This window comes from Nerophis lumbriciformis, linkage group LG29 (assembly GCF_033978685.3).
Source record: "Nerophis lumbriciformis linkage group LG29, RoL_Nlum_v2.1, whole genome shotgun sequence".
Classification (NCBI taxonomy): domain Eukaryota; kingdom Metazoa; phylum Chordata; class Actinopteri; order Syngnathiformes; family Syngnathidae; genus Nerophis; species Nerophis lumbriciformis.
The window spans coordinates 18,086,634-18,230,812 of record NC_084576.2 but is presented as its reverse complement, the minus strand read 5'-3'; the positions used below and the strand labels follow the sequence as shown (position 1 = coordinate 18,230,812).

Sequence of the window (144,179 nt, the reverse complement as noted above, 5' to 3'; positions counted from 1 at the left end):
TTACATAGTGAAACCCAATATCTAAGTTACATTTTTTTAAACCAGTGTGGGTGGCACTGGGAGCAGGTGGGTAAAGTGTCTTGCCCAAGGACACAACGGCAGTGACTAGGATGAAGCGGGTATCAAACCTGCAACCCTCAAGTTGCTGGCACGGCCACTCTACCAACCGAGCTATGCCGCTGTTGTGTTTATGTTGTGTTACGGTGCGGATGTTCTCCCGAAATGTGTCTGTCATTCTTGTTTGGTGTGGGTTCACAGTGTGGCGCATATTTGTAACAGTGTTAAAGTTGTTTATACGGCCACCCTCAATGTGACCTGTATGGCTGTTGACCAAGTATGCATGCATTCACTTGTGTGTGTGAAAAGCCGCAGGTATTATGTGATTGGACCGGCACGCAAAGGCAGTGCCTTTAAGGTTTATTGGCGCTCTGTACTTCTCCCTACGTCCAGCGGCGTTTTAAAAAGTCATAAATTTTACTTTTTGAAACCGATACCGATAATTTCCGATATTACATATTAAAGCATTTATCGGCCGATAATATCGGCAGCACGACATTATCGGAAATCTCTATTAATAAGTAATTTTTGCGTAACAGCGCGTTTCTTTTTTTGTCCTTAGCATCGTCTGAAAGAGTTGTACAAGAAACAGCAGCAGATCCACGTGCAGTTGCTCCAGCATCAGACGGGCAAGAGAAGCAAAGAGGTATTTGCATTGCATCATAAACTGTTGCATTGGTGTTCACAAGTTTGCGCTTCCTGTCCGTCAGCTCCTCGCACATCATTTAGCCTTGCAGCAGCTACTCCACGTCCAGCCGCAGCAACAGGCACTTTGCTGCCCTGCAGGTATCAAACCTTATTGAAGTGCTTATGTCAGTTATCTGATAGTGTCAAGCTACATGCCATTGCTGCTATTGCTAACTGAAGCTAAAGTGTCGTTGTCAGCTGCTTTCAGCTCCGTGCACTGCAAGCATGCTTGGAAGGATATGGACAGCGGAGGAGCAGAGGACGAAGACGGAGATAGGAAGACTGAGACGGTCTGCCAGGGAGAGACAAGTGACGTCCCGTTGACCTACCCTTGCAGGTGTTTTACCTTTTGTGCAAATGTAAAGACAACAAAGCCAATTGCGTTTGCACTGATGTGGCTCCACTTCTTCAACCAGCACTCCTGCTGACTTAACCGCCACAGGCGTCCTCTACGGTCACGGCGTGTGCAACTGGCCGGGATGCGAGTCCGTCTGCCATAACCTCCGACAGTTTGTAAAGTAGGTGCATGATGCCGCCTTCATGACCCACCCCTAGCCAGATAAGCCTATTGCTTTTTTTTTAATTTAAAAAAGAAAAGAAAAAAAAAGGCTTCGCTACACTTCTTAAAATAAATCCTGAATCACTGCCAATTACCCGTTGGTCGGTTACAGTCATGGTAGCTATGCTAGTGTTGCTAACGTTTGTGTCCACCTGTCTCACTCCTTAATGTTACCTTGATGCATGTGATACTTAATTGGTTCTGAAACAGGGTTCACTAGTCGGAAAGTGTGTATAGTGAAGCAAATTTCTCCTTAAGAAACGATGTAAATATTAGGAGTGTCAAAAGAAATCGATGTTCGTATAAAGTTGGATTCTTATTTGTAACGATTCTTAGTCGATTAAACAAAACCAGTTTTCTTTTAAGTAATATTCAAATGTATTAAAGCTGTTCATCTATTTTATGGAGGAATGTAGTTCATCATAGAAGTGGCACCCAAAAAGTATTGATTTTTAAATCGAGAATCGTTTCTGAATCGAATCATTACCCCCAAGAATCGAATCGTGTGGTGCCCAAAGATTCACAGCCCTACTAAATACGAATAATGCTTTCCAGCCCCGACAAAAGTACCTATTTTAATAAAGGCTTGTACACTTCGAACGACAAGCTGAACTTTGCTGTATGCACACACACAGAAGTCCCTCTGGTGCCCTCACATACGATCAGAAATCACAAAAATCCGTCACTTTAACGACCATATTGCTACAATAACAAACATTTTAAAAAGTAAAATCCACTTAGAGGAGAGAAAGGAGCAGAGAGAGGGGGAGAATGGAAGGGGACGTGTGTGTTTGTGTGCGTGTGGACAAAATGAATGAATGAAGCGTTCGTACACAGAGGCATATATGGTGCGGTCAAAAAGTTAGTAAACTGAAAATTTCGCAAATAGAGGTGTTTGTAAATCAAGGTTCCACTGTTAATGTCGTGTATATGTCAAATAAAAGTACACAATGGTGCTTATTGGAGACACACAAGCGTAGACTAACAGCTCATTAGCATTAACCCCTAAAGGCTTAGTGGCCACATGTGTGGACAGCACCTTTTAGCTCTTATTTTCAAAATTGTGTACACTACTGAATTGGGGTCTTATGCCGACATATGGACACTTATACTGCTATCTGGTGGTGTCAGAAGAGTATAACATACAATGGAATTTGGAAAAAAAAGTGTAAAAATAACAATTTGCATGTCACTACACATGAAGTCCACGTTTGTGCACTTATGGACTAAGTACATCATATTAAAAAAAGGTTCTTAGTTTTTATTCTAATTAGGGTCCAATGAGGCCAAATAGCAAAGAGAAATAAATAAAGCATGTAAACAAACAGCTTGGGCCTTAAGAGGTTAAAGCTACAGGCCCGGACACAAAACAGCATGTTCACAGTAAGCACTTTCCACATCTCCAGCATGAAGCCATAAAGAAGACTTGCAGAGTGGCCCCTTTGATACATGCTTTGTGTTTTCCTTAACGTGCGCGTTTGCAGGCACATGCGCTGCGAGCACACACTAGACGACAGAAGCACGGCTCAGTGCAGAGTCCAGATGCAAGTGGTTCATCAGCTAGAGATTCAGGTGGGCGTGGCCAACTTGCAACCGCTATTACCGGCCACTTCATTAGGCACACCTGCCTCACCTGTCCTCCCGTCCCTCCAGCTCCGCAAAGAACGAGAGCGCCTGCGAGCGATGACGGCTCACCTGCTACTTCCTGCTGCGGATCCCCACTCGGCTCCGGCAGGACCGCCTCCGACACCATGTGATCTGTCAGCTGACCCGCTCTGTCGGCAGGTACGCGCGCCTGCGTGTAAAACAACAACAACACATGCTTTCATTCGGTGCTTAAGTATATTTGACACAAAAAGACTGCAATAGTTTAGCTATGGTTCCTGTAGTTCCGTTCACCAGGCCCAATTTGCAACCACTTCTCACAATTTTAGGGTCCTCAAAGCAAAAAATGCAAATTGATTGAAATTTGCAACGATAATTTGTTATTTTTTTACTTTTTTTTTTTTTAAGAGTGTTTGTAACATCTGTTGTTGTATTATTGCAAAAAGTTAAATGGTACATTTGCATAATTTGACCGGAGGAGGCGGAGCCAAGACATACATACAACAAGCTGATTCATTCTCAAACTGTGGCACAAAGACCACTGGTACGCAGGCTCATTATAGTAATTAGAAAAAATATTATAACTCAAATGACCTAAGATATAGTATATGTATGTCAGGGGTGACTTTGGGGCCACATTGGGGGCCGACTGCATGTAAAGTAACTATAAACTGTACATATATATATACACATGTATACAATATATGTATACATACATTTATATATATAGATATATACATACATATATATATATATATATATATATATATATATATATATATATATATATATATATATATACATATATATATATATATATATGTATAAATATACACACATATGTATGTGGGTGTACATATATTAATATATTGGATATATAATAATAATTAATATATTTGGATAGTAAGTTTGTGAAAGTTCGACTTCTACCTTTACTTCCGTGACGACCTCCTTAAAGTTTTGTAATCAATAAGAAATATCAAAAGCAGCTAAAATGCGCAAAACGTGGATAAGTGTGGAGAGAATGTTTTGCATTTTTCCCATCATGCTTTGTAATGGATTTAAATTGGTGTAATATTGAATTTTCTATGGTGCACGAACATTTTTTTATAGTGTCCAGAAAGTTCAGTGAGCAGGCTGTGTCTCATTTTTTTTTGCACCATGACTAGGGAAGGTTTGCATTGGGTCATATTAGTTAATGCTGTGCACATTTCCATTCGTTGCTTAATTAAAGGTCAATGACCTAATCTACACATGATGGCAACACAATAGGAGCATCAAAATAGTCAGACTATTAAAATGAATGCAATTTCCCTGTGGGTGAGTTCTTATACCTGTATCATGCTAGTGTTTATTAACATCAAAGGCAAAACGTGTGTTGTTTGTAATGTAGAATTATGTCAATGTAGTCATGTTAGCGTTTACCGTAGCTAGCGTTTAGCGCACTAGCTGCTTCTCCAGGAAATGCACAGTATCACCGTGAGTCTAAGTGATGTCATTAATGACGGTTTTACAATCATTCAAATTTGAAACGGTAATACTTATGGTCAGAAGTTTACTATCATAACGGTAATGGTTGCATCCCTGTGCTATATGTCGCCATATCTACATGCCACTCCTAGTAATCAGACCCCACTTTTTCAAAAAAGCAACACACTTTGCGTCATATAGGCAAACCGCACCGCTTCCACAAATGCATTGCAGTCCTTTGGAAACACTGAACTGACGTATTGATTTTAAGGGCTTCTGGGGCCCAACGTGTTTTAGTTCCTACACGTTTTGTCGTTTGATGTGTCCCGTCTCCTCTGTTGAGACCGTGAAAACTAATCAGCTCTTCATCTTCACTCAGCGAACAATTTCACTGTTTAACTCAGACTAATTGGCGTTACAAGCGCCCCCCTCCATGGCGAATCCGATCGCTCCGTCACGCGTCCTCACACGTTCTTTTGTCCGCATAGCCCTCACCGAGTCCGTCACATGGCGCCCGGGTGTCCCCCCTGCCTCTTGCCAACATCAACTCCTCGTCGCAGAAGGAGTCCTGCCCCATGTCGCGTGTTGAGGCCGTGAGACGCCGCCATCACCCGTCCTTCTACTCTGCAGGTCCCCACATAGCAAAAACAAAAAATTAAAATTCAGCACCAAGTGGCAAATTCCACCTTTTTCTTTCCCGTCCTCGTTTCAGAAAATGAACACGCGCTCTACAAGGACGCTGATATCAGACCGCCGTTTACGTACGCAACCTTGATAAGACAGGTAGGTGCAAGGCCGTCATTTTTTTGTGTTTGCAGGCTTTTATGAGCGATCAGACCATTCCGTGCATAACACTTCTTTCTTCCAGGCCATCATGGCGTCACCAGACAAGCAGCTCACACTCAACGAAATCTACAACTGGTTCACTCGGACATTCGCCTATTTCAGACGCAACGCCGCAACCTGGAAGGTGACCCAAGATGTTACTGCATGTTTGAAGACAGACGTATTGCACCTGATTCGTGCCATGAAAACGTGTTTCTCCTAATTTTATATCAAACTAAATACCAAAATTGGGACTAATCCTCCTGAGAACAAGTGTCCACTTCATTGGACATTTTTGTATTTATTTTTTTGCTTTATATATCGCGTCAGCGTTACACATTTTGGCCTGTTACACAAAAGGACTCATTTCCACTGCAGAGGACGCTGGTTCTCAGGAGAATACAGTATGTTGGCTTGAAATTCCAGTATAATTTGGAATATTTATTTTCCTAAGCGGAAAAAAGTTTTGAAAAAATTGAATTTTCCTGCCTTTTTCGGGTTTCGTCAGGACTCCCGATAAGGTTTTGCGACGTCTCCCACAACTACAGGACTAGTATTGTGCCGTTTATGAAAAACAGTTTTTAAAATGTATTGGGTAAGGGTCCCCCTTATGACATTTTAGCGAAAACAAAGCTATAGAAATATTAATTTTCTGCCATTTTCGGGTTTTGTTGGGACTCCAAAAGAGGTTTTGAGACGTCTCCCACAACTCCAAGACCAGCATTCTTCCGTTGAAGCGAGACAGTTGAAATTTTGGGGGGGGGGGGGTAAGGGTCCCCCCTTTACGACATTGTAGCGAAGACAGTTTTGGAAAAATAATAGATTTTTTACCATTTTCGTGTTTTGTTGGGACTCCAAATGAGGTTTTGAGAAGTCTCCCACAACCACAGAACCAGTATTGAGCTGTTGAAGACAGTTTTTTTAAATCCATCCATCCATCCATCTTCTTCCGCTTATCCGAGGTCGGGTCGCGGGGGCAGCAGCCTAAGCAGGGGAGCCCAGACTTCCCTCTCCCCAGCCACTTCGTCCAGCTCCTCCCGGGGGATCCCGAGGCGTTCCCAGGCCAGCCGGGAGACATAGTCTTCCCAACGTGTCCTGGGTCTTCCCCGTGGCCTCCTACCGGTCGGACGTGCCCTAAACACCTCCCGAGGGAGGCGATCGGGTGGCATCCTGACCAGATGCCCGAACCACCTCATCTGGCTCCTCTCGATGTGGAGGAGCAGCGGCTTTACTTTGAGCTCCCCCCGGATGACAGAGCTTCTCACCCTATCTCTAAGGGAGAGCCCCGCCACCCGGCGGAGGAAACTCATTTCGGCCGCTTGTACCCGTGATCTTGTCCTTTCGGTCATAACCCAAAGCTCATGACCATAGGTGAGGGATGGGAATGTAGATCGACCGGTAAATTGAGAGCTTTGCCTTCCGGCTCAGCTCCTTCTTCACCACAACGGATCGATACAGTGTCCGCATTACTGAAGATGCCGCACCGATCCGCCAGTCGATCTCACGATCCACTCTTCCCTCAATTGTGAACAAGACTCCGAGGTACTTGAACTCCTCCACTTGGGGCAGGGTCTCCTCCCCAACCCGGAGATGGCACTCCACCCTTTTCCGGGCGAGAACCATGGACTCGGACTTGAAGGTGCTGATTCTCATCCCAGTCGCTTCACACTCGGCTGCGAACCGATCCAGCGAGAGCTGAAGATCCTGGACAGTTTTTTTAAATGTTTGCAAAAAAAAGTTTCTGCCATTTTTGGGTTTTGTTGAGACTCCTGATGAGATTTTGAGATGTCTCCTACAACTAATAGACCAGTATTGCGCTGTGGAAGCAAGACCATTTTTTAAATTTTTGGGTAAGGGTCCCCCTTACGACATTTTAGTGGAAAAAAGTTTAAAAACAAACAAACATTTTCTGCCATTTTCGGGTTTTGTCGGGACTCCTGATGCGGTTTTGAGACATCTTCTACAACAAAAGGACCAGTATTGTTCTGTTGAAGCAAGACAGTTTTTTTTTTTTTTACATTTTACGACATTTCAGGGAAAAGGTTTTGGAAAAATAGAAATTTTCTGCCATTTTCGGGTTTTGTCGAGACTCCTGATGAGGTTTTGAGACATCTCCTACAACTACAGGACCAGTATTGCGCAGTTGAAGCAGGACAATTTTTTTTAATTTTTGGGAAAGGTTCCCCCCTTACGACATTTTAGCGACAAAAAGTTTTGGAAAAATTAAAAAATTTCCGCCATTTTCGGGTTTTGTCGGGACTCCCGATGAGGTTTTGAGACGTCTCCTACAACTACAGGACTAGTATTGTGCTGTTGAAGCAAGACATTTAATTTTTAATTTTTAGGTAAAGGTCCCCCCTTACGACATTTTTGTGAAAAAAAGTTTTAAAAAAACATACATTTTCTGCCATTTTTGGGTTTTGTCGGGACTCCTGGTGAGGTTTTGCGACGTCTCCCTTATGACATTTTAGCGAAAACAAAGCTATGGAAAATATACATTTTCTGCTATTTTCGGGTTTTGTCGGGACTCCCGATGAGGTTTTGAGACGTCTCCTACAACTACAGGACTAGTATTGTGCTGTTGAAGCAAGACATTTTATTTTTAGGTAAAAGGTGCCCCCTTACGACATTTTTGCGAAAAAAAAGTTTTAAAAAACATAAATTTTCTGCCATTTTTGGGTTTTGTCGGGACTCCTGGTGAGGTTTTGAGATGTCTCCTACAACTACAGGACCAGTATTGTGCTGTTGAAGCAAGATCATTTTTAACATTTTTGTTCGATCCTGGGCTCGGGACCTTTCTGTGTGGAGTTTGCATGTTCTCCCCGTGACTGCGTGGGTTCCCTCCAGGTACTCCGGCTTCCTCCCACCTCCAAAGACATGCACCTGGGGATAGGTTGATTGGTAACACTAAATTGGCCCTAGTGCAGCGTTTCTCAAAGTGTGGGGCGCGCCCCACTGGTGGGGAATAGAGACATGACAGGTGGGGCGCGAGGAACGGGAGGGAATTTCACTTTAATTTTTTTTTTAGATTGTTTTTTTTTTACTATGCTTTCATTTTCTATACACACTGTAAATCACTTTGTGATTCTGTCTGTGAAATCCGCTTTATAAATAAATGTAAATTACATATTTTTCCTGTAGGCTTTACATTTCTAGGTAGGAGCAAAAGTTTGACAGACATAGCAACAGTAACTAATGGGGGCGGGGCTAAGCGGAACAAACTTGACGAGACAAGCGCAGCAAAATGAAAAGCTGTCCCACTGTCAAACGACACAGTTGCGAGACGTATATGCGACATTGCAAGTGATCTTGAGGAACAACTCGGAGACAAATGAAAATAAAGTCGTTTTGCTTTACAAGTGGACGAAGCTACTGACAGCAATAAAGACTGCCTGTTCATCGCATACGTCCGCTTTGTGAATGGCGAGTCACTGTGCGAGGATTTGCTGTTTTGCAAATACATCAAAAATAGAGCCTCTGCTGATGAGCTGTTCAAGATAATGGACAGTTTCCTCAAAGAACACGACCTTAAATGGGAAAACTGTGTGGGCTTTTGCTCTGATGGCGCAATGACCATGGCAGGGTCAAGAAACAAGCTGCAGGCTCTAATAAAGAGGGTTGCGCCAAATGCGCATTGGACACACTGTGTCATTCACTGGGAAGCACTCGCGTCAAGGCAGCTCAGCCCCGAACTCAATGAGGTTTTAACAGATGTGAGCGCGGTAAATTTGATCAAAACACGACCACTGAAAGCGCGACTATTCTCTGCACTGTGTGAGGAAATGGGAGCTGATCATACAGCCGTGCTGTTTCACCATACTTGCCAACCTTGAGACCTCCGATTTCGGGAGGTGGGGGTGGGGGGCGCGGTTGGGGGTGGGGGCGTGGTTAAGAGGGGAGGAGTATATTTACAGCTAGAATTCACCAAGTCAAGTATTTCACACACACACATATATATATATATATATATATATATATATCCATCCATCCATCCATTTTCTACCGCTTATTCCATTTGGGGTCGCGGGAGCCTATCTCAGCTACAATCGGGCGGAAGGCGGGGTACACCCTGGACAAGTCGCCACCTCATCGCAGGGCCAACACAGATAGACAGACAACATTCACACTCACATCCACACACTAGGGCCAATTTAGTGTTGCCAATCAACTTATCCCCAGGTGCATGTCTTTGGAGGTGGGAGGAAGCCGGAGTACCCGGAGGGAACCCACGCAGTCACGGGGAGAACATGCAAACTCCACACAGAAAGATCCCGAGCCCGGGATTGAACCCAAGACTACTCAGGACCTTCGTATTGTGAGGCAGATGCACTAACCCCTCTGCCACCGTGAAGCCCTATATATATATATATATATATATATATATATATAAAAGAAATACTTGACTTTCAGTGAATTCTAGCTATATATATATATATATATATATATATATATATATATATATATATATATATATATATATAAATAAGAGAAATACTTGAATTTCAGTGTTCATTTATTTACACATATACACACACATAACACTCATCTACTCATTGTTGAGTTAAGGGTTGAATTGTCCATCCTTGTTCTATTCTCTGTCATTATTTTTCTAACCATGCTGAACACCCTCTCTGATGATGAATTCTGCTTCGTCTCCTTGTTGTGTGCGCAGTTGTGCACTGCACTCTCTAAAAGCCCTAGATGTTAATGTCACATATGCATGTACACTAGATGGCAGTATTGCCCTGTTTAAGAGTGTCACAACATTGCTGTTTACGGCAGACGAACTGCTTTACGGTAGACGAAAACGTGACTGCTGTTGTTGTGTGTTGTTGCCATGCTGGGAGGACCTTAATGAAACTGCCTAACAATAAACCCACATAAGAAACCAAGAACTCGCCCTCGATCATTCTACAATTATAACGTGATTGGGCAGGCACGCTGTTTGTATTGTGGGAAAGCGGACGTGAAAACATGCTGTCGACACGTCACTCAGGTACGCCTGAATTTCGGGAGATTTTCGGGAGAAAATATGTCCTGGGAGGTTTTCGGGAGAAGCGCTGAATTTCGGGAGTCTACCGGAAAATCCGGGAGGGTTGGCAAGTATGTGTTTCACAGTGAAGCAAGGTGGCTCTCCCGGGGCAAAGTGCTGTCACTTGCCCTGTCTTCCCAAATGCATAGCTCCTCCTTTTTTTTTGCAAAGATTGCAAAGTGGCACTTTTATTTTATTTATTTTGAACTTGATGCAAGTTATATGATTTACTATTGAACTTGATGCAAGTTATAACACTTTTATTTGATTTATTATTGAACTTGATGCAAGTTATAACACTTTTTTTGATTTATTATTGAACTTGATGCAAGTTATAACACTTTTGTTTTATTTATTATTGAACTTGATGCAAGTTATTTTATTTATTATTGAACTTGATGCAAGTTATACCAGGCAGCACGGTGGAAGAGGGGTCTGCCTCACAATACGAAGGTCCTGAGTAGTCTTGGGTTCAATCCCGGGCTCGGGATCTTTCTGCGTGGAGTTTGTATGTTCTCCCCGTGACTGCGTGGGTTCCCTCCGGGTACTCCGGCTTCCTCCCACCTCCAAAGACATGCACCTGGGGATAGGTTGATTGGCAACACTAAATTGGCCCTAGTGTGTGGATGTGAGTGTGAATGATGTCTGTCTATCTGTGTTGGCCCTGCGATGAGGTGGCGACTTGTCCAGGGTGTACCCCGCCTTCCGCCCGATTGTAGCTGAGATAGGCTCCAGCGCCCCCCGCGACCACAAAGGGAATAAGCGGTAGAAAATGGATGGATGGGCAAGTTATACCACAGCTGCACAGTTATTTTATTTATTATTGAACTTGATGTTATTTTATGTTATTGAGTTTGAATGTATACAACTTGATGTTACTTGATGTTCAATAAATTTGAAAATGTTAAGCTTGGCGTGAGCGTTCTGTTGGGGCGATGGGGGCAGGTGGGGCTTGAAAACTCGCCCTTGTCCAAAGTGGGGGATGACAAAAAAAGTTTGAGAACCACTGCCCTAGTGTGTGAATGTGAGTGTGAATGTCGTCTGTCTATCTGTGTTGGCCCTGCGATGAGGTGGCGACTTGTCCAGGGTGTACCCCGCCTTCCGCCCGAAGCAGCTGAGATAGGCTCCAGCACCCCCCGCGACCCCGAACGGGACAAGCGGTAGAAAATGGATGGATGGATGGATGGGTAAGGGTCCCCCTTACGACATTTTAGCGGAAAGTGTTTTTAAAAATAAAAATGTTCTGCCATTTTCGGAATTTGTTAGGACTCTCGATGAGGTTTTGGAACGTCTCCTACAACTACAGGACCAGTATTGTGCTGTTTAAGAGAAACCGTTTTTACAATTTTTTGGGTAAGGGTCCCCATTACGACACTTAAGCGAAAAAAAGTTTAAAAAAATATATACATTATCCGTCATTTCGGGGCTTTTGTCGGGGCTCCCGATGAGGTTTTGGGACATCTCCTACAACCACACGACCAGTATTGTTCCGTTTAAGAGAGACCGTTTTTAAAATGTTTTGGGTAAGGGTCCCCCCTTACCACATTTAAGCGGAAACAAGATTTAAAAAATATATACATTTTCTGCCATTTTCGGGTTTTGTCGGGACTCCAAATTATGTTTTGGGACGTCTCCCACAACTACAGGACCAGTATTGTACTGTTCAAGAGAGACTGTTTTATTAATTTTTTGGGTAACATTTGAGCAAAAATTTTTTTGGGGAAAAATATTAATTTTCTGCCATTTTCGGCTTTTGTCAGGACTCCTGATGAGGTTTTGAAACTGTTTCAAGAGCCACTTCCAAGACATTAGATGGCAGTACTGTATATGCTATCTACGGTATGTTGTCTAATTAATAAGTAGGTTTTTCCAAGATGTGTTATGTTGCGCCCTACAACATGTTTATACTTTAGGTATTGTGCTTATTGCACACCAGCTATTTGATTGTAACATTCATCTCAGTTGTAGTTTTCATTACCAAATTTGGAGGTGTTGAATTCGCCATGTAGAATCGCTAATGCTATTACCAGCCTGTCTATGGCAAATCCTATGTAAATTAGCATGAAGCTAGCGCCTTTTGGAAGAGTGGAGCCTTACTTTACGTTTGAGCCTTTTGTACCAAGCATACTTGCTTGATTGGTGTTAAAAATTGCCAAATTTAGAGGGAGTTTGGCTGAGTCCGCCGCGAGCGCTGATCGAGTGATTGTTTACGTGAACCGGTGTTAAGTCTGCAACCGGACGTGACATCACGTGCAACGAAGGTATGGAAATATGGCACCGTTTGATTTTACGTGTACTGATGAAATCCGGTGGGGTGCCTATGGAAGTACCCAAATCGGTAAAAATCCCTAATTCTTTCAATGCATTATAGTATTAACCTTATTATGTGTTTTTTATCTTCTACACATTTTATGAAATTAATTTTTTAATATTTTATAATATTCTTTTACATGTATTATCCTAAACACATTTATATTTACATTTTATTTGTATTATTTTGTATAATTGTAGGTATTTTTTACATTTATTATTGCAGAAACATCCCGTGAAATGGTCTCACATTTATCCTTAGCGCCACCTGTTTGTCTGGCATGCACTTTATTTTTATTATTTAGTTTTTCTCTGGTCACTGTGCTTCAGAACGCGGTGCGCCACAACTTGAGCTTGCACCGCTGCTTCGTGAGACTGGAGACCGCCAAGGGCGCGGTGTGGACGGTGGACGAGGTGGAGTACCAGCGCAGGAGGTCCCAGAAGATGACGGGGTCAGTAAGGAGGAAACGTGATATTTGGATTTACAGTTGTGTACGACAACAAATTGACCGAGGAAGCAGAGAACAAAAGTGCTTATTATGCTAATTTGTTGTCATCCAGGAGTCCGCCTTTGATGAAGAGCGGCCATTTTGGGTCCGTTTTTTAAACACCAGCTGACAGGTGAGAGGAAAGATGACTATGGAATGTTTCAAATTTGACCGTTTTTGTGTCTTGCAGACGCCGTTTACTGACGTGACATTGTCTAGTTTCTGGAAACGACAAACGCGCACGAGTCCAGCAGTGAGTATTTCAGCATCAGAATTTAAAATCTCTAATAGATAAATAAAATTACATTTGTCTTCCCCGTCTGGCAGGTACGCTTTGGAAATGCAACCGAACGGTAAATAATGGCGGTCTACAGCTGGGCGTGATTCAAAATGCCGACCAGAAGGACTCATTAAGACTCAAATATTGTCATTAAATATTCATATTGTGGCATAAAATATGCTACAAGTAGAGATATTGGTTGGACAAGGAGAGCCGTAGTTTACGTACAATTGTATTTAGAAAACTGGGCATTTTGTTGACATATTTTATTCACATTTGTCAATTTTCATCTCACTTTTTTGTGGTTTTAGGGACCAAACCAAATGTATATAAAAATAAAAGTTAAAAATTCTAAATAAAATCAGGTGATGCTACTTATATTGAAGTGTGTACATAACTACTGTACAATCTCATGTGCTATCATGATTTTTTTTAAATCTATTTGAGTATTTGTGTACATTTTAATTGTAGTACAAACTGTGATGAACATTGAAATTTGATTCCCAAGTAAAAATCACTGCTTTTTAATGTGGGCCTCTAATAAAGTGACTTCTTTCAGAAACTGTTGTGACTTTCTTTGTGTTGTTAAAATATATATATATATATATATATATATATATGTAAAAAAATTAAGATTTTCAGACTAACCGTAAAAAATTTTTATCGATTCAAAAAAATCTACATTAACCTAAATTAATTTGAAAATAAATAAATAATAAACACAATAAAAAAATGAATTAAAAAAAAAAATATATATATATATTTTTAAATCTCAGCTGCACACGGGCGGAAGGCGGGGTACACCCTGGACAAGTCGCCACCTCATCGCAGGGCCAACACAGATAGACAACATTCACCCACTAGGGCCAATTTAGTGATATACACACACACACACACACACACACATACACATACACATACACACACACACACACACACACACACACACACACACACACACACACACACACACACACACACACACACACACACACACACACACACACACACACACACACACACACACACACATATATATACACAACATATTGCCAAAAGTATTTGGCCACCTGCCTTGACTCACATATCACCTTTTGCAGCTATTACAGCTTCAACTCTTCTGGGAAGGCTGTCCACAAGGTTGCGGAGCGGGTTTATAGGAATTTTCAACCATTCTTCCAACAGCGCATTGTTGAGGTCACACACAGATGTTGGTCGAGAAGGCCTGGCTCTCAGTATCTGTTCTAATTCATCCCAAAGGTGTTCTATCGGGTTCAGGTCAGGACTCTCTGCAGGCCTGTCAAGTTCATCCACAACAGACTCTGTAATCCATGTCTTTATGGACCTTGCTTTGTGCACTGGTGCACAGTCACGTTGGAAGAGGAAGGGGCCCGCTCCAAACTGTTCCCACAAGGTTGGGAGCATGGAATTGTCCAAAATGTTTTGGTATCCTCGAGCATTCAAACTTACTGTCACTGGAACTAAGGGGCCAAGACCCACTCCTGAAAAACAATCCCACACCATAATTCCTCCTACACCAAATTTCATACTCAGCAAAATGCAGTCCGAAATGTACTGTGCTCCTGGCAACCTCCAAACCCAGACTCGTCCATCAGATTGCCAGATGGAAAATCGTGATTCATCACTCCAGAGAAGGCATCTCCACTGCTCTAGAATCCAGTGCCGACATGCTTTACACCACTGCATCCCACACTTTGCATTAGACTTGGTGATGTATGGCTTAGATGCAGCTGCTCGGCCATGGAAACCCATTCCATGAAGCTCTCTGCGTACTGTACGTGGGCTAATTGGAAGGTCACATGAAGTTTGGAGCGCTGTAGCAACTGACTGTGCAGAATGTCGGCGACCTCTTTGCACTATGCGCATCAGCATCCGCTGACCCCTCTCTGTCAGTTTAGGTGGCCTACCACTTCGTGGCTGAGTTGCTGTTGTTCCCAAAGCCGACAGTTGACTTTGGAATATTTAGGAGCGAGGAAATTTCACGAATGTATTTGTTGCACAGGTGTCATCCTATGACAGTTACACGTTGGAAATCACTGAGCTCCTGAGAGCGGCCCATTCTTTTAAAAATGTTTGTAGAAACAGTCTCCATTCCTAAGTTCTTGATTATATACACCTGTGGCCGGGCCAACTGATTAAGATACCTGATTCTGATCATTTGGATAGGTGGCCAAATACTTTTGGCAATATAGTGTGTGTGTATATATATATATATATACATACATATATATATATATATATATGTATATGGGTCGCCACCTGTGATGAGGTGGCGACTTGTCCAGGGTGTACCCCGCCTTCCGCCCGAATGCAGCTGAGATAGGCTCCAGCGATCCCCCGCGACCCCAAAAAGAGACAAGCAGTAGAAAATGGATATATATATATATATATATATATATATATATATATATATATATATATATATATATATATATATATATATATATATATCCATCCATCCATCTTCCTCCGCTTATCCGAGGTCGGGTCGCGGGGGCAGCAGCCTAAGCAGGGAAGCCCAGACTTCCCTCTCCCCAGCCACTTCGTCCAGCTCCTCCCGGGGGATCCCGAAGCGTTCCCAGGCCAGCCGGGAGAGATAGTCTTCCCAACGTGTCCTGGGTCTTCCCCGTGGCCTCCTACCGGTCGGACGTGCCCGAAACACCTCCCGAGGGAGGCGTTCGGGTGGCATCCTGACCAGCTGCCCGAACCACCTCATCTGGCTCCTCTCGATGTGTGTATATATATATATATATATATATATATATATATAATATATATAATATATATATACACATACATATACATGTATACATAACCTAATCATTATGTATTGTTTTCATTTTTTATGTTTTTCATTGTAAAGTATTTGTTTCAATATCTGCACTCATTACTTCTTTTGTTGAGTTTTGTTTAACGTTCAAAATTAATTGCTACTTCTATTAAACGTTTTTGTTGTATTTTTTTTAAATTTAATAGACTGATAAATATGATTTATTATCATATTATTATTATTTATTGTCTCATGGAGCTTTGTATTTCCTTTTGATTCTGGTTTGTTAAGTCACCCTGCATTTTTAGAAAGGCGCTTAATATTTGCCTGATTATTAGTTAATATCAAATCAAACTTTATTTATAAAACACTTTTCATACATAAGAGTGAAATATGACCAAATTTTTGTTTTAAATTGAGAAAACCTTAACACTGCACCTAAACATGATAATAATATACAAAAAAGTAATGTAAATAATTACATCCACATGCTTTATGGAGTTATTGACAGTAAGAAAATATATTCTATGACAAGTTTATGCCCCAAATAAATATTTTTATGGAATATGATGCCTATTGAAGCTTGTTTCGCCACTCACTTCATCGTCATGCCAACAATGCTAAAGCAACATCAACGTCAGCGCGCCGTGGCCCCATCCTGCGATGACACGTTGAAATAAGGAAAAAACAGCAAAGTTAACAATCAAATGGTAAAAAAAAGAAAGAAAGAATAAAAGCTTCAGTGTTTTGACTAATGTCAGTAATTGACTGTTAGCTTTAGCGTCGGCCGCCTTTGATTGGCTGTCAGCACATTGTACCGTGACACCCTGCCGCCATTTGTGTGTTTACTGTACGATGCTGAGAAGACAACACTTTTGTCGTTAGTGTGTGTGGCACATCAAAGCTGCACACACACACACACACACACATACACACACACACACACACACACACTCTCTCGACAGCCCTCGTCATCAGATGCAAAAGTTTCATCTTCTCACAGAAATGTACTAATAATGATGAAGATGTCACACGTGCCTCCAATCAAGTCATCGCATGTTTAAAAAAATGTATATTAACCACTTTTTATTGTTAAAAAGCTTCTGATTTCCTTTAAAGCCACAGTTTACACATTTACCCTAAAGTGCACCAGAGAAGGGCAAAGTGGCCTGCAAAAATTGTTCTAAGTACACCTCTGCATACAATTGTATCCTTGTTATTATTAAAGAAAATAACAAAAATACAATGTAGTTAAACTTACAGCTAATTAGCTAAAAAATAACTTTAACACTGTTTTTTAGTCTGTGACAGAAAATATTTAAAGTGCATCAATCTGCCTGAAATAAAAAAAAGAATAAATCCTTATTTAAACTATAAACATTTTTTTGACCAACTTGAACCATTTTGTACTGAAAAATAAATAACTTCCATAAATATTAATACATTCAAATTGATCAGCAACATTAACTCAGAAGCACGATATATAAAACACTTTAACCTACAAAACAAAAAATTAATTAAAAAAAAAAATCTAAATTACAATTTAATCAATTACTATAATGAAATTTGTATTGAAATGATGGCAAAAACATGGAACAAAAACATTAAGGATAGCTTGAACTTTTTGTATATTTGGTAAATTTTCTCCACTAATCTGAAGAGTTATGTTACAGGCTCTCTCTCTCTCTACAGTATACATATATATATATATATACATATATATATATATATATATATATATATATATATATATATATATATATATATATATATATATATATATATATACATACAAACATATATATATATATATATATATATATATATATACATACATATGTGTGTGTGTGTGTGTATATATTTTATTAATATAATGGCTATATAATTAATAGTCAATATAATTGGATATTAAGAGAATGTGCAAGTTGGACTCCTACCTTGTTTACTTCCGTGACAACCTCCTTAAAGTTTGGTAATCAATCAGAAATATCAAACAGCTAAAATGCGCCAAATATGCATGAGTGTGGAGAAAGTGTTTTGCATTTTGCCATCATGCTTTGTAATGGATTTAAATGGGTGTAATTCTAAATTGTTATAGTGAATGGACATTTCTTATAATATCCACAAATTGTGTCATATTGTGTTGTGTGTGTCCATGTCTGTTGGCATTTTGTGTTCGTTTTTTTTTTTTTTTTGCAACATGACTAGGGAAGTTTGTTTGCATTGGGTCATATAAGTAAATGCTGTGCTGTATTTCATTAAAAGTCCCAAAATGGTGACAACGCAGCATATTAATAGATTTTTTTAAATGAATTGAATTCTCCCTGCTGTAAGATTCCTTATTAACTCAAGACATCTCGCGAGCCAAATTGAAGACAAACCGGCAAACCGTAGTTTGGCTGCATAGAAGGGACTCATAAATAACTGATGAAAAATTATGTTGTACTAAAATAAAGAAAATTATATGAATATGTTTAGCTAAAGTGTCAATTTTTTTTAAGTGCAATTAAAAATACAGCTTAACCACTTTAGTCATAATTTTTGCGCTTAAGAACATTCTCCATGACTTTAGCTCCAGACTTCATAAACATGAATGTAAGCCCAAAAGGTCAACCTATAAGAGCATATGACGTGCACAGGGAAACAGCTAGCACACATGTGGGGCATCTATCTCCATTGTGTGAGGTGACGGAAGGAAGGCCTCCGCCCGCCATCTTTGACACGCTTTGTTTATGGGAAGGCGCTGAGAGCTGAAAGTAGAAAGTGGAACGCCAGCTCACAACTTCTTCCTGAGTCTCCTGAGAGGTGACTCAGGCCCGCCGCATGTTGCGTGGGGGTGGGGGTTTCTTTTTAATAAAGACGATGTGGAGGGACCAAACTCCACTTGTAGACCGCGTGAAGGAAGCCGACGATACTTTTGAAGGTAAGTTCTCATTTCTGTTTCTAGCTAAACAAAGTAGGGATGGGCGATATAGCAGAAGTATACTGAAATATATGTGTTTTATTTCAGCCTATATCGATAATCATTGATATTTCTATGACCTAGCAAAAATACAGACCAAGAGAAAAACATATTAAATGTAAAAAAATTTATATAAAATGTATCCTTCCTCTGATTATTAAGGCAGAAAGGAAAATAAATGTCAACACAAGCATGGAACACACTCATACAATGTAAACAAAATTGTAAAATCACATTGAACACTTAATAATAAGCTCTTAAGATGAAGGTGCAAAACTAAGGAATATGCAATAAATGATAATAAAGGGTAACAAAATAGTGCAAAGTGTGAAAATGTAAAACCTGAGAAGAACTAGGTTATGCAGGTTTAGTGCCAGGCCGTGGTCATTTACAGTCCACATTGGTCTGACTAAAGTCCATTTGAAAAAATCCAAAAAGTGCCATACTGTCCATGTGACTTTTCCTAATTTATCCACAATTTCTTCATTTGTACTTTCTCTTCTCACTCCATGCAAAGAATCAACTGCGAAACAACAAGATTGCGCAACAAAACGTGATAATTGATACTGTGACCTGATTGGCTGTTTGCTTTGCCCGGTTACAAGAGTGCCTTTTTCAACCCCCCCCCCCCCAAAAAAATTAAATGTTTTATCAAACGCAACTTTTTTTTACTGATATCAATTACGTGTCTATCGCGGTATATAATGATATCATTTTGTTGCCCAGCCCTATTACAAACTTTCAGAAGACACTGTATGGACAAAAGTACGGGGTCACGGGGTCAAGGGGTGGGCGGCTCCATTAGAATATCAACAGCATTGATACCAAGGGTGGTATCAACTTGATACTCGCATGATGATATTGATATTTTTCAGTTCTCTTTATGTTAATTTTTTTCCAGAAATATCTGTTTGTTGTTTATATTATTAGATTGCTGTTATATTGTTTACAAAGGAACACCAAATATATTGTTATTGGTGTTATTATGGGTGAATGACATGCATGTTGGCAGCAAATGTAATTTAATTTATTATTCTTTAAAGGAAATACAGCATTCGAACCTACACAGGAACTCCTTCCGGTCACCATGCCAACAGCAGAACTTATCGTCAGTAAGTGCAAACTTTGTAGTTACTTTGTATCTCAGTAATGCTAAAATAATGCTATTCGGTAACAGTAGAAGAGAAAGTCAGACACAAATACAAATAGACAAAGTACACATTGAAAGAGTAACAAAAATCTAATGTTTGGGTGTAATAATTGATGATAAAATGAACTGGAAATCTCATAAAAAATACTTCTATAATGAACAAAACAAAATATGTTAACTACACTTCATTTACTAACAATGTTACAAAAAGGTCAAATACAATAATACATAATGTTGGATAAAGACAACATACAAACCCTTTATTTAATCAAAAATATTGAAATTCAACAATATAGTGAGTTTGCAAACAGTTAAAATTATGTACAAAGCAAACCATAATCTGCTTTGCAAAAACACACAACAATCTTTCTCAACAAAAGAGGAGAAATATAACCTCGGAGAAAAATGTAATTTAAAACATTTGTATGCACGTACAACACTTACGAGCTTTAGCATATCCGGATGTGGAATTAAATGATGGAATGGATTAAGCACAGAAGTCAAACAATGTACTAACTTGACACACTTTAAGAGGTTGTTCAAACACAAAGTGTTTACAATGTCTAAGGAAGAAGAACAATGATATTACGGTAATTGAAACTAAATATGATTCATTCCTTTATGTGAATCGTAACTGACTTAACTATTTATGAAGAGAACTGTGCTATTTAGAAAAACATTTTTATAACAGTGCTACAAATTGAAAACAGGACGTGAACATATACGATACAGGCCAAAAGTTTGGACAACCCTCATTCAAAGCGTTTTCTTTATTTTCATTGTAGATTGTCTCTGAAGGCATCAAAACTATGAATGTGGAGTTATATACTTAACAAAAAAGGTGAAATAACTGAAAACATGTTTTATATTCTATCCATCCATCCATCCATCTTCTTCCGCTTATCCGAGGTCGGGTCGCGGGGGCAGCAGCCTAAGCAGGGAAGACCAGGCTTTCCTGTCCCCAGCCACTTCGTCCAGCTCCTCCCGGGGGATCCCGAGGCGTTCCCAGGCCAGCCGGGAGACATAGTCTTCCCAACGTGTCCTGGGTCTTCCCCGTGGCCTCCTACCGGTCGGACGTGCCCTAAACACCTCCCTAGGGAGGCATTCAGGTAGCATCCTGACCAGATGCCCGAACCACCTCATCTGGCTCCTCTCGATGTGGAGGAGCAGTGGCTTTACTTTGAGCTCCCCCCGGATGGCAGAGCTTCTCACCCTATCTCTAAGGGAGAGCCCCGCCACCCGGCGGAGGAAACTCATTTCGGCCGCCTGTACCCATGATCTTGTCCTTTCGGTCATAACCCAAAGCTCATGACCATAGGTGAGGATGGGAACGTAGATCGACCGGTAAATTGAGAGCTTTGCCTTCCGGCTCAGCTCCTTCTTCACCACATAGGATCGATACAGCGTCCGCATTACTGAAGATGCTGCACCGATCCGCCTGTCGATCTCACGATCCACTTTTCCCCCACTCGTGAACAAGACTCCTAGGTACTTGAACTCCACCCTTTTCCGGGCGAGAACCATGGACTCGGACTTGGAGGTGCTGATTCTCATCCCAGTCGCTTCACACTCGGCTGCGAACCGATCCAGTGAGAGCTGAAGATCCCGGCCAGATGAAGCCATCAGGACCACATTTATATTCTAGTTTCTTCAAAATAGCCACCCTTTGCGCTGATTACCGCTTTGCACACTCTTGGCATTCTCTCGATGAGCTTCAAGAGGTAGTCACCTGAAATGGTTTTCACTTCACAGGTGTGCTTGAAGCTCATTGAGAGAATGCCAAAAGTGTGCAAAGCAGTAATCAGAGCAAAGGGTGGCTATTTTGAAGAAACTAGAATATAAAACATGTTTTCAGTTATTTCACCTTTTGTTGTTAAGTACATAACTCCACATGTGTTCATTCATAGTTTTGATGCCTTCAGTGACAATCTACAATGTAAATAGTCATGAAAATAAAGAAAACACATTGTGTCCAAACTTTTGGCCTGTACTGTATGTGTAAAAAACTGCTATGAAGTGGAAAAGCTTTGCTTCTTCCAACTCCTTTTCAAGCATGTTGTAAAGAAAAATGGAAAATAAGTGATGCATCATGTTGAAACTGCATTCCTGTTCGACATAAACTTAAAATCTAATCAAATCAACGACACTCAGACGATGCATTGAAAAGATGCTATATTGCAAAAAGTGAGAATGAAGACGCTCACCGTGAGTGTGTCTGTGTTGTCCAGCACAGCCTCAGTGTAGCGCCGCTCTGCCTGCAGAGGTCTCCACTGCGACCCCTCAACATGTACCCCGCGCGCCAAACATGTGTCCCCGATGTGGCCTGGCGCTCCCAAACGACCTTCCCGGAGGCTCCTGTCTGCCTGCGCAGAGTAGCAAACAACATGCTGCTACAAACTCTGGTAAACACTTTCACATTGCATCACTGGATTGTGTTGCCATGATTCAAGCAGGTTTTTTGCAGCATTTGAAGCCAAAGCGAGAACATTCAGAGCTTAAGTATTACTGAGTAAACTCTTGCAATCTAGGAAAAAAATTGTTGAGAAGGTTTCAAATAAAAATGTGAACAAGATAGTTAGGTGTGTCGCGATCCGATATCAGCAAAACACAAGTGTTGGATTATCTAAAATTCCTCCAATGAGCACACAGTTGGTCTTTTTCCTTCTATTTTAGTCAAGTCATTTACAAAAGGTAAACATGGTAGGTTATAGGCTACTAGGCGCGAGAAGCTACACAACAGCTAAGAACAGAAGCTAGACAAACTGTACGTAATAAGTGTCCCTCATTCAGTTCTTCTCAAATAGTGGGGCGGGTACTAAAGATGCGTGGTTTGCGGACACAACCGCGGAGTCCGCGGATAAACCGCGGGTCGGGCGGGTAAAAATAGATTTTAAATAGATGCGGGCGGGTTGCGGTTGAACCAATTCGGAAATATATATACATAGTTAAATGTTGTTACCCACATACGAAAAACGAGCAGCACTCTTTGAAACAGTCAATTATTCATCAGGCACTGCAGCACAACACAACACAACAGAAGAAGAAGAAAAAAAGAAAAAGATGGCACCGCGTCCCAGCAACAAGTGGTGCAAGTGAGCGCTCCTTCAGCGCAGCAGGGCGCATTTTAGAGGCCAGGCGCTCTCGCATGAATCCTGGCACTGTAGATGCCATTTTATTCCTGCATAGTGCTAACAAAAAAAAAGTAAGTAGACATACGGTTGGATATGTTAAACGAATTAGTCTACGTTACCTATAGGCTATACCAAATAAGCCCATGTCTAACCTATATTGAGTTCGGTCAGCTAAATAATTTTGATGGTTACGTGTTGTTTGGGCGCACTACAATGCAAAGGAATTAAGGCAATTGCGTTGTTTATTGTGTTTTTTTTCTATTCGAGATATACTACTATGTGTGAATAATTATTTGGCCTCGCTTTCAAGTGAAGTGCATCTCCGATTGGCGACAATGTAAGGCTATTTAGTCTGCTTTGTTTGTCGCGACCGTCTATTTTCATTATAATTCAAGTTTGATGATAAAGTGCAGTCTGATGGGTTAGATTTCCCCCCTTCAGCTATTTGCCTTGGCCAATAAGTTGCAGGTAATTTATTATTATTTATTTAATTTATTTTTGTTTAAATAGAGATGACATACATATGTTATTGTATAATTTAAGTTTGTGCGCGTGATTGACAGCCTAAGGCTTATGAGGCACATTTTTTTTATTTAAACTTAAAAACGTATGAGCCTATGCCTACAACATAGGCTATGTGTTTATCTTTATTTTCCTGCCTGTCGTTGACAATGGAGATTGTCTGATATTTTGTCATGGCTGCAGATCAATCAATAAAGGTTGATCTTTGTCGCGAAATTGTTCACTGTTTCACTGTGCACCCCGCCCTCGTCCCTATTTGAGCATTATAACGTTAACAAGTTAATATTCATTGAAATAAATTCAGAATTTTTTTTTACGAAAATATAGGCCTCGTCTTTCTAAAACATTTTTTTAACTTCTTAAAAGCCTCGTTCTGCTTTCTGCAACTGCGCACACAAAGTGTGAGGAACGCACTCCTGATCTGAGGGCATTGGCAACAATAGTCAACACTTTCTTAATGGAAATGACAATAATATTATAATAATGATAAATAATATTATCACGCATTAATATCTCTTAGCCACTAATGCGTGGCCAAGAGATATTAATGCGTGGCACGCATTGAATGTCTCTGCTACATTGGATCAGTCTCCTCTCTGAGCTGCCACCTTAACGTGGTAGAGGAGTTTGCGTGTCCCAATGATCCTAGGAGCTATGTTGTCCGGGGGCTTCCATGCCCCCTGGTAGGGTCTCCCAAGACAAACAGGTCCTAGGTGAGGGATCAGACAAAGAGCAGCTCGAAGACTTCTATGGAAATGCAAGAACCGAGACTCAGATTTCCCTCGCCCGGACGCGGGTCACCGGGGCCCCCCTCCGGAGCCAGGCCCGGAGTTGGGGCACGATGGCGAGCGCCTGGTGGCCGGGCCTGTCCCCATGGGGCCCGGCCGGGCACAGCCCGAAGAGGCAACGTGGGTCCCCCCTCCAATGGGCTCACCACCCATAGCAGGGGCCATAGAGGTCGGGTGCAATGTGAGCTGGGCGGTAGCCGAAGGCAGGGCACTTGGCGGTCCGATCCTCGGCTACAGAAGCTAGCTCTTGGGACGTGGAACGTCACCTCGCTGGGGGGGAAGGAGCCTGAGCTAGTGTGCGAGGTAGAGAAGTTCCGGTTGGATATAGTCGGACTCACCTCGACGCACAGCAAGGGCTCTGGAACCAGTTCTCTCGACAGGGGCTGGACTCTCTTCCACTCTGGCGTTGCCAGCAGTGAGAGGCGACGGGCTGGGGTGGCAATTCTTGTTGCCCCCCGGCTCAGAGCCTGCATGTTGGAGTTCAACCCGGTGGACGAGAGGGTAGCTTCCCTCCGCCTTCGGGTGGGGGGACGGGTCCTGACTGTTGTTTGCGCTTACGCGCCAAACAGCAGCTCAGAGTACCCACCCTTTTTGGATTCACTCGAGGGAGTACTTGAGAGTGCTCCCCCGGGTGATTCCCTCGTTCTACTGGGGGACTTCAACGCTCATATTGGCAACGACAGTGAAACCTGGAGAGGCGTGATTGGGAAGAATGGCCGCCCGGATCTGAACCCAAGTGGTGTTTTGTTATTGGACTTTTGTGCCCGTCACGGATTGTCCATAACGAACACCATGTTCAAGCATAAGGGTGTCCATATGTGCACTTGGCACCAGGACACCCTAGGCCGCAGTTCTATGATCGACTTTGTAGTTGTGTCATCGGATTTGCGGCCTCATGTTTTGGACACTCGGGTGAAGAGAGAGGCGGAGCTTTCTACCGATCACCACCTGGTGGTGAGTTGGCTGCGATGGTGGGGGAGGATGCCGGACAGACCTGGCAGGCCCAAACGCATTGTGAGGGTTTGCTGGGAACGTCTGGCAGAGTCTCCTGTCAGAGAGAGTTTCAATTCCCACCTCCGGAAGAACTTTGAACATGTCACGAGGGAGGTGCTGGACATTGAGTCCGAGTGGACCATGTTCCGCACCTCTATTGTCGAGGCGGCTGATTGGAGCTGTGGCCGCAAGGTAGTTGGTGCCTGTCGTGGCGGTAATCCTAGAACCCGTTGGTGGACACCGGCGGTGAGGGATGCCGTCAAGCTGAAGAAGGAGTCCTATCGGGTTCTTTTGGCTCATGGGACTCCTGAGGCAGCGGACAGGTACCGACAGGCCAAGCGGTGTGCGGCTTCAGCGGTCGCGGAGGCAAAAACTCGGACATGGGAGGAGTTCGGGGAAGCCATGGAAAACGACTTCCGGACGGCTTTGAAGCGATTCTGGACCACCATCCGCCGCCTCAGGAAGGGGAAGCAGTGCACTACCAACACCGTGTATGGTGCGGATGGTGTTCTGCTGACCTCGACTGCGGAAGTTGTGGATCGGTGGAGGGAATACTTCGAAGACCTCCTCAATCCCACCAACACGTCTTCCTATGAGGGAGCAGTGCCTGGGGAATCTGTGGTGGGCTCTCCTATTTCTGGGGCTGAGGTTGCTGAGGTAGTTAAAAAGCTCCTCGGTGGCAAGGCCCCGGGGGTGGATGAGATCCGCCCGGAGTTCCTTAAGGCTCTGGATGCTGTAGGGCTGTCTTGGTTGACAAGACTCTGCAGCATCGCGTGGACATCGGGGGCAGTACCTCTGGATTGGCAGACCGGGGTGGTGGTTCCTCTCTTTAAAAAGGGGAACCGGAGGGTGGGTTCTAACTATCGTGGGATCACACTCCTCAGCCTTCCCGGTAAGGTCTATTCAGGTGTACTGGAGAGGAGGCTACGCCGGATAGTCGAACCTAGGATTCAGGAGGAACAGTGTGGTTTTCGTCCTGGTCGTGGAACTGTGGACCAGCTCTATACTCTCGGCAGGGTCCTTGAGGGTGCATGGGAGTTTGCCCAACCAGTCTACATGTGCTTTGTGGACTTGGAGAAGGCATTCGACCGTGTCCCTCGGGAAGTCCTGTGGGGAGTGCTCAGAGAGTATGGGGTTTCGGACTGTCTGATTGTGGCGGTCCGCTCCCTGTATGATCAGTGTCAGAGCTTGGTTCGCATGGCCGGCAGTAAGTCGGACACGTTTCCGGTGAGGGTTGGACTCCGCCAAGGCTGCCCTTTGTCACCGATTCTGTTCATAACTTTTATGGACAGAATTTCTAGGCGCAGTCAAGGCGTTGAGGGGATCCGGTTTGGTGGCTGCAGGATTAGGTCTCTGCTTTTTGCAGATGATTTGGTCCTGATGGCTTCATCTGGCCAGGATCTTCAGCTCTCACTGGATCGGTTCGCAGCTGAGTGTGAAGCGACTGGGATGAGAATCAGCACCTCCAAGTCCGAGTCCATGGTTCTCGCCCGGAAAAGGGTGGAGTGCCATCTCCGGGTTGGGGAGGAGATCTTGCCCCAAGTGGAGGAGTTCAAGTACCTCGGAGTCTTGTTCACGAGTGAGGGAAGAGTGGATCGTGAGATCGACAGGCGGATCGGTGCGGCGTCTTCAGTAATGCGGACGCTGTATCGATCCGTTGTGGTGAAGAAGGAGCTGAGCCGGAAGGCAAAGCTCTCAATTTACCGGTCGATCTACGTTCCCATCCTCACCTATGGTCATGAGCTTTGGGTTATGACCGAAAGGACAAGATCACGGGTACAAGCGGCCGAAATGAGTTTCCTCCGCCGGGTGGCGGGGCTCTCCCTTAGAGATAGGGTGAGAAGCTCTGTCATCCGGGGGGAGCTTAAAGTAAAGCCGCTGCTCCTCCACATCGAGAGGAGCCAGATGAGGTGGTTCGGGCATCTGGTCAGGATGCCACCCGAGCGCCTCCCTAAGGAGGTGTTTAGGGCATGTCCGACCGGTAGGAGGCCACGAGGAAGACCCAGGACACGTTGGGAAGACTATGTCTCCCGGCTGGCCTGGGAACGCCTCGGGATCCCCCGGGAGGAGCTGGACGAAGTGGCTGGGGAGAGGGAAGTCTGGACTTCCCTGCTTAGGCTGCTGCCCCCGCGACCCGACCTCGGATAAGCGGAAGAAGATGGATGGATGGATGGACATTGGATCAGTCTCCTTTCTTTAACAGGCAAAAGCTTTATAACCTCACTAATATGCTTGCATCGTCTATATTAGATATATAACAACGGGCGGGTGGCGGGCGGGTGTGGTTTTGATAAAATGTTGGTTCGGGTGGATGGCGGATGGATGACGACTTTTGTGATGCGGTTGCGGATTAAATAATTGCCTATCCGCGCATCTCTAGCGGGTACCCTTAGGGAACATACTTTATCAGACAACTCTTTGGCATGAGAGCTCCTGTTCATTGAGGGTTACTTCAAACACGGCATTATTATCTCATAATTATGACTTTTTATCTTATAATTGTGACTTTTTATCCCATAATTTAGACTATTGGGCTGTTGTGTCCTTGGGCAAGACACTTTACCCAACTGCTCCCAGTGCCACCCACACTGGTTTAAATATAGCTTAAATCAGGGGTTTTCAACCTTTACTGAGCCAAGGCACATTTTTTTCATTGAAAAAATTCTCAGGCACACCACCAGCAGAAATCATTGAAAAATGAAACTCAGCAGCCGATATTGACAGTAAAAAGTCGTTCTCGCAATTGTTGGATATTAATTCAAACCATAACCAACCATGCATCATTTTGGTTCTTGTCTCAAAGTAGGTGTACAGTCACGACCTGTCACATCACGCCGTGACTTATTTTCAGTTTTTTGGTGTTTTCCTGTGTGTAGTGTTTTAGTTCTTGTCTTGCGCTCCTATTTTGGTGTTTGTCATGTCATGTACGGACGTACTTTGTGGACGTCGTCTCTGCTCCACACGCTGTAAGTCTTTGCTGTCGTCCAGCATTCTGTTTTTGTTTACTTTGCAGCCAGTTCAGTTTTAGTTTCGTTTTGCATAGCGATCCCTAAGCTTCAATGCCTTTTGTTTATTTTTGGTTTATGCATTAGATACATTTTTACCTGCATGCTGCCTCCCACTGTCGTCTGCATATTGTGATCACGACAAACCATGTTCCCAACTTCTACAAAGCAATTAGCTACCTGCTGCCACCTACTGATATGGAAGAGTATTACACGGTTACTCTGCCGAGCTCGAGCCAGCACAGACGCTCAACAACGGCACATTTGCGGATTATAATCACTGGTTTGCATAACATTTTTTTTAACCCCATTAGGTGAAATTACATAATCTCCCACGGCACACCAGACAATATCTCACGGTACACTAGTGTGCCGCGGCACAGTGGTTGAAAAACACTGGCTTAAATGATGTCGATAAAGGGTTTCACTATGTAAAGCGCTTTGAGTCTTTAGAGAAAATATAATTGACTATTATTTCTTATGACTTTTTATCTCATAATTTTGACTTTTGTTATCTCATAATTATGACTTCTCATAATTTCGACTTTGTTATCTCATAATTATGACTTTTTATCTCATAAATTTGAATTTATTATCTCAAAATTTTAACTTTATCTCATAATTATGACTTTTTCTCTAAAAATGTAGACTTTATTATCTCATAATTATGACTTTTTGTCTCAATTTCGACTTTGTTATCTCATAATTATGACTTTTTTTCTCAAAATTTAGACTTTATCATTTCATAATTATTAATTTTCATCTCATCATTTCGATTTTTTAAATCTTTTTATCTCGTAATTTTGACTTGTTTATCTCATAATTATGACTATCTAAAAATGTAGACCTATTATCTCAAAATTATGACTTTTTATCTCATAATTTCTAGTTCATCTCATAATTTCTAATCTCATAATTTCGATTTTTTTTAAATCTTTTATCTCGTAATTTCCCTGCCTTCGGCTGCCGCCCAGCTCACACTGAACCCGACCTCTATGGCCCCTGCTATAGGTGGTGAGCCCATTGGAGGGGGGACCCACGTTGCCTCTTCGGGCTGTACCCGGCCGGGCCCCATGGGGACAGGCCCGGCCACCAGGCGCTCGCCATCGTGCCCCACCTCCGGGCCTGGCTCCAGAGGGGGGCTCGAGAGGGGGGCCCCGGTGACCCGCATCCGGGCGAGGGAAATCTGTGTCAATCTTCGTCCAGCTCCTCCTCCCGGGAGGAGCTGGACGAAGTGGCTGGGGAGAGGGAAGTCTGAGCTTCCCTGCTTAAGCTGCTGCCCCCGCGACCCGACCTCGGATAAGCGGAAGAAGATGGATGGATAGATGGATGGATCTTGTAATTTTTACTTATCTCATAATTATGACTTTTCTCTCTCAAAATGTAGACTTTATTATCTCATAATTATGACTTTTGTCTCAATTTCGACTTTGTTATCTCATAATTATGACCTTTTTTTCCTCAAAATTTAGACTTTATTATCTCATAATTATGACCTTTTTATTTCATAATTTATACTTTTGTATTTCATAATTATTACTTTTTATCTCATCATTTCGATTTTTTTATCTCGTAATTTTGACTTGTTTATCTCATAATTATAACTATCTAAAAATGTAGACTTATTATCTCAAATTTATGACTTTTTATCTCATAATTTCTAGTTTATCTCATAATTTTTAATCTCATAATTTCGATTTTTGGAAAATCTTTTATCTCGTAATTTTTACTTATTTCATAATTATGACTTTTTATCTCATAATTTCTACTTTTTTATCTCATAATTATGACTTTTTATCTCGTAATTTCTACTTTATTATTTAATGATTTCTACTTTTTTATTTCCTAATGATGACTTTTTATCTCATAATTTAAATTTATGTTATCACATAATTTTGACTTTCTTATCGCTCTTTATCTAAAAATTTAGACCTAATATCTCATAATTTTGACTTTTTATCTCATAATTTCGAGTTTTTTATCTCATAATTTCGATTTTTTTTTTTTTATCTCATAATTTTTTACTTTATGTCATAATTATAACTATCTAAAACTTTAGACCTATTATCTCATAATTATGACTTTTTGTCTCGTAATTTTTACTTTTTTATCCCATAATTATGACTTTTTATCCCATAATTTCAGCTTTCTTCTTTCAAAATTATGACTTTTTGTCTCATAATTTATTTTCTTTTTTTATCTCATAATTATGACTTATCTCGTAATTTTTACTTTTATGGACAGAAATTCTAAGCGCAGTCAGGACGTTGATGGCTTTTTCTGGCCAGGATCTTCAGCTCTTACTGGATCGGTTCGCAGTCGAGTGTGAAGCGACTGGGATGCTGATCAGCACCTCCAAGTCCGAGTTTGTGGTTCTCGTCCGGAAAAGGGTGGGCTGCCATCTTTGGGTTGGGAAAGAGATCTTTCCCCTAAGTGGAGGAGTTCAAGTACCTCAGAGTCTTGTTCACGAGTGAGGGAAGAGTGGATCGCGATATCGACTGGCGGTCTTCAGTAATGCGGACATCGTGGTGAAGAAGGAGCTGAGCCGGAAGGCAAAGCTCTCAATTTACTGGTCGACCTACATTCCTATCCTCACCTATGGTCATGAGCTTTGGGTTATGACCGAAAGGACAAGATCACGGGTACATGCGACCAAAATTAGTTTCCTCTGCAGGGTGGGATAGGGAGATAGGGTGAGAAGCTCTGCCATTCTACAGGAGCTCAGAGTAAAGCCGCTGCTCCTCCACATCCAGAGGAGCCAGATGAGGTGGTTCGGGCATCTGGTCAGAATGCCCACCGGACGCCTCCATAGGGAGGTGTTTAGGGCCATCAGACCGGTAGGATACCACGGGGAAGACTCAGGACACGTTGGTAAGACTATGTCTCCCGGCTGGCCTGGGAACACCTCGGGATCCCCTGAGAGGAGCTGGACTAAGTAGCTGGGGAGAGGGAAGTCTGGGCATCTCTGCTTAGGCTGCTGCCCCCGCGACCCAACCCCGCTTAAGCAGAAGAAGATGGATGGATGCATGAATTTTTACTTTTTAATCTCATAATTAATTTTTATCTCATAATTTCTACTTTTCTATCTGATAATTTCCACTTTCTTATTTCATAATTGTGACTTTTAATCTCACAATTTCAACTTTCTTATCTCGTAATAATGCGTTTTTATCCCATGATTATGACTTTTAATTGCATAATTTAGACTCGATGTCTTAAGAGATTTTATCTCATAATTTCTACTTTTTAATCTTATAAGTATGCCTTTTAACTCATTATTTGGACTTTATTATCTCATAATTATGACTATTTATCTCATAAATTTTAACTAATTTAGACTTTATCTCATAATGATAAGTTTTTATCTCAAATTCTACTTTTTATCTCATAATTTCGATTAACTCATGATTTCCACTTTCTTATCTCATAATTTCGATTTTTTTTATGTCATAATTTCGACTTTATCTGTAATCTTTACTTTTTATCTCATAATTATAACTTACCAATGGGGTATTCTATTTTATTTTTTAGTGGCGGAAACGATCTTGCACAATAACAAGATGCGGGAGCCAACATTTTATCTATTGACTTGTGCAATTTACTCCATATTTATGTTTATGATCTAGTATTCAGGGATTCTTTGCAGGGGGAGGAAAAACAAACATTATCTTAAGCAATAATTTGGATCGTAAGATAAATAAAAAAATGTCTCAGTCGCAGTCTGTTGAATACGAATTAAGCTGAACATTTTAAGACGGCATGTGTTGTTTCGTTTGTTCATGTCGTAGCACCACATTTAACAAACACAAAGCTGGATGCTTGTTTTGCCATCTTCACACAGCAATGACTTCTTGGGCTGAAGCAGAAAAAAAAGGCTGATCTTGAACTCCTTGGCGAATTCTGCCATCATTTACTCTCTCAAGCAAACAGGATGAAACCACACAATTTGCATGCGTCCGCCTGAACCTTGAACACAAGATACATGATGGTGCAAGACACAAATGCACCGCATGTCGGCCATTTCACATGCACCGGGGTGGAGCAATTACCCGGCGACAGATTCCTCAGCATCAAAACTCATCACGGGGAAGACCTTGTGGCCTTTCTTCTCTCTTTATTAGCTCCCTGGGGGGCTGAAGGAGGCTCTGAGTGATTAAGTAAACACAATCACACAGGATCATTGCGCCTTTCAAGCTTCCTCGGCACCACAAACAAACACGGTGGATTAATTTCGGGTTAATAGAATCATCACGTCGCACTTTTCATGCTGTGTGACAGGCTCTTTAGAGCGCGCTACGACCTTTAACCCCTCACTCAAATCAGCTGAGTTGAGATAAAACGTCTTCTTCTGAACAGAGTAGTTTGTTTTGATAGCGTTCCAATCCAAATAGGAAGTGGGAAAGGAATGAAAGGAAGTACTGTACAGCTAAATAAAAAGGGTCTGTTCCAGTGTCAAACGGGGAAACACTTTTTAAACCATGCAGTCAAGGTTTGAGGTCACATTTTAACCTTCTCAGGTGTCACATAAGTTAGGGATGGGTATCGTTCACATTCAGTGCCAATTCCTGGTACCTGGGAACCGATAACGGGACTCAACAGTACCAATCTGCAGTACTTTTTGCGTGTGTTAATAAATATTTATAGTTTTTTTGTTTTGTTTTTTTTTACAATAAAATCAAATTTTTTATTGCAACATTTAAAAACTACTGTCATTCAAGTATGACTTTGAATTGCAAATACAGTTGAAAGTCCAAAATTGTAAATGGCAGTAATGTATAGTTTATGGTGTTTTTTGGTTTGTGTTGCGCCCCAGAAAGTGTTAATACTGTAAGTATTGTACTTATTACACATCAGCTGTTTGTAACGTGCATCTTAGTTGTAGTTTTCATTAAAACATTCGGAGGTGTTGAAATCGCCATGTAATATCGCTAATGTTAATCAGTAATAGCAAAGCCAATGTATATTAGCATCAAGCTAGCACATTATTGGAAAAGAGGCGCCTTACTTAACGTACGTTGGAGCTTTTTATGAGGGAGTTTGTTGGCATTGAAAATTGCAACATTATCTAGAGGTAGCTTGGCTGAGTCCGCTCTCAGTGCTGCTGGAGTGATCGCCAAGTGGCGAAGTGCACTTTTGGACGATATTCAAATATTTTGAGCTCCACTTGTATTGTACTCCGTTTAATTTTACGGGAATAGGTGCACGAATTTGGGACCGGCGGGATTTGGTCGGTGCCAAAAAGGTACTGGATTCATATAGAATCACGTAAAATCCAACAGTGCCATGTTTCAGTATTGATACAGGAGCAGAATGCAGGTGAAACTAATATGGTGAAGAACATGGTGCAAAAGACCATTCATGTCAGCAATTCAACTTCAAACGTGAAATTAGGATGGGATATGAAGCACATATAAAGTTGATTCAACGTTTATTTGTTATCATTTTGATGATCATGGCTTGCATTTTTTTTCAATTGAAAATTTTCATAAAGTTTAAGCCATACTCATTGAAATTACGGTATATCAAAGGAAGGCTGGAAATATTTTGAGTTGGATGTTATGAGCCAATGTCATGTATTACTTTCAACTCGTAAATCTAATTACTGATCCATTACTGTAAGACATGCTTAATAAAGTGTAACAAAACAGTGCAAAGTGTGTAAATGTAAACAAAGAACTATTTTCTGCAGGTTTAGTGCCAGGAAGTTACAGCTATGCTCTAAAGGGTGAGCAATGCTAGGGTGGTGTGGTATTAGCGATCTTGGTGTGGACGAGCGCCTTGCATCATTTACAGACCACATTGGTCACATTTGGATTTTTTAAAGGGACAGTAGTCCCTTTGAAAAAAATCCCAAAAAACTCCCATACTGTCCAGGTGACTTTTCCTATTTTGCAAAGTATTCTATGTTTTTGAGAGCATAAAACACTTTAACCTACAACAACAAAACAAACAAAAATGAGGTAGTCAGGATTAATGACTACCGTACAATGAGCATGCTTTTTAAAGCGGGGTATGATACTGCACGATACTGATAAAGCATCCCCGCATGGGGGCCCACCCCACTATTTGAGAAGAACTGTTTTATGCACATTTAGCTTTTAGTCACATGACAACAACTGCAACAAAGCAGCATTTTTTTTGGTGCAGACCATAGCACTGAACCTCAAGTGTGAGGCTAAACTGGGTCACATGACGGGACTCGCTTGTCGTTTGTACACTCACAGACTGGTGTGCTCACCTGCTGCTGGCCTGCCTGTCCTGCCAGTGCTCCGCTCTGCTGCCGGAGTCCTGCTCGCTCGCCCTCTGCTCGCCTTGCTGCCGTGCCTGCGCTCGCTGCTGTGCCGCCGTGTGCGGGGCGCCCGTGGAGGAACTCAACTGCAGCGCCCACTGCCACGCCGTCCTCGTCCAGTCCTGCTGCGAGCCGACACAGTGTCTTGAGTTTTGTCTGGAGTGCTGCCAGATATGTCACCGGAATTAGATGATGTACTGTTTGTCGGCCATTTTTGAAGAAGTACCAGAGAGATGTAGCTTTGATGCTAATGGAGTGTGTCTCTTTTTACATATACACTTGTCCAACATCATGTACATACATTAAGGAACATTAGCATAGCTATGTTAGCTACATGCTAACATTACATTTTAACATTGACGTCATACTAGGTTAGCCTTTTTGATGATGAAAAATGATCAAACTTACAGTTCCCACGTCTGTAGTTCACGGATGGATCGTCGGCAGAGCTCTGTGACTTCATTTTAAGGCGTGCAGTGAAGCCTGCTTTTCCCCCCTTATTGCTGTCCTCTGTGAAGTGGTGGTTCTACTCATCTACTAGGGATGCATCAGAGGCGGTATTATGTCCATTGAATGATACTCCAGGCTTTGTTTTAAGATGCGTAGCAAAGCCTTATAGAGGTCTTCTTTTCTACATGTAAATCCCTTCATTGTGGTCTACATAACGTATAATCTTTGGTGAAAATGTTGCATAGATTGTCACGACGTGGGGGTTTTCGCAGCTTACTGCGAGGATTGCTCTCCCGGGATGCAAACAGACTTTTCCGGACAGAGGTAGCAGGTAGGAACATATTTATTCTTGACTCTCAAATAGGTGAAAACAAAAAGGCGCACAAGGCGAAGGCACAACTTAACGCAGGAAACAAAAGCTAACACTTAGCCTGAACTATGGACATTAAACAAAAAGTCGCTAACTGTGGCGTAAATAAACAAAACTTACTTGGCAAGGCCCGAGCAGCATGAACTAAGCATGAAACAATCAACATGAACTATGGCAGTGTTTTTCAACCACTGTGCCAGATAGTCTGGTGTGCCGTGGGAGATTATCTAATTTTACCTATTTGGGTTAAAAATATTTTTTGCAAACCAGTAATTCTAGTCTGCAAATGATGTGTTGTTGTTGAGTGTCGGTGCTGTCTAGAGCTCGGCAGAGTAACCGTGTAATACTCTTCCATATCAGTAGGTGGCAGCAGGTAGCTCATTGCTTTGTAGATGTCGGAAACAGCGGGAGGCAGTGTGCAGGTAAAAAAGTGTCTAATGCTTAAACCAAAAATAAACAAAAGGTGAGTGCCCCTAAGAAAAGGCATTTAAGCTTCGGGAAGGCCATGCAGAACGAAACTAAAACTGAACTGGCTCCAAAGTAAACAAAAACATAATGCTGGACGACAGCAAAGACTTACTGTGGAGCAAAGACGGCCACAAAGTACATCCGAACATGACATGACAATCAACAATGTCCCCACAAAGGATAAAAACTCTTCTTGATTGCTAAAACAAAGTAGATACGGGAAACATCGCTCAAAGGAAGACATGAAACTGCTATAGGAAAATACCAAAAAAGAGAAAAAGCCATTAAAATAGGAGCGCAAAACAAGAACTAAAACACTACACACAGGAAAACAGCAAAAAAATCCAAATAAGTCAGGGTGTGATGTGACAGGTGGTGACAGTACACCTACTTTGAGACAAGATGCATGCTTGGTTACGCTTTAAAGTCATACCCAACAATTGTGACAACGACTTTTTACTGTCAACTGAGTTTCGTTTTTTAATGATGTCTGCTGGTGGTGTGCCTCCGCATTTTTTCAACGCAAAAAATGTGCCTTGGCTCAAAAAAGGTTGAAAAAGACTGAACTATGGTATCTCCAGAAAACAAGCATGAACAGAGCAATGTCGCCAGCCCGACTAACTGGCAACGACAGGCTTAAATAATAGTCTCTCTTGATTAGAGACAGGTGTGACCCGAACGCAAGAGACAGGTGAAAATCATAAGTCGTCATGGAAACTAAAACAAACAAGGGAGCGCAAACAGGAACTAAAAGAGTCCAAAAACTAACAAAAAATAAAAACAGAATCCAGACCACAGATCATGACATAGATGATGTCTTACAGACAATCTTCAGGCTGCTTTCTGACCGTTTTGCGAACGGGCTTATTTACGTGCCTCCACTTCGACAGCATCTTCTCCCCGCCATCTTTGTTGTAGTTTTCAATCGCTTCCATAGCGAGTCTACTGACAGCTATAAGTTAGAACTGTACGCTACTTTACATTACAAATGGCAACAGCAGAGGATGCATGTGCATGTACGAGCCAGTCTGCCCCACAACAAGGGGATAGCGAAATAGAAGGAATTTATTGACAACAGCGTCGGACTACGATGGCGGACTCGCGCACATCTCTTCGCGTACATTTGTACCATATATTGATAATCCGCTGATGTCACCGATGGCAAAAACGTCACCAAATGGGGCAAATTTCGACTCATTTTCTGGAGTTATGGAGGAAATTGATTTCACATTTTCAGGACTTATGCAGATTCCAAATAGACCAAAACATGTACCAATAGGTAAGAAAAGTTGTTTCGCATAAAAAGCCCCCTCAGCTGCCCTCCAGGATGTTGTGGGTGAATATATTTTGGGGGGGGGGGGGGTTTGGAATCGAGCTCGAGGCGGGTCAGAGGTGGCATCATGTCCATATAAGGTTATTCCTTCATGATGTCATAAAAAGCGGCGACTTTCAAAGCGGGTGATTGAGCGCCTATTCTCTGAAGGAGATTATCCATCCATCCATCCATCCATTTTCTACCGATTGTCCCTTTTGGGGTCGCGGGGGGTGCTGGAGCCTATCTCAGCTGCATTCGGGCGGAAGGCGGGGTACACCCTGGACAAGTGGCCACCTCATCCCAGGGCCAACACAGATAGACAGACAACATTCACACTCACATTCACAATATATTTTTTAATCCTTTTAAGATGTGCCAAATTCAGCTTTTCAATGTCATCATCTGAACAATTGTGGTTGAACGCAAAATTTGGATGGCAAAGAAGGCAATTGAGCATCTACATTTGTTTATTTACATTTTTTATTTTTTAAATTTGAATCTTTTTTTTTTTTATATATATAATTTTAATTTTTGCCTTGTAATTTTCTGTAAAGCACTTTGAAATGTCTTGTGTAAAAATTGTGCTCTATAAATAAACTTATGTGGAACAATTTTTTGTCTTTTTCAATCAAACTTGAATATTAATTTGATTCATCCTTTGAACTAAAATGAACTCAGGGGAAAGCAATTGAACATTAATTACAATTTTTAGTGTAAAATAAATCAAAACATAAATTTGCATATCTTCCTGACACATCACGAGTCAGGATTCGATCCCATGCTTCCCAGCCCAGCGCTAATGCCACCTGAGGAAATTTTCCATTATGTTCTTATCAGTAATGGAGCAGGAAAGGGCTGGGAATAAATTTGCGAAAAAACTTACCCATGGATGGCGGGATCCTACACACAGTGCATGATCTGCATCACAATGTTATTTATGTATGACGAGTTATTTTTGGACAATACTAGTAATAGTTAGGCACTGACAAAAACAAACTAAATCACAATATATTAATAATAATTTGGGTCTTTTAGCCTGCTAATCATCTTAAATAAGTAAACTATTTCACATATTGTATGTGTGGGAACATGTAAAGGTGTTTAGCTCATTTCAACTGCAATGACAGTACTGTACTTTTTTTTGGAGACTATATTACTGCATAGGCACAAAAAAAATGAGTCGTCTCCTGTGAGATTTTGGGAAGGAGGGATGACAGAAACTAAACAGCAGGTATCTTTTGATGTATGAAAATAAATGTGTCAAGGCCATTTAGCTGTCAGTTAAGTCTCTTTGGACTCATCAACAAGCACTGAGTGGGTTTACTGTGGGAAAAAAGAAGCAGTGTCAGCACATTAAAATCAATTTAATGACTTTGACCCGCATGCCAGGGGCACTCCTGCTTTGTTAGCTCAGAGCAAAGTGTCTTGTTATAATATGGCGGCTTTGACTTCCACGCAAACAGTCGAGGAACAGGGGGCGACGCGGCGCCTGTCATCTCCTCCTCGAAACCCTTCACGTGTTTGTCTTGCAAAGACGAAGCCTGAGAACATTAAAGAAAGCTTTAGGCTCGCCAGATCTCGGTGAGATGGAAGTCGGCGTCTTTTAAAAGCACGTCGAGCGGCGGCGTGACAGCGGTGAGGCGGCGTAAACAGCCCAAAATAAAACGACATCGTTGTCAATCTGTCTGTTTAAAAGGCGTTTATTTACACACTTGTTATTCCGCTGGTGACAAGAAGCAATGGTGACGCCTCATTTGGACCACCGCCAGCGCACGCTAAGAAATAAACTATACTTGTCCGCCTCGATTTGTAATACTTTCCCCACAGCCCATGTTTACATCCTCCTATGTAGCTTATATACAGCAGGCACAAAGACATTGATACAATGTTGATTATACGTACATGGCCTTTAAAACTGACTTTGAAACAACGTTGCAAAATAGTTGTATTTGTAAATTGAGACAATGTTGATGTCCAAAGTTGGATCCACGTCATACTTGCCAACCTTGAGACCTCCGATTTTGAGAGGTGGGGGTGGGGGATGGGGGCGTGGTCGGGGTGGGGCGGGGGCGGGGCTAAGAGGGGAGGAGTATATTTACAGCTAGAATTCACCAAGCCAAGTATTTTATATATATATATATACAGTATATATTAGAGATGTGCGGTTTGCGGACACAAATCCGCGGACACCAGCAGATGACATGGCACCCCAAACCATCACTGATGGTGGAAACTTTACACTAGACTTCAGGCAACGTGGATCCTGTGCCTCTCCTGTCTTCCTCCAGACTCTGGGACCTCGATTTCCAAAGGAAATGCAAAATTTGCATGGTTGGGTGATGGTTTGGGGTGCCATGTCATCTGCTGGTGTCGGTCCACTCTGTTTCCTGAGATCCAGGGTCAACGCAGCCGTCTACCAGCAAGTTTTAGAGCACTTCATGCTTCCTGCTGCTGACCTGCTCTATGGAGATGGAGATTTCAAGTTCCAACAGGACTTGGCGCCTGCACACAGCGCAAAATCTACCCGTGCCTGGTTTACGGACCATGGTATTTCTGTTCTAAATTGGCCCGCCAACTCCCCTGACCTTAGCCCCATAGAAAATCTGTGGGGTATTGTGAAAAGGAAGATGCAGAATGCCAGACCCAAAAACGCAGAAGAGTTGAAGGCCACTATCAGAGCAACCTGGGCTCTCATAACACCTGAGCAGTGCCAGAAACTCATCGACTCCGTGCCACGCCGCATTAACGCAGTAATTGAGGCAAAAGGAGCTCCAACCAAGTATTGAGTATTGTACATGCTCATATTTTTCATTTTCATACTTTTCAGTTGGCCAACATTTCTAAAAATCCCTTTTTTGTATTAGCCTTAAGTAATATTCTAATTTTGTGACACACGGAATTTTGGATTTTCATTTGTTGCCACTTCAAATCATCAAAATTAAATGAAATAAACATTTGAATGCATCAGTCTGTGTGCAATGAATAAATATAATGTACAAGTTACACCTTTTGAATGCAATTACTGAAATAAATCAAGTTTTTCAAAATATTCTAATTTACTGGCTTTTACCTGTATATATATATATATATATATATATATATATATATATAAAATAAATATATATATATATATATATAGCTAGAATTCACTGAAAGTGAAGTATTTCTTGTTGTACTGATGGCACATTTTCTGCAACTGGTGGAGACTAGATAACTGGCAGTCTCTCCATGTTTTCTCGCCATGGTAACATGTGATCCACATGCACTGTGCGCTGTCTCTGTCCCTCTTGATATATATATATATATATATATATATATATATATATATATATATATATATATATATATATATATATAAGAAATACTTATATATTATATATATATATATATATATCAAGAGGGACAGAGACAGCGCACAGTGCATGTGGATCACATGTTACCATGGCGAGAAAACATGGAGAGACTGCCAGTTATCTAGTCTCCACCAGTTGCAGAAAATGTGCCATCAGTACAACTGGACAGTGCTGTTTCAGTTCCATCACCAGGACCATCAGTGAGTCAGACACAAACTAGTCTCATCATTGAACCAGATTCAAGGGCTGCTGAGTTGCCATCATCAGAACCCAGATCACCCACAACAAAAACCCCACCAGTGATCCGCAGGTACCCAGAAAGGTTTCGAGTACCACCAAATAAACTGAATCTCTGAAGACAGTATAAAAATCTGTGTTAAAGATGTACAAATACTGTTTGTATAATAAGCATGTTATTGTTTACAAATGAGGGTTAAGAGTTCAGTATTAAAAAAAAAAAGAATGTGGCTTAAGTACAGTTTTTTAATTGAGCTGCTGCATTTTTTGGTTGGGTTGTTTATTTCTTTTGAGTAACTTCCACATTTCTAAAAGGGGAGGAATGTAATAGAGTGATCTTTGTTTGTCTGTTGCCATCTCCTGGTGAATGTTGGCTATAGCGTACTGGGGTTACTTTTTGGTTGGCCAACGATTTACGTGGTGTTGTGCACCTGACGTCAAGTGTGTGAGTCTGTTCTGAAGTCTACAACAAAGAGACGTACTTCATCCCCTCGCCTGTTTATTGCCTCCAACTCAATATACTACAACAACATTGCTCCATGCAGACCCTCCAGGTCCGCATGGAACTGTAAGGGGGCGTGGGCTCTAGGTGTAAAATATTGGTTGGAAAATTAGCAAAATTCAATGGTCATGTCAACGTCAGAACCTGACTTTGATTAAACATCATCAAGAAGCATGTTGTTTCAACGTTGTATTTGTATTGAAGAATATTGGTTTGGAAATGAACAAAAATTCAATGGTCATATCAACGTCAGAACCGGACATTGAATAAACTGTCAAAAAGCATGTTGTTTCAACGTTATGTTTGGGTTGCTCACAGTCAGGACCTAACAAGTTCTCAACGTCAATCTTATATTGTTCTTCTTGTTATGTTACCTGCCCATTCTCATATAGTCGCCAAGTGCATGGTAGACAAAAGTAATAACTACCATGGGGCCTCATGTATTCAGCATGTGTTTGGAAAAACAAACCTGGCATACGCCCTTTTTTCACAGCAAAGTTTAGCTGCATCAAGAGTTAACCGAATGTGGAAATGTGTTGTAGAACTGGGGCGATATGGCAAAAAAAAAAAAAGAATCACAATTAATTTTTTCATGTCATCCGATCTTGATTAATAGATTTTTTATTTTTAATTAAAGGCGGATTGTCCCGTGCAGGAATATAGCGAGCAACGTTGAATCCTTACTATTTACTTCCGCAGTATTTTGTATCAGACATTTCCACCATGTTTGAAAGAGGTAATATATGTTAACAGCTGATAACTGTCATTTTGTTCATATCTATAATTGTGTTTACTAGAGGTGCAACAGTACAGGTAACCCACACTACAGTCCGTACCTGGTTTTTCATGGAGGTGAGGGGAAATTGTCCATTTTTAGATGCATCGCAATTCGGACATGGAGGATTATAAAATCGAATAGTAAACGTTAATAATCGATAAGCAATTTTTTTAGTTGTAAATAAAGTAATGCAGACAGTTCTAAAATTTGGCTGACTGCAGCGAGCCACCTCACAGAGAGATCCGACCAGCTCCTTTATCTTAGGTCACTTATGTTCCAGTTTTTCACACATTTCTATTAAATGTAAATGTAATGGGAATTAATTTAAAACTGTTTCTTATTAAAAATGCACTATTTTCAAAAGTTGCAAGTAAAACTACATCAATATACATAAATTAAAGATGCATCAATAATCGATTTTTAATCGAATTGTAGACTCCTGAGTCGTAATCGTAATCGTGTTTAGGGTCACAGTTTTGCTTCTTTTTTGGTACATTTTGTAGGGCTAAAAACTTTTTTCCTTTCTAAATTCTTTTTTTTTTTTTGCTTGTCATCACAAACATTCTGCAGTAAACAAAGTATCAGTGGTGTAGTCAATACTATAAGACTTGTATTTCAAGTTGACATTTACTAAACAACCCTTTCAAATGGTAAATGATTATTTGTACTCTTTGATTACTTGTATACAACAGTGCTTCTCACCAAGCAGTGACCCACATTGTGGAGTTAAAAACAACAACTACAGTAGCTTATATTGAATACAATTACATTAAAGTGTAGTTTGAATTTGAGGTACAGTAAAATAATGTGTACATACACAAAACAAGTCTAATGTTTTAAATGGTTTTTTATCCACAAACTCAAAATTGATTTGAACAAAAAGTGTTTAGATAGTTTTTAGTACATGTTATACCTGAGGAGTTGAATCTTTGCAGACAAAAAAACGACACGTCTGATAAAAAATATTTAGATATAAAAATGAATTTCTACTGATTAAATTACTGGGTGTGTACAGTAGTCCAGTCACAAAGACATTCTGTGAGTGCCTGCAAGTCCGCATTCAGGGCAGGATTATTGGTGAGCTGCGGCGAAACTTCACTCTGATACTAAAGTCACTGCTCCTTTTAAAGGTTGTGTTTCAACTTCTAGTGTTAGTCGTTTTTCTTTAATTAGTTCTTCTGGGATGCACTGACTTAATGTGTGGTGCCTCACACCAACTTCATGCTTCACGTACGCACATTTCTACAGGCGGTGGATGCTTTGGTGACACTGAGGTGGTCGTTTGGGCTTTGCAAACTTTTTATTTCAACAATGAAAAAAGTTAAGTTAAAGTACCAATGATTGTGACACACACACTCGGTGTGACGAAATGATTCTCTGCATTTAACCCATCACCCTTGATCACCCCCTGGGAGGTGAGGGGAGCTGTGAGCAGCAGCGGTGGCTGCGCCCGGAAATATTTTTTGGTGATTTAACCCCCAATTCCAACCCTTGATGCTGAGTGCCAAGCAGGGAGGTAATGGGTCCAATTTCTATAGTCTTTGGTATGATCAAGGCAATGACACAAAATTTACTTTTTCGCCAATGCATTTATTCCTAATATTAATGTTTATGAGGACATCTATTGATTTAACAAATACGGCAAGCTAGCGTCTTCAATTTGGCCCACAAGACGACAGCACGTGGCCAATCTAAATGAACAACCTGGCTGTGTGGGGTGTTTTAAATACCCAGGGGTCTGACAGGTGGAAAATTGTCATCATTTTGTAGACAACGTGAGAAACTTAACTCAGTGACCATGATGTGTACGTTCTTTACATCACAGGCACAGGATTTATTTTCATGGTGCAGAAATAAATTGAACTAACACAAAAAGTCAACACACATCACACAACACAACATGCTCACTTTGTTGATAATATAAATAAAAACATCCCATCACCATGAAACATTCTATCCATCCATCCATTTTGTACCGCTCAATCCCTTTGGGGTCGCGGGGGCGCTATTCTAAATTACACCAATTTAAATCCATTGTAAGGCATGATGGGAAAATGCAAAACACTCTCCACACTTCATGTTTGACTTTTATCTGCTTTATATTTCTGATTGATTACAAATCTTTAAAGTGGTCGTCACGGAAGTTAACAAGGTAGGAGTGGAACTTTCACATACTCTTAACATTTAATTATAATAATTATATATCCATTATATTATTATATGTAAACACACACTATATATAGTACATGTATATTTAGTATATATGTACACACACACATATATATATATATATACGTATATAAATATATATGGTTACTTTGCATGCAGTCGGTTTTCAGTCCCCGGCCAAATTTTTTTAGTCCAATGCGCATACTTGCCAACCCTCCCGATTTTCCCGGGAGGCTCCCGAATTTCAGTGCCCCTCCCGAAAATCTCCCGGGGCAACCATTTTCCCGAATTTCTCCCGATTTCCACCCGGACAACAATATTGGGGGCGTGCCTTAAAGACACTGCCTTTAACATCCTCTCTCACCTGAAACCTTCACCCCTTAACAGCCGCATGCTGTCCAGGCGTCCGCTTTTCCTCCATATAAACAGCGTCACATTATAATGTAGCGTTGGACGGGTTTAACATTGGTCTTTACTCGAAGATGTCAAGAAATGCTGACACGTTGTATGATCTTTTAACTGGTTTATTGATAACGCAAGGCATACTTGGTCAACAGCCATACAGGTCACACTGAGGGTGGCTATATAAACAACTTTAACACTGTTACAAATATGCGCCACACTGTGAAACCACACCAAACAAGAATGACAAACACATTTTGGGAGAACATCCGCACCGTAACACAACATAAACACAACAGAACAAATACCTAGAATCCCTTGCAGCACTAACTCTTCCGGGACGCTACAATAACATCTACGGCTTTTGGAGCTCAGTGCACAACTGCACACACAAAAAGAAGGAGACAAAGCAGAAGAACGAAGAAGAGCAGGGCGACGACGAGTAAGAAGAAGAAATACGCTTGCAAGTTCCAAAATGATTGGAAAAAATAATTTAATTTCATCCAGAAAAGCTCGAAGGGGACGGGGTATGCTGCCTGCACCTCAACCCCATCCCCAACACCCCCCCCCCCCCCTCCTTATATATATATATATAAGAAATACTTTAATTTCAGTGAATTCTAGCTATAAATATACTCCTCCCTATAACCCCGCCCCCCGGCAACGCCCCCCCCATCTCCCGAATTCGGAGGTCTCAAGGTTGGCAAGTATGCCAATGCGACCCACCGAGTCAAAAAGTTTGGATACCCCTGATTGAGCAATCATTTCGCCGCCTATTGCTTTCACAATGTGTTCTTGTGACTCCAGCACACCTCAGCCAGTCGGTGGACGAATGGCCCGACTTTGTGTCACTTGGCTGCTACCCAAAGTAGCTCTCCTGAGTTGTAATAATACATTGAGTTGCAATCATAAATTGAGTCAGAAAACGAGTCGAAGTATTTCATAGCCTTCTTGATATGATGGAATGTTTAAATTTAGAAGATTTCAAACCAACTCGGACATAATTTTCACATGGAACTCTAATCTGGCTGTGAGCAGGCAACAGATTTTGTTGTAAATTACGAAAGTTCTATTTGTATTAGAGGTAATCAGTCTCACCCATATGTGCTCCTGTAACGGGTCTGTACTTGTGATGGGTTTGCAGACAGCGATCATACAATGGACTTCTTTACAGGTTTTATCCTGAAAATGAAGTAAAAATCACACACACTCATTTTCTGCTTCCTCAGCATTGCAAGTAGCAAAGTCAAGGTTTAACATTTTTAAGAAATACACACTATCATTATACAGCATTGACTCATTATAAGATGCAAAAAGAAAACACTGCCGACTAGCGACCAAACTAAAGAACTGCGTGGGGAAAGAGTTAAATAAATGCAAGACAAATTGCACATTTGCATACTTGCCAACCCTCCTGAATTTTCCGGGAGACTCCTGAATTTCAGTGCCTCTCCCGAAAATCTCCCGGGACAACCATTCTCCCGAAAATCTCCAGATTTCCAGCCGGACAACAATATTGGTGGCGTGTCTTAAAGGCACTGCCTTTAGTGTCGTCTCTCACCTGAAAAGGAGACTCTTATTTATGTTTCCGTTATCCATAGGTTTATCTATAGCATAAAGTAGGCAGGCACGGAGCACTTTAATACTGTAGCGGCTGGCTACGGGGTGTTAGCCAGTGACTGTGGCTGGGAGGCGGGACTTCCGGGAGAGATAGGGAAGTGAAGTTGTTAATAGGAAGTGGGTGTTCGAGTTTTGCCAGGAAAAGGGATAGACACACATTGGAGCTGTTGTGTGGTTGAATTACATCTTGTGCAATAAAGACAAGACAAACAAAGAAGTCGTATGAGCCTACATTCCTGGGATTATGCCAGTACTCAAATGGCAGAACAAAAGCTACTCAAATAGTAAAAGGTAAGTGTTGTTGTTTTTTTAAAGTAAGCAGCAAGTACAGTACAGTTAGTAGAACACCTGTGTTTTCATTACGGTTTACTGTATTATATATATATATATATAGATATATATATATAAGAAATACTTTAATTTCAGTGAATTCTAGCTATAAATATACTCCTCCCCCTTAACCCCCCACCCCCTACCCGGCAACACCGCCCCCCCAATCTCCCGAATTCGGAGGTCTCAAGGTTGGCAAGTATGCACATTTGCAGTATTACACATACCTGAAAATGAGGTAAAAATCACATAAACTCCTTCTCTGTGACTCTTACGCCGCTCTGCTTCCTACACATATAAAAAACGTTTTACTAACAGGTCACATGGTGTGGTCACGTGACATGAAAGAGGCCCGCTTCAAACAAATCGCGCCAACACATGTCACTCAAAAAACGCTTGTAGCGCTGAAAGTAGCGGTTAAAACAACACAAAAACACTTGATATCTTAAGGGTGCATAAAAGTAAACAATATGGGGCAAGAATTATAAAAATAAACCGTTCGTTTGTTGTTAGAATACGACACACGGCACCACACTAATTTGTACACAACTCACCTCAGATAGGGGAGGAGCTACAGAAGCTACAGGAAACTACGGAAGCCTGACGGTATGACAGGAGTAAAATAAAAGAACAGTAAATCAACAAAATAAAATAAAATAAAAACATTCAAAAATATTAGTAAAGTGCATTTTTAAGTCTGTTACACTCCCACCTCTTCTAAAGTTTTACGCGTCATTGTAGCGACTATCTTTTTAAACGGGGTGAGCGCTTTTTTATCTCCTGTCATCCCGCCTGTTTTGGCCACATGTAACTCCACAGCATTGACAGCCTAGCACACTTTATCCCACTCAACCCTTTTTTTGTACAGGACAGGGCGGCAAAAAGTATATTTCAGCGCACATTCACTTCAGCAAGAAGCACCTCCTACTCGTTGTCAGTGAACATACTTGCCAACTTGAGACTTGGGGGCGTGGGGGGTGGGCGGGGTCAGAGTATATTTATAGCTAGAATTCACTGAAATTAAAGTATTTCTTATATTTATTTATATATATGTAACCTATTTTTATGGGCTTTCCTCTTGGTGATGTTAAGTTCCTGTTATACGCTGTCATACAGTATATGCCTTGAGCTCTTATTTTGAAGGCGCTAAGAGCGGAAGTGAGATCACGTGGTGGAGTGGAGCGAAGGTTTTGAAAAGAAGGTAAATAAAGGGTCCTCGTGTAAACTGGAGATTCCGTGTTTATTATTTTGTAGTTTCATACCGTATAGGCGACATATATAAACCCTCGGTTACATTGGTGGCAGCGGTGGGATCAAGGTCCCGCAAAAGAAAGACTCTAATTACGGTAAAGTTAGGAGAGTCGGTTAGCTTCATCTCAGTTAGCCGCAGCTAGCAACGGCGGAGCGTCGTCTTGTCAGAAAGCACGAAGATTTATTTCATCTTACTGCTGCTATGTGGAATAAAGGCGAGGACCCGCTGGACTATAGCTACAGGGAGCAACGTGGAGAAAGATTGTGCGCCAGCAATGTAAAGATTGAACTGCCGCAGCCATTTTCCGGTGAGGAAAAACAAAGTTTCCCCTGCTGGGCCAGACAATATGAAGTAGCAGTGAAGGCGCTGGTTGGAGGCACGGGCAGTAGCTTGGACTATGAACTGGTGAGGATTTTACCCACGCGGCTGACAAAGGCTGCTTTTCTTCTATGGGATAGCTTGCCAGCTGCCGTTCAGGTGGACTATGATCAGGTGAAAGAGAAATTGCAGGAGGCTTTTGGACAAAAACGTTTTCTAGACTGTTTCAGAGCAAACATCTCTGCCCGTCTACGTGCTCCCGGAGAGAGTCTGGAAGTATATGCAGCAGACATAAGCAAGCTAGTCCAAGAGGCATTCCCAGGCTATGGTGATATAGCTCAGAAAGAGGAGAAATTTCGCAGATTTCTGGCTGGACTCGACCCGGCTCTGAGAGCTAAATGTCATGAGCAGGGAGCGACTGATTTGGAGGAGGCCCTGACCATCGCTGGCCGGTGTGAGATGGCCAGAGAGGCCCTAAGGATGGACTATGTCAGCACACAGGTACGCCCACCTCCCACTGAAAACGGTACTGCGGCCATGGTGCACTCCATATCTGATGATGGCGGTAGTTTGTATAGGACTATGGACAGACTTACTGCAGATATGAGGGAAATGAGGATGGAAATGAAACAAATGGCAGAGGAAAACACCCGACTGCGATCCAGCTACTGGAAAGATGAACGGCGAGGACCTCATGCAGTACGTGGAAGTCAATGTCAGTGTACTTGTGGGGAGCAAGGCTGTCCGTCTCGCCCATGGGGTCAACAGAGAGGGCGTTCACCTGACCGTGGCTATGAACAGAGAGGGCGTTCACCTGACCATGGCTGGCGCGAGCGGCGCGCAGAAGGATGGCCGAGGGACAAACAGGACTATTGGAGCCCCTACAACAACCGAGCCAACTCTCCAAGTTGGCGGGGTCCAAGACCTGCTAGGAGCCCCTCTAATGAGGAAACACAGAAACGGCGAGGTGTGCATTTTCTCTCCCCCAGGAGGGAAGACGCTACAAACCAGTCGGGAAAAGAGATGTAGCTGATGTTGCAGCCCAAACATCAGCTATGGAGGGAGTGATGTTTATCCCCTCCATGAGCAACGCAATGACACCGGACAAGACAGAACAGCGAACCTCATATGTGAGGGGAAGCATTGAAGGGACTGAAATTAACATATTGATCGATTCAGGAGCAACCGAGTCGTTTATCAGTGACAACTTCCGCATGTCTGTTCCAGCCCTGCATAAGCGACCCTTAACGGCGGACTTTATTGCTGCACGAGCGGTGAATGGACAGTTGCTCGACACACTGGGCACTATAACAGTGACTCTGCGTCTGGAAAAGACCTCCCGGCAGCAGGTTTTCCATGTTATTAGAGGGTCCACACAAACAGCGCTACTGGGCTTGGACTTTCTTGTCGCAAATCACGCCCTCCTAGATTATGCCCGTGGCCAACTACACCTATGGGACACTGTACTTTCACTCCTGAGTGGCAAAGACTTGATCCCGGAGTGTTGCAATGTTTCCATCGCCACTGTCGTGACACTGCCCCCCCTCAGCGAGATGCTGGTGCCTGTGAGTGTGTCCCCACCTGGGCCCGTTGATCAGCTTCCTGACTTTGTGGGTTACTTATCACCCAACCTTAAAGGCAAAAGTGAATGTGTCATAGCTCACACGGTGACATCTGTAAAGGACGGGGTTACCACTGCCCGTGTGTTGAACCCTACAGATCAAGACATTATACTGAGAGAAGGCGTGCACCTCGGGGAGTTTTTCTCAGTGGATGAGGCCGAGATTGTGACACTTCCTCAGGGTCCAACCGAGACTGTCTCTGCTATTTCATGCAGTGAGGTGCCTGTGGTGTCACTGGAGGAGTCTTCTGCTAGTCAGCAACAGAAAGCACAACTGGCTGCACTGCTGGCTGAGCGTCAGGAGATATTCAACCTGTCAAAAGGGGGGACTGGCAGATGCACCCTTATCCAACATCACATCAAGACCAGTGATCATCCTCCTTTGCGGCAACGCGCCTACCGGACTTCACCAGAAAAGAGAGAGGAAATAGACAGGCAGGTGACTGCCCTGTTGGCGGACGGGGTGATTGAGGAAAGCTGCAGCCCATGGGCCTCGCCTGTGGTCCTTGTAAAGAAGAAGAATGGTGAGTGGAGATTCTGCATTGACTATCGTCGTCTGAACAGTATAACCGTGAAAGATTCTCATCCGCTCCCCAGGGTGGATGAGACCTTGGATGCGCTGGCGGGCTCCCTGTGGTTCAGCACGTTGGACTTCACTAACGGATATTGGCAGGTCGAGGTCGCTGAGGGAGACAGGGAGAAAACTGCCATCACCACGGGCCGGGGCCTCTACCAGTGGCGGTCTATGCCGATGGGCCTTACTAACTCACCTGCAACATTTCAGCGCATGATGGAGCTGGTGCTCAGAGGGCTCCCCTGGCAAGTGTGTATGGTGTACCTTGACGACGTGTTAATATACAGCCCCACCTTTGAGGCCCATCTCACCAGTTTGCGTGAAGTTTTCTCCAGGATCAATGCAGCTGGCCTCAGGCTGAATCATAAGAAAAGTCATCTGGCTCGAAATCATGTAGTGTTCCTGGGACATGTTGTTTCTCGCCACGGCTTACAGCCCGACCCTCGAAACACGGACAAAGTCAGAACCTGGCCCACACCACAAAACCCAACCGAAGTGAGAGCCTTTGTGGGCCTTTGTTCTTACTACAGACGCTTTGTTAAAAACTTTGCCCAGTGTGCAGCCCCTCTGCACCGCCTCACCTGCAAAGATACACCTTTTAAATGGACAAGTGAGTGTGACACAGCCTTTGAGTACCTGAAGGGGGTGCTTTCATCTGCTCCAGTTGTCACCATGCCTGACTTTAACATCCCTTTTAAAGTGTACACAGATGCCTCTTTGGAAGCAGTGGGGGCAGTGTTGGCTCAGGACAAGGACGGATTGGAGCGTGTGGTGTCATACGCTAGCCAAGCACTCAGTTCCCCAGAAAAGCGCTGGTCTACATTTGACAGAGAGCTGTGGGCCGTAGTGTGGGCTACACGGCAATTCAGACATTACATAGGATCAGCTGCCTTTACCATCATAACTGATCACAAGCCTCTGCTGGGCCTGCGTGGCATGTCCATTGACAAGGATCCCACGGGACGCAGAGCAAGATGGATACTGGAACTGGACCCTTATAACTGGAGGATGCAGCACAAGGACGGCAAACGGCATACTAATGCTGATGCACTCTCACGGCGTCCTCAAGACCCTGTGCCTAGTGTGGTAAACACAGGTGAGACAACCACACAAGTGAATGTCATCGGCTCAGATATAGAGCCCAGCGTTCCCCAACCAGTCACTCAACCGCTACAAACACACATGGGAAACCCCCCAACCTCTGACCTCCATACAGGGGCGCAGCAGGTGGAGAAAAACAGTGGGGCGCAGGACTTGTCGTTCAAACATGCACTTTCACATGACGGAACGGAAATGAGGGGGCTACAACGGGCCGACCCAGATATTAATCGGGTGTTGGACTGGATGGAGAGAAGTGGCTCTCGACCATCTAAGGGGCAGATGAGAGGTAGCTCCCGGTGGCTTCGAAAATTATGGACTGAATATCCCCGCCTCGCTGTTGTTAATGGACTACTTTGCAGGACGGTGAACTCTGCCCTCACCGGAGATGCTCTGTGTCAGGTTGTCATGCCCTCCTCACTTATCTCTGATGTGCTGCAGCATCTACATGGGGGCTCTACATCGGCACATTTTTCTGTGGAACGAGTGTGGGAATGTGCAAGGGAAACTTGCTATTGGCCGTTCATGTTCAAAGATATTCAGCGGTGGTGTGAACAGTGCATCCCATGTCAAACCCACAAGGCCCCGGTGCCTAAGCATCGGGCACCGATGGGGAGCGTCCATGCAACTCGGCCACTCCAGAGAGTGGCAACGGACATTCTTGAACTGCCAGTGACTTCTAAAGGAAATAGATACGTGTTAGTAGTGGAAGACTACTTTACCAAGTTTGTGAATCTGTATGCTCTCTCTAACCAAACAGCACAGTCGGTAGCACAGTGTTTGTTCGATGACTATGTGATGGTGCATGGTGTTCCTGAAGTGATTCATAGTGATCAGGGGCGGCAGTTTGAAGCTGAAATTGTTCAAAGACTGTGTCAGCTCCTGGGAATTAAAAAGACACGCACTACACCTTATAATCCCAAATCGGACGGAATGGTTGAACGCTTTAACCGCACTCTGATCGACCAGCTTGCCAAATCGTTGCTCACCTGCGGTGGTGAGTGGGATGATTATCTGAAACAGGTGGCTTTCGCCTATAACACATCTGTGCATGCCTGCACCAACTACAGTCCGTACTATCTACTTCACGGACGGGAGGCTCGTGTTCCAGTGGATGTGTTGGTGCCGTCTCACCTGGTGCGCTCAGACTTGCCTCTTTCTCATGCAGACTTTGTGGCCTCGTTAGCAGAGAGGCTGGAGACTGCTTTCGCTGGTGCCAGGCAAGGTGGCGCCAACGCTTACGAGAAGCAAAAGCTGTACTATGATGGAGCTGTGCGTCACCGGCCGTATGCAGTAGGGGATCTGGTTTGGCTACGTAATCCGACAGAGGACAGGATGAAACTTGCTCCCCACTGGAAGGGGCCCTACAGGGTCCTGTCTGTGTTGGACTCTCAAGGGGAACCTGGACTCACCTATCATATTGACAACCCTTTGGAGTTTGATGGACGGGGGCAGGTCGTCCATTATGATAGACTGAAACCATACACACTACCAATGGCTGCTGGTTTTTCAAATGGCCTGTCTGCTTCGCCTTCTCCTAGTCAGGCTCCCTCATTGCTGGACGAGGGGTCGCCAGAGGGGGGTGCTCGGGCTGACGAGCCGCTGATCTCTGGTGACACAGGGACTGTTCAGATTACAGGCACCAGAGAGCCACTACAGACTGTTTCTCGTTCTGGGAGGAATGTGCGACAACCAGTTCGTTTCAAGGACTTTGTCACTTTTGGTTAGCTGTTTAGAAATAGAAGAAATTAAACAAAAATTTGGGCTTTCGGTTAAAGATTGTCAAGGTCACTTAACATGTTCTTACTGTGATGGCACATGTTTCATATGTGTATAGTATGTCTGGAGGCTATGGTGTATCAGAATTTTCTGGTGTACGTGGGAATAGTGTGGCATGCGTGACTGTGCAGTGGTGTAAGGGGAACATGCATATATATATATTTTTTTGTGTGTGTGTTAACTCCTGTGTTTTTTTTTTTACTGCCTGTGTTATTTTTGCATATTCTGTTATGGTGTTGAAACGAGGACGTTTCCTTTTGTAGGAGGGGAGGTATGTAACCTATTTTTATGGGCTTTCCTCTTGGTGATGTTAAGTTCCTGTTATACGCTGTCATACAGTATATGCCTTGAGCTCTTATTTTGAAGGCGCTAAGAGCGGAAGTGAGATCACGTGGTGGAGTGGAGCGAAGGTTTTGAAAAGAAGGTAAATAAAGGGTCCTCGTGTAAACTGGAGATTCCGTGTTTATTATTTTGTAGTTTCATACCGTATAGGCGACATATATAAACCCTCGGTTACATATATATATATATATATATATATATATATATATATATATATATATATATATATATATATATACATACAGGGGCGTCACTAGCTTTTAAGGACAGGGGGGCTTAGCCCCCAGGAGATGCACAGGATGTGAGCGAAGACTTATTAGAAATTATTCATTGTTATTATTATTATTTCAGTCGGTTTATTTTCAGTCTGTGTTCAGTACAACAACAAACATGGGTTTGCACAGTGACATTTTGTTTACAGCATCAACAAGAAACAATTACTTGCTTGATCCTTCAAGATACACTGAAACACAATGAAAGTCATGGCATTAGCCTCTATGTTATTAATTCACAACATAGAGGCTAATGCCACCACTTTCGCTCACAATTCAATAATTGTTTGTTCCCAAATATTTTGAAGTTGCACAGATTACATTTTGGGCACATATGTGACTAAAATGGTTGTAAATTCAAACCCTGGAAATATTACTTAATTACTTGAATTAAAGTAATATCTGGATCGGGATAATTTGGCTTATATATAATATATATATATATATATATATTATGGCAGGTCGTTAAGGAAATTAAATATATATGGATGTCTGAATAGAAATGAGAAACGTTTATATATACTGTAAATAAAAAAGACTTAAGAGTCCGTCTGCTGATCTGAAAAAGAGCCAAAGCTGTCAAAGAGCTGAGGGACCATCTTCAAATTTCAATGATGAAACAAATAATGCAAACAATAAAATGTAACTTCCAGGGCTTGAGATTAATGTAGTCCCGTTGTCCCGGGGACAGTAAAAAAAATGCACGGGACGAAATTAAATGCTCTCCGGGACGATGGCTTTTAACCATTTTTTTTCTTTTTATGTATTTATTCATTTTACATTATATATTAAATGTCTTGGTTTTTCCTCCCTCTGAAAATCCTATGAAATGTTTAACAAGCCATCCTATAACAATACAACAGCTATTAATGTAACAATACAATAAAACAAATATATTTAATTATGTTTTTTTTATTATTTTAACAATAGGCTAATGTATATTACTTTATATGGATTCTACAAGAAACACAAAACTTAAAAACTAAATTATTTACAATTGCAGACACAAGGTTTCGTGCAGCTTCACTCATTGTAAAGGAAGACGGAAGTCCACGCAGGAGAAAAATGACTACAAAGATGGTGTCTGGGTTTTTCTTATATATATATATATATATATATATGAACGACTTAAAGGTATACGAGATAGGCTCCAGCTCTCCCCGCTACCCCAAAGGGAATAAGCGGTAGAGATGGATGGATGGACAGAGGATGTTGTGGATCATGTTGACTATTGGTCCTCCTAATTGTCAATCATTCTGGTGATGTTACGTAAGGACATACAGTATATATATATATATATATATATCAAATAAAACAAATGGCTTTTCGATAAGCCATTTTTTATTTATGTATTTATTACAACGCCAAAATAGGCCTAACAACGCCAATGGTTGTAATTCTGTAGCACTTTGAGATTTGGAATCAAATGTAAAGTAGATTACAAATACAATCTATTATATAAATACATAATATATATATATATATATATATATATATATATATATATATACATATATTATGTATTTATATAATATATATATACATATATATTATTTATTTATATAATAGATTGTATTTGTAATCTACTTTACATTTGATTCCAAATCTCAAAGTATATGTATATATATATATAATTTATTTATATAATAGATTGTATTTGTAATCTACTTTACATTTGATTCCAAATCTCAAAGTGCTACAGAATTACAACCATTGGCGTTGTTAGGCCTATTTTGGCGTTGTAATAAATAAATAAATAAAAAATGGCTTATCGAAAAGCCATTTGTTTTATTTGAGATATATATATATATATATATATATATATATATATATATATATATATATATATATATATATATATATATATATATATATATATATGTATGTATGTATGTATGTATGTATGTATGTATGTATATATATATATGTATGTATGTATATGTCCTTACGTAACATCACCAGAATGATTGACAATTAGGAGGACCAATAGTCAACATGATCCACCCAGAAATAAATAAAACAAATGGCTTATCGATAAGCCATTTAAAAAAAAAATTGTTTTAATATTTATTTATATGTATCATTATTCTCCTACTCACCTTTCCAGTAGAGGCCTCTCCCCTCTCACTTTATGTGCTCCTCTGCCCTGACTCCTACAGGTCAATAGGGGTTGTGGAGTGATTATTATTATTATCTACGGATGATAGTCATACGTGAATGAGCTCAGCTCCTGTTCTCCTCCATTTGTAAAGTGAGAAACACAGCTGATGCTCCAGAAGGAAGTAACCCCAAAGATAGCAAATGGTAAAAAAGAGTGCACATTTAACTTTATAAATAACCAGGACCTTCATGATGCATTTCAGGCTAACTAGCTAACTAAGTAGCAGCATTGTTTTAGAGTGGGAATGTAACTTTTTGTCAAACACAGACCTGGTGTAAAGTGGAGCTAATACATTTTAATACAAGCAGTGATGAATACTTACTTTCTTGAAAAAGTTTCTTATGTCCATTTTGCATCCGTTCACGTTCTTGTTCTGCAGTGCTGTGTGCTAATGTGCTTCTCCGCCTACTCAGTGGCCTAGTGGTTAGAGTGTCCGCCCTGAGATCGGTAGGTTGTGAGTTCAAACCCCGGCCGAGTCATACCAAAGACTATAAAAATGGGACCCATTACCTCCCTGCTTGGCACTCAGCATCAAGGGTTGGAATTGGGGGTTAAATCACCAAAAATGATTCCCGGGCGTAGCACCGCTGCTGCCCACTGCTCCCCTCACCTCCCAGGGGGTGAACAAGGGGATGGGTCAAATGCAGAGGACAAATTTCACCACACCTAGTGTGTGTGTGACAATCATTGGGACTTTAACTTTAACTTCATACACCTGCAGGACCGCAAGCAAGGTCGCAGAGAAAATGCGGACTGGATTTTGAGTGATGTGGGCATTTTCTATATGCCGTAGTTTTGAAGCAATGCATGATGGGAATCCGGATGTTGTGTGTCAGTGTATTAACATGCCGGCTGGAATAAACACACGCTGAGAAATAGTTCCGTGCCTGCCTACTTTATGGGTTATAGATAAATAATGATAAATGGGTTGTACTTGTATAGCGCTTTTCTACCTTCAAGGTACTCAAAGCGCTTTGACACTACTTCCACATTTACCCATTCACACACACATTCACACACTGATGGAGGGAGCTGCCATGCAAGGCGCTAACCAGCACCCATCAGGAGCAAGGGTGAAGTGTCTTGCTCAGGACACAACGGACATGACGAGGTTGGTACTAGGTGGGGATTGAACCAGGGACCCTCGGGTTGTGCACGGCCACTCTTCCACTGCGCCACGCCGTCCCTATGGATGACGGAGACATTTTTAACAGTCTCCTTTTCAGGTGAGAGACGACGCTTAAGGCAGTGCCTTTAAGGCACGCCCCCAATATAGTTGTCCGGCTGGAAATCGGGAGATTTTCGGGAGAGGCACTGAAATTCGGGAGTCTCCCGGAATATTCGGGAGGGTTGGCAAGTATGCTGCCGAAACTAACGGCATTACAGTAACGCGTTACTTTGTAACGCATTAGTCTCAACACTGCTCACTGCATACCTTATGAGAGCCAACAAACATAATAAAACATCATTTACTGTACAAAGTCTGCTGTCATTAGGATGCCGACTGATAGGATGTCCATATATCAAACGTCTTTCCGTGTCGTTCTCGCCATCTCCGGGTCTAAATTGGCTGTCAAAGTGTACAAACTTGTCGGAATACGTCCGCGTCCTACTATCCATGTGAGGGGCATGATTTATGATCTATGTAAAGTTTGACGAGCAAGGAAACGAGAAGCAGCTGATCAGTCGATGATGTCATCATTGGCACGCAAGCTCCAGATTACGGCCCCGCTATAAATAGTTTGAGTTAGCGCTTAAAATAACATTATCACTAATACTTGGTTAATATTCAAGTTACAAAATGCCTTTTTATTGGGTTTTATGGGCAAAATAGAAGACCTCTCATTGGCTCCCCTGTCAGCGGACCCTTATTTACGAGTTAAAATGCATTTTTTTTAAATACATCCGTCGTGATTTCATGACGATTGTGAACGATTCCACAAAAAAGTGCATTTTCCCTTCAAGTCCATGCCTCAAAGACTGCAAGCTGTTGTAAAAGCCAGAGGTGGTGCAACAAACTTTTGTTTGTTTTTAATGATTCCATATTTTTTTTCCTGAGAATTGGACAGATTCCGTAATTTTATATTGCGCGATATAAAAACAACCACAAAACAAGCCATAATGTTGCCAATTGAAACAACTATAGTTTCGTGTGGTGTTTGTTATCTGATTTTTTTCCCCTACAAAACCAAACAACTGAAGCAACGTCCTCCAAGTCTGCTGATTCCATCATTTTTGCCATGGGTTGTCCATATGTCTGAAATGTAAAAGTTTTACCTGAAAGAGTCACAACTTGGGGGTCACCTGCAAACACAACTGACAAATGCAGATAATTAGAATAAAATGAACAGAGAGTAACGTTCCTATTATATAGCATGACAAGACTTCCAAATAAAATGGCCCCGGTTAACAAACTTGTTTTTTTTGTTTTTTTTTGACTGGGCATCACAGACGAAAGACGACCCGGCAAGAAGACGTTTGTTTTTAACCATCAGAACGTCTCAGAAAACAGTCCTTTCAACTCCTTTTCTTCTTTAATTCACAACGTGTCTGTTTGTAACGCGGTGCGTGTAACCTCCTCAATCAAAACAAGCTTTGCGTTTCTCACGTCTATGAAGTGGCATCGATTGGGGAAGGGGGAGAGAAATAATAACATTTAATAGTCAGCCTGTCAGATGTGCCCATCCGCTGGAAAGCAAACCAAAATAAAATGTGACCACATTTGAATATCTAACATTTGAGGCTGACGCACACGGGGGTGGATCAAAGCCAGGAACAGACGCACGTTGTCTCATTTGAATAAGTGAGGGGAATAGTTTCCTAACCGCCGCATACGTTCATGCTTTTACAGTGTTTGTGCACAGGGATATATATCAAAATATGACTAATGAGGGGCGGATAAGATACTGCATGAAATATTGATGGAAATATGCTTTTTCCCCTAATAGAGCGAACGAAACACCTGCAATCTGGATCATGTTATAAACTAATCATTCATTCAGGCCATCTTGTAAATATTTATGTTCTCTTAACAACCATATGATTTTTTTTTTTATGAGTGTTTTCAACGTATAGGTACTGTATACATTTGAACCGATACGGTGCCAATTCCCGGTTCCAGGTACACAACAGTATTAATTTTCTGTACTTTGTTAATAAATATTTTTTCTGCTAATAAAATCAATTTTTTTTATTGCAACATTTAAAGATGAATTTATTATGATAACTAATATCCAGTTGTTGTATCTTGTTTTATTACACATTTCTGAGTCTTTTCAAGTATAACATTAAGTGGCAATCACATTTGCAAGTTGAACACCTTGCTATATCTAGTCTTTTGTTGCGCCCTAAAAAGTGTTAAAACTGTAAGTGCTGTACTTTTTAAGCACCAGCTGTTTGATTGTAACGTGTATCTTAGTCGTAGTTTTCATGAACAAATTTGAAATCGCCACGTACAATTGCTAATGCTAATCAGTATCATGTCAATCGCAAAGCCAACGTACAAAGGAGGGCCTTACTTAACCTACGTTGTATTAGTATTTGTATTCATGTGACTATATATGTGTATATTGTATGTATGTACTGTATTTTTGTGTCAAAGAAAAGTGAGTAAAGTGGGTAAAAGATTATTGATAATATATTGTAATAAGACCGGTAAATTAATTATAGTATATAAAAGTAATGATGATAAGAAAGCTAGTTATTTAAATAAAAATAAAGTGTGGGAGTAAATACGTTTCACTTTTTCCCCACTCCTTTTTGGATATGAAAAACCCTAACCATTGCGTATTGTTTTAATTTTTTATGTGTTTCCATTGTGAAATATTTTTTTCTATTTCTGTACTTTACTGTAATGTTTTTAAGATTATTTCCTTTAAAAAAAAAAATTAAAAAAAAAAATATATATTTGGCTTTGTTTTTAACAAGGCCAAAATAAACTACTAATACTACGTTGGAGCGTGTTTTGAGTAAATTTTTTTGTTGGCATTGGAAATTGCATATATATATATATATATATATATATATATATATATATATATATGCACACACTCATACATACACTTTTACGAAGTTTTGAGCAAATAAATGACGTGAATTCAAATACAACATTTAAAAAAATTAGGTATGTTTTAAAATCAAATCAAATCAAATTGCATTTGTGTCAAAATAGCAAGTAAATTACTGCAACTAGTCAAAATTCAAAAGTGTGATTAATCTTATTAAAAAATTATTGTTTGACAGTTCTACTCTTCAAAAAAATACATGCGCATACAAGGTAAAGTATTTAAATTACAAACAATTATGCAAAATAATGTAAATCACACCCCCTCCACTCATTAATAATAATGAAACTAACATTTAAAAAAAGTGAGTACCGTATATCTAAATAATCATTTTATTGGCTTTGTCAGTTCAAGATTGGGGTTTTACAGTTTTATTTACAGGCTTCTTTAGATATACAGTATGCATAATGATGCTGTATTCCCATATCATTAATATTTTAATCAGTATTTTTTAACTACAATCCATTAGCCAGCAGCAGAGACAACATGTGGTTGGACAGTCGTGCAAAAATGTATAAAAGTTTAAGTCTAAGCTGAAAATCCAGCTTTTTTGTTTAGTTTATACATAAAAACATAACACTTTCAAAAGTACCTTTAAAAACGCACATACATTTACCTAAAACAATATTTCACCATTTGATGGCACGTCCCAAACAAGGCTAAATATATATTGAAGAACCCCCGGATTTCCACTGAATGCGGTACAGTCGCGGCCTGGCACATGTGCGCCAGCGCACTCTTTCCGTTTTTATTCAAGTCCATACGTCAATTTCCACCGCCCGCAGAACGTCACCGACTTGCCGTTGCCGTTCCGCATTCTAGCACTAAGTATACGCCGCAACAAATCCGTTCAATTCAGCTAAAATCTGCTAGTGCTGGACAGGAAGTCATGCACAAACACAATATATAGTATCAGGTCTACTTTCAAAATAAAATTCCCCATTTTCAAGGCGGATCGTATTTCACACTTTTTCCCATGTTTGCAAACACACCGTCCGTGCCTGAAAGGTGATTGGCAAAAGATGAGGAAGTGTTGTTGTGTGTCCGGGGAAGTGTTTGCGCGGGAGGTAAACCTTGTTGGAATTGTGCTGTTTATTATCATAAGATTGGTAATAAAAGTTAAAAATAGTGTCGGACTTTGTGTGATTCCTTCTGGGAGTTACAATACATTATATTACTTTATTTTGTCTTCAACTAAAAAAAAAACTTGTTTTCAAGGTGTGGCGGTGTGTCACATTCAATTACATTAAGGGGAAACGCTGACCTCCCTTATCACGTGATTATGCGCGGATTCGCCAGATCTCGTAAAAGGCAGCGCTATTTCTCTGCAAGACAGAACTGCGGCGGGGATTGTTAGACGGTTAAATGGCGGCGCCCTCCCGCGGTGAAGCCGGTCTGCGGCCGGTCCGCATTCAGTGGAACTTCGGGGTCAATGAATCAAAGCAGAATTAGAAATGAGACCTGTGAATACTGTGTTGATGATTAAACCGGAATAGTGACAAAAAATGCTAGGATTCCGTTTCATAAAGCAATACAGAATATGTGTACACACTGTAGTGTACATGCACTGATCAGCCACTAGATACATCTTCAATCTAATATCTTAATGACTGATATTTATGGATTCCATCAGATTGTGTGAGTGTATCTGAGAGTCTGGCCGATCAGTGCGATCACTTCCTGAGTGCTTAAGTGCGTTGTGCTCGTATATAAACAACCCCCTTTGAGGTCAGTCGACTTGTGCCGGTAAAATGTGGACGTTCTTTGTCTACCTCCAGGTTCTACTGCTGGGGACTGTCTCTAGTGGTTCTTCAGATCTCATGGTTCTTCTTCAGGACCTCCAAGTACTGCTGTTTTGCTCTGCTAACAGGATCCAACTCCACCCTGGAGGCAGAGCCCACTGGAGACATGCGGGCCAAGGAGACGTCAAGTTCCGCTGAGGCTATGTGTGGGGAGGGGAGAGACTGCGGTCACATACACACACCCACACCAAAGTTACAGCATAGACCACAGGTGTCTAACTCAAAGCCTGGGGGCCAGATTTGGCCCGCTACATCATTTTATAACGCCTGGAAATAATAGGCATTAACAAGGCACTTATTCTTTCTATCTCCATTTTGATAGAAACAATACATCAATACATATATTTTAAACTTTAATATTATCCAATATTGCATCAAATATTATATTACTATACATTCCAAAAATAGTTTTTGTTAAGATAAATATTTAAATACTGTATCTGCTTATGATTTCAAAGCAAGTTATCCATCAAATTGTACACTGTAGAAAATGACAATACATTTTACAATTAAAAAAAAAGCAGCTCAGTCACTAGAATTTTACTGTAAAAAATAGTTGTACTGTTTTTCCATTTACAATAAAATTCTATAAGAAATACAGTACATTTTACAGTAAAATTATGATGACTTCACTGCCATTTTTTGTTTACCACAATATCTACATACTTTCTTAGTGTGTATGTAAAAATATACATAATAATCAAATGCATAGGCAATTGTGTAATACAATCATGGGGGATGCTTATTTTCATTTATTATCATATTATAATAATATTAATATATAATTAACTGTTACAAGTAGGGGTGTGGAAAAAAATAGATTCAAATTCAAATCGCCATTCTCACGTTGTACGATTCAGTATCGATTCTCTTTTTTCAAAAATCTATTTAAATTTTTTTTTTTATTAATCAATCCAACAAAACAATACACAGCATAACAATGCAATCCAATTCCAAAACCAAACCCGACCCAGCAACACTCAGAACGGCAATAAACAGAGCAATTGAGAGGAGACACAAACACGACACAGAACAATCCAAAAGTAGTGAAATAAAAATGAATATTATCAACAACAGTATCAATATTAGTTACAATTTCAACATAGCAGTGATTAAAAAGCCCTCATTGACATTATCATTAGACATTTATAAAAAAAATAAAAATTAACAATAGTGTCACAGTGGCTTACACTTGCATCGCATCTCATAAGCTTGACAACACATTGTGTCCAATATTTTCACAAAGATAAAATAAGTCATATTTTTGGTTCAATTAATAGTTAAAACAAATTTACATTATTGCAATCAGTTGATAAAACATTGTCCTTTACAATTATAAAAGCTTTTTACAAAAATCTACTACTCTACTTGCATGTCAGCAGACTGGGGTAGATCCTGCTGAAATCCTATGTATTGAATGAATAGAGAATCCTTTTGAATCGGAAAAATATCATTTTTTAATTGAGAATCGCGTTGAATCGAAAAAATCGATTCATAATCTGATCGTGACCCCAAGAATCGATATTGAATCAAATCGTGGGACACCCAAAGATTCGCAGCCCTACTTACAAGCCATAACTGCAATGTGGCCCTCAATGAAAACAAGTTTGACACCTGTTAGAGACAATGTGATGTGTTTCCACTCACCTTTGTTCAGCTCTCTGGATATGCTTCTGTCCAACTGATGCTGCATCTAAAGAAACAAACATCCTGTAACGCTTTCGTGAAGAAGGATTTAACATTCATCTCAGCAACTACAGGATGGTTCGTTATAATCTTGCTACCACAATAAAGCAGTGGTTCTCTAAAACTTTTTTCACTGAGTACGACCTCAGAAAACACTTGGAACAACCATAATGGTCACCAATAAAAAACAGTAGCGTAGTAGGCCCAAGTATTCGTTAAAAACAAGGCAGAGGTTTTATTTAACAAGTATAATAAATATTTTTGGCCACTGTAACATTACACACAGTTTGAACAGTAACACTGTGTTTGAATATTTAATGAATTAATTATTTGGCGTACCACTAGGTCAGGCTTGGGCAATTATTTTGACTCGGGGGCCAAATTTAGAGAAAAAAATGTGTCTGGGGTCTGGTATATCTGAAATAAAAACGTTATGACAGACCACCTTAAAATACGGACTGGAATTTTAACTTTTTTTTTACTGAATGAGACACCCAGAATGTACATGAAAATAAAGAATGTGGGATTTACAATATTAACTATCAACGATAAAACACTGAATATTGACAACATATGAACGTCACTCCCCCTCTCGATAGACATTATTTACAATCAAGCGAAACACAACAAAAATGCAACAAACACAGCGAAATATGAACACACTGCTTGGTGCCTCGTCTGAGCTGCTGTGACTTAGATTACCATAATAACTTGTATATAATGCAAAAGCGAAGATTCCAACCATTGACATATTTTGTGTAGTTCAAGACTTCCGGTAATTTGAAAAAATCACTGCACATCATAATGCAGCTACAGTTTCCATCTTAAAGATCTAAACAAATTATTTGGGAATGTCCAGCAGGCCTGATTGAAAAGCTCAATGGGCCGCATGTGGCCCCCGGGCCTTATTTTGCCCAGGTCTGTACTAGATGGTACACCATTTTAGAATCACTGCAATAAAAGCTTGATTCTTCAATGTTTTCACATCTTAAAGGGGAACTGCACTTTTTGGGGAGGGATTTTGTCATAATTCACAATTCTTATGTAAGACAAGAACACATTTTTCTTTTTTTCATGTATTCTAATTGTAAATGAACGTTAGCAAAAGTCAGTTAACAACAGACCCAATGGGAGTTCTCTCTATACCGCCTATAAAGCGCTCAAAAAAACATCCAAAAACATCCATTATTATTGTATATACATGCTATAAGCATGCATGTAATGTAGCAACAGGCACATTCATAATAACACTTACTTTGCTCATTCTAAGCATATGGCGGCGTATTACTTTCACAGGCGCATCACAACGTCCGCTTTTCCCTTCAACAACAAACACTAAGCATCAAGTACCGGTAGCAGTATTGCTTGGTGCTGAACAAGATATACAAACTACAAACATAATAAAACAATCACTCACTGTATAATGTCTGCTCTCACTGGGATGCTGACTGATGGGATGTTTATATCTTCCCTTTAGATGAAGAATTAAACATAATCCTCACAAAGTGTTAAAAAAAAAAGTTCCGCAAACGAGCGTCTTTTTGTGCCTTTCTCGCCATCTCCAGGTCTAAGTTGAATGTCAAAGTTGACCAACTTCTTCGTTTATGTCCACAACCTTCTACTATAGAGGTGAGAGGCATGATTTATCATCTACAATTAACTTTCACCAACTCAGAGGCGATGCAGCAGCTCACTGGCTCAAGTTAGTCAATATAGCAATATAAGTAGGTTAGCTCTGATCACTGTGCTAAAAATTGTTTGTCTGCATTATCGCTTATAATAACAATATCGCTAATACTTGGTTAATATTCAGGTCCCGAGATAAATTAAGTATGCCGGTTTTGGGATGTTTTTAGAGGGCTTTATGGGCGAAATTAGCTGCAATGTTAGCCAATTCCGTTTGGATTGCATAAAAAAGAAAAATATGTGTTACCTAGGGATTGTGAATGATAGGCAAAACTCCCCAAAAAGTGCACAAAAAGTATTGCATTTGTGATTAAGGACTATATAAGTAAACTTTGATTTGATTGATGAAGTATTTAAGTGGCTCCCTGCATACTTAAACTTTTATGAATGCTGGGAACATGTTTTATCAGTATGATGCTTCAAACCCCGCTTCGAAAACCTGTGCACTACAAAACATGCTCATCGAAGCCATTTATCTTGACTTCTTCATTTCGATTATTAAAAAAATTAGCACAAATATTTTTGTTCATTTTTGTTTTTTTGGTTAAAGTGTTTTATATTTTGTGTTCCTGAGTTAATGTTACTGATCAATTTGAATGTATTATTATTTATTAAGTTGGCAAAAAACATTTCAATAATGAATAAAGCAAAATACGTCCTGGGCCAAAAATCACTTCATATTCTCTGCTGCTCGCTAGTGTTACCATATCTGAGTTATTGTGCAGAAATATGGGGAAATAACTACAAATGTGCGCTACATTCGCTAACCGTGATACAAAAAAGATCAGTTAGAATAATACATACTTGCCAACCTTGAGACCTCCAATTTCGGGAGGTGGGGGCGGGGGGCGTGGTTGGGGGCATGGTTAAGAGGGGAGGAGTATATTTACAGCTAGAATTCCCCAAGTCAAGTATTTCATATATATATATATATATATATATATATATATCCCCGCGACCCCGAAGGGAATAAGTGGTAGGAAATGGATGGATGGATGGATATATATATATATATATATATATATATATATATATATATAAGAAATACTTGACTTTCAGTGAATTCTAGCTATAAATATATATTTAGTTTATTTATATATATATATATATATATATATATATATATATATATATATATATATATATATATATAAATAAAAGAAATACTTGAATTTCAGTGTTCATTTATTTACACATATACACACACATAACCCTCATCTAGTCATTGTTGAGTTAAGGGTTGAATTGTCCATCCTTGTTTTATTCTCTGTCACTATCTTTCTAACCATGCTGAACAGGGTGATGATGCATTGCTGTGTGGCACGCACAAAAGTGCTTTCATCAAATACACTAGATGGCAGTATTGTCCTGTTTAAGAGTGTCAAAACATTGCTGTTTACGCAGACGAACTGCTTTACTGTAGACGAAAACATGACTGCTGTTGTGTGTTGTTACCGCGCTGGGAGGACGTTAATGAAACTGCCTAACAATAAACCCACATAAGAAACCAAGAACTCGCCCTCGATCATTCTACAGTTATAATGATTGGGCAGGCACGTTGTTTATATTGTGGGAAAGTGGACTCAGGCCACGCCCCCTCCAGCTCCGCCTGAATTTCGGGAGATTTTCGGGAGAAAATTTGTCCCGGGAGGTTTTCGGGAGAGGCGCTGAATTTCGGGAGTCTCCCGGAAAATCCGGGAGGGTTAGCAAGTATGGAATAATACATAATGTTGGATATAGAGAACATACAAACCCTTTATTTATTGAGTTAAAAAAATGAAAGTTCGATGATTTGGTAAAATTGCAAACAGCTAAAATGATATACAATGCAAACTATAACCTGCTACCAAAGAATGTACAACAATTCTTCTCAACTAAAGAGGAGAAATATAACCTTAGAGGAAAAAATAATTTAAAACATTTATATGCACATACAACACTTAGAACTTTTAGCATATCAGTATGTGGAATTAAATTATGGAATGGATTAAGTAAAGAAGTTCAAAATTGTACTCATATGATCCAGTTCAAGAGGTTGTTCAAAATAATAGTGCTTACAAAGTACAAAGAAGAAGAATTATGAGAAATATTTCCAACCTTATTGGAAATAAGATATTTTTCATCTCAGTATGTTAATAATGACTGAATTAATTAATTAAATATTACAAAACTGTTGTGTATACTAATTCATAGATGTTATTTTATTATATAAAAAGGTCAGTAAATGATTCTATATATTTGTAAACGCTCCGAAGTGGGAAAGGGGTAGGATTAAATACCGGTAAGCTTTGCTTCTTCCTACTCCTTTTCGGGCATGATGTAAAATAAAATTATATGAAATTGTGTGATGTATTATGCTGTAAGTGTGTTCATGTTCGAAATAAACTAAAGAAAGAAAGAAAGAAAGAAAGTTTATGAAATTAGATTTTTCAGTATCAAATGGTTCAAGTTGGTCAAAAAATGTGAATTTAAACAAAGAATCTTTTTTTTCTTTTTATACATTTTAGGCAAATTGATGCACAATGAGCTGCGGGGCACACCTTGGACACCCCCCGCTCTAAAAGAAGCCTCTCCCTTTACATGCACCTCCATCCTAAAGAGCCATTGGCCAGTTTAAATGATCTTGTTTGACCAATCAGAGGTTAAGTATGATAGCCTTTATGACTCATCAAAGCTTAGCTGTACCATGAAGATGCACAAAGATGTCATTTCTGAATCCACGTTTGAATGTGCTCTAGAGAATAGCCACTGGATCTGGCCGATGCGGAAACACATTGTGATGTTTTTGGGGATGTCCGGATACTACGACACACATTTATTTTAAAAGCATCAAAGGTAGGCCTAACCGTCATTAATTATGTATGTACTGGCTTTGTGGAAGGGCTGCACAATTAATCTAAATCTACATCAAGGTTTTAATTAGTGCGGTAAATAACTGCAAGAAGCTGAGTTTTTTTTTTTTTCTCCACGGTCAACGGCATTTGAGTGACAGTGCCAATCAGAATTGCTGAGTCTCGCGCTTGTTCATCTCTAAAGACGTCTTAATTTGTTCATCGCTCTTCGCAACTGAGCTTGTTTATGTAACAGTGGAATTAAGTGAAAAGAGTGACCCCTCTTTTCACTCATGCACAATCTTTGTCTCGGCCCGCCGCCAACACGCACACAGTACAGAAAGCCTTGTGACGCGCCAGTGAGAAGTACCGCAAAGTAACACAAATTAGGAGGAATGACGATTATAAAGCCAAATGTCCCGTTGTGGAAATATTTCAGCTTCAAATCGGATGGGCAATATAAGCCCATCAATACAGACAAACGAGCAAGAATGCCGCGATCACGTGATAAGACAATGTCGGACCTCATTTTTCCAACTGGGAAAAAAATGCATTTTAAGCTGTTCAATATCTGCTTACAGAAATGAGTCCAGATTATTTTTTGTTTATTTATTCAGGATAACAAAGTTATTTACCTTGCAATTACAGTACAATAGTAAACTATTCTACAGTAATGACAAATAAAAGTTGATATCCTTTCGAAAAATTACCTGCAATAATAATATATATACTGTATATCAGGGGTCACCAACGCGGTGCCCGCGGGCACCAGGTAGCCCGTAAGGACCAGATGAGTAGCCCGCTGGCCTGTTCTAAAAATAGCTCAAATAGCAGCACTTACCAGTGAGCTGCCTCTATTTTTTAAATGTTATTTATTTACTAGCAAGCTGGTCTCGCTTTGCTCGACATTTTTAATTCTAAGAGAGACAAAACTCAAATAGAATCTGAAAATCCAAGAAAATATTTTAGAGACTTGGTCTTCACTAACTGACAAAAAAACAGATAACAGATTTGGTGTCCAGTTCAAAGTGGTACATGATTTATTTAAAAATTTGAGAGTTTACTTATTTTACATGAGTTATTATTTGTACAAACATGGTGCAAAGTAATTCATGATTTATTAAAAAATGTTAGTGGCTAGCTAGTTAAAATGGGATATTGTGATTTCACAAGACTGTCTTAAAAGTGATCATTTGAAAATGTTCAATTTGAAAAATGTGCACTTAGAGAAAATATAAAAATAAAGTGTTGCATATTGATATTTATCTGTTTCTATATATATTTATTGTGAGAAATCATTAATCTTAATGATTTCTCAGTGTTTCCACAAAGATAAATATAATTTATTATTAATAATAACATAGAGTTAAAGGTAAATTGAGCAAATTGGCTATTTCTGGCAATTTATTTAAGTGTGTAATCAAACTGGTAGCCCTTCGCATTAATCAGTACCCAAGAAGTAGCTCTTGGTTTCAAAAAGGTTGGTGACCCCTGCTGTATATATTGTGATAACATTAAATTATAAACACTGTATAGTTTTTATCAATTATCGATTCAGTTTAACAGCGTGATGTAGACAAAAGCTCTGCGTATGTCAGCACAAAGCCAAATATTTTTGGAAGTAAATTATTGTATATTGTTTTAATGTGTGGCACTTTGAGATTGGAATATGTTGATTGACAGTCTAAAAGTAACATGTCTTCCTTCAGTTGGTTTTTTTGCAGTTTTATGCATTTTTTTGTACAAAATATAAAAATCGCAAATCGAATTGCAACTTTAGAGAGACAAATCGCAATAAGGTTTTTTTCCTCAAAATCGTGCAGCCCTACTTTGTAGGCTGCAGCTTGGTTTACAGCAGACTTAACGCTGCTGCCGAGGAATCCTCCAGCTTGTTAGCGGTCATACGATACAGCCAATGTGGTGCCAACATGCTCTCAAACTTCAGGTGTTGTAATGTTGTGACAGCTTTGATCCTTGGTGTAATATGTATGTATAAGTAGTTCACAGAGCACCTTGCATGGGTTAATGTACACATTATTGTGACATACCTGGGCCAAATAGTCCTCCACACTGCTGCTCTGTGCTTCAGCCACTGAAGTGTTGAGCAGTCTTGAGGCAAAGCCCTTGTATGGCGCCCCCAATGTGCTGGCTGGTGAAACTAGGGGAACCACGCCCCCTAGTGGTCCTGGGGAGGCGATGAAAGCCCTGCTGTGCTCGTTCACCAACCTGGAACTGGCTTCTGTGAGCTGGTGGTTTGTACTGAAGACAGGCAACAGCACATTGTCTCAGTTGTTTGATTACACCGTGTGTCTTTAAAAGCGGCTATGTTCAAACCTCTGTAGATCAGCACACAGGGACTTGCGCAGCATCTGCTCCTCTCGGTACAGTTCTTTGTATCGTTCCAGCTCTGTGAGCGTGGACTCCCTCTGGTTGAGCGTGTCATGTTGGACGGTTCTGGTTCGGTTCAGCTCGCTCTCTAGCTCTTGGATCTTTAAGCACAGGCTGGCTTCATTGGCCGCTTTAATCTGGTTTTCTGCCTCCTGTGTGGCCGCTTGGGACTGGAAGAGAAACATTGAGGGTATACATTTTAAGACACAGCGGTTTAGCATCAATCAAAACTAATCTTCCTTTCTTTCAAAAGGTCTTGAATCTTATCTGAGGAATTTACCATCATTTCCAGACTATAAGCCACTACTTTTCCCCACACTTTCAACCATACAATGCTGCAGCTAATTTATGGATTTTCCGTGTTCACAAGCTTTACATGCCGACAATAAATTTAGCCTTGTCACATTAGACCTGACATGGGAAAATTACGGCCAGCCGGATGTCTCCAAATAATTGTTTTAACCCTTACCAACGAAACTGCAGGCCCCAATATGATATGCCATGCATTTTTTAAATTACCGTAAGGCTTGTGAACAATGGAGAGTATTCGAATGGGTATAATCTGCACTTTAGAGTGAGACACAGATTATTACTAGAGATGTCCGATAATATCGGCCTGCCGATATTATCGGCCGATAAATGCGTTAAAATGTAATAGCGGAAATTATTGGTATCGTTTTTTTTTAAATTATCGGTATCGTTTTTTATTTATCTTTTTAATTAAATCAACATAAAAAACACAAGATACACTTACAATTAGTGCACCAACCCAAAAAACCTCCCTCCCCCATTTACACTCATTCACACAAAAGGGTGGTTTCTTTCTGTTATTAATATTCTGGTTCCTACATTATATATCAATATATATCAATACAGTCTGCAAGGGATACAGTCCGTAAGCACACATGATTGTGCGTGCTGCTGGTCCACTAATAGTACTAACCTTTAACAGTTAATTTGACTAATTTTCATTAATTACCGGTACTAGTTTCTATGTAACTGTTTTTATATTGTTTTACTTTATTTTTTATTCAAGAAAATGTTTTTAATTTGTTTATCTTATTTTTTTATTTTTTTTAAAAAGTACCTTATCTTCACCATACCTGGTTGTCCAAATTAGGCATAATAATGTGTTAATTCCACGACTGCAATTATAGGTTGATATCGGTATCGGTAGTTAAAGAGTTGGACAATATCGGAATATCGGATATCGGCAAAAAGCCATTATCGGACATCCCTAATTATTACAGTCATCTATGTCACAGCAGCTCCATGCAGACCAGGCAAGAAGCACAGTGGGCGGGGTTTATTTTCAGAGCAGCCAGTGAGATGTTTGTGTCACATCTCACTGGCCGGCGGAAGCAGATTTCTCCAACAAAGTCCTGTTCTGCAGAGAAGTGATATCATATGGATTATTATTGTATGGATCTGTGGGTGTTTTTTGTCCTTTGTTTTTGTTCATATTTCGCTGTGCATATTTGTTGCATTTTGTTATATGGTAAAAGATCGATCTTGAGACGTACATACGTTCCTAATATTCAGTGTTTTATCGTTCATAGTTAATATTACAAATCCCACATTAATTTTTCCATGTACATTCTTTTATTCAGCCAAAAGGCTGTAAAATTCCATTCCGTTTTTTGAGGTGGTCTGTCATAATATTTTTAGCATTCAATCAGTCATATTGTGATTGTTTGTATTGTGTGTTTAGCTTTCACACTTTCCTATGGCATTTTAGGAATTTCTTTCACCAACGCTGAACAACCTACACACGTTTAAAGTGTTCCTTAAAAAAGGAAACCAAGCACACATACAGCAGAATGTGTGACACGTTTTGCAGCTAAAATATTGTGTCAAAAAACATAACACAAACAAGCTCAGGGTCATGTTAAAGGGGAACATTATCACAATTTCAGAATGGTTAAAACCATTAAAAATCAGTTCCCAGTGGCTTATTATATTTTTCGAAGTTTTTTTCAAAATTTTACCCATCAAGCAATATCCCTAAAAAAAGCTTCAAAGTGCCTGATTTTAACCATCGTTATAAACACCCGTCCATTTTCCTGTGACATCACATAGTGATGCCAACACAAACAAACATGGCGGAAAGAACAGCAAGCTATAGCGACATTAGCTCGGATTCAGACTCAGATTTCAGCGGTTTAAGCGATTCAACAGATTACGCATGTATTGAAACGGATGGTTGTAGTGTGGTGGCAGGTAGCGAAAACGAAATTGAAGAAGAAACTGAAGCTATTGAGCCATATCGGTTTGAACCGTATGCAAGCGAAACCGACGAAAACGACACGACAGCCAGCGGCACGGGAGAAAGCGAGGACGAATTCGGCGATCGCCTTCTAACCAACGATTGGTATGTGTTTGTTTGGCATTAAAGGACACTAACAACTATGAACTAGGTTTACAGCATATGAAATACATTTGGCAACAACATGCACTTTGAGAGTGCAGACAGCCCAATTTTCATCAATTAATATATTCTGTAGACATACCCTCATCCGCGCTCTTTTCCTGAAAGCTGATCTGTCCAGTTTTGGAGTTGATGTCAGCAGGCCAGGGAAGCTAGGGTCGATATTCTTCTCTTGATCATCTTCGGTGGCATAAGGGACGGTGTGAGCCAAGACATCCAGGGGGTTTAGCTCGCTCGTCTGCGGGAACAAACTGCCGCCATTGCTTGCCGTGCTACCGAGGGCCTTTGTCCCTGAATTGCTCACACACTCCGGCAGATTCAATGGGGGTCTGGCGGCAAATTTCTTTGACTTTATCGTTGGAAATGCATCTGCTTTGAGTGTCGCAGGATATCCACACATTCTTGCCATCTCTGTCGTAGCATAGCTTTCGTCGGTAAAGTGTGAGGAACAAACGTCCAATTTCTTGCCACTTTCGCATCTTTGGGCCACTGGTGCAACTTGAATCCGTCCCTGTTCGTGTTGTTACACCCTTCGACAACACACCGACGAGGCATGATGTCTCCAAGGTACGGAAAACAGTCGAAAAAACGGAAATTAACAGAGCTGATTTGACTCGGTGTTTGAGAAAATGGCGGATTGCTTCCCGAGAGCGAATATTAGAAAGGCGTTTAATTCGCCAAAATTCACCCATTTAGAGTTCGGAAATCGGTTAAAAAAATATATGGTCTTTTTTCTGCAACATCAAGGTATATATTGACGCTTACATAGGTCTGGTGATAATGTTCCCCTTTAAAAATCAGAATTAAAATAAGTCTGGTGAATATTGTCACACAATCATCAGTCACATGATTGTTACACAGAAATATCCTGCTGTTATCATGCCATATATATATATACACAGTATACTGTAAGTGTGTGTATACTATACATAAGCACACACATGCAGGCCCCCAGACACATTTTTACTGACCAATGTGGCCCTTCAGTTAAAATAATTGACCATGCCTGCATTAGACCAATACAATTGCCGAATGGGTCATGGTGCAGTGTTAATTTCATTGTCTTAACAATTTTCGTGTTAGTTATCGTCTATTTTCCCCTGCCAGAAAAAAGACAAAAGCAATTCAAAACAAATGCCCGTTGACGATGCCAAAATTAACTTAAGTTTCAGTCAACAAATAAAAACTACACAAAAATGTTTACAGAAACAAAATCCAATCATATTTAATTTGTCTAGTAGATGTAGTCAAGTTGGGAATATTTCCAATCACAGCTCATTAACAGCGTACATATTAAAGAAGGCCAAGAGAGCCTATTACATGCGTTTCCTTTTGAGTTTGATACCTCAAAATGTATGACTTTAACATATTCCACCTTGTAATATGTGTACATCTGGGAGAAAATAAAGAGGACACATTTTATTTTTGACGCTATATGATGCCATCAGCAGGCGAGTCATTGTGGCATGTACAAAAGTGTAAATTTAAATAATTACACTGTATTACTTCTGTACAAAATATGATCGTCATTTTCTTTGCCTTAGGGAATGGTTTATTTAATGGTTAATCTAAAGGCATGACAACTTTTCATGTGGTCTAACGCGATTACGTCACACGCGCAGTTTCCTGTTTATTTGAGGCTGACCTTTATTAACAATTGAAAGGCTCTAGCCGCCCGCGACCATGAGAGGGGCAAGCGGTAGATTATAGATGGATGGATGACATTTTCCCCTCCACATGTGTATTTCAGGTTTCTCCCCAGATTGCCAAAATACCTCTAGTGGTAGGGGCGTGGTCATTATGAAGTCATGGCATTATTTTCTATGATGCATACATTTTCTTTGAAAAGGCAAAAAAAAGGTATACATACATTAAAAACTAATATTTTAATATTATTTTTTCTTACATAATACGGTTTTGCTCCATTTTTTAACTGTTGCTGCCTATTGTACAATGTACTTTGTTGAGAACTTTTTTTTTTTTAAAGGATTTTAGTTAGTGCCTCTCTTTTTTTTCTTTCTAAATCAATAGAGTGGGGTGTGGGGACCCCTAGAGGTAGTGGTTATTGGGTCCATTTGTACACTCTCAGTTACATTAACATTGATATTATACATGTGGGCCCATAGATATACATAATATTAAATGAGGGTCAGTAGCTTAATGTCATACTGTGGGTCATATATATATATATATATATATATATATATATATATATATATATACATATATATATATATATATATATATATATATATATATATATATACCGGTATATATATATATATATATATTAGGGGTGTAACGGTACGTGTATTTATATTGAACCGTTTCGGTACGGGGGTTTCGGTTCGGTTGTATAGCTATACATAATATTAAATGAGGGTCTGTAGCTTACGGTCATTTGTTACATTTGTGAATAAACACAAGTGCCTATGTGAATATTTTAATGTTTCAATGTGTGTAGCTGCGGCTAATAAGACGGGTTTGGCCAAAATACGTACAAAATTGAATTTGTCCAAAAATTTGGTGGTTGCGGCTTATAAACATGTGCCTGGAAATTACGGTACTTAAGTCCCATCTTAACCCTTGTGTGGTGTTCATATTGTTGTTACTCAGCCAGTAAGCAAACTGGTATGGGTCGAATATGGGGGGAAGTCTGGAGACAATGTATTCCTTCACCAGCCTCTCGAAGCACTTCATTACAGATGTTTTTTGGGATAAGGTAAACATCTGTTCAATATTTTAACATAAAAGTGTTTGATTGTGAGGCATTAAAAGCCACAAAATGCAACGTGTCCATCAGACCCACAAACACTGGCTGAGTAACAACAATATGAACACCACACAAGGGTTAAAGGGGAACATTATCACCAGACCTATGTAAGCGTCAAAATATACCTTGATGTTGCAGAAAAAAGATCATATATTTTTTTAACCGATTTCCGAACTCTAAATGGGTGAATTTTGGCGAATTAAACGCCTTTCTATTATTCGCTCTCGGAGCGATGACGTCACAACGGGAAGCAAACCGCCATTTTCTCAAACACCGAGTCAAATCAGCTCTGTTATTTTCCGTTTTTTCGACTGTTTTCCGTACCTTGGAGACATCATGCCTCGTCGGTGTGTTGTCGAAGGGTGTAACAACACGAACAGGGACGGCACCAGTGGCCCAAAGATGCGAAAGTGGCAAGAAATTGGACGTTTGTTCCGCACACTTTACCGACGAAAGCTATGCTACGACAGAGATGGCAAGAATGTGTGGATATCCTGCGACACTCAAAGCAGATGCACTTCCAACGATAAAGTCAAAGAAATCTTCCGCCAGACCCCCATTGAATCTGCCGGAGTGTGTGAGCAATTCAGGGACAAAGGCCCTCGGTAGCACGGCAAGCAATGGCGGCAGTTTGTTCCTGCAGACGAGCGAGCTAAACCCCCTGGATGTCTTGGCTCACACCGTCCCTTATGCCACCGAAGATGATCAAGAGAAGAATATCGACCCTAGCTTCCCTGGCCTGCTGACATCCACTCCAAAACCGGACAGATCAGCTTTCAGGAAAAGAGCGCGGATGAGGGTATGTCTACAGAATATATTAATTGATGAAAATTGGGCTGTCTGCACTCTCAAAGTGCATGTTGTTGCCAAATGTATTTCATATCCTGTAAACCTAGTTCATAGTTGTTAGTGTCCTTTAATGCCAAACAAACACATACCAATCGTTGGTTAGAAGGCGATCGCCGAATTCGTCCTCACTTTCTTCCGTGTCGCTGGCTGTCGTGTCGTTTTCGTCGGTTTCGCTTGCATACGGTTCAAACCGATATGGCTCAATAGCTTCAGTTTCTTCTTCAATTTCGTTTTCGCTACCTGCCTCCACACTACAACCATCCGTTTCAATACATGCGTAATCTGTTGAATCGCTTAAGCCGCTGAAATCCGAGTCTGAATCCGAGCTAATGTCGCTATACCTTGCTGTTCTATGCGCCATGTTTGTTTGAGTTGGCATCACTATGTGACGTCACAGGAAAATGGACGGGTGTATATAACGATGGTTAAAATCAGGCACTTTGAAGCTTTTTTTAGAGATATTGCGTGATGGGTAAAATTTTGAAAAAAACTTCGAAAAATAAAATAAGCCACTGGGAACTGACTTTTAATGGTTTTAACCCTTCTGAAATTGTGATAATGTTCCCCTTTAAATGGCCACAGATTGTACATCCCGTATCTTCCAGTGCAACATATTTACCCGTTCAGTGTTATCTTACCTGCAAGAAGAGGTTGACTTCTTGTAGTTTCTCTTTTATTTCCTGTCGGGCCTTCTCCTCTATCTCATGGCGATATTGCTCTATCTGCCTCTGCTCCACCTGCGAGGACTCCACTCTGCGTTTAAGGTTTTGCACCTCCTCCTCCAGCAGCCTCCTGTCCAGCTGGGCGCCTTGGTACGCGCCCCTCTCTAGCTCCCCCTGCAGGTCGTTCACCTGGTGGCAGTTTGTACAAAGGAAGATGAAGGAATATGATACATCGGCGGAGGTAGAAGTCATTCATCAAATATCAAATGGACATACCTTTTCCCTCCTCCCTTCAAAAGATCTATCGGCCCGGCTGTGTCTTCCCAGCTCCATCTTGAGACTGTCCATTGGAGAGGAAAAGTCAGCTCCAGCGCTTCTGTCCTGATCCCGCAGCTTCTTCTTAGCAGTCTTCAGGAGAGTTCGTAGCCTAGATTGAGTAGCATAAAAACAATACACTAGTCCAGGGGTCGGCAACCCAAAATGTTGAAAGAGCCTTATTGGACCAAAAATACAAAAACAAATCTGTCTGGAGCCGCAAAAAATTAAAAGCCATATTACATACAGATAGTGTGTCATGAGATATAAATTGAATTAATATGACTTAAAGGAAACTAAATGAGCTCAAATATAGCTACAAATGAGGCATAATTATGCAATATGTACATATAGCTAGCCTAAATAGCATGTTAGCATCGATTAGCTCGCAGTCATGCACTGACCAAATATGCCTGATTAGCACTCCACACAAGTCAATAACATCAACAAAACTCACCTTTGTGGATTCATGCACAACATTAAAAGTTTGGTGGACAACATGAGACAGAAAAATAAGTGGCATAAAACACGTCCTAGAAAGTCGCAGAAAGATATACATGTAAACAAACTAAGGTGAATTCAAGGACTGCCAAAATTAGTAGGACAAAAAGGCGCTCGCCAAATACTCGAATCAGTGAAGCATGTTTAATATAAACAGTGTGCTTTATAACAATTGGGGAGTTTTGTGTCATGTTTGTCCTCCTACAGAAACCATATTAAAACAAAAAATATTTTTTTCCCCCTCAACTTTTTCCATTTTTCATACATTTTTGAAAAAGCTCCAGAGAGCCACTAGGGCGGCGCTAAAGAGCCGCATGCGGCTCTAGAGCCGCGGGTTGCCGACCCCTGCACTAGTCAGTAAACTTTTGGACTAAAGCAGTTTTCTCAAATACCCTTGAGGGCAGCAGTGTCGCAAGCAGCAAGGGAGATTTACATTACTTGGGTTACACACTGTAGTAGTCGTTTTAGAACAATACACAAGCCTGCAGCTAGGGGGCAGCAGTGCTCAATCTATTCAACAGGCTCCCTGTTCTACCCAGTAGAAGTAAGAAGTACACAGGAATACGAGTACAGATCTAAATAGAGGTGGAGAGATTTAGAAGATTGTGACGGGAATGAAAAGAAAAAATGAGTCATTGTCAGCATCACAATAAAGAAGGTAACACGCTTCGTGTTCGGTACAGATAAATAAATACTATCGAATTCTAATTGTAATTCAATTCAGCCGTCACAAAAAAATGTCTGTGCAAAGGATGTTCCAATCAGGGTTTTTATGCTGCCGATTCCAATCATCGATGACTGAGATCAACTGGTATCAATACCGATACTAATCACGTTTATCAACTGTAAATTTTTCCATTTATTTACAGTGAGTGCTAGTGAGAGTTTAAAAATATCAACGCAATATTCTAACTAGTTCCTTATTCTCTCCTTCTTTGTGTAATATGTTCAGCCGTGTCATGCGGTGATCACAATGGTACTTGATAATGATACTTAAGATACAGTGATACAAGATATAATGAAAGTAAATATTATTAGCTTAGAAGAGTGGCTCCACACTGTGTACTAGGGCTTGGCAATAAAACGATGGAGTATGTAAGGATGTATTGTTGCCTCATTCTTCAGTTTAAGCACGAGTGAAGCCCTATTGACCTGATGAGTTCAAAAGAGAACTAGATGATAGTTGTATCTGCTAACAGAAGCTATCTGGTGGATGTCTGATCACACTGCAGTGAGTCCTGGATAGTCCCACTCTTTAATGCTTCAGTCATAAGCAGGATTCTCACAGGAATTAAGCAAAAATACAACCATATTATTGTATATATCACGATAGACAAGTTATCTATATCAATTTAAAAAAAAAGTTTGATAAAACATTGAACAATTATAATTGTTTCTATGTAGGAAGAAAACGGAAGTTGCAAAGCAAGGTTGGTTGCATGAACAAAGCCTTTCGCTCTCTGGTAACCGAGCAACACAGAAAGCGATTGGGAGTAGAATCAGCCAATCAGGTAACAGTATCAACTATCAAGTTTGGTTTCGCCATCTTGTTGTGTGGCGGTTGATTCGTTGCATGGAGCGAGACGAGAAACTAAAAATGAGTGCTGCGGAGAGCGAACACATTGTCGATAAAACAGGAAAGGTTACCACGACAGTATGGCAGTTTTTTGTTTTTTATCAAACAGACCGTAGTCAGACCAATTTGGTCTGTAAATGATGCAAGGCTCTCGTCCCCAGCAAGACCACTAATACCACACCACCTTATTCGCGCTCACCCTTTGGAGCCCAGCTGTAAATTCCTGGCACTAAACCTGCACAAAATAGTTGTTTACATTTTTTAAGCAATTCTTACATATTCCTCATTGTTGCACCTTCGATTTAAGAAGTTATTGCTAAGTGTTCAATGTGAGTTTAGAATTTTGTTTACATTGTTCGAGTGCTTTCCATGCTTGTGTTGACATTTCCTTTCCTTTCTGGCTTGATTGTAAAGGGTATCGTAATCAGAGGAAGGCTACATTTGAAGTAAAAAGGTTTACATTAAATATATTTTTTCCTGGTCCCTATTTTCCAGAGGTCATAAAAAGCATAAATAATTATCAATATTGACCGATATAAAACATTTGATACAGTTTTCCGCCATATCGAATGGCTGATTGGAAACACATAATTACCGTATTTTTCGGACTATAAGTCGCAGTTTTTTTCATAGTTTGGCCGGGCTCCAGTGCAACTTATATATGTTTTTTTCCTTCTTTATTATGCATTTTCGGCAGGTGCGACTTATACTCCGGTGCGACTTATACTCCGAAAAATACGATAGCTGGTAGCTGTTTGTCAGCAAGCGTACTGAAAATAAATACAGTCTTAACCAATAAAATGCATTAATCGGCAAAGGCAATCACAAACTTCCTCACAAAAATCAGGTGATGCTGATCAGTGGTCAATCGATCGGCACATCCCTAGTCATGACAGAAAATAACTGACGCACTGGACTTGGGAACTTTTTCAAGGCTCAAGCTAATAAACACACTGAATCCAAAACACAATAAATACCATGACCCAACCTTAAAAAAGCATACACAAACACTTGTAAGCTCCATTATTAGAAAATATGCTTAGGAGTCACCTGTACATCTCCTTTTGAAGTGCCGTGTTTCTCTCCATCTCTTGTTCCAGGCGAGAGTCGACTGCGTTCTTCTGCTCTGCTGCTTTCTTGGCTTTCTTCCTTTCTATTTCCACCTAGAAACAAGACACGCCATAAGCCATTAACCGACTACAGCGTGGAGTCAGGCAGGAGTAAACATTTGTTTATTCATAGCAAAGATTACCTGGCTGCCCAGTTCTCCTTTCTCCCTTTCAAGCTCGGCTAGACGGAGTCCGAGCTTAGAGCGGCTCTTCAGCTCATCCTCCCACATGGCCTGAGTGTCTTGGGCGCTGTTCGTTAGTAAGCTTTGCTTCTGCACCTTACAAACAAACGAGATGCAACAGGTTAGAGTTTAAATCAGCAGTGTCCAAAGTGTGGCCAGGGGCCATTTGTGACATGCAGCTTGTATTTTTTTACGGTCTGCAACATATTCTAGAAATTAAATCACACATACATTAGAACATTATTAAGGAAGATTTGGGCCAGACAAAAAAAACAGCCTTAAATCTTTGAAAAATGGCTCCAACAAACAAAAATGGCTGACTAACTGTGTCTTATAGTATCGGTTGTTTTATTATTTGTATGCATCTAATCAGGTTCTAAAAATATCTGCACTTTATGTGGGATTTGTGCTGTTGTCTGTTGGACCCCTAAAAAGTTTTCAACAAGAATAAACACACTAACAACACATACAACATAACACAAATCAGATTTGTCATTGTTTTCTTGAATGGCTTAATATATCTTGACCGACTTTAGATTTTGTTCATCACGTTTAATAATAATCCAATAAATGTGAACATTCTCAAAGTGGTCCACACAGACTTCAATTTTTCTATACGTTTGGACAACCCTGGTTTAAAGAGAAAAGTGTCATTCAAGTCATAAAATACTGCACACGACTCACCTCTTTACTGAGTTGGTCTTCCAGTGCCATTTTACTACTTTGGAGGTTTGTCACCAAACCCTCCAGATGATCTCTGACCTATCAAGATAAAATAAAACATCGAAATGCAGAAGCGATCGTCTACCTGAAAATGTATTTGAAAGAGTTCAGAGGACTCTAACATGCACCATGCAGCTTGAAACAAAGAGGAGCTAAAGACCAGAGATCGACCGTTATGTTTTTTTCAGGGCTGATATTGATTACCGTATTTTCTGCACTATAAGGCGCACCTAAAAACCTCCAATTTTCTCAAAAGTTGACAGTGCGCCTTATAATCCGGTGCGCCTTATATATGGACCAATATTGAGCCACAACAGGTCTCGCAACTACGGGATGCATAACGTAACCCCAACCTCTATTGTAGCGTCTATTCTATGCGCCTTATAATGCGGTGCGCCTTATATATGAACAAAGTTTTAAAATAGGCCATTCATTGAAGGTGCGCCTTATAATCCGGTGCGTCTTATAGTGCGGAAAATACGGTATTAGTAGTCATGGAGCCCGGATTAATTTTCCTTAAAGGTAGCTAAACATGAATAGTTTATGTCAGTAAAAAGTTGGACTAGGCTTTTTAACAATTTTTTTTAATAAACATCTCAGGAAATTGGTAAAAAGACAGGATTTCTCGACATCACAATAAGTCGCCGTCTACTCAATTTTATAGCAGTTTATGGATGTAATACATTGTAAGGTTTCCTCGTGAACATTTAAATAAAAACAATTCTGGGCTACTTCACGCAGTTTATAGTTGAGACCTTTTTTTTTTAAGCTGGCTGACATAATTTCTTCCTGGATGTTACAGAAAGTATGAGAATGTGTGAGCTGCTGCCTACCCTTCTTTACTTATATAATAAGTCTCCTATTTGTCAAGATATTTACACAAAGTTTGGATTTTTGGCAGATATATACAACGCTGCGATTGTTGGAACAACTCGATTGCTGCAGTAGCGAAGACAAACAAAACGGAACCGGGAAGACGTCAGGAAAGAAGGACAAAAACTAAATTTTCCGGCAAAAAAAATCGAAGTTTTGACAGGTAAGCAGGGGGGCATGAGCGCTGCTGTAAAAGCAGCTGAGCAGATCGGAGAAGAATTCTCACAAGAACTCATATAAATGCCTTGTCAGATATCAAAACATATTTGGGGAGAATAATTGACAATGTGAGTAATTTTTATTATTAAATTAATTTAAAAAAAAAAAGGAAACTTATTACGCACGGCAAACGGGGTGGTGCTTTAGCAGTGGTTATTACTATCTACTTCAGAAAATATTACTATTTTAAATACTGGTATCATATGTGTATGTATTGAATGTGCTGGTGTAGTTCTGCTGTTGTTGTAAAAAAAATATAACAAAAAATACTGATATAGGTCAAAATGCCAAATATCGGTGCCGATAATCGGTCGATCTCTACTAAGGACCCCAGAAACCAAAATTAATAAACAGTGTCCATATGCATATCTGCTACATTTAATGATTGTGTGCATCATCTGAGTGATGGATTTCCGAGAGAAATCACAGAAAGATCACTGGGTTTTATTCAGTAGAAAGTCTAAAAGACGCACACAGACAAACTAGAGTACGACTAAATCCACAACACCAACCATTCCTCCATTTGGACTGTCAGAGAGCTGGGAAAGAAGTACATTTCTTAAAATAGCGACAATAACAAAGTATGTGATTTAAAATATTTGTAAGTTAATGTGCACTGTGGTGTGCTGTATACTTTAAACATACAATGATTATATTTGTAGCACTCACCTTTGCATCCTCTTGAGAGCATTTCTGAAGTGCTTCCAGTTTGTTGGACTGTTGCTTTGCAGCAGCCTCCAGCCTGACGTTCTCGATCTCCAGCCTAGCGTGGATATAAGGAGAACAGAATGTGTAGAGAAACATGTTAATGCACTTTCGAAATTGTGCGCAGTAAGTGTTTACCTTTGCACGGCCTCTTCCAGCTGTTTGACAGTGGTATCGGAGGCGGCCGCAGCAGACAGCGCCTCCTGCTGCTTCTGAGCAGCGGCGCCGAGTTCTCTCTCTCTTTCGTCCAGACGAACCCTTTGCTCGTTTGTTTGTTTCTCTGCTTGTAAACACTGCGCCTCTCTTTCCTCCAGCTGCATGACAGAGCACATGCCGCATCAGCAACTTTGACCAAAAACATTTTTCTTAAATGACAGCCGTCCCAAAGGTCCACATACAGGAAATTTTAGGAATGCGGAGGCCACTTTAATATTTAACATGCTGAAACCAGTCCCGTGTAGTCTAAAGATGAAATGTGATTTTAATTGTAATTTAATTTTTTTTATAAAAGACGACTACACTCTGTGAGCTAAGCATGCATATAGTCATCAAACAGTATCACGATCATTTAGTCAGAATAATCCTTATATGAAATGTTCATACTGTTTCATCCCTAACACAGGTAAGATATGCCAAGGAATAAAATACATGTCGGCTTTGTTTGTTAAAAAAACAAACAACAAAACACAAGAAATAGTATTGATTAGGGATGTCCGATAATGGCTTTTTGCCGATATCCGATATTCCGATATTGTCCAACTTTTTAATTACCGATATCAACCAATACCGATATCAACCGATATATACAGTCATGGAATTAACACATTATTATGCTTAATTTGGACAACCAAGTATGGTGAAGATAAGGTACTTTTAAAAAAAAATAATAAAATGAAATAAGATAAATAAATTAAAAACATTTTCTTGAATAAAAAAGAAAGTAAAACAATATAAAAACAGTTACATTGAAACTAGTAATTAATGAAAATGAGTAAAATTAACTGTTAAAGGTTAGTACTATTAGTGGACCAGCAGCACGCACAATCATGTGTGTTTACGGACTGTATCCCTTGCAGACTGTATTGATATATATTGATATATAATGTAGGAACCAGAATATTAATAACAGAAAGAAACAACCCTTTTGTGTGAATGAGGAAGGTTTTTTGGGTTGGTGCACTAATTGTAGGTGTATCTTGTGTTTTTTATGTTGATTTAATAAAAAAATAAAAATAAAAAACCCGATACTGATAATAAAAAAACCGACTTCGATAATTCCCGATATTACATTTTAACACATTTATCGGCCTCACTGATGTGGCATATTAAGATGCTGATTAAACAGCATGATTATTGCTCAGGTGTGCCTTAGACTGCCCACAGGAAAAAGATCTGGATGTGGAGGTCCTGGGCTGGTGTGGTTACACGTGGTCTGTGGTTGTGAGGCTGGTTGGATGTACTGCCAAATTCTCTGAAACGCCTTTGGAGACAGCTTATGGTAGAGAAATGGACATTCAATTCACAGGCAACAGCTCTGGTGGACATTCCTGCAGTCAGCATGCCAAATGCACGCTCACTCAAAACTCGCAACATGTCCATTGTACTGTGTGATTAAACTGCACATTTCAGGGTGGCCTTTTATTGTGGGCAGCCTAAGGCACACCTGTGCAATACTCATGCTGTTTAATCAGCATCTTGATATGCCACACATGTGAGGTGGGATGGATTATCTTGGCAAAGAAGAAATGCTCACTAACACATATTTAGACACATTTATGAAAAATATTCGAGAGGAATAGGTCTTTTGTGTGTATAGTAAAAGTTTTAAATCTTTGAGTTCAACTCATAAAAATTGGGAGCAAAAACAAAAGTGTTGTGTTTATATTTTTGTTCATTGTAGTATCGACTGTAGAAACGGATCTTGTTCATGGACAGAGAACCTCCTGTAAGTCGCGAACCACAAAAAAAAACTATTTCCTGCCGGCTGCAAATGTCCAAGTTGTTCTCTATCGACCACCCCACCCAGTCACCAAAAGGGACTGGGAAAAGACGTAAACATAAAGTGGCGCTGTACTCTTTTGATTACCTTTCCTTTTAGCTTGTCAACGTCTTTGAAGAGCCGATTCTTCTCTTCCTCCAAGTCGTTGCGGTATCTTGTGTTGATCTCCAGAGAAGCTTCGCACATTGACAGCTTCTTTAACGAGTCGGCCAAGTCCTGCTGCAGCTGCCTGTGATTAGCCTGAAACAGGACAACACCCAGAGAACATTGAATGTGTTGACGTGATTTAACGATAGGTGAGGATCGTCTTGTTATCCAGGGAGGTGAGTTTACTTCTCTTTCATTTTTCTCCTCCTCTAATTGGTGAATGCGTTCTCGAAGTTCGGCAGCCTTCGCGGCCAGGTCCTGATTCCTGTCCTGCACTAGGTGTATTCTCTCCTCACAGTCGGAACGAAGCTTGGACAAAATGTCAGTGAAACTCTTCTGTGCGTCTGTTACAGCGTTATCCTTTGCGACGCCTTTATTTTGGGCTTCTTCCAGCTGTTGCCGTAGCAACATGCCTTCACTTTGGGCTTGGGCTAAGCGCTCCTGTGTGGCCTCTTGGCGCGCTGCGGCCCGAGTCACCAGCTCCTTTTCGGCGCGCAGAGCGGCCTCCAGTTCTTTGACCCGTGCGGCTATCTGGTCGTTCTCACGCTGTATGGTGTTCAGCACAAGGTTTTTCTCCGTCAGCTGCATTGTGGCCTGATGGGCCTGGTTCTCCGTGCTGTTTGCGCGCGCCTCTGCCTTCGCCAGCTTCTGGGAGAGGCTGCTGACTGCTTCATGCTGGCTGGAGGTGTCGCCTGTGGAGATACATTCAGTCAAGCAATGCAATGGTGCATACCATCTAGTGAAGGGGTCGGCAACCCGCGGCTCCTGAGCCGCATGCGGCTCTTTGATCACTCTGATGCGGCTCAGCTGCATACTTGCCGACCCTCTCGATTTTCCCGGGAGATTTCCGGATTTCGGTGCCTCTCGCAGAAAACTCCCGGGATTAATATTCTAGTATTTTCACCCTAACAATAATAATAAGGGCGTGCCATGATGGTACAGCATTTAACGCCCTCTACAATCCGTGCAAACAGCGTGCCAGCCCGGCATTTTGTTGTATGCATCTTCTACTTGCACACGCAAGTGACAGCAAGGCATACTTGGTCAACAGCCACACAGGTTACACTGACGGTGGCCATATAAAACAACTTTAACACTCTTACTATTAATGCGCCACACTTTGAACCAAAACCAAACAAGAATGACAAACACATTTCGGGAGAACATCTGCACCTTAACACAACATAAACACAACAGAACAAATACCCAGAATCCCATGCAGCCCTGACTCTTCTGGGCTACATTATACATCCCACCTCAACCGTGCGTCGGTTGAGGTGGGCGTGTCTTCTCATCTCCCAGTCTGCTGTGATGAAGTGAGCGCTTATAGTTCCGCTGGACGTCCACCCGTCTGTCATGAGCGCAACAGATGATGCTCGGGATAGTTCATCCACAACTTTTTTCTTCTCCTACTCATAAAGATCTGGCACAATCTTATTGCTGAAGTGGGTGCGCGATGGTATGTCGTAACGTGGCTCAAGCACGTTCAGCATGTGTTTAAAACCCTCGTTTTGCACAACCGAGTCTGCACTTATAAACACACCGATTGTTATATATATTTTTTTATTTTTAATGTATTTATTATTTTTATTTTTATTATTTACTTATTTTTATTTTATTTTATTTTTTAAATTTTATTTTTTATTTTATTTTATTTTTTTATTTTTTATTTTTTTTAATCTTATTATTTATTTGTGTGTGGCGTCGCGCGGGTCTCACTTCCTGTTGGATGGGGTCCGTGCCCGTGTGGCCCGACCTTGCGCTGTGGGGTCTCTGTTGGTGACTTGGTGTGGTGGCGGCGCAGCCCCCGTGTCTGGTCTGGATGCTGTGTCTCGGTTGTTTGGGCGGTGGTGTGTTTGTGCGGGTTTGGGTTGGGGTGGGGGGGCCTTTTGGTTGGGGGGGTTGTTGGTGTCTCTTGTTTGCGTGTTGGCGTTCGAGCTGACCGGCGGGCTGGCGCCGGCTGGTCTCCATGGCCCTGGTGGCGTGTGGTTGCTGGTCGCAGTTTTTTTTTTGATCGCTTTGATTTGATTGGCTGGTGCTGGCTGTCTGGGGTTATTGCGGCTGCTGTTTCTGCTGCCGTTTGTTTGTGGTGTGGGCACCCGTGGCTGCTGGGTCTGGTGCAGGGGTGTGGCTGATGTTGTGACTGGTGGCAGCGCGCGCGCGTGATGGCTGTAGGGGCTGACGAACTGTGTATATGTATGTATATGTGTGTGTATGTATGTATGTTTATATATGTGTATGTGTACATATGTGTATGTATATGTATATATGTGTATGTGTGGGTATGTATACGTGTATGTGTGTATGTGTATGTATATATGTATGTATGTATGTGTATTTCTGGGGGTACGCTCTGGGCCTGCCTGTCAGACGGGGGTCGACGCCTCAGGCTACTGCATCCGAACTGCGTGTCTGGAGCTCCTGGGTCCCGCTGTCCATCCCTTCCGGGTGCCCGTCTTGGTTGGGGCCTGTTGGGCCTAGTCCCTGCGTCTATTGTGGTAGCTTGGTGCTGCAAGGTATTCCGAGGTGCTGCGAGTCGGCCAGTTGCTGGGGTAGTGACCTTGTTTGTCAGCATGTCTGTGATCTTCTTTTAATTCTTTTTTTTTTTTAATTAATTAATTAATTAATTAATTTATTTATTTATTTATTTTTTTAATATATTTTATTAATATTATTTTTTAATTTTTCCCCTCCCTCAGGGGGGGGGGCTCGGCGGGGCGGTTGCTGGTTGTTCCATCTCCATCGTTGGGGTCCCTGCGGGTGGGGTGGGTGGTTCCCGTGGCCCTGTGCCTGGGTGGTCCTGCGGCGGCCGGTTTGGGTGGGGTGGCCGGGGGCTGGCCTCGCCGCGCTCTCCGGGGGTGGGGGGTGGGGGGTGGGCTCGTGGGGGCCCGGTTGCCGGTGGGGCGGGGGCGGTCTTCCCGTCCGGTTGCGGGGAGTCTCTGGGTCCCTCGGGCGGGGCGTCTCGCCTTTCTGCCCGTGTGGGGTGTGGTCTCTCGCTGGCTTGGGGTCTGGCTGTCCCCTGCTTTTCTCGTGCCCTGTCCTCTGCCGGGTGCGTCTGTCTGCGGCCTGCTGCTGGCCCTTGTTGGCGGTACGGTGGGTCGGGCTCTGGGGTTCCTGTCGCTGGCCGGCTTGGCTGCGTGGGGGCGGTGGTCCCTGGTTCCCTGGGCAACACGCCTCCTGTTTGTGGGTTGGGCTCTCGGGGGTGATGGGGCCGTGCTCTGGCTCCCACGCACTCTGGGAGTCGAATGTATTGTACATGCAAATTCACATATGCTCACATACGTACATAGGTACCTACGCTCCCACATACATACACAAATACAGTACATATTTACCTACCTAATGTTCGTACATCCACACGCACATTCAATATACAAACATACACATACACATACTGTACATATACATTCACTGTACAAACACATATACACATTCTGTACATATACAAGTACATATGCATACTTACACTCATGCACATAATCACGTTTCATCAAACATATATTAACGTTGTTGCCCTAGGGTAAACTGGGTGTAACACATGGCACACTGACAAAGCTTAACCTATTGTGACTATAACAATCTACAAGGTTAATGTAGGTTGCTTCTCTTTCTCCCCCTCCATTTTTCTGCATTCTTTCGTATCTCAAGTTATCATTACGTATATGTATTGTTGCATTTAAACAACTGTATTGTTGATAATAAAGGTAAATTATTGGTATTGTTCATTATCAATAGCGCTATTTCTATTGGTATTTGTATTGATCCATTTGTAGTGTAATAATGCTCATTGTCATTTCTGTATTATTTTTTGCTAACTGCTTATTTGCTATTACTTTTACCATCATATTTGTACATGTCATATTTGCTGATGTTGCTCTATTGTTGTTGTTGTTGTTGTTTGCTGTTGTTGTTTTTGTCTCTCTGTCTAATCCCCCTCTTGTCCCCAAAATTTCCCCCTCTGTCTTCTTTTTTTTTCTCTTTCTATCCCCTCCTGCTCCGGCCCGGCTGCACTAAATGATAATATAAATACATTTAATAAAGTCAAATACAAATAAGGCAACAAGAGAAGTATCCTACACTTCTCTTTTGTAAAGTAAATCTGAACAGCCGACATGGGCATCTACATCAACTATATGATTTGCCTGAGAAGCTGGACAGGACATAAAAAAAAAATAATAATAAAAATAAAAAAAAATAAAATAAAAAAAATAAATACACCGATTCAATGGTGGGGGCGTTCAAGCTCCTCCGTTACTCCGCTCGCCATGACCACGCTGTGTGTGGACTGAACGTGCCAACAACTTTTTTTTTTTGTTTCACGTGTGTGCCTCCCCACACCCACACCCACACACACATAGACCGCGCCTCTTTTCTTCTCTCCGGCTTGTGACAGAGGAAGATTCAGAAGAACGACACCGCAGCGCTTCTGTTTCTAGCCGATACTACATCAAAAGTAACGTAAAATAACGCAGTAACGCATCATGTAGTAACGGTAACTAAATTACTGAATAAAAAAAAATAACGCGTTAGATTACTAGTTACCGCCGAAACTAACGGCGTTACAGTAACGCGTCCCAACACTGCCTATCGTAGTGAGAAAAACCTCCGTTGAGATGCAAACAAGCAATTCTACTGGCAATGCCAAGCGTAATTTCCCGCAGTTAGCATTGAGGTATTGTTTGGCAGAACGATCGCTGTGGATCGACCAATACCCGACCAAAATATTCAGAATCACCCAAACAAATGGCACAAAGGAGCGAGCATCAGTGACCAGAATGTTTTAACACCTGTTATTTGTTGGAGGCTAAATTGCAGAGTCTTTTAGGAATGGTAGAAAGGACATTGTTTTATATTTACTGTTACAAACGGCCCTCTGACGGCAGCCATGACTAAGATGAGTTTGACACCCCTAATCTGACGTGCGAGTGTAAAGTTAAGAAAACTGAACTCATACTAACTTGAGAGCCTGTCTTTAAGACGATGATGTTCTTCTTTCTCCCGGAGTAGACTTTTCTCTGTGTCTGACTGAGCTGCCATGCAACGCTCTGCCTCCTGCAGAGCCACGGTCAGGCGGGCGCGGACTGACTCCAACTCCGTCGCCATCATCTCACGGGTCTGGCGCTCATTGTCCAGGCGGGTCGCAGTCACGGTCAACTCGGACTTCAAGGCAGCCGTTTGGTTATTGAAGTCCAAGACTGTTTGGTTCAGGGTGTCATTGTTGACTCGGAGAGCTCGCCGAGCCTCGTCCAGTTGCTCCTTGACGGCCTTATTCTCCTCCTGAAGGTCTCGCTGCTTGATGCTGCTGCTGGCCTGGGAATTTTCAAGGTCTGTTCTGAGGGTGCTCAGCTGCTCCTTGAATATAGAAATCTGCTGGAGCAGCTCACGCTCTCTGTCGCTGGCCTCTGTGAGCTGAGACAAGGCCTGTGAATGATGACGTGCACTATTTATTAATACAACATTAAATTAACATTTGAAATATAACACATTCGCAAGTGACTGTCAAAGAGAAAGATAAATAAATGATAAATGGGTTGTACTTGTATAGCGCTTTTCTACCTTCAAGGTACTCAAAGCGCTTTGACACTACTTCCACATTTACCCATTCACACACACATTCACACACTGATGGAGGGAGCTGCCATGCAAGGCGCTAACCAGCACCCATCAGGAGCAAGGGTGAAGTGTCTTGCTCAGGACACAACGGACATGACGAGGTTGGTACTAGGTGGGGATTGAACCAGTGACCCTCGGGTTGCGCACGGCCACTCCTCCACTGCGCCACGCCGTCCCTAATGGTGCTCCAACATCAAGGGAAGTTTTTACAGTCCATATCAGTGTTTCTTAACCATAGAGGGCCACCCAAAATATTCGTTCCTCAACAGTGGTTCTTAGTTGTAATACACTTTTCCACCACTTGTGGCAGTATGGACAATATTAAACAAACAGAATATGCCTGGAGCCAAAGTCATAGAGCCACTCTTCCACTGCGCCACGCCGTCCCTAATGGTGCTCTAACATCAAGGGAAGTTTTTACAGTCCATATCAGTGTTTCTTAACCATAGAGGGCCACCCAAAATATTCGTTCCTCAACAGTGGTTCTTAGTTGTAATACACGTTTCCACCACTTGTGGCAGTATGGACAATATTAAACAAACAGAATACGCCTGGAGCCAAAGTCATAGAGAAGTCTCTTAAAAGCAAAAAATTATGACTAAAGTGTTGAAGCTGTATTTTCATTTGAACTTCCATTTTATTGACAGTTTCACCAAGAAATACATTCATTATTAAGTTAGTTTATTTATTTTTAGCACAACATAACTGTAGCTGAGAAACATCCACACATGTAATTGTATCTTTTTTTTTAATTTAATTTTTTATTAAATCAACATAGAAAAAACACAAGATACACTTTCAACTAGTGCATCAACCCAAAAAAAACTCCCTGCCCCATTCACACTCATCCACACCCACTCACACAAAAGGGGTTGTTTCTTTCTGCTACCAATATTCTGGTTCCCACAACATGGACAACACGTCTACAAGGGACACAGTCCCTGAAGCACACATGATTGTATGTGTTGCTGGTCCACTAACATTTTCATTAATTACTATTTTTATGTAATTATTTTTATATTGTTTTACTTTCTTTTTTATCCAAGAAAATGTGTATTTATTCATCTTGTTTTTTTTATTTTATTTTTTTTAAAAGGACCCTATCTTCACCAGACCAGATTGTAAATGAAATTAGATTTGTTTAAAGGGTTTTTAAAACCAGGTCCAGTCCCGATAATGTCCAAGTCGGGCTCAACAACACACACATTTTTATTCATGTACACTGAAAAAAAATAATTAGGGAACACAACAGATTGCATATAATATATAAACAAATTTGCATTTTCAGAAAAAGCATTTATGTACAGTCCAGATTATGTCCAGGTCACTCAAATTAGGGAACACAACAACAGATAGCATATAATCTATAAACATAATTACACTTTCAAAATAAGCCTTTGAGGACTTCCCATCTTTTTTATGTTTTTTGGCATCATTATTGTTTTCAACCACGTAACTTTCTAAAGTTAAAAAATATTGAATAAATGTTTTAAAGAAAGTAATACTAAGTGAATATCTGTTGTTGGCCTTAAAAATAAACCTTTTACCGAGTACTATAATTAAATTGATTAAATCATGACTGTCAATGAACTCTCCTAAAATAACAGAAACCACATCAAGCTTCATAAACAAACCAATCCTTAAACACGTTTTTTCAACTTCCACCCAAAACGAAGACACAATATGACAATACAAAAACAAATGCAGGGTGGATTCAGACTCCTGACAACAAAATAGGCAGTCATCTGATTCTGTCATATTCCATAATTTTAACATTAACCCTTTTCCACCACTTGTGGCAGTATCGACAATATCAAACAAACAGAATAAGTCTGGAGCCAAAGTCATAGAGAAGTTTCTTAAAAGCAAAAATTCATGACTTAAAGTGTTGAAGCTGTATTTTCATTTGAACTTCCATTTTATTGACAGTTTCACCAAGAAATACATTCATTATTAAGTTAGTTTATATATTTTTAGCACAACATAACTGTCTGAATGCTGAGAAACATCCACACATGTAATTGTATGTTAAATAATTTTTTTCTCAAGTATTTACACATGGTTTTGTATCATTTGACAAGGTGTATTGTGTTAAACTGTAAGAAGGCTAGGTATAGTTATTGAATGCAATTAAAATCAAGAGTAAGATGACTAATACAGTATTAATATTTGAGTGGGCCTTGGTGGTCAAAAAGGTTAACAACCCCTGGTCTATATAACATATGTACCTAATATTTACATTAATTAAATGAATACAACTATAAATAGCATAATAACTGATTGTTGACTATGGGGTAAATCTAACAAATGAGATTTGACCATAAAAACCCTTAGTGTAAGACCGCCGTAGAAATATAGTTTAGTTTTTACGCTGGACGCCTTTCCTGGTACAACCCTCGCATTTGTGTGTATAATTACACCACCAGAACAATTTATTAATTAGAATGAATCAAATATGTCCAGTCAGAACCTTAATGAAAGTCAACAATAGCTAAAATTGCTTAGTATGTAAAAAAATGTTTTTTTTAGCTGCCCTATGAAAAAAATACTCTTTTAGAAAATAAAACATGTTTTATTACTTTAAAGATTCTTGGTGCTTGTGCTTTATTAGTAAATCAATCATGGCTAACTGTCTTTTGCGCAAACTGGCTGGCTATTAGTGTGGCGGGACTGACCTCGCTACTCTTGTTTATGTTCCTCTTGTTCTCCTCTTCTATCTCCTGCTGCTTGCGCACGTGACTGTTAAGCAGATTCTCCAGCACGGTCCGTGCGCTGCGCTCCTGAGCCAACAGCGTCTGGGTCTGACTGTGGTCCTCCTCTAGCTGTGGGCGTGACGGACAAACTGTCAATGTTGGCTGCCCACTCACAGGGTCTCATTAAAATACCCCTTTTGTTGATTTCAACCTGTTTCTTGTTGTTGAGCAGTATTCGCATCTCCAATTCCAGGTTCCTGAGAGTGAGCTCCACTTTCTGCTTCTCCTGAACCTCCAACTGTCGCTGCTCCTCTGTCCTCCTCAGCTTATCCCCGGTGGTGCTGAACATCATGTTGGCATTACGGCCGTTTTCCTGCTCCTGTTTTAGCTGGAACCTGTGGCGCAAAAGCACGTGATGACAAAGACTGAATCTGAATTTGTCGCAGAAAGCGCCTACCTGAGGTTTGTAACTTCGGTCTGCAACTCTAGCTGGTTGCGCTCTAGGGCAGATTTAACGTCCTTGACCTCGTCCAGTGAGCTTCTCAGCTGCACCTTTTCGGTTTCCAGGAGGCTCACCTTGTCCGCAAAGTAAGCGTGGCGGCTTTTGGCTTTCTGTATGGAGCGCTCATATTTGTGGAAAATGTTCTGCAGCTTCACCATACTTCTGGAGTCTGAAGAATAAACAAATGTCAAACTTGGTTTCATTGAGGGCCACATCGCAGTTTTGTCTGCCCTCAAAGGGCCACTTGTAAATATATGATTAAAAATGTATTTTTTTACGTTCGCTTAAATTTTTTTATTTTTTTATTTTAGTGTAAAAAAAAACTTGCTCAGTTGCAAGAATTTTATCGTAAAAGTTGCAGTGTTATTTTACGGCATATTACTGTAAATCAGTGGTTCTTAACCTGGGTTCGATCGAACCCTAGGGGTTCGGTGAGTCGGGCTCAGGGGTTCGGCGGAGGTCAAGACACACCCGACTCATCGTGTAAATAAAAACTTCTCCCTATCGGCTTATTACGGATACGGCAACAGCAGAAGTCACACTGATTTGCAGGTGTGTAATTTGTTGTGAGTTTATGCACTGTGTTGGTTTTGTTCTTCGAACAAGGTGATGTTCATGCACGGTTCATTTTGTGCAACAGTAATAATGGCAACACTTTAGTATGGGGAACATATTCACCATTAATTAGTTGCTTATTAACATGCAAATTAGTAACATATTGGCTCTTAACTAGTAATTATTAAGTACTTATTAATGCCTTATTCGGCATGGCCTTATTATAACCCTAACCCTCTAACCCTAACCAAATAACTCTAAATTAAGTCTTTGTTACTTAGAATATGTTCCCCTAGTGTGCAAAAAACTCTAAATTTAGTATTTGTTACTTAGAATATGTTCCCCATACTAAAGTGTTACCAAAAACATATAACTTTGTCTTGAATTTAAAAAAAAAAAAAAAAAAATTTTCACTAAAGAAGGGTTCGGTGAATGCGCATATGAAACTGGTGGGGTTCGGTACCTCCAACAAGGTTAAGAACCACTGCTGTAAATGGAATGGAAAAACGGTACCACTCTTTTTTTTACAGTAAAATGTAGTTTACAGTTGTTGATGTAATAGTGTATTACTGTAAACACAAAAAGTACCAAAAAAAAACCTGGTAGTTCAGTTGCCAGAATTTTCCTGACTATTGTCATTTTTACAGTGCACAATTTGATAACTTGCTTTGAAATCATAAGTCAAGCTGATATTAAAGTATTTATTTTTATTTTTAAAAATATATAATGTTTTGTTGCATTATTAGATAATATTAAATTTGAAAAGATATGTATATGAAGATAAGCATGCAGTTCATGTATTTTTTGAATGTCAAAATAAAAAGAACAAATATTTAGTAAAAATATATTCTTTATTAAAGTATATTAGTACCATTTCGCGGGCCATATAAAAATGATGTGACGGGCCAGATCTGGCACCTGTGGGCTATATGAAGGTGCGTTTGTGATATTTGATATTTTGATGTACATCCACAGTACTACGCTCTCTTGTAGTTGGGGTTTCTCGTTGTCTTTATTTCTTGCATTGAACAAAGACAAACAGTCTCCCAAGTCAAATTCCTTGTGTGTTAAACATCCATCCATCCATCCATTTTCTACCGCTTATTCCCTTCGACGTCGCGGGGGGCGCTGGAGCCTATCTCAGCTACAATCGGGCGGAAGGCGGGGTACACCCTGGACAAGTCGCCACCTCATCGCAGGGCTAACACAGATAGACAGACAACATTCACACTCACATTCACACACTAGGGCAAATTTAGTGTTGCCAATCAACCTATCCCCAGGTGCATGTCTTTGGATGTGGGAGGAAGCCGGAGTACCCGGAGGGAACCCACGCAGTCACAGGGAGGACATGCAAACTCCACACAGAAAGATCCCGAGCGCAGGATCAAACCCAGGACCTTCGTATTGTGAGGCAGACGCACTAACCCCTCTTTCACCGTGCTGCCTGTGTTAAACATGCTTGGCCAATAACGTTGATTCTGATTTCAATATCTGCCTTTTTTCTACCTGTATCAGCTTAAAAAAAAAAAAATTAAAAAAAATAACTACAACAGCAGATACAATACAGTCAAACCTATCTATAGTGACCACTCAAGGGAAACAAAGAAAGTGACCGCTATAGACAGGTGGCCACTATACGCAGGTTGGCCGCCATTTTGAATTTCCTTACATTTGATTGATTGATTGATTGATTGATTTAATTATTTATTTCAAACCTGCACAGTACAACAACGCACTTTTTTTTTTTTTACATTTTGGCAGGGACATTTATGCAGGGCTTGAAAATGGGTTGGATGAAGCAGATGCTTATAATATCCCAACCCCTCTCACTCGTTCCACATTTAACATAAACAATATAATACAAGAACAATACTATACAAACAAAAACAAGAAAAGCTCCTGTACACTAACAATACAATAGTACCACTATTACTATGAGACAAAACACACACACACACACACACACACACACACACACACACACACACACACACACACACACACACACACACACACACACACACACACACACACACACACACACGCACACACGCACACACGCACACACACACGCACACAGGCCCAAACACTCTCTGACCATACACCTCTCTCTCATCGCTCCGTGCTGAGGGCATCACTCTCTTTCCTCCTCGTACTTCTTCAGTACTTCTGAAAAAATCGTACGTGACACTACATACATCATGCACAATTCTATTGCCCATGAAAAAACACATACATCATGCACAATTCTATTGCCCATGAAAAAACAGTAAACACAAACATTAATCGCTAGCAAACATTCTTATTTTTTCATATTATTACCATCACACACAAAAAATACATTTACTTTCTCTCCTTGGCCACATCTCCTTATTCAGGATTACGTGCATTAATTACGGCACAGAAAGCACAAACATGAATCGCTGGCAAACATTCTTATTTTTTTCATATCATCAATTTCACAGACCATGGTATGGCAAATTTTGATATCTGTGGCTGTTACACGGAGTCAAAAAACTGTTTGGGATTCAAAATGAGGGGCTGCTATAGACAAAGTATAGGCTACTTTTTTCTGCGGGTGAAATTTTTGTGGCCGTTATCGACAAGTGACCGCCAGAGACAGGTGGTCGCTAACACAGGTTTGACTGTATATACAAATATGATACCAGAATTTAAAACAATATTTAGTGAAGTACCATATTTTTCGGAGTATAAGTCGCTCCGGAGTATAAGTCGCCCCGGCCGAAAATGCATAATAAAGAAGGAAAAAAACATATATAAGTCGCATTTTTCGGGGAAATTTATTTGATAAAAGCCAACACCAAGAATAGACATTTGAAAGGCAATTTGAAATAAATAAAGAATAGTGAACAACAGGCTGAATAAGTGTACGTTATATGAGGCATAAATAACCAACTGAGAACGTGCCTGGTATGTTACCGTAACATATTATGGTAAGAGTCATTCAAATAACTATAACATATAGAACATGCTATACGTTTACCAAACAATCTGTCACTCCTAATCACTAAATCCCATGAAATCTTATACGTCTAGTTTCTTACGTGAATGAGCTAAATAATATTATTTGATATTTTACAGTAATGTCTTAATAATTTCACACATAAGCTCCTGAGTATAAGTCGCACCCCCGGCCAAACTATGAAAAAAACTGCGACTTATAGTCCGAAAAATACGGTAGATAGTAATAACCACCCGCTGTAGCCCTATTTTCCCCAAAAAATAATTTAGTAATAACAATTACCCTCTTTGTCAATAATTATCCCCAAATATATTTTAATATCAATAGGGCATTTATTTGAGTTCTTGTGAGAATTCTTCCCCAGTCTGCACAGTTGCTTACACTGCCGCGCTCACGCTGCTATAAGATTGTATAAAAATAAAAAGATGTCGAGTTACTGTGATGTAGATAGATGATTTTTGTTCCAGTCCAAACCATAAAATGTATTTAAAAAATGTTATTGATTTGAAAAATCTCATATTTTTTAAACATTTTCCCAAGACATTTACCATATTTTGAAATGCAAATGTTAACGCTCCTCTGACCTGCAGCATTAGACACACATATAAAGTTGTTTGTAAAATTCCTTTATGTTTTTTTGGGGGCTAAATAACTACATCATTAATGCCGCATAAATGGTCTGACGTTGCCTAAAAAATGTTTTTTTTCAAAAACAACTTAAAGCCTCGTCCAACCTTTTACTAACAAATACTATTATTTTTTAGCTAAACTTTACTGCAAATGAATATCGGCTACAAATATCGTTTATCGGCCTCCTTGACTGCTAATAATCGGTAACGGTATGAGCCCTGAAAAAATCATATTGGTTGATCTCTCATTTGTGACAAATGACAGACAAGTTAAAAAGCGCATTATCACCAGCTACTTGATTATTGTCACCTGCCGAGAACTCTATAGTCCTTTTTAAAAATAAAATAAAATACCTGTAGTGACTGAATCCAGGTTCTGGATGAAGAGGGAGCTACATCCATGGCCTGAATGGGAAAAGTCAGAGTCATCCGTGGTCATGTCAGACGACGAATTGAGCTCATCCATATCTTCGGACATCTCCACTTCTTTGAGATTCTAATTGAAAATGGGGTCTTAATTTGCATTTCATATACAATCAGTATTGGAACAACTTTAGAAAAAAGCACCAATACCTGTTTTTTCTTCTCTTCTCCTGTTTGGCACCTGTTGTCAAAAACCAACAAGAAATAGGATCATTGTGAAAACTGGAAGGTATACAGGAGGTAGAAACATCAATTTAATTACTTTTAATGCTTTTTAATGCCATTTGAGGCCTTATTGTAGCAAAATCCATTTAATGACTTATAATCAGAGGTGGGTAGAGTAGCCAGAAATTGTACTCAAGTAAGAGTACTGTTACTTTAGAGATTTATTACTCAAGTAAAAGTAAGGAGTAGTCACCCAAATATTTACTTGAGTAAAAGTAAAAAGTATGTTGTGAAAAAACTACTCAAGTACTGAGTAACTGATGAGTAACATACACACTCATATCATATATATATATATAAATATATATATATATATATATATATATATATATATATATATATATATATATATATATACATATATATATATATATATATATATATATATATATATATACTGTATATATATATATATATATATATATATATATATATATACATACATAGATACATATACATTGATATATACAGTATATCATTTATATGTATTTATTTTGCTGTTTTTGTTTACATGTTAAAGGTGTTTTAATGAATATACATGCATGTTTAACACATATAGATTCCTTTCTTTCATGAAGACTAGAATATAAGTTGGTGTATTACCTGATTCTGATGACTTGCGTTGATTGTAATCAGACAGCAGGGATGATAACGTCCACGTTTTCAAATGGAGGAGAAGAAAAGTTCCTCCTTCCTGTCTAATACCACATGAAAGTTTCCAGCTTCCATATTCGTTTTTATATACTTTACAATAAATATATTTGCGTCAAACTCCGTAGCTTGCTAGCTTGTTTGCGCTGGCTTTCGGTGACTCTTGTTTTGAAAGCGCAGGCGCGATGGAGCGGCACTTTTATTGTGAAGACAGGAACGTCCTCATGTGCGGTCAGTCTTTAGGCTTTTGACAGGATGTACGGTTGAAATAAAAAAGTATCTTTTTTCCTTCACACTTTTGATTGATTGATTGGAACTGTTATTTTTAGATTGCACAGTACAGTACACATTCCGTACAATTGACCACTAAATGGTAACACCCCAATAAGTTTTTCAACTTGTTTAAGTCAGGTCATGTGACCACCTGGTTCTGTTTGATTGGTCCAACGTCACCAGTGACTGCATCTGATTGGTGGAACGAAGTGGAACGTCACCAGTAAGGCAGGCACTATGAAGGTCTGTCTGACAGACCAAAACAAACAAAGCGTGCATTAACAGATCGATAAAAATTAGTAGCGAGTAGCGAGCTGAATGTAGATAAAAGTAGCGGAGTAAAAGTAGCGTTCCTTCTCTATAAATATACTTAAGTAAAAGTAAAAGTATGTTGCATTAAAACTACTCTTAGAAGTACAATTTATCCCAAAAGTTACTCAAGTAGATGTAACGGAGTAAATGTAGCGCGTTACTACCCACCTCTGCTTATAATGCTGTTTAATGACCCGCGGAAACCCTGTGTACAGTATGAATTAACTTTTTAGAACATCATAACATCGGGCCCAACTGTATGCAAGAATATACCAGAGGTTCGCTACTGCCGCATGCATACCTTCCTTCATCGTCCGTCACGTCACTCAAAGTGCTGTCATCAAACATAGAAAGCTGTCTGGTGTCGGTCTGAGGGGTTCCACAGGCCTTGCCAACTGCTGTTGGCAGCGAGTTCTTCTCTACGGTCTTTTCTTCTGCTTTGCGTGAGAGTTGTGATTCCACCAGAGGTCTGCTGCTGCTTTGGAGGCAAAAAAAACCAAAAAACCCTGGTAATAACTTAAAAATTGCAATAAGAATAAGAAAGTTCAGACTTTTGTGCACAGTAGGTTTCTGTGCTTGTTGAGAGACCTCAAGCTTGTCTTGACGTCTCTTAGCGACTCACTGACCTCGTCTCAGGCTTCTTATTGGTGAGTTCCTTTAATGCTCTTCCGCCTGTGTCACTGTAATCACTGATGTTCTTCATTGAAACAGCAGCCTTGTTAGTAACTTTGTCAACCTAAAAAGAAGAAATAAGCACGTTCGAGTCAGCGTTCAGGTAAGTTTTGCACATCTCGCACAAGGTTATACATAATTGAAGGTCTCTTTGGAGACCGAACACCTTGCTGCAGTAATTGTACTTGACAGAGACGCACAAAGAAGCAAATTCTAGTGGGGGAGAGAACACATGCCAAGTCCATGCAGGATGCACTAGTCCAGGGGTCGGCAACCTTTACCAGTCAAAGAGCCATTTTGACCAGTTTCGCAAATTATAGAAAAGATTGGGAGCCGCAAATTTTTTTGGAAATTTTAAATGAAATAACACTACATACAAAGTTTTCTTTTTGCTTTGTGTTATGTATAAACCAGGGGTCTCAGACACGCTGCCCACACCTTTATATGGAATTTGAAAGCTGGTGCGGCACGCGGGTTTTAAATGAATGGCACTTGTCAGCGTCATGCGTGCCGTGATGGTACAGCAAACAGCACCCAATACAACCAGCGTGCCTGATCGGCCACACGTTGTATGGTGTTTCCGCTTGCTCACGTAGGTGACAGCAAGGCATACTTGGTCAACAACCACACAGGTTACACTGACGGTGGCGGTATAAAAAAAAACAACTATAACACTCTTACTAATAATGCGCCACACTGTGAACCCACACCAAACAAGAATGACAAACACATTTCGGGAGAACATCTGCACAGTAACACAACATAAACACACCAGGACAAATACCCAGAATCCCATGCAGCCCTAACTCTTCCGGGATACATTATACACCCCAGCTACCAAACCCCGCCCACCTCAACCGACGCAGAGGGGGGGAGGGGGGGGGGGGGGGGGGGGGGTGATGTGTGAGGGAGCAGGGTTGGGGTGGGGGCGGGATTTGGTGGTAGCAGGGGTGTATAATGTAGCCCGGAAGAGTCAGGTCTGCATGGGATTCTGGGTATTTGTTATGTTGTGTTAAGGTGCAGATGTTCTCCCGAAATGTGTTTGTCATTCTTGTTTGGTTTTGGTTCAAAGTGTGGCGCATTATTAGTAAGAGTGTTAAAGTTGTTTTATATGGTCACCGTCAGTGTAACCTGTGTGGCTGTTGACCAAGTATCCCTTGCTGTCACGTACGTATGCAAGCAGAAGATGTATATTGTATAACAACTGTTAGGCTGGCACGCTGTTAATACAGATTGTAGAGAGCGTCAAATGTTGTACCATCATGGCACGCCCCTATTATAGCTGTAAGGGTGAAAATCAGTGAATATTAATCCTGGAAGTCTTCTGCGAGAGGCACTGAAATCCGGAAGTCTCACGGGAAAATTGGGGGGTTCAGCAAGTAAGCTGCTGAGCCGCATCAGAGTGATCAAAGAGCCGCGGGTTGCCGACCCCTGCACTAGTCTATAGTGTAGGATGTATTCTGTAAACCACAAAAACAACACAAGACTAAGAAGTGCAATATCACACAAGAAAACAAAACACTTATGTGTCCAAAGTTAAAGCTCTCCACACGCATTGTTAATAAAATAAGATGAAACACAGTCACAGGATGAGCCATCTTCTACCTCTTTTTGGAGTTTTCCTTCATGTCCCTCCAGACAGTCCTCATCACCCCTGTGCTTAAATATGTCTTCTTTAAAGTCTTCACCAGAAACAACCATGGATGATGCTGAAAGTCTGCTGGGCCATAAATGCTTAGACCTGGGAAGTTCTTTGGGGTTCTTGTCAGAGGTGGTGTGGCTCCTCTCAGGTTCTTCTGGTTTAAGATTGTGACAAGGTCCAAGTCTGGCACCATCAGATGTGGCAACAGAGAGCTCCTTTGCTGCGAGGGCTTGTGTTGTCTCACAGAGGTTAGGTTCCTCTTCTGGCATCTTCTCCTCGCTCAGGGAGTTGTCAGCGGCCTCTGAATCTTCCGATCCGGACTCCTCATGTTTGGGCACTGAGAGGCGAACCAGCCTTCTTGCTCTAGCATTGGGCCGTAAAATCACCTTCCCGTCCTCCTCATCACTTGACTCTTCAGCTAAGTTAGCCTTGGTCTCATTTAAACTTTCAGCAGCTCTACCGAAGGTGGGTTTTACTTCCCTTTTCTCCATTTCTTCCCAAAGATTCTCATACTGCGTCTCAAGTAGAGCCGCATCATTAGGCTTCGCCTCTGCACTCTTCTGATCTCTAACATCGCTACTGTTGTCTCCACCATCAGAAGCCATATAGGCAGTTGTGTGTGGATCGCAGGACTCAAATACATCATCCTTCTCCTTGGAGGCATAGGCGGAAAACACAAAACAAGACAAAGACCAAAAATTAAGGAATTTCACAATGATCTTTCCATACCATTTTAAAAGACAGTAGAATACCTTAAACAGAGATGCAGAATGATAGACAATAGCCTTCTGAGACTCAGCAATGCATTTTGGTACTCTTGAAGAGTAGAATAGACCAAGTTGTCCAGAGCAAAAGACATTGCAGAAAAATCTACATATTTTCAGATTTAAAAAAGCTGTTATATTGTTTCACCCTATACAATAAATGCAAAACATTGCAACTTTTAGTTTTCTGGGTGTCAGGAAGTTAAAATAGAACTGCGTTGTTTTTTAGGATTTTGCCTATCATTCACAATTCCTATGTAAGACAATAACACATTAGTTTTTTCTTTTTTTATGCATTCTAATTGGTAAAATACAGCAATTATGAGGTGGCTAACAATGCAAGGAATTCATTGTGCCCATAATGCCATATAAAAAAACATTGAAAAAGCGACAATACTATATTTACATCTTGTGACTTGAATATTAACCAAGTATCGGCATTAGTGTTATTATAAGTGCTAACCCCGAGGAACTACTTTTAGTGGTGCAGTGATCACAAGTCCTGGAGTTCTTTTTTTTGTTTTTTTTTGCTTGACATCACAAACCTTCCGCAGTAAACACAGTATAATTGGTGTAGTGAATACTATACGACTTTAATTTCAAGTTAACATTTACTAAACAACACTTTCAAATGGTAAATTATTATTTGTGTTCTTTGATTACTTGTATACATCAGTGCTTCTCACCAGTGTTTGGCAAACAGCAAGTGGTCACCCACAATGTGGAGTTTGAATTTGAGGTACTGTGAAAAGATGTGTACCAACACATAAAACATGTTTAATGATTATTTCAGGAGCAAAATGTTTTTTATCTACAACCTCAAATGATTTGAAAAAAAAAAAGTGTCTGCAGGATTTTTTAGTACATGTTATATCTTTGCACACACAAAAACAAAAAGTCTGAAAGAAAATTATTTAAAAAATAAAAATGCCTTTTTCTGATTAAATTAGTGGGTGTGTGTATTCTCCCAGCCGGCACCAATACAGTAATTTAGTCACAAAGACATTTGAGTGCCTGCATATCCGCACTCAAGGCAGGATTATTGGTGAGCTGCAGCATATATTGAAACTAAAGTGTGTCACTGAAGTTGCTGTCCTTCTAAAGGTTGTGCTATGCTAGTGTTAACCGTAGTTCTTTGTTTTATTTTTCTGGGCTGTACTTCCAGCTGTGTAAGGGGGAAGAGGAACAACGCTGATCAAACATTAATTACGTCATGACGAGCTTGACTTGCGCGACGGTGGAATAGAAGGTTGCGCACACACACACACTCACACACACGTAAACGTACACAAAGACAAACAGATTTACAGACATATACAGCATCACGGTCAATAAAGGCGGATTGTTCCGTGCAGAAAATACTAAGCGTTGTTGCTTCCTTCCTGTTTACTACTGCGGTAACTTCTAACAGACATTTCTGCCATCGAGGTGAAAATGCGAACAGCTGATCACCGTGATCGAACTCATATTAATGTCGATCATCAATCACGATAATGTAATCGCCCAGTGCTACCGCCAATCCAAAATACGTAAATATCACATGTTATTATTAATGTGCCTGTTACTCCATTAAATGCATACTCACAGCATGTATATAAAACTTTGAAGTTTTTTTTTTTTTACAGCGCTTTATAGGCGGAATAGAGCAACTCCCTTTGGCTCCATTGTTAGCTGACTTTTGCTAGCGTTTTTTTTTACGGGTTGGAATGCATAAAAAAGAGAAAAACATATGTGTGCTTGTCTTACATGGCGTAGTGGGTAGAGCAACCGTGTCAGAAACCTGAGGGTTGCAGGTTCGCTCCCCGCATCTTACCATCCAAAAAAAAAATCGCTGCCGTTGTGTCCTTAGACGGGACACTTTACCCTTTGCCCCCGGTGCCACTCACACCGGTGAATTGAATGATGAATGATAGGTGATGGTCGGAGGGGCCGTTGGCGCAAATTGCAGCCACGCTTCCGTCAGTCTACCCCAGGGCAGCTGTGGCTATGAAAGTAGCTTACCACCACCAGGTGTGAATGAATGATGGGTTCTACATGTAAAGCGACTTTGGGTACTTAGAAAAGCGCTATATAAATCCCAGGTATTATTATTACATAAGGATTGTGAGTGATAGGCAAAATTCCAAAAAGTACAGTTCCCCTTTAAGGCAGATTTTTTTAAGCTGCTATATGTGACGGTTTAGTGGCTGCACAGAGGGCGTCTGCCGCGGGCACCATAACTTGTCTTCTTCTTCTTGGTACAACCACACCCCATTTTTTTTACATGACTATGCGTTTGTGTAGTATGCACACAACATTTGTATAAACATCCACTCGTACTGTGTGGCCTATGCTACTATTTTACCGACAAATACCTCAAATGGTGGCACTGTTATTAAACCACGCCTATGTATATACATATACAGCAGGGGTGCCCACACTTTTTCTGCAGGCGAGCTACTTTTCAATTGACCAAGTCGAGGGGATCTACCTCATTCATCCATATAATATATATTTATTTATTTATGATCGAGACGTTTTTGTTAACAAGTTAAATGTGTTTAATAATAAAACAACCATGTTTAACACATATAGATTCCTTTCTTTCATGAAGACAAGAATATAAGTTGGTGTATTACCTGATTCTGATGACTTGAATTGATTGGAATCAGACAGCAGTGCTGATAAAGTCCGCATTTTCAAATGGAGGAGAAAAAAAGTCCTCCTTTCTGTCCAATACCACATGAAAGTGGTTGGTTTTTGGCATATTCTTTGTCCAGCTTCCATACTCCTTTTTGTACACTTTACAAGAAATACATTGGCGGCAAACGCCGTAGCGTGCTGGCTTGTGCACGCCAGCTTTCTGAGACTCTTATTTGGTTAGCGCAGGCAGGAGGGAGCAGCGCTTTTATTGTGAAGACAGAAACTGTGCAGTCGGTCTTTAGAGTGTTGACGGCAGGTACAATGCGAGAGTCTGTTGAAATAAAAAGTGTTTCTCGCCTTCCTGTCAGTAATTTTTTCTTAATAATGAGCTCGCAGCAGCCAGCGTCATCTCACAAGACGCTCCGGTGCCGTGAATGTCAATCAAGTGACGAAAGTGACGTCTTGGCATACTTGCCAACCTTGAAACCTCCGATTTCGGGAGGTGGGGGGCGTGGTCAGGGGTGGGGCGGGGCGTGGTTGGAGGCGTGGTTAAGAGGGGAGGAGTATATTGACAGCTAGAATTCACCAAGTGAAGTATTTCATACATATATATATATATATACATATATATATATATATATATACATCCTGAAAATATGCAAACAAAACTGTGTTTAGATAATTGATACTTCAAACTTGCATAAATAAATCTTAAGGAATATAACATAACTTGGCTTCTGAGAGCTTCAAAATGTAATGAATAAAATGCTAAAGTTGTTGATAAACAAGCAATTATTTTAATAATTAAATATACCGGTAGTCATTTTAAATGAATTATTATGATAATTTAAAATTAATTATTTCAAATATGTTTATTTTAATGTATAATTCTATGGCTGGATGTAATAAGGAGTCAGAAAAAATACAAATAAAAATACAATTAATTTTGATGTTTTTAGCAAAATATAGTAAAAATGTATTTCGTTTTTGTTTTTTTAAATTAGTAAATATATTTATTTTTAGGTAAGATAAACATAATAATACAATTTATCTCTAGTCTGGATGATTTAGTTCTTGTCACCCTGTTGTCCTCCCGTCGTGAAAAAAGGCTGTCCTCACTCAGGTCCGCATGGAGCTGGAGGAGGCGTGGCCTCCAGCTCCGGCTGAAAATCGGGAGATTTTCGGGAGAATATTTGTCACGGGAGGTTTTCGGGAGAGGCGCTGAATTTCGGGAGTCTCCCGGAAAATTCGGGAGGGTTGGCAAGTATGCGTCTTGGTGAAGATTGATGATCGGTAATTTTTAGGTCTATTTTTTTAATGCCTGGCTGGCGATCGACTGACACACCCTCCCTGATCGACCGGTAGCTCACGATCGACGTACTGGGCACCCCTGATTTACAGTATAACACTGTGCGTTGGTGTCACTTGGTTGTCTCTCACCTGCTGTTGCTGCTCATCAGACTGCAATGGGCGTTTGCTGCCACTTGTCGAAAGTACAGGGGAGCCTAAGAGCAAATAGGGTCTTTGTAAAAAAAAAAGAAAAAAAAGAATGTGCACTTTAGAGAGATTGTTAAAAATGGGTCTACTTACTTGCTATAACTGCTGCCTGAGTTTGGTGATTGTCCATTTTGGCCTCATTGCATGGTGAAGCTGAACGGTCTAATTCTAAATAGGTGAAAAAGGATATTTCAGATGAAATGATGTGATTGGACGTTTTAAAAACCTGCGTGAAGCTTACTGTCGCTCTCTTGAGGCGCCATCTTCTTTGTACGAGGTTGGGCATGAGGAGCCTGTTTCTCATCGGTTCCAACTTTCCTCGGTGTAGCAATGGCCGCTTTGGGTACCACTTCTTCCTCCTTACTGATGCATTCTGGGACTTCCTTTGGTGCTGGGCGTGTCTCGGTGCATCCTGGGAGACTCCTCTTACTGGCATTGCTGGATGTATCCCACTCGGACCCATCTGTAGAAAAATGGCTGTAAGTAAGGTGTCCTTTACGTTAAGGCCAGCTTGGTGTGCCCAACTCACAACCGACCTTCAGCATAGTCAAAGTCTCCCAAACCAAGTTCTTCCATCAAGTCTGCTAAGGACGCAGAAAAACATAAAGACACAATCATGTATACCGTATTTTTCGGAGTATAAGTCGCACCTGCCGAAAATGCATAATAAAAAAGGAAAAAAACATATATAAGTCGCACTGGAGCCCGGCCAAACTATGAAAAAAACTGCGACTTATAGTCCGAAAAATACGGTACTTTAATTGTTAAAAATCACCTCACCTGTCTTTTCGTTGACTTTTCCTTCACATTTGCTCAAAAGCAGTCCCCATTTGGTGTTTTCACTCTAGTGGTGTGCAAAGATATTACTATTAGATTGCGTTAAAAAAATATCGATTTGTGTAGACGTGCCAACCATACCTCTTTTTGTGTGCCACCCTCCTTCTGAACACTCCCATTATCGTCGTCTTTATTTTCGGCCGCAGGAGAACGAAGGCCTGTTTTTAAGGAGACAAAACCATTTTGGTTTATTTAAGTTGATAGAAGAGCTTCAGCTATCAGTTATTTTTTGGAACCAAGTGTAATCGATTGATAATTTTTTCCCGATTATTCGAGTAATCGGATAAAACCTCAATGCATATTAGGCCAGGGATGTCCAAACTACGGCCCCCCGGCCTCTTTAATTTGGCCCACGAGGAGTCATGAGTTCAAAGAGGAATCTGACACTATAAATTAGGGGTCCCCAAACTTTTTGACTCGGGGGCCGCATTGGGTTGAAAAACATTGGCCGGGGGCCAGGCTGTATATATAAATATATATACATATATACATTGTCTTTATAATCTGTTTTGTCATTTAACATCAATTAACGTTGATGTTCATCAACATTTAACATTGTCACGTTATCGATGGGAAAATACATTTTTAGACAATATGATTTGCCTGAGCGGCTAGGAGACACCGAGAGTAACAAGCGGTAGACAATGGATTAGAAAGGAAAGACTTAAAAAAATAAATTAAAAAAAATTAAAAAATAACTTGTGACTTCCCGTGGGCCGGATTTTGGATGCTGGGGGGCCGGATCCGGCCCGTAGTTTGGGGGCCTCTGCTATAAATGGTAGCACTTTGTTGCCATCTTGTGGTCAACGTGAGAAATTCTATAATCAATACACTTTAATTAAGCCCTGAATTAATTCAAGCGCAGCATTTACAATGCAAACAACCTTCCCTTGTCATGGTGTTAAAAAATCAAAACAAAATCCAACCAGCACAAAAAGTCAACAGACATGGTCACACATAACACAACCTGCTCACTGATCTTTGTGGATATTACAAAATGTCCAAGCATCATAAAAAATTTAAAATTACATCCGTTTAAATACATTACAAGGCATGATGGGATAAATGCTAAACACTCGCTCCACACTTATCCATGTTTGGTGCATTTTAGCTGCTTGATATTTCTGATTGATTGAAACATTTTAAGGAGGTTGTCATGGAAGTAAACAAAGTCGGAGTTGAACTTTAACATACTATATATCCAATAATATTAATAATCAATTATATATCCGTTATATCATTATATGTACAAATCATCAATCCATCCATTTTCTACCGCTTGTCCCTCTTTGGGTCGCATATATGTATATATATATTTATAACTTTACATGCAGTCGACTTATGGCTTTGGACCTGGACCCAAGTTTTTTAGCTCAATGCGGCCCCCAGGGCAAAAAGTTTGGACACTCCTGTATTAGGCAAAATAGTTGAAATAAACAACAAAATATTACTTGTCATAACCTTCATTCAGTGTTCTAATAACTGCACATCAGCAACATATGAATTGCTTTTTTAACATGTGTGCATTAATAAAATATTAAAAAATAAAAATAAAACTCTTTCACACCTACAGATCTCTGCAGCGGCCGAACGGAAACTACAGTATGTCCGCATATTTAAAGTTCTAGGAATTCCAAAAAAATCGATTTTATCAGTATTTATTACCATAGTTGCACGTATAAAACAAATAATCAAAGCAACAGAAAAGTATCAAAACTGTTTTATAATCAAATTAAATGAACCTCGAGGCCCAACTTTTCCACTACAGAGGGGCCCGGGACCCCATCAAATACTAAGACTGAATTAGTAATCTTACTCTTGATTTTAATCGTAATAAAAATGATGTCTAAACTACTTCCAGTTTACAACCTTGTCAAATTATATGAAACCATGTAGATAGATAGATAGTACTTTATTGTTATTGCGGTTATTCATCCTCTGCTCAAAAGACCTAACCTTGATCCTGACCTCATGGTAAACTACCGACCGGTGTCCCACCTTCCCTTTATTTCGAAAATCCTCGAAAAAATTGTCGCACAGCAGCTAAATGAACACTTAGTGTCTAACAATCTCTGTGAACCTTTTCAATCCGGTTTCAGGGCAAATCACTCTACGGAGACAGCCCTCGCAAAAATGACTAATGATCTACTGCTAACGATGGATTCTGATGCGTCATCTATGTTGCTGCTTCTTGATCTTAGCGCTGCTTTCGATACCGTCGATCATAATATTTTATTAGAGCGTATCAAAACACGTATTGGTATGTCAGACTTAGCTTTGTCGTGGTTTAGCTCTTATCTTACTGACAGGATGCAATGCGTCTCCCATAATAATGTGACCTCGGACTATGTTAAGGTAACGTGCGGAGTTCCTCAGGGTTCGGTTCTTGGCCCTGCACTCTTTAGTATTTACATGCTGCCGCTAGGCGACATCATACGCAAATACGGTGTTAGCTTTCATTGTTATGCTGATGACACCCAACTCTACATGCCCCTAAAGCTGACCAACACGCCGGATTGTAGTCAGCTGGAGGCGTGTCTTAATGAAATTAAACAATGGATGTCCGCTAACTTCTTGCAACTCAACGCCAAGAAAACGGAAATGCTGATTATCGGTCCTGCTAAACACCGACATTTATTTAATAATACCACCTTAACATTTGACAACCAAACAATTACACAAGGCGAATCAGTAAAGAATCTGGGTATTATCTTCGACCCAACTCTCTCGTTTGAATCACACATTAAGAGTGTTACTAAAACGGCCTTCTTCCATCTCCGTAATATCGCTAAAATTCGTTCTATTTTATCCACTAGCGACGCTGAGATCATTATTCATGCGTTCGTTACGTCTCGTCTCGACTACTGTAACGTATTATTTTCGGGTCTCCCTATGTCTAGCATTAAAAAATTACAGTTGGTACAAAATGCGGCTGCTAGACTTTTGACAAGAACAAGAAAGTTTGATCATATTACGCCTATACTGGCTCACCTGCACTGGCTTCCTGTGCACTTAAGATGTGACTTTAAGGTTTTACTACTTACGTATAAAATACTACACGGTTTAGCTCCGTCCTATCTTGTCGATTGCATTGTACCATATGTCCCGGCAAGAAATCTGCGTTCAAAGAACTCCGGCTTATTAGTGATTCCCAGAGCCCAAAAAAAGTCTGCGGGCTATAGAGCGTTTTCTATTCGGGCTCCAGTACTATGGAATGCCCTCCCGGTAACAATTAGAGATGCTACCTCAGTAGAAGCATTTAAGTCCCATCTTAAAACTCATTTGTATACTCTAGCCTTTAAATAGCCCCCCTGTTAGACCAGTTGATCTGCCGTTTCTTTTCTTTTCTCCTCTGCTCCCCTTTTCCTTGAGGGGGGGGGGGCACAGGTCCGGTGGCCATGGATGAAGTGCTGGATGTCCAGAGTCGGGACCCGGGGTGGACCGCTCGCCTGTGCATCGGCTGGGAACATCTCTACGTTGCTGACCCGTCTCCGCTCGGGATGGTTTCCTGCTGGCCCCACTATGGACTGGACTCTTACTATTATGTTGGATCCACTATGGACTGGACTCTCACAATATTATGTCAGACCCACTCGACATCCATTGCTTTCGGTCTCCCCTAGAGGGGGGGGGGTTACCCACATATGCGGTCCTCTCCAAGGTTTCTCATAGTCATTCACATCGACGTCCCACTGGGGTGAGTTTTTCCTTGCCCGTATGTGGGCTTTGTACCGAGGATGTCGTTGTGGCTTGTGCAGCCCTTTGAGACACTTGTGATTTAGGGCTATATAAATAAAGATTGATTGATTGATTGATTGATTGATTGATTCCTTCAGGAGAGTTCCCTCTGGAATAATCACAAAGATTATTAATAAGGCTTAGGTCAGGCTGATTAGTAAAATAAATACTAACGAAATATACTGCTTAAAAAGGGACTCTTAAAAACTGATGGAAAATAAATGTACATACATGTTGTGCTATAATAAATAAAAACAATGATATATAGGTTTCTCAAATAAACAGTCAAACATTTTTAAATACAAAACAAAAATACAGCTTTGCCACTTTAGTCATAATTTTTGCACTTAAGATACTCCTCTTCAACTAGCTCCAGACTTCTTCTGTTTTTTTATATTGTCATAACTGCTACAAGTGGTGGAAAAGTGGGTTAACAACTGAGCACCGCTGCAGCCCAAATGGACCTAAGCTAAGAAACAGATATTTTTGGGGGGCGCTAACGGCCCAAATATGGGCTACCGGCCCTATGGTTAAGAAACATTGGCTTAATCTTTGCAGCCCTAGTTGATATATATTGTGCACTGTTGCATTGAGCTGAACTGTCTTGTCCTACCACTTTGCTCCTCACGGGGGACTGCAGCAAAAAGAAGGGGTTTCTTTTCCACCAATATATCAAAAGTCAATACTGTACCTATCAAATAGCGGGGCTGTGAGGTGTCGGGGCAAAGGACTTTTAATATTAGTGTCTATATGTCTACATTTCTGTCCCATGACGGAAAATAATTGAGAACCACTGGAATAACCCAGAAGTTTAAAGCAAGTCAGTGTCAAGGTGAAGTCTTTCAGTCACCCCAGAGATCCCATTTGACTGATGAACTCACAATGTAGCACAAAGGTTAACTGTAAACAGGCATGAGCAGTGAATTGTGAAATATGAAGCTCTTGGTTGATCAGATGCGCTAAAGAAAACGTATGGTAAAAAGATAAACAAATAGTTGCAGTTTGTTGGATGAGTGAACAAGAAGAAGCATTCCCGTGCACGTGAGCTCACATTTAAACAAGATGGTTAGGAATAGGGGTGTCCCGATCCAATATGGGTATCAGATATCGATTTGATATCAGCAACAAAAAACAAAAAAAAGTATCAAGATTTTATTGGCTTGCATGTAAAATCTCCCATATAAGCGCTTTGACACAAGCAGTCCTGCAGCATGTTTACATGTGCATAGCTGGGCAGCCTCTTAACATTTAAATGTCCTCCAATAGCCATTACAAAAGCTAGCCTAAAAGGCTATATGGCTGGGCTACTAGAAGCTAGCATCTATAAAACAGCTAAGCACACATACGTAATAAGTGTCTTTCATTGAACAATATTGCAGTCTAAAACAGCAAATACTTAGTTACATATTACTTACACATACAAAGTCTCCGAGGTAGAAGCGTATTAGAAAGTATCCAGTAACAAACGTGTCCGCATATTCAACTTACTACGTCAAGAGCTTAACTTAAATTATCTTTTAATACTGGTATCATATTCATATTTATTGTATCTGCTGATGTAGGTTTGTTGTTTTTGTTGTCCCTCATCGTCTTGTCTCCACTATTCCCCCCTCTGTCTTCTTTTTTCCCCTCTTTCTATCCCCTCCTTGTCCGGTTACTCAAACATTCGATCAAGTTGTATACAAATAATGCAACATGAGAAGTATCCCACACTTCTCTTTAGTAAAGTAAATATGTAGAGCAGATATCAACAATATTATTTGCCCATGTGGCTGGACAGGACAGGTTAAAAAACAATTACCACTCTACTTCAACTTAAAGACAGCATACATCCATTCCAGATAGTTAATAATAAATAGGTTAGTGTTTCTCTGTTCGTTCGAATAACTTCACTTGATCTTTTCTAATCTCTTTCTCTGCGTCTTTTCTAACATTCCACAAAACAAAATAATGAAAATATGTATGATTCCTGCTGATATCGTACTAACTGTGACGATCGGTCATACTCACGTCGGGTTGTGTTTTCTTGGTTGGTGTTTATTTCCTGTCAGCGCTCTTATTTTGGTTCCATTTCTTGCTTGGCTCCATGACTGCTGTTTCCCCTCACCTGCTGTTGATTGGCAGCCTGGCCACACCAGTTGTCAATCAGCTGGCTGCTATTTATGCCTGCCTCGCCCTCCAGTCAGGGCTCGATGATTGGTTTCCTGTCTCCTGTTTTCCTGTCTCCAGTTATCCTATTTAAGTCATGTTTTCCTGCAGCGCACCTGCCATCTCTGCATTTTGGGCTTCCCTACCAACAGATTATGATACTAATTTTGGTATTGGTCAATACTCAAAGCTTGAATATCGGTATCATATCGAAAGTGGAAAAAGTTGCATCAGGACACCCCTAGTTAGGAAATGCACTTCGATCCTATGTTATGCTAAATGCAAAGGTATGTATCGCAGTTACTTTGGTGATCAGAAAATCTCAACAATAACTCTACAGTATGAATGATGTTGACTTGACAAAAAATGTATGCCCTTATGTTCATTAGATTAACCCTGTAACACCCCTTAGATGCTGTGTGCTTGAAAGAAGGCAACGTTTACATTTTCATATTTTTCCCTCCTAAAAATGGAAGTGTAATGTCTTTATAACAAACATTAGGGCATGTTGGTGTGCAGATTCGGCGGGCTAATGTGCAACGTGGAGTAATGCATGCTGCATGCACACATCTTGAGTGTGAATGAAGAGACAGATGGTCAGGCATCGTGCACAGATAACATGCTGCTGCCTGAAATCAGCACGGGGACCATTCCATTCCTACCCTCCTCTCCCAGGCCGCCTCTTAGCCCACCTTTACTCCACCAAGGCTCCGGCATCCACCTGCCTGCTCCTCCTCCTCTTAAAAATGAGGGAGTATATAACAGGTCTACGAAAGAAATGGTTGTTTTCAGTGAGTACTGTGGTCAGTGTGCCGAACCTCCCGTATTTACCTCCCGTTTCTGCAGCACGAAATGATTCAATTGCAATAAGAAAAATAACATCTTAAAAGTGAGAACTTACCGGTACCTTCTTCTAATGTGTCTCCAATGGCAGGTGTCTCATCTTGATTCTCTGCTTTCATGCTTTGTTTGTCTTCACTGTGGTCTTCATGCTGGTATTAAAAAGATAAAATATGTTGTGCACACACAATTTCTGATGCAACAAAATACCAATGTGTGTTTTTTAACTCAACCTCGGAATCCCAAGAATCTTCGTCTTCCTTCTCTTGGCCCAAAACTGTATAAATCACATTCATATTTGTCAAATATTAAATATAATGGGAGTTGCAGATTTGTATTATACAATATAATTAATAATCAGAGCTTGAACCAGTATATACATATTAAACTTTTTTTTTTTTTTTTTTTTTTATAATTTAATTAAATTTGGTGTTTTATTAGTTGGACTAAAATTATCAGAATTATGAAGAAATTGTGTGAATCTATAGAATATACATTTTTCTTTAACTGTTTAAAAAAAAAAAACTTTTTAAGAATTCATTAAATATTAAGGTTGGACTATTATGGCACAAATAATAATCACGGTTATTTTGATTGAAATTGTAATCATGATTAATTACATGATTATTCATCAATTTGAAAACATGAGTATTTACTGTACCACCAAAACTCAACTTTAAATATAGTTTAAAAAAAAACCTGGATATAAATTAGTAACGAATAAACCACAACAAATAAAATAATAATAATAGCAATAACAATAGCAATATAAAACACAATTAAAATATTTGTTTATGTTTTAATTAAGTTTTTTTCTACCTTTTACACTTATTTTACCACCATAGAGTGTGTGCTTTTTGTGTCAAATAAAATTTGATAAAATGTTTATTTATTAAATGTTAAAATTCTCACATTTGTTGGTGCAATACCTATTTGGACAATTTTGACCAGTATTTTATGTCAAACCATAATCATTTTGTAAATGTCTCGATAACTGCTTTAAGTACATTAGGCTTGTGTAAGGTACTTTTTTTGAAACCTTTATTTTGTTGGCGCCGTCAGACCGGATGGGGCGTACAGCGCTATTATTTTGAAAGGGGGAAGTGTGCTATGCTGCTGTTCTCGGCTTGACGGGTAAAGAGGCGACTCACTTGAGGCTGTTAAAACATTTTTAAAAGAAGAGCGCCTTTCAAGTTGCGACTTGTTTGTACATTGATGTTACATCGACGATGTCGTTCACAACAACACGAGCAGATGAGATGTGTTGTTAGTGTATGGATTGTTCTTTGTTAACTTTAGCTTCGTAGTTTAGTTGCTTTTTTAAATGACTGTCTACCAGGATGGGCGGTTGAGTGTGTCAGAGATAAATGAGCGCTCCCAGACGTTATTTTTCCCAACAAATTTCATGGAAGCTACTTTTATACCCAATCATGGCACCCACCTGTTCCCAATTAGCCTGTTCACTTGTAGGATGTTCCAAATAAGTGTTTGATGAGCATTCCTCAACTTTCTCAGTCTTTTTTGTCACTTGTGCCAGCTTTTTTGAAACATCTTGCAGGCATCAAAATTCCAAATGAGCTAATATTTGCAAAAAATAACAAAGTTTGCCAGCTCGAACGTTAAGTATCTTGTCTTTGCAGTCTTTTCAATTGAATATAGGTTGAAAATGATTTTCAAATCATTGTATTCTGATTTTATTTACGATTTACACAACGTGCCAACTTCCCTGGTTTTGGGTTTCGTACATGTTGTCACATAATACATGTCGGAAATTCTTGTTTCCCTAAACAAATCGCAACTCCGCCAGCACTCATGCAGCCCCAGACCACGGCCATCACAACACCACCGGCTATCACCACCATGCTGGACTGTAGACAAGACACAATTATCTTTCTACGCACTTGGTGTTGCCAGATATTTATACAGTCATTTCTGTGAGTTGACTTTTCAGTGTACAGTGCAACCTTGATAGACGAACTTTTCGGTTTACAAGCTTTTAGATTGTGCCAAATATATGTGTATGAATGCTTAATTTATTAATTATGTGTGCCGTTGGCAGCCATTTTGTGCCTGCTCGTATTAAAGAAATTGGCTTCGTTCCACAGCACATTTTTAATTGTGATGAAAACGGACCTTTCTGGAAAATATGCCTAAGCAGACTTATTTTACAGCAAAAATAGAACAAACTTTCGTTCAGTGGCGCCTCTTCCAAAGCACACACGCATACGCGAATACCCTCCCTTCTTTCCCTCTATTGGCTCCTTTATTAAAATGTTCATAATTGTAGCAATATGGTAGTCAAAGTTTAGGATTTTTGTGATTTCAGATCGTTTGTGAGGGCACCAAAGGGACTTTGTTATGCGTGTTGGCAGAGCAGCGCATACAAAGTTTTGGCTTGCTAATAAAGAGATAGTTGATTCATCACATCCTTATGTATGTTTAATGTTGTTAGACAGTACTGTATAACAACCTTAACTAAAACATGGACTAGAACCCATCATTCATATTTACATTGTTTCTTATAGAGAAATTTGCTCCACCATACAAACGTTTCGATTTTCGAACCCTGTTCAAGAACCAATTAAGTTTGAAAATTTCCGAATTTGGAAGTTTCCACTGTATAGTAAATCCTTACTGCTATCAAATCTGTACACTGACTACTGGAAAATATATAAGTTTCCTTTTGATAGTATTGTAGATGATATATTAAAAAGGCTTGTTGAAAGTTGAAGGCGGTACTCACTTTGTAAAATAGGGTGGCATGTAGGGCTGTGAATCTTTGAGCACCACACGATTCAATTCGATTCTTGGGGGTAATGATTCGATTCAGAATCGATCTTTGATTTAGAAAAATTCGCGATTCAAAATCAAAATTTTTTAAATAACATTGGGTGCCAGTTCTATGATTAACTACATTCCTTTATAAAATAAGTTAAATTTATATGTTACTTAAAAGAAACGTGTTTTTGTTTGATAAAATTCTACCCAAACATTTAATGAAGTCAAATACAAATAAGGCAACAAGAGAAGTATCCAACGCTTCTCTTTTCTAAAGTAAATCTGTACAGCAGATATGGGGATCTACATCAACAACATGCTTTGCCTGAGTGGCTGGACAGGACAGATAAAAAGAAATGAACGTTTTAAAACATTTATTTTTGATTTTTTTTTAAATCAATCAAGAGTCGTTACAAGCAAGAATCGCAATTAATTAGAAAATTAAAAATTTTTTGACACCTTGTTGCATGCGTTACCTTTTTTCATGTCTTTAGGAACACCTGGCGTGCCATGCAGGAGACCACCGCTTTCTTCAGGCTCATCACCTGATAAATCCTCTTCTTCCTCCTGTTCTTGTTCTTCCTCCTCCTCCTCCCCATCCTCTTCTTTGTCACTATCCTCACTCTCTGCATCACTGGATTCCTGTGCCTGCATAGAAACATGTGCTGATGAAATAACGTAACAGGCGGTTAATGGACTGGGAAAACAATGTGAGGAAAAAGTGAGGAATCCAGACACCCATAGCAGAAAAGTCCAAGGTGATAAAAGAGAAAGAAGCAGCCACAACACTACCTAGTAGTCCTTAACTAGTTGTACCTGGTTGTCGACACCGTCAATGTGTCTATCGCCTGGATGCATCAAGCTCTCTACCTCATCTGGCGAGTCCAAATCAACATCGTCAATGTCTGTGTGGGGCAAGGCTTCAGAAAAGACGCTCTCATGTGAATGACGACGACCAACGCCGACGCCGACATCAACAGGCGGACTCTCTTCATCCATAACTTTGTTTGAGGACTCTTCTGTCTGAGGATTCGTAGCTCCATCCTCAGTGATACACTTTTCTTCTGCTGCGATGGCTATCTTTGGAAGTTCGGAGAGACTTACTTCCTCCACCATCTTATCTGCTGGACTTTGAGCTCTCAAACTGCTGGGTGTAGATGGGCATGTCCTTATTAGCAGATGCACACAGTCATTATCATCGCAGCTACTCTTGCGAGCTTGTTGGCCCTTAGAGAGTTGGTTTCCAGTATCGTTCGCATCCTCATTTTCCGGGGAATCGGTCACTTTTGCATTTCCTCCAGCAGCTGGTGGACCGTCGTTTTCAGACAGAGAATCCCAATCGGAGTCTGCGACACCCGCTGTAGGCGGTCTACTCTCGGGTGGTTTCTGTTCATCGTTGGTCGTTTTTTGTGGTGAGCTACCACCACAATTTGAACGCGATGTCTCCCTTGCAGGATCTTTTGCTGAGTCGTCAGATTCCTCTAAGGAGGAGCCCCATGACGACCTACGTTTTTCTACTTTGAACCCTTCTTTATTTGAGCCCCCATCCTCACTATCAGAAGCCCTCGCTCCCTGAGGTACCACGTTTCTTTGGCTGTAGGGTGCTAGTGCACCGAGAACGGTCCGAACGATCTCTTGACTCGGCGCCGACTTGAATTCCCTGCCCATGCTGTCGTCCTCGTCTGAATATTTGGACTCGACTCTAACGGCCAACACGACACAATCCTGGTCGACGTCTAGCGGACGCAGCGTTTGAGGACATGGTTTTACAGCTGCTGAGTTTTCCTGAGGCTCACCCGTACAAAGACATGGATCATTGCTGCTCGTGGATTCGAGATTGTGTACGTTCTGAGCTTTTCTTCCAACAGCACTCACTTCTGGAGGAGACAGATTTTGCCTATCTTCTACAGAAGATGAATTGGACTGAACTGAAGCCAAACAAGAGTCATCATCCTCTTCTTCTTCTTCTTCTTCTTCTTCTTCTTCCATCTCTTCACTCTCCTCGTCATCTTCCTCCTCTTCTTCCTCAGAGCTTTCGTCTTGCGAGCTTTGGGCCTCAGATTCCGAACTGGACTGACTTTCTGAGAGTTGCTCTAACGGATGACCTTTGCTGGAAAGATGCTCTGCTTGTTTTTAAATATTTAGAAAGAGAGGTAAAAAAAAAAAGGAATGATGTCAAAGGAAAGCGATAGAAAAACAAACAGACATGTTACCTTTGAGTAGGTTGGGAGAGGGGTAGAGGTCATCTGGGAGGCTTGGGAAAGGAAAGGAAGAGGTGAGGGTTCTACTGGGGGTTTACTGCTTGCGACTCTCGGGGCGCTATTGTCACTCTCAGATTCTGAACCACTCACGGATTTGTCAAGCACTGCAAAGGCTACGAAGGTTATAAGAACAATTACAATAAAAACAACAATGAAGCTAAGGGAGGGTCACCAAGACGATTATATGGACAAGTACCTTTTCCTCGTTGGGATTCAAGCATTTTCCTGAGGTTCATCTTTGGTGGGGTCTGAAAATAACAAGCAACTTATTTGCAATATCAAGTTGGTAAATCGAAAATGACAGGTGCACTAATAAACCTTGACTCGACCGACCTTTTCCACTACGAGTGATTCACAGTCATCCTCAGAGGAAGCCCATTCTTCGGTGCCGCCTTTTTTGGAGATACTTAAAACCCGACAGGGACAAAGCAGTCAAACACTAATGGAGTGTAGTAGGTATTGATGAGAAAACAACAGCGTGAGTTTACCGGCTTAGTGACTCAGCCTGAGAATTGTCCTCGAAATCTGAAACGATACGAAAGGAACCTCTTAAAAATAAATACATGCATTTTAAAAGCCCTTGCTAACATCTTGGCTCGAATATAAGACGGTATTTAGTGTCAAAACACGGCCTAATGGGCGACGTCCAAAATACTCCAGTTGAAATGGAATAAGTCCATAGAAATGACCCAAGACCGAAAAATACACCAACACCATTAAAAACACAAGTGATGGAGAAAACGCTGCAAGTTAAAGGTGCCGTTTGTAGTAATGTGGCCAGAAATGGTACTGCAACCACAGTCAAAATTCTGTCGTCCCCTCCCACTCTCCATGACTGAGGTTGCCAGACACGCAGCCGAATCCGAATCCTACTCCAAGGAACTTCAAATGGCGATCGACGAGTCCTTAGCTGTAGGTTTCTCTTGTTTATGCTTCTTGCAAGATGGTTTACTAAGTAATTATGCCACATTTTACTGATGTCGAATAGGCAAATATATTTGTAAAGTTACGCAGCAATATTTTAGTCGGATAGGCCTACTTTGATGGCAAGCCAAGTTCCAACAGTAAAATAACCGCCACATTTTGTTCAGCATAACTCCATGTTGCATCCAACTTGACACACTGCATTCTCTTCCATGTATGCACATCACCATCTTTCAGTGCAGAGTGCAATTCTATGACACAACCCATGTTACGCATAAATCATATAGCCTACTACCAAATCATTACACGTAATGCATTATATTGTGCCAAGCAAATACCAGCCCTGATGCACATACAGTACCAGAAACCACAATTAGCCGTGCTAATGTTGGAACGCATTTCCTCAGCGTATCAGCATATTGAGAACGAAATAGGCACTGACACTACCCATATCCACATAGGTTTTATTTGTCCAAAATATATTTTGCAGGCTAACAGGCATATATTTCCCCCGTTAGCCTGTATGTTGATGTGTCATTGACCAGGCTAGCATGCTAAATAAGCATTACACTAGGTCGAGCTGAGCATGACACTAAGCATTTGTTGCAGGAACATACTAGCTTTGTTAGACAATACATAGGAAATGTCCATTTCCATTTATTACAAGTAATAAGAAAACCTAAATGCCTGACTTACCTATCAATGAGGAAATTAGCAAGTTTGGCGTCAGATGAAAAAATCTCCGCCTTCAATTGTCTCCATCTTTCAAAGTCATCCCCGATACAAATCCTCGTTTTGTTCCTGGCTTTGTCATGAATAAGTTGAGAATCGTAACGACGCCTTTTAGATTTACTAAGGTCTGACATGTTTAGTAACTTTACCAGTGGCAGTGGCTAGACGAAGAGGGCGGTGCGTAACTGGCAACCTGGATGTGACACACTCGCAAGACTTTTTAATTGGTCAAACAGTGGCGGGTGGGACATCAAAATTAAAACAACAAGATTTCAGGGCTGTAAATCTAATTTTGAAATGAGAATATCCCGGCTAAACTACCTTTATCAGTTATAAAGGTATTCAAAAGAACATGATTTATTAATGCCTTTTGACATATCAGGGCCATTTAATGATGACTTGACATGAAATGATTACATACGGCACCTTTAAAAATGTTAGTCACATGAATGCTGCAGGATCAAAAACAAAAGCAAAGGAGCTAGAGTATGCAACATATTTTGTTCGAACTGATGGAAGATTATAAATCATGCCTCTCCCCTGGATAGTAGAAGGTTGTGGACATAAACCGAGAAGTTGGTCAACTTTGACATCTAACTTAAACCCGGAGATGATGAGAAAGACACAAAATGACGCTCGTTTGCACCCACTTTTTTTAACCATTTGCGAGGATTATTATTTATTCTTCATCTAAACAGGAAGATATAAACATCCCATCAGTCGGCAGCCCAGCGAGAGCAGACGTTGTACAGTAAGTGTGTGTTTTATGTTAGCCTCTCATGAAGTTTTGCATGATTAGTAGGGCTGTGAATCTTTGGGCACCACCCGATTCGATTCTTGGGGTAACGATTTGGTTCAGAATCAGTTCTCGATTTAAACCGTTGGGTGCCAGTTTTATGATTAACTACATTCCTCCATAAAATAGACAAACCGCTAATAGATATGTTTTTATAATACTTAAAAGAAAAATGGTTTTGTTTAATAAAATTCTACACAAACATTTAATAAAGTCAAATACAAATAAGGCAACAAGATAAGTATCAGATATGATCATCTCAACAACAGTAGGATTTACCCGAGTGGCTGGACAGGATGAATTAAAAAAAATGTAATAAAAAATTGTAATCGATTTTTTTTTACTTTTTTTTAATCGATTAAAAATCAGTGCAAATAAGAATAGCGATTTTTACACCACTAATGTTTAGTAGTAGAAAAGCGAACGTTACGATAGGTATGCGAAATAATTGCGCTGTCGTATGCTTAAAATGACCAAAACACATAAATATTACATGTTATTATGAATGTGCCTGTTACTATATTACATGTATCATCATCATGTATATAAAACCTTGATGTAGGTGTTTGGATGTTTTTAGAGCGCTTTATAGGCGGAATAAAGCGACTCGCATTGACTCCATTGTTAGCTGACTTTTACTAACGTTTATCTACAAGTTGGAATGCATAAGAAAAAGAAATACATATGTTCTTGACTTACATAAGGATTGTGAATGACGGACACATTTCCAAAGAAAGTGACGTTCCCCTTTAAGTTCGAACTATACGCTACTTTGTATTAGAAATGGCAACAGCGGAGGATGTATGTGCATGTACAAGCCAGTGTGCCCCAAAACAAGAGGATAGAGTGTAATGACAAAATTAATATTTCAGTAATCTCTTGTCTAAAATCAAGAGTTTATGTGTGCGGCTTTGTCTTCATTACACTGGTCTGTTTTTTGTCCTAAGATAAGACACTGTTATGACACACTGATGCATTTTTGGAGTCTGCTAGAGACGACTCCAAACCCCAACCTCCATGAATAGGACAAAGACTGCTCCAATGTTGGTTGATCACTAAATTATGAAGCGTTTGTCTTTACAGTCACGCCTCTCTCCAAATGGGTTTCTTCTAGGATTGATGTTGTTAACTCCTTAACCCACTGTTTAACCAAAACATTCCTAGTTTTTGCTAATATCACAATCAGATCAAATGTGTTTTGCGCTTCTCTGTCCCCCTCCCAGGAGGCAGGATATTTTGCCCCAAGCCCTCCTCTCATCAAAAGTTATAAGGTTGAGTAAGTTACTTGTCTCTCTCTTGATCTCCTCCTTGCTCTTCTCCTTTCTGCAGCAGCGAAAACCCGTTCTTCTTTGTAGTCTGATGTTATTTGAGTACTCAAAAAAATACTTGAAAATATCTTAGTTTTTCTCAGGACAATTCTTTGTTGAATATGAACAATTCCAAAACAAGAGGAAGGAGCATATTGACTACATCTTCGGATTACAATGGCACACTTGTGCAAAGCACTTTGGGTACCGTATTTTTCGGAGTATAAGTCGCAACGGAGTATAAGTCGCACCGGCCGAAAATGCATAATAAAGAAGGAAAAAACATATATAAGTCGCACTGGAGTATAAGTCGCATTTTTGAGGGAAATTTATTTGATAAAACCCAACACCAAGAATCATACTTGCCAACCTTGAGACCTCCAATTTCGGGAGGTGGGGTGTGGGGGGTGGGTGCGGGGGGCGGGGGCGTGGTTAAGAGGGGAGGGGTATATTTACAGCTAGAATTCACCAAGTCAAGTATTTCATATATATATATATATATATATATATATATATATATATATATATATATATATATATATATATATATATATATATATATACATATATACATATATATATATATATATATATATATATCCGCGACCCGAAGGGAATAAGCGGTAGTAAATGGATGGATGGATATATATATATATATATATATATTTATATATATGTATATATATATATATATATATATATATATATGTATATAAAAGAAATAATTGACTTTCAGTGAATTCTAGCTATAATATATATATATATATATATATATATATATATATATATATATATATATATATATATAAATAAAAGAAATACTTGAATTTCAGTGTTCATTTATTTACACATATACACACACATAACACTCATCTACTCATTGTTGAGTTAAGGGTTGAATTGTCCATCCTTGTTCTATTCTCTGTCACTATCTTCCTAACCATGCTGAACACCCTCTCTGATTATGCATTGCTGTGTGGCACGCACAAAAGTGCTTTCATCAAATGCACTAGGTGGCAGTATTGTCCTGTTTAAGAGTGTCACAACATTGCTGTTTACGGCAGACGGACTGGTTTACTGTAGACGTTCTTTATATTGTGGGAAAGCGGACTCAGGTCCGCATGGAGCTGGAGGGGGCGTGGCCTCCAGTTCCGCTTGAATTTCGGGAGAAAATTTGTCCCGGGAGGTTTTCGGGAGAGGCGCTGAATTTCGGGAGTCTCCCGGAAAATCCGGGAGGGTTGGCAAGTATGCCAAGAATAGACATTTGAAAGGCAATTTAAAATAAATAAAGAATAGTGAACAACAGGCTGAATAAGTGTACGTTATATGAGGCATAAATAACCAACTGAGAACGTGCCTGGTATGTTAACGTAACATATTATGGTAAGAGTCATTCAAATAACTATAACATATAGAACATGCTATATACGTTTACCAAAAAATCTGTCACTCCTAATCGCTAAATCCCATGAAATCTTATACGTCTAGTCTCTTACGTGAATGAGCTAAATAATATTATTTGATATTTTACGGTAATGTGTTAATAATTTCACACATAAGTCGCTCCTGAGTATAAGTCGCACCCCCGGCCAAACTATGAAAAAAACTGCGACTTATAGTCCGAAAAATACGGTACATTTTTAGCATATATGGATAATCCGCTGACGTCATGGGTTGTGCAAATTCCAAACAGCTTGTTTGGCGGAGGTATGTAGGAAGGCAAGATTGTTTTATAAATATCTCCGCAATGCCTCCATGGTTTGATTTCATATTTTCGGGACTTATGCAGATCCCAAATACACAAAAGCAGGTACCAACAGGTAAGAAAAGTTGGCTTTGCAAAATAGGACACCTTTAAAAGCCATTTTAGACCAGTGGTCCCCAACCACTGGTCCGTGACGCACTTGCTACCGGGCCGCACAGAAACATTTATTAATTTAGAAACTACCATATTTTCTCCGATTTAACTTTGGCCTGTCCCACTAAACACACCAATAAGCTTGTTAATAGATGTGTATTACAACTCCTTTGTTAAAGTACATGGGACAATGCACATTAATGGACATATAAAATGTTAATGTGCCAGATTCTAGCCAAAGGCTCATTTTTCATGCTCATTTTTTTGCTGTTTTTATCTGCCACACGTGGACAGCCCGGTGGAAAAAAGGTCGGGGAAGCCTGTTTTAGACTGCCAACCAAGTTGAAATGTTAATTGTACCGTATTTTCCGCACTATAAGCCGCCCCGGGTTATTAGCCGCACCTTCAATGAATGGCATATTTCAAAACTTTGTTCACCTATAAGCCGCCCCGGGTTATAAGCCGCACCTACGCTGCGCTAAAGGGAATGTCAAAAAAACAGTCAGATAGGTCAGTCAAACTTTAATAATATATTACAAACCAGCGTTTTAACAACTCTGTTCACCCCCAAAATGTAATGTGCAAATGTGCAATCACAAAAATAGTAACACTCAAAATAGTGCAGAGCAATAGCAACAATAACAACTCAACGTTGCTCGAACGTTAATGTCACACAACACACAAAATAAACATTTAAAGCTCACTTTCTGAAGTTATTCCTGATCCATAAATCCCTCGAATTCTTCTTCGGTGTCTGAATTAAAAAGTTGGGCGAATACGGCATCCAAAATGGCCGGCTCCGTCTCGTCGAAGTCATCAGAGTAAGTGTCGCTGTTGTTGTCCAGCAGTTCCATGAATCCTGCCTTCCGGAAAGCTCGGACCACAGTTGAGACCGATATATCCGCTCAGGCATTTACAATCCACTGGCAGATGTTGGCGTATGTCGTCCGGCGCTGTCTCCCTGTCTTAGTGGCGCAGGTCATCTTGTTGCTTCCTCCACCTACGCACCATTGATTCATTTATGTTCAATTCTCTTGCTGCTGCTCTATTTCCGTGTTCTACTGCGTGACTTATTGCTTTGAGTTTGAATTCTGCGTTGTACGCGTGTCTCTTAATAGGAGCCATTTTGTGGTCTTTACTGATGTAAACACACAAATGAAATGAAACGTAATATCCGCGCGCTTCTTCTTCTACGGGGGCGGGTGGTTGCTTACAGTAGAAGAAGAAGCGCTTCCTCTTCTATGGGGGCGGGTGCTTACCTTGGCGGTTGCTTACCGTAGAAGAAGAAGCGCTTCCTCTTCTACGGGGAAAAAAGATGGCGGCTGTTTACCGTAGTTGCGAGACCTAAACTTTATGAAAATGAATATTAATATTAATCCATATATAAGGCGCACCGGGTTATAAGCCGCACTGTCAGCTTTTGAGAAAATTTGTGGTTTTTAGGTGCGGCTTATAGTGCGGAAAATACGGTATATGAAAAAAACTTTTTTGCACCCTTCATGCTTTCAATTGGAGAACTACCGTATTTTCCGCACTATAAGGCGCACCTAAAAACCACAAATTTTCTCAAAAGCTGACAGTGCGCCTTATAACCCGGTGCGCTTTATATATGGATAAATATTAAGATTCATTTTCATAAAGTTTCGGTCTCGCAACTTCGGTAAACAGCCGCCATCTTTTTTCCCGGTAGAACAGGAAGCGCTTCTTCTTCTACGCAAGCAACCGCCAAGGTAAGCACCCGCCCCCATAGAACAGGAAGCGCTTCTTCTTCTACTGTAAGCAACCACCCGCCCGCGTAGAAGAAGAAAAAGCGCGCGGATATACCGTACGTTTCATTTCCTTTGTGTGTTTACATCTGTAAAGACCACAAAATGGCTCCTACCAAGTGACAGGGATCCGGTTCATGAAAAGACGCAATCTCTCCATCCGCACACGGATTACTATTTCACAGCAACTGATATTCCTGTGAACCGCACTGTGGATACAACGGGAGCACGTACGGTGAATATTCGCACCACAGGGAATGAGAAGTCATCCTTCACTGTGGTTCTAGCTTGCCATGCTAATGGCCAGAAACTTCCACCCATGGTGATATTCAAAAGGAAGACCTTGCCAAAAGAGACCTTTCCAGCCGGCGTCATCATAAAAGCTAACTCGAAGGGATGGATGAAGAAAAGATGAGCGAGTGGTTAAGGTAAGTTTAAGTTTACGCGAAGAGGCCGGGTGGCTTTTTTCAGCAGCTCCGTCCATGTTGATATACGATTCCATGACTGTTTTTTTGACATTCCTTTAGCGCAGTTAGATGCGGCTTACAACACGGGGCGGCTTATGGGTGGACAAAGTTTTGAAATATGCCGTTCATTGAAGGCGCGGCTTATAACCCAGGGCGCCTTATGGTGCGGAAAATACGGTAATCAGATTAATACTTAGGTGTTATTGTATTTGAGTACAGTAAAATAAGACCTCACCATCTTTGTCCGTGGCTGGTCCTCCTACAGAGAGGCCAGTGTTGAGGCCTCGGGAAGGATTGCCCCCCTCTGCTTTAGTCTTCTTTTTACTTGGACCTGGGTGAGACAGGGAGGCCGCCTGGTTCCTTTTGGCATAGTGCTCGGCAATGAGGAGGGCACAACTACAAAGACACCGACCATGTGCTGAGCTTTCATGTGACAGTAGAATTGAGTTTTAGCTAAAGGAGACAAGCTTACGGATGATGGCTTTCCATCGCTGCGTAGTCCTCGGCTAATTGTCCTTTGCTATCCTCAAGTGTAATATCTGCGTCGAATTGCAGCAGCAATCGCACCATGCTGATTTGTCCATTGCCAGCTGCGATCATTAATGGTGACCTGCGAGTTTAGTGACACAAACGAGCCATTTTACAATATACGCTTTTTAAATATAGAGGTAGTGTGTCGCTGTTTTGTCGCCACCTTTGGTCTTTGTCAAAAGTATTGACATCTGCGCCTTTCTTCAGCAGAAACTCCGCCACATCCAGGTGGTCTTCTTGGACTGACAGCGTCAGGGGTGAAAGGCCCTCCTTAAAAGTGAGATTACATGAAAAAAAAAACAGACTCAAAATGTTAGACACTTGTGTTAATCAATGGCAAAGCGTCAAATCGTTGTGCAAGACACTTCACCCTTGCTCCTGATGGGTCATGGTTAGCACCTTGCATGGCAGCTCCCGCCATCAGTGTGTGAATATGTGTATGAATGGGTGAATTTTGAAATTGTGTCATAGCGCTTTGTAGTACCTTTGTATCACCTCAACAGTATGGCAGCTTTTGGGATTTTAAAAAAACGGACCCTAGTCAGACCAATGTGGTCTATAAATGATGCAAGGCGCTCTTCAACCACAAGACCGCTATACCGCACCACCTTAGCCGCGCTCACCCTTTAGAGCACAGCTGTTACTTCCTGGCACTAAACCAGTGGAAAATAGATTTCTCTGTTTACATTTTCACACTTTGCACTATTTTGTTATACTTTATTAAGCATTTCTTACATATTCCTTATTTTGCACCTTCATTTTAAGAGGTTATTATTCAGTGTTCAATGTGATTTTATAATTTTGTTTACATTGAGTGTTTTCCATGCCTGTGTTGACATTTCCTCTCTGTTCTGCATTGATAGCCAAGGGGATTGCAATTATAGAAAGGTTACATTTTAAATACAAATTTTGACATTCAATACATTTTTCTCTTTGTCTTTATTTTCTATAGGTCATAAACAAATTATATAATCATGAATATCAATAAAAAATTAAAAACACCAAGCCATATGCATTGACATAAATGCTGCTAACATTTGCCTTTTTAAATTTGGACTCTGTATTGATCCCAGAGTGTGCAAGTGTACCTAATGTTGTGACTGGTGAATCTATATAATTTTTATGAAGTTTTGTAGCGTCCCGGAAGAGTTAGTACTACAAGGGATTCTGGGTATTTGTTCTGTTGTGTTTATGTTGTGTTACGGTGCGGATGTTCTCCCGAAATGTGTTTTGTCATTCTTGTTTGGTGTGGGTTCACAGTGTGGCGCATATTTGTAACAGTGTTAAACTTGTTTATACTGCCACCCTCAGTGTGACCTGTATGGCTGTTGACCAAGTATGCCTTGCATCAATTCGTAATGAGTAAAGCCGGTAGATATAACGTGACTGGGATGGCATGCACATAAAGGAAGTGCCTTAAAGGTTTATAGTCTCTCTGTACCTCTCCCTACGTCCGTGTACACAACGGCGTTTAAAAACGTCATACATTTTAGTTTTAAAAACCGATACCGATAATAACGAAACCGATACCGATAATTTCCGATATTACATTTTAAAGCCATTATCGGCATCCTTAAATGTAACTGTGGACCAAAATTATCCAAAGCATATCAAATCCATATTATCAAGACCAAAAGAAAGCGTAGACTAAAATCCTCACAGGTCCCTTTTAAGGAAATAGAGCAAAAAATCTCTGAGCGAAATCACCTTATTGTGGGCGTTGATGTCAGCGTCATGCTTCTGGAGGATATCAACAATGGAGATGGAGGGGATGCTTGATGCTAAATGTAAAGCTGTGTTGCCATTCATGTCCACCAGGTTGGGCTCAGCATGGTTTTCCAGCAGGATGATCACAATTACATCATGCTGCCCTTGCACTGCCTGTTAAAATGGAGCAGAATTGACCCACATTTAGTAGAATACCGCCATCTATGATCATCAAAATGCATATTATGTTAAATTGTATAAAATGCAGAATTACCTTCATTAAGGGAGTTCTGTTTTGATTGTCATATAAATTGAGCTTGGCTTTTTTTTCCACAAGGAATTTTACCACCTCGTAATTTCCACTGGCACACGCGATGTGTAGTGCTGTCCTGTAAGAGAAAATTCAACTAATTTTATATGCAAGATCATTTAAATCCAGTACCCTAAATCATACACTTATAATTGTTCATGTAATAGCCACACAATTGACAATGTAACTGAATTTATTTACATCAAATCATGCTGAGAAATTTAAATGAATACATTTGTGAGCAAAATTTGCATTTTAAAATTCAGTGTAAAAAAAATTCAAAGCAGAAAACTTTATTCCAGAAAAATGGAAATTGTGATGTATCATTTTGTTCGAAATAAATTTAAACCATAACCCTATTTGTTGCTTCAAAACTCACAACCTTTTATGGTATAGTAGCTTACCACCATCGCTTTTTCCTGCTTTGTCACGTGACTTCAAACTTGACGCCTGATTGGCTGGCCCAGAGACAGGATCGATTGCTTCAGTCCTAATTTAAGTAAGTCTTGAGATTTGAAGCAACAAATATTCATGCACTGAATTTTTTACACTAAATGTTTATTCACAGAAATTTAACAAACTGAATAATCGAACACATTTTTCACAGAGATGTGTATTCAATAAAAATGTCAGGATAATTTGATGTAAAAAAAATAATTTCACAAAATAAAAAAATTAAAAATTCACAAAATTTAAAACATTAATTTCACAAATATCAAAAGCAAAAAGTTTAGTGTCCAAACAAAGCTTTCGTACTAAAGACACCAATGAACCTCCATATATTTAACTGCTAACATCAGACCTGCATGCAACTTTACTTGAGTAATATTTTGCTGGGGTGGGCAACGCTGCAGGTTTTGGTATCAATCTGATACCAAGTAAAGACACAGGAAGAAGTGTTGATGATACTTTAAATATTTTTCAATTGAAAACAATGTCAAGATCAGTGAATAATTAATAAGAATTAAAAAAAAAAAAGATGTTATGGAAACAAACAGTTTTTATGAATCATAAGACAATGCAAATAACTAAATGTTTTTGTGGCAGAAACATGGAAGAAAACTTAAATATGGATATCATCAGACTTAGAATTGGTCTGATACAGATACTATACCAGTGGTTCTTAACCTTGTTGGAGGTACCGAACCCCACCAGTTTCATATGCGCATTCACCGAACCCTTCTTTAGTGAAAAATTCAATGTTTTTTTTTTCAAATTCAAGAAAAAGGCAAATATTTTTTTACTGGTGCACAAAATGAACCGTGCATGAACATCACCTTGTTCAAAGAACAAAACCAACACAGTGCATAAACTCACAACAAATTACACACCTTACACACATTACCATGAATTGATTAAAGTGGACCCCGACTTAAACAAGTTGAAAAACTTATTGGGGTGATACCATTTAGTGGTCAATTGTACAGAATATGTACTGTACTGTGTAAACTGTACTGTTTCATATAATGTATTCTCTTCCTTTGCAATCTGCTAGTAAAAGTTTCAATCGATCAATCAAACAACCTGCAAATCAGATGGAAAATTAGAGGGAACATTGTTTGGGGGTATCCATAATACGGTTCGATCGAACCCAGGTTAAGAACCACTGTACTATACTCTTGGTATCGATGCTATATTTAGATCTGGCTTTCTTTAATTGCACAGCAGATTGCTAAAAAACAGCAGAGCACTGTCATATAGAGGACCTTTGACAATCATTTGTTGCCAGTAGGTCCTTTACAGCACATGTTCCTGTCACGTATGTAGACTGTAGAGGATCTTTGACTAGCATGTGTTGCAGTAGGTCCTGAACAACAGCAGAACGCTCTCTTGTCATATACTGTAGAGGATCTTTAGAAATCATTTTTGGCAGTAGGTCCTTAATAACAGCATATACCGTCTGTAATATATAGGATCTTTGACCAGCATTTTTGGCAATATGTCCTTAATAACAGCAGAGCGCTCGGCATAGAGGATTTTGACTAGCATTTGTTGCAACAGGTCCTTAATAACAGTAGAGCGTCCTTGTCATAGAGAGGATCGTTGGCAATCATTTATTGGCAGTAGGTCCTTAACAGATACAGTCTGTTATATAGAGGATCTTTGACTCACATTTTCGGCAATATGTCCTTAATAACAGCAGAGCGCTCGGCATAGAGAGGATTTTGACTAGCATTTGTTGCAATAGGTCATTAATAACAGTAGAGCGTTGTCATATAAAGGATTGTTGGCAATCATTTATTGGCTGTAGGTCCTTAACATATACTATCTGTTACATAGAGGATCTTTGACTAACATGTTTTGGAAACAGGTCCTTCTTAACAGCAGAGCGCTCGACATATAGAGGATCTTTGACTAAGTACAGGGTTTCCCTTACGTCTACTTGCTCCGCCACGGCAAAATAAAATCAATCATCAATCAATCAATCAATGTTTATTTATATAGCCCTAAATCACGAGTGTCTCAAAGGGCTGCACAAGCCACAACGACATCCTCGGTTCAGATCCCACATCAGGGCAAGGAAAAACTCAACCCAATGGGACAATGAGAAACCTTGGAGAGGACGGCTGATGTGGGGACCCCCCTTAGAGCGACCGGTGCAATGGACGTCGAGTGGATCTAGCATATTTTGAGAGTCCAGTCCAAAAGCCACCACACCTTAATAATTAGTTGGTTTGTTTTTACGCGAAAACAAATTAAAATAATATAATGCATTGTAGCCTCCAGAAGAATTCACACAAGGTCTGACGCTCTTTTTAATTTTTATTGCCAATCTTATGCTAATAGCAGGCCCAATTCCAACACGTATTCCTTCCCGGGCACACACGTCCGTGTTTCACTCCCACTCTCAGGCACGGTGTGTTCACGATCATGGGAACAATGAACATCCGTAGCACACAAACATGCACTTTTACCACCAGCACGTCCTTACGGTATGAATGGCAATACATAGTCTAATATTTGCGCACTATTGACGAGTGATGTACCCAAAATGTTGCCGCTAAAAAAGACTTTCACCATCGGAACCACACTGCCGAAACCGGATGTTGTGATGACGAAAGCAATACACAACGAGCTTGTCTGGAGAGGCGGCAGCATGTCTGCGATGTGGACGTACTGTGATATATCCCAGATATACCCGCGGACATCGATCTACAAAATGTGCAAATATTAAAAGGACAGCGGCAGCTTCTAAGGGGAAAAAGGCTGGCAGCAGCTCAAAGAAAGTGTGAACCATAAGACAATGCAAATAACTGAATGTTTTTGTGGCAGAAACAGAGAAGAAAAGTGAATATGGATATCATCACACTTGGAATTGGTCTGATACAGATACTACTCTTGGTATCGATGCTATATTTAGATAGAGCTAGCTTTTATTTTAACTTTTATTGCCAATCTTATGCTAACAGCAGGCCCAATTCCAACACGTATTCCCTTCCGTGCACACATGTCCGTCTACGTGTTTCACTCCCACTCTCAGGCACGGTGTGTGTGTTCACGATCATGGAAATAATGAACATCCATAACACACGAACATGCATTTTTACCACCAGCACGTCCTTACAGTATGAATGGCAATATATAGTCTATTATTTGCGCACTATTGCACCCAAAATGTTGCCGCTAAAAAAGACTGACCACCAGAACCACACTGTCGAAACCGGATGTTGTGCACACGAGATTGTCTGGAGAGGTGGCAGCATGGCTGCGATGTGGACGTACTTTGATATATCCCAGATATACCCGCGGACATCGAGCCACACAATGTGCAATTTGCAAATATTAAAAGGATTTGTCGCGGACAAGGAGCAACACAAGTAGAGTCTCTTAAAGGGGAACATTATCACAATTTCAGAAGGGTTAAAACCATTAAAAATCAGTTCCTAGTGGCTTATTTTATTTTTCGAAGTTTTTTTCAAAATTTTACCCATTACGCAATATCCCTAAAAAAGCTTCAAAGTGCCTGATTTTAACTATCGTTATATACACCCGTCCATTTTCCTGTGACGTCACATAGCGATGCCAACACAAACAAACATGGCGCATAGAACAGCAAGCTATAGCGACATTAGCTCGGATTCAGACTCGGATTTCAGCGGCTTAAGCGATTCAACAGATTACGCATGTATTGAAACGGATGGTTGTAGTGTGGAGGCAGGTAGCGAAAACGAAATTGAAGAAGAAACTGAAGCTATTGAGCCATATCGGTTTGAACCGTATGCAAGCCAAACCGACGAAAACGACACGACAGCCAGCGACACGGTAGAAAGCGAGGACGAATTCGGCGATCGCCTTCTAACCAACGATAGGTATGTGTTTGTTTGGCATTAAAGGAAACTAACAACTATGAACTAGGTTTACAGCATATGAAATACATTTGGCAACAACATGCACTTTGAGAGTGCAGACAGCCCAATTTTCATCAATTAATATATTCTGTAGACATACCCTCATCCGCTATCTTTTCCTGAAAGCTGATCTGTCCAGTTTTGGAGTTGATGTCAGCAGGCCAGGGAAGCTAGGGTCGATATTCTTCTCTTGATCATCTTCGGTGGCATAAGGGACGGTGTGAGCCAAGACATCCAGGGGGTTTAGCTCGCTCGTCTGCGGGAACAAACTGCCGCCATTGCGTGCCACCGAGGTCTTTTGTCCCTGAATTGCTCACACACTCCGGCAGATTCAATGGGGGTCTGGCGGCAGATTTCTTTGACTTTATCGTTGGAAATGCATCTGCTTTGAGTGTCGCAGGATATCCACACATTCTTGCCATCTTTGTCGTAGCATAGCTTTCATCGGTAAAGTGTGCGGAACAAACGTCCAATTTCTTGCCACTTTCGCATCTTTGGGCCACTGGTGCAACTTGAATCCATCCCTGTTCGTGTTGTTACACCCTCCGACAACACACCGACGAGGCATGATGTCTCCAAGGTACGGAAAACAGTCGAAAAAACGGAAAATAACAGCTGATTTGACTCGGTGTTTGTAATGTGTTTGAGAAAATGGCGGATTGCTTCTCCGAGAGCGAATAATAGAAAGGCGTTTAATTTGCCAAAATTCACCCATTTAGAGTTCGTAAATCGGTTAAAAAAATATATGGTCTTTTTTCTGCAACATCAAGGTATATATTGACGCTTACATAGGTCTGGTGATAATGTTCCCCTTTAACACCAGTACAGCCTCCAATAACATCAGAAAAAGATGCTAGATTTGTTGCTAGTTGTTTGTTTGTTTTTTAAAGCAAAAAAAAAATAAGTCTCTAGAAACTTCTCAACATAGTACATTGTACCATTGATTGATTGATTGATTGAAACTTTTATTAGTAGATTGCACAGTACAGTACATATTCTGTACAATTGACCACTAAATGGTAATACCCGATTAAGTTTTTCAACTTGTTTACGTTACGTTAAGAAAATAAGGAAAAAGTAGAATAAAATAGAGCAAAACGATATGAGACAAACAAGTTAATATGAATTATTATAACTAGAGATGTCCGATAATATCTGACTGCCGATATTAAAGTCCGATAAATGCTTTAAAATGTAATATTGGAAATTATCGGTATCCGTTTCAATAAGTAAAATTTATGACTTTTTAAAACGCCGCTGTATGGAGTGGTACACCGACGTAGGGAGAAGTACAGAGCAGTTGCGTCTCCCAGTCATACTTGCCAACCCTCCCGATTTTCCCGGGAGACTCCCAAATTTCAGTGCCCCTCCCAACAATCTCCCGGGGCAACCATTCTCCCGAATTTCTCCCGATTTCCACCCAGACAACAATATTGGGGGCTTGCCTTAAAGGCACTGCCTTTGCCTGCCCGCGCAATCACATAATATCTCCGGCTTTTCACACACATAAGTGAATGCCATGCATACTTGGTCAACAGCCATACAGGTCACACTGAGGGTGGCCGTATAAACAACTTTAACACTGTTACAAATATGCGCCACACCGTGAACCCACAATGACAAACACATTTCGGGAGAACATTCGCACCGTAACACAACATAAACACAACAGAACAAATACCCAGAACCCCTTGCAGCACTAAGTCTTCCGGGACGCTACAATATACACCCACCCTCAGGGAGAGCATGTCCCAAATTCCAAGCTGCTGTTTTGAGGCATGTTAAAAAAAATAATGCACTTTGTGACTTCAATAATAAATATGGCAGTGCCATGTTGGCATTTTTTTCCATAACCTGAGTTGATTTATTTAGGAAAACCTTGTTATATAGTTTAATGCATCCAGCGGGGCATCACAACAAAATTAGGCATAATAATGTGTTAATTCCATGACTGTATATATCGGTATCGGTTGATATCTGAATCGGTAATTAAGAGTTGGACAATATCGGAATAATAAAGCCATTATCGGACATCTCTAATTATAACATTTATTTGTTTTTAAATGTACGTTTACATTTTTAAAGCAAACATATGCATCATGGCAGATTATGCAAATGATGTCATGTTGACCACGCCCCCACCGCCACAGGTATGTTGGCCATCTGGGGGGAGTCCTGAGGTACAAGACTTGATTAATACAAATTAAGAATAAAAGTGAACAATTCAGATGGATATGATATAGGTTGAATTGAAAAATCGACTTACCTATTCTGCTTATCGACCTGATTGACGTCATTGTTTTTGACAAGATGCTCCAGCTTGGACACATCTCCCTTCCAGGCAGCCTTGTGCAACTTTCCCAGGTCCTTTTCTTTCACTTCGTAGCCGACAGAGAGAACATTCCCTCGGTCGGGGGTTCCCGATGGGGACTGTTTCCTCTTGGAAAAGCTGAATAATTTCTTCATGGCGCCAACCCAATGCACCGCTACTTAATCGCTCTCATAACACTGACAAAATAAGGCGTCCAAAGCGGATTACCTCGGGGGAAAATGTCCCTGGTGGAAGACATGTTGTGGCGACGCCAAATAGTCACGCCGATGAATTTTCAGCCACTTTAGCGTCCACGGAAGGTATAAATGTTGTGTGTTTGTATGGAATGTTCCATATGGACCTAGGAGACCGCCACAAGCGTCGTCTTAGCGATGGAAAGGCTGGGGCGCATGCGCAAATCTGCGCCGTCTTCTTCAACGGGATGTCCAGGTTTTTGGTGCGACAGCGCCACCCTGTGTCCTGGAATGTGTTCCCCGTTATCACACGGTCTAATAAATGGGTTATTATACTTGTATAGCGCTTTTCTACCTTCACGGTACTCAAAGCGCTTTGACACTATTTCCACATTCACCCATTCACACACACATTCACACACTGATGGCGGGAGCTGCCATGCAAGGCCCTAACCACGACCCACCAGGAGCAAGGGTGAAGTGTCTTGCTTGTGTCAGCTTTGTGTTATAGATGAACAAGTATATTACTATTAATAATCAGTACAAAAAAAACACATTTCACATTGCATTACAAATATTTGCTCTTTTTTCTTACATTTTACTTTAGTTTTTTTCCCAACAATATGTTGTGGGCCTTTTCCTGTAAGGATATAAAAATGATTTAGGAATTTTGATTGTGTTTTTAGGAATTTTGATTGTGTAACTATACAACCTAGTGCCACAAATGCTTCTTTACGAAAATAATATTGTTCAGTTACACTTGCAATGGTGTTTATTACTGTAGTTGTTGTATTTATTAGCATTGTTTGGTTTGTTTGTTATTTTTAACTGACAACTTAGTTTATTTTTCTTTATTATTTATTTCAGTGTGTAGGATGGTGTGTGTGTGTATAGGATGGTGTGTGTGTGTGTGTGTATATATATATATATATATATATATATATATATATATATATATATATGTATATATATATATATATATATATATATATATATATATATATATATATATATATATATATATATATATATATATATACACATACACACATTTATTTACTTTTTCTATGTGTCATGTCTGTGTGATCATGTTTTGTTTAAGTTATGTTCTGCTTGGTTTTGGACTCTTTTTAGTTACTGCTTTTCACTCCCTTGTCTTGTTTCCATGGTTACCCATTAGTTTCACCTGTTCCACGTTTGGACTCATTGTGACTCTTGTTTGTCACCATAGCAACTCATTAGTTTTCACCTGCCCTCACGACTCACGCACCTGTCTTTAATCATGTCACTACTATTTAACCCTGGAGTTGCCAGGCAGTCAGCCTGGAGACATCAAACTCCTGTCACTTTGCTTCACACTCTCCACACACCCTTATGACCCTTGCTGCTCTTTTTCATGCCGTTTTCTCGTCCAAGTAAGTTTTCTTTATTCATGCCATAGTTTGTAAGTTTTGTTTCATTGTTCATAGTTTCTGCCTTTGTGCAAGTTTTGTGTTTATAGTCAAGTTTTGTACTTCCGCCCTTGTGCGCGCCTTTTGTTTGCTTCTTTTGTTGTAGTTATAGTGTTAAAATAAATCATGTATAACCCTTCACGCCACGTATAGTCCAAATCATTTGCACCACGGGAGAACAAATCCCGCCATAGTTGAGGTCATGACACTATGTAGGAAGGTGTATATATATATATATATATATATATATATATATATATATATATATATATATATATATTATATATTATATATATATATATATATATATATATATATTATATATATATATATATATATATATATATATATATATATATATATATATATATATTATATATATATATATATATATATATATATATATATATATAAAGGGGCAGCACTGTGGAACAGGGGCTAGTGCATGTGCCTCACAATACGAAGGTCCTGAGTAGTCCTGAGTTCAATCCCGGGCTCGGGATCTTTCTGTGTGGAGTTTGCATGTTCTCCCCGTGACTGCGTGGGTTCCCTCCGGGTACTCCGGCTTCCTCCCACCTCCAAAGACATGCACCTGGGGATAGGTTGATTGGCAACACTAAATTGACCCTAGTGTGTGAATGTGAGTGTGAATGTTGTCTGTCTATCTGTGTTGGCCCTGTGATGAGGTGGCGACTTGTCCAGGGTGTACCCCGCCTTCCGCCCGAATGCAGCTGAGATAGGCTCCAGCACCCCCCCGCGACCCCAAAAGGGACAAGCGGTAGAAAATGGATGGATGGATATATATATTTATATATATATTTAAAGACAATACAAACCTGTGTGTAAACTTTGTTACAGGTGACAAAGCACTATGGGGTAAGTCGTATTATGGGGTATTGTGTGTAGAATTTTGAGGACAAAAATTAATTCATTGCGGTTTGGAATAAGTCTGTAACTAGTGGAACATAACACAATGTGGAAAAAGTGAAGCAATGTGAATACTTTCTGCATGTACTGTATGGAAAATACGGCGCATATTATAATTTATGTATACACAGTGTTGGGACTAACGCGTTACTTTGTAACGCGTTACTGTAACGCCGTTAGTTTCGGCGGTAACTAGTAATCGAACGCGTTATTTTTTTTTTATTCAGTAATTTAGTTACCGTTACTACATGATGCGTTACTGCGTTATTTTACGTTACTTTTGATGTAGTATCGGCTAGAAACAGAAGCGCTGCGGTGTCGTTCTTCTGAATCTTCCTCTGTCACAAGCCGTAGAGAAGAAAAGAGGCACGGTCTATGTGTGTGTGGGTGTGGGTGTGGGGAAAAAAAGTTGTTGGCACGTTCAGTCCACACACAGCGTGGTCATGGCGAGCGGAGTAACGGAGGAGCTTGAACGCCCCGCGCCATTGAATCGGTGTGTTTATAAGTGCAGACTCGGTTGTGCAAAACGAGGGTTTTAAACACATGCTGAACGTGCTTGAACCACGTTACGACATCCCGTCGCGCACCCACTTCAGCAATAAGATTGTGCCAGATCTTTATGAGCAGGAGAAGAAAAAACTATCCCGAGCATCATCTGTTGCGCTCATGACAGACGGGTGGACGTCCAGCGGAACTATAAGCGCTCACTTCATCACAGCAGACTGGGAGATGAGAAGACATGCCCCCTCTACGAGAGTCACCTTGCGCAGGTGCTGACACAAGCAGTGGAGGACTGGAAGATAAAGATATCCCAGTCACACGTGATAATGCCAAAAATCAAATAATTACAGAGAATGAGGCAGGACTGGGACCACAGATAGGTGCTTTGCACATGTAGTGAATTTGGCATCACAGAAGGGAATCTCAGTCAATAGGATGGAGCGCCTCTTTGGGAGGATCAGGAAGGTTTCTTACTTCCACCCAAGCACAACAGCTGCTCATGTGCTTAAGACAAAGCAAGAAATGCTAAAGCTGCCTGCTCATACATGATGTCCCAACGAGGTGGAACTCCACTTATGATATGTTGGAGCAGCAGGCAGCTATATACTCTGCATTGACCCACAACACCCTGAAGACAAATGTCACCCTGTCTGATGATGATGTGAGAGTGGCAGGTGAGGTCCTCCAGGTGCTTAAAAGTGTTCCATCTCTACTGAGCACTGAAACTTCACCATCTGTGTCAATGATCCTGCCACTGAAAACAAGTATTCTACAATCCATGGCTCCAAGTGTGGAAGACAGCAACATCACTCCAGATGTCAGGCTTTATGTTTCAAGGAAGATGATGTTTCTTCTTATGTTGCACTTTAACTTGTTTTTTATTCATGGTCATTGGTCCAAGTTTAAAGAAAGGAGGAATGCCTTTTTATGTTGCACTGTTTTTCATTAATTATGTTAAAAGGAAAATAAAAATGTATGTCAAGTTGATCAACAGATTGTATTATTCTCCAGTGCAATAACAGTACTGAAATGAAGGCAAAAAGGGCATTAATGGGAGCTTTAAAAAAAAAAGAAGAAAAAAAGAAGTAACTAAATAGTTACTTTTCACAGTAACGCATTACTTTTTGGTGTAAGTAACTGAGTTAGTAACTGAGTTACTTTTGAAATAAAGTAACTAGTAACTGTAACTATTTACTGGTTTTCAGTAACTAACCCAACACTGTGTATACAATATATAGGTTCTAGGTGACAAGTTATGTTATTAGTATCAAAATTATTGAAATGTCAGATTCTTCTCATAACATTACATCTTTTCGCTCTTCTTTGCTTAGATTTTCACATTTATTTCCAACAATATGCAGCGGGCCACAAATTGGTAGTATCAAAATTTCAGCTTTTTCTCATCACATTTTGCCTTTTTGCTCTTTTTACTTACATTTTTACTGTTACTACCAGCAAAATGCTGCGGGCCAACAAGACTCGAGCTGCGGGCCGCAGACGGCCCTCGGGCGGCACTTTGGACACCACTGATCTAATGAATCGGTAAAACAAAACATGAATTTGTTTAATTTATAATTAAACAACAAAATATAGAAACAAATGAAAATCATCATAATTAGAATAGAGTAAAAATGTGAACAAATAATATTATAACACTTTTTTGTTGTCATTGCATTAGAACACATTCAAACTAAAGAGATACAAATAATTACTCGAATAATTATATAAAATATCCACACAATTCTAAAGCGTTATTAAAAAAACTGCTTGGTTTGCATTTTGGGTTCAAATCATTTACTGTACAGTAATTTTTTCATACATTTAGCTCCAATTTGAGGAATGCCATTACAGCATACAGATACTTCAATTAAATGGCATACATGCAGCACAACCAAAACTACTAAGAGTTTATTCTTTTATTGAGACTGTTCCCACATAAAGCAACATTTATGAAAAAACAACAACAATAAAATACCATACCTGTACATTATTTAAATTTTTTTAAACATACTGACATTCCTTAAAAAAAGGTTTAAACTCAGAAATAAAAAAAAACATACTAGTCTACATAACTGTTTTATGTGATCGCTTTGAGTGGACTTTGTCACGGTGCACGCGCAATCCCGCATGTCATCTGCTGCAAGCGCAGCCGGCCCCTCCGCTAGAAGCGTGCCGGGACACGCCCCTGCTCGCTCTTCCCGCATCACGGCCACACGCCTGCACGGCTGCAATCAATCGGGAATTAGCACACCTGTGTCTGATGAAGGCGGACAGCATAAAGACCAGCGTACCCGAAGATCCAGTGCCGGAACGTAGTTCACTCCTCGTAGTAAGCATCCCGTCTCTGGCTTACCTCCGTGTACTTGCTTTCCCTGTGCCCGTGTCTTATGTCCTCTGTGTTCCTCGCAGTGTTCCCTCTGTTTCCTGTGATCGAGCTGTGTGCCTCGACTTCCCACTGGGTTCTGAACTGCCTCCTTCGATCCTCGACCCCTGCTTGGACACGGACCTCGTTGCCTCTTTCCAACCCCCGACCTCTCGCTTGCCCACGGACTGTCTTCTCGCCTTGCCCTCTTTGGTCTGACGAAGGATTCATCCAACACGCACTTACAACAAACTCTGGTAACATTCACATTGTTAATTCTACACATCGTCTTGCACCATTGACGTTTAGTAGCATACACACCCCAACACATCATCATCATCTGTTTCAATAAACCTCTTGAACTGATCTGTGCCGTTGTGTCGTCTCCTTCCCCCGCCGTACGTAACAGACTTTTGAGATTCAGTTTGTTACACTTTTATTATATGCTATAGCTTGTAGGGATTTTGTGGATTTCAAATTTCCCTGACCACCTGAGGGCAAAACAGACTGTGAATGATTTTAAAAAATGCTTAAAAGCCCTTCTTTTTTAAAAAGCCTTTTTTTAGATGTGCATACTAGCTGTAGTTATTTGGCTGTTCTCGTTTTAATTTGTATTTATTTATTTATTATCTTATTTATTATTATTTTATTTTTTTAATACACTAGAACTTTGAGATTGTTTACTCAATATAAAATGCTTTTTACAAATAAAATCTATTATTATTATTATTATTACAAAGTGAATTATTAAAGGCCTTATTTTTTCATCTATAGACTGGGATTGTCAAATATTATTAAAGGTCAAAGTCGAGTGTGCAGGAACAAATCACCTTAAAAAAGGCTTGTATGTTGCAATAATATATTTGCATATACAATTGAACTTTTTAGCATTTTTCTCTTGTCCCATCGCGCACGCTCTCAAAGGGTCTCAGCTCGATATTCCGAGCCCATTGTCTGCACGACATGATACTTATACGGACACACTCGCATATAATTTGGCGGAGTGGGTCATTACCTCAGCAACAGAAGCCAAGTCATTCAGGAGAGCGCTTACAGCTAGGTGTGTCTGCGCCCACTGTTGCCCCGGCCTGAAAGGCGGCAGTTTTACAGGTCTCACGTGGAACGGTGCAGGATCGGATGACCTCCCATCCT

The 144,179-nt window shown here is 40.4% G+C and overlaps 2 protein-coding genes and 1 long non-coding RNA gene across 12 annotated transcripts in view; 2 read left to right on the top strand and 1 right to left on the bottom strand.

Annotated features, from left to right (window-relative positions):
• LOC133571787 (forkhead box protein P4-like) overlaps positions 1 to 13,541 on the top strand; it is an 18,451-nt gene extending 4,910 nt beyond the window's left edge. The window contains exons 3-15 of the mRNA XM_061924273.1: positions 620 to 703; positions 768 to 843; positions 943 to 1,081; positions 1,161 to 1,262; positions 2,788 to 2,875; positions 2,957 to 3,088; positions 4,867 to 5,008; positions 5,091 to 5,161; positions 5,247 to 5,348; positions 12,876 to 12,997; positions 13,107 to 13,166; positions 13,224 to 13,286; positions 13,361 to 13,541. Coding sequence (XP_061780257.1) covers positions 620 to 703; positions 768 to 843; positions 943 to 1,081; positions 1,161 to 1,262; positions 2,788 to 2,875; positions 2,957 to 3,088; positions 4,867 to 5,008; positions 5,091 to 5,161; positions 5,247 to 5,348; positions 12,876 to 12,997; positions 13,107 to 13,152 — 1,104 coding nt within the window. The 3' untranslated portion in view covers positions 13,153 to 13,166; positions 13,224 to 13,286; positions 13,361 to 13,541. The remainder of the gene's footprint in view (positions 1 to 619; positions 704 to 767; positions 844 to 942; positions 1,082 to 1,160; positions 1,263 to 2,787; positions 2,876 to 2,956; positions 3,089 to 4,866; positions 5,009 to 5,090; positions 5,162 to 5,246; positions 5,349 to 12,875; positions 12,998 to 13,106; positions 13,167 to 13,223; positions 13,287 to 13,360) is intronic.
• A 47,369-nt stretch (positions 13,542 to 60,910) lies between these two features.
• ankrd26 (ankyrin repeat domain containing 26) lies at positions 60,911 to 138,070 on the bottom strand. 10 transcript variants are annotated; one of them, XM_061924888.1, is made up of 43 exons: positions 137,548 to 138,070; positions 130,897 to 131,011; positions 130,623 to 130,796; positions 129,079 to 129,185; positions 128,857 to 128,994; positions 128,620 to 128,780; positions 121,023 to 121,059; positions 120,868 to 120,940; positions 120,731 to 120,782; positions 119,090 to 120,396; positions 118,750 to 118,921; positions 115,729 to 115,772; positions 115,557 to 115,647; positions 115,318 to 115,422; positions 108,851 to 108,927; positions 108,713 to 108,776; positions 108,469 to 108,516; positions 108,174 to 108,395; positions 108,026 to 108,100; positions 107,876 to 107,940; positions 103,013 to 103,702; positions 101,362 to 101,471; positions 101,037 to 101,213; positions 99,425 to 99,455; positions 99,206 to 99,347; positions 94,637 to 94,850; positions 94,391 to 94,574; positions 94,162 to 94,308; positions 90,832 to 91,294; positions 86,060 to 86,565; positions 85,814 to 85,966; positions 83,866 to 84,041; positions 83,692 to 83,785; positions 83,535 to 83,561; positions 81,892 to 81,969; positions 81,169 to 81,297; positions 80,967 to 81,079; positions 77,801 to 77,951; positions 77,501 to 77,713; positions 70,759 to 70,982; positions 70,473 to 70,683; positions 63,869 to 63,914; positions 60,911 to 62,361 (listed from the first exon to the last, which is right to left on the bottom strand). In XM_061924888.1, the coding sequence occupies exons 1-43, from the start codon at positions 137,745 to 137,747 to the stop codon at positions 62,231 to 62,233; spliced, it is 7,737 nt and encodes a 2,578-aa protein (XP_061780872.1). In that variant the 5' UTR covers positions 137,748 to 138,070; the 3' UTR covers positions 60,911 to 62,230. The 10 variants fall into 10 exon arrangements, with proteins under 10 accessions (XP_061780872.1, XP_061780869.1, XP_061780871.1 ...); XM_061924885.1 differs by having other exon boundaries at positions 81,169 to 81,303; positions 137,548 to 138,069; XM_061924887.1 differs by having other exon boundaries at positions 81,169 to 81,303; positions 101,037 to 101,210; positions 137,548 to 138,069.
• Positions 68,315 to 94,571, top strand: LOC133572148 (uncharacterized). The gene is made up of 4 exons (XR_009810494.1): positions 68,315 to 68,428; positions 82,832 to 82,966; positions 94,237 to 94,356; positions 94,433 to 94,571. It is a non-coding gene; the product is annotated as an uncharacterized lncRNA (long non-coding RNA).
• Positions 138,071 to 144,179: the final 6,109 nt, after the last annotated feature.

Bases quoted from the DNA above. Each gene is read 5' to 3' on its own strand.
- ankrd26 (XM_061924885.1), bottom strand. From the start codon at position 137,747: ATGAAGAAATTATTCAGCTTTTCCAAGAGGAAACAGTCCCCATCGGGA. The intron at 81,970-83,534 runs GTTGGTGTTGTG...TTATCTTGATAG, and splicing joins ACAGTCCAAATGGAGGAATG to GTCAGAGATCATCTGGAGGG. The intron at 77,714-77,800 runs GTATGTCCATTT...AACTGCCACCAG, and splicing joins TTGAAGGGAGGAGGGAAAAG to GTGAACGACCTGCAGGGGGA.